Source organism: Tachyglossus aculeatus, chromosome 11 (genome assembly GCF_015852505.1).
Source record: "Tachyglossus aculeatus isolate mTacAcu1 chromosome 11, mTacAcu1.pri, whole genome shotgun sequence".
Taxonomy (NCBI): Eukaryota; Metazoa; Chordata; class Mammalia; order Monotremata; family Tachyglossidae; genus Tachyglossus; species Tachyglossus aculeatus.
This window is the reverse complement of record NC_052076.1, coordinates 3,598,679-3,725,068: the sequence shown is the minus strand read 5'-3', so window position 1 is coordinate 3,725,068 and position 126,390 is coordinate 3,598,679. Positions and strand designations below refer to the sequence as shown.

The window sequence follows — 126,390 nt, the reverse complement described above, 5'->3', positions numbered from 1 at the left end:
GTGTTGACAAAGCCAAGTTCAGATAACGTTTTCAGGAGAAGGGAGTGGTCTACTGGATCAAAGGCAGTGGAGAGATTAGGGAGGATTAGGTCAGAGTAGAAACCATTATATTGGGCAAGGAAAGAAGTTATTGGTGATCTTGGAGAGTGCAGTCTCAGTGGAGGGCAAGCTGAAGAAATTTAGTTGTAGCGGATCAAGGAGGGAATTGGAGGAGAGGAAGTGGAGGTTGAAGTGGGTGTCTATAACACATTGGGAGCAGAGAGATTGGATGATAGTTGGAAAGAGTGCTGGGATCCGGGGAAGACATTTTTTGTTCGGGGGAGATGTGAGCCCATTTGAAGGCAGAGGGAAAGGAGCCATCAGGGAATAAGGGATTGGAGATAGCAAATGTGCCAAGAAGCGCATGGCTTAGTGAACAGAGCCCAAGACTCGTTCTAATCCCAGTTCCACCACATGTCAGATGTGTGACCTTGGGCAAGTCACTTAACTTCTCTGGGACTCAGTTACCTCATCTCAAAAATGGGTATAAGAGTGTGAGCCCAATGAGGGACAGGGACTCTGTCCAACCTGATTAACTTGCATCGACCCCAGTGCTTCGAACGGTGCTTGGAGTATAGTAAATGCTTGACAAATACCACAATCATTGTTGTTGTTATTATTACAGTGACTAGTGATGATGGCAAGGTCCAGCATGTCTCCAAACTGGCGAGTGGGTGAGGTCGGAAGAAGAGCAGGAGGTTGACGGGGTTGAGGAGCAAGACGTGGGGTGGAGATTAAGGGGGACCACTCGAGGGGTAGGATTTCATTCATTCATTCAATCATATTTATTGAGCGCTTACTGTGTGCAGAGCACTATACTAAGGGCTCGGGAAGTACGAGTCGACAACATAGAGATATGGTCCCTACCCAACAACGGGCTCACAGTCTAGAAGGAGGAGACAGAGAACAAAACAAAGCATGTAGACAGGGGTCTACATGTGTTGGGATGTGTTGGATGGGAGTGAGCAGATGGGGTGCGATCCTGGGGATGGGATATTTGGGTTTAGTAGTAATAGTTGTAGCATTTATTGGCCATCGTATTTTGCAGTGTGCTCTACTGAGTACATAGGAAACACAAAACAAGGAAGTGACACATTCCCTGTCCACGAGCTTACACTAGTGGGGAAGAGAGATGCAGAAGCATTTCAACAGAGTAATCAAAATGAATAATGAATCTCACAATTGAAAAAAGAACATACCCCAAGTACTAAGAATGGGATTCTGCAGCCATCATGAAATGATAGTTGTGTCATTTGTTAAGCACGTAATTTGTGCCAAGCACTATACAAGGACCTGGGACAGATGTGAGAGAGCAGGTTGTGCACAGTGCCTGCCCCACATGGGGGATAACAGCCTAAGGGTGAGGGAGAATGGGTCTTTGATCCCCATTTACAGGTGAGGAAACAGAGGCACAGAGAAGTAAAGAGAAGGAACTTGCCCAAGGTGTCACACAGCAGGCAAGTGGTAGGGGCTGGATTCAAACTCGGGTCCTCTGACTCCCAAGCCCAGGCTCTTTCCCCTAGACCACGCTGCTTCTGTAGTGTTCACTTGGGGGAGAGGTCTCCCCAAAACTCTCCGGTCCATACCCGCTAGCCTGCTCTCAGAGCAGTGAGGCAGGGTCAGGCCCTCTTCCCACCCCTTCCACCCCCTCATATCCCCTCACCCCAAGGTGATCTGTGTCCTCCCTTAGGTCTGACCCTCCATCCCACCCAGTCCCCAACCCCGGAAGATGTGGAATCACACATCGGTCACTGAGTTCATCCTACTGGGTATCCCTCACACGGAAGGGTTGGAGACGGTTCTGTTCATCGTGTTCGTGACCTTCTACTCTCTAACGGTGCTGGGAAACGGGCTCATCCTGACCATCATCGCGGCCTCCCCCCGCCTGCGCACCCCCATGTACTTCTTCCTGGGGATCCTCTCCTTCTTCGACCTGCTGTTCCCCTCTGTGACTGCGCTCAAGCTACTGGCCTCGCTCTCGGGCCGGGGCCGGGCCATCTCCTATGGGGGCTGCGTCTGCCAGGTGTTCTTCTACCACATCCTGGGCTGCACCGAGTCCTTCCTGTACACCGTGATGGCTTACGACCGCTACGCCGCCATCTGCCACCCTCTGCGTTACAACGTCATCATGAACCCTGGGGTCTGCACCGGCCTGGCCGCGGGCACCTGGCTGGGTGGAGGCCTGCAGGCCGTTCTGCTCACCTGCCTGACCTTCCGGCTGCCCTACTGTGGCCCCAACCGCGTGGACTACTTCTTCTGCGACATCCCAGCCGTGCTGCCGCTGGCCTGCGCCGACGCCTCCATGGTCCAGGCCATCAGTTTCATTAACGTAGGGCTCATATCCCTCGCCTGCTTCCTCATCGTCCTCATCTCCTACGCCCGCATCGCCCACTCCATCCTGCACATGCGTTCGGCCGAAGGCCGGCGCCGGGCCTTTTCCACTTGCAGCTCCCACCTGACCTCCATCTTCCTGTTCTACGGACCCGTGGCCCTCATCTACCTGCTGCCGGACCCCAGCCCCAGGTTCAGTGCCGGCATCCAGATCCTGAACAACTTGGTCATCCCGATGCTAAACCCCGTCATCTACTCCCTGCGGAATAAGGAGGTGGGAACGGCCCTGAAGACGCTGCTGTCCCAGACCAAGTGACCCTCGGGGCCCCACGACTTCGGCCCCCCTCCCGTCTCTGCCGGTCTTCTATGGGAAGGGGCCGCCAGCCGGAGGAGATGCTCAAGGCTGCGGAAATTGGAAGGACAGCTCTGGGCTGCTCCCTGGACTTCATCCCTGGCTCTCCCTCCCTCACTGGTCGAGTCGATCAATCTGTTCATCAGTAGTATTGTCTGAGCGCAGAGCCCTGGGCAGAGCACTTGGGAGAGCCCAAAAGATTGACTAGACATGACCCCTGCCCTCGTGGAGCTTAGTACAGTGCCCAGCATATAGTAAGCACTTAACAAATACCATAATAACTATTAGTTATTATTACTGTCTATCAATCAACCAATGGTATTTACTGAGTGCTTTCTCTTGACAGAGAACTTCCCTAAGCACTTCGTGGAATAGACATGACCCCTGCCCTCAGGGAGCTTGTGGTTTTGGGTTTTTTTTATATAGCATTTGTTGAGCGCTTACTATGTGTCAAGCACTGTTCTAAGCACTGGGGGATATAAGGTAATCAGGCTGTCCTACGTGGGGCTCACGGTCTTCACCCCCATTTTACAGATGAGGTAACTGAGGCACAGAGAAGTTAAGTGATTTGCCCAGAGTCACACAGCTGACAAGTGGCGTGATTAGAACCCACGACCTCTGACTCCCAAGCACATGCTCTTTCCACTCACCCCCACTGCCTCTTGTTTGTTTTTATGGTATTTGTTAAGCACTTATTATGTGCCAGGCACTCTTCTAAGCCCTAGGGTAGACCAAAGTTACTCAGGTTGGACTCAGTTCCTGTCCCACATAGTCTTAATCCCCATTTTATAGAAGAGATGACTGAGGCACGGAGGAGTTAAGTGACTGGCCATGGTGACTAATGGGGTCCAGCATAGTAGGATTTGTTGAGCAACTTGCTGTGTGTAGTGTGCTCTATTAAGTGCCTGAAGGAATACTAGAGTAGAATTCTGACCTCAGAAACAGCGTGGTCTAGCAGATAGAGCACAGAACTGAGGGCCAAGAGACCCAGGTTCTAATCCCACCTCTGCCACTTGCTTGTTGGTGACTTTAGGCAAGTCTGGGTCTCAGTTTCCTCATCCGTAAAATTCAATTCAATTCAATCATATTTATTGAGCGCTTACTGTGTGCAGAGCACTGCACTAAGTGCTTGGGAAGTACAAGTTGGCAACATATAGAGACGGTCCCTACCCAACAGCGGGCTCACAGTCTAGAAGATGGGTGTTCAATACCCGTTCTCCCCCTGTCCTGTCCCATGTGGGACAGAGACTCTGTCTGACCTAATGATCTTGAATCATCCCCAGCACTTAACTTAGTACAGCGCTTGGCACACAGTGCTTAATGAATACAATTGTATTCATTATTATTAAAGACTGACACAAGGATTGCTGTTTTTACTCCCTTTCTCTGGTCTCAGAGCCTTTATTCATTCATTCATTCATTCAATAATATTTATTGAGCGCTTACTGTGTGCGGAGCACTGTACTAAGTGCTTGGAAAGTTCATATTGGCAACATATAGAGATGGTCCCTACCCAATAATGGGCTCACAGTCTAGAAGGGGGAGACAGAGAACAAAACAAAACAAGTAGACAGGTGTCAATATCATCAGAATAGATAAATAGAATTATAGCTATATACGCACCATTAATAAAACAAAGTAATAAATATGTACAAATATACACAAGTGCTGTGGGGCGGGGAAGGGGGTAGGGCAGAGGGAGGGAGTGGGGGTGATGGGGAGGGGAGGAGGAGTGTATGAAAAGGGGGGGCTAGTCTGGGAAGGCCTCCTGGAGGTGGTGAGCTCTCAGTAGGGCTTTGAAGGGAGGAAGAGAGCTAGTTTGGCGGATGTGTGGAGGGAGGGGCATTCCAGGACAGAGGTAGGATGTGTGCCAGATGTCGAAGGTGGGACAAATGAGAACGAGGCCCAGTGAGGAGGTTAGTGGCACAGGAGCGGAGGGTGCGGGCTGGGCTGGAGAAGGAGAGAAGGGAGGAGAGGTAGGAGGGGGCGAGGTGATGTGGAGAGCTTTGAAGATGATAGAGAGGAGTTTTTGCTTCATGTGAAGGTTAATAGACAACCACTGGAGATTTTTGAGGAGGGGAGTAACATGCCCAGAGCGTTTCTGTAGAAAGATAATCCGGGCAGCAGAGTGAAGTATAGACAAGCGGGGAGAGACAGGAGGATGGGAGATCAGAAAGGAGGCCGATGCCGTAATCCAGTCGGGATAGGATGGGAGATTGAACCAACAAGGTAGCAGTTTGGATGGAGAGGAAAGGGCAGATCTTGGCAATGTTGTGAAGTATGAGACTGGCAGGTTTTGGTGACTGATTGGATGTGTGGGCTGAATGAGAGAGTGGAGTCGAGGATGACACCGAGGTTGTGGGCTTGTGAGATGGGAAGGATGGTAGTGCCGTCCACATCAGGAAAGTCAGGGAGAGGACAGGGTTTGGGAGGGAAGATAAGGAGCTCAGTCTTGGACAGGTTGAGCTTTAGGTGGCGGACAGACATCCAGGTGGAGATGTCCTGAAGGCAAGAGGACAGACTAGCCTGGAGGGAGGGAGAGCGAACAGGGGAGGAGATGGAGATTTGGGTCTTTACCCACATCTCTCTCTTCCCTCAAAACCCACAAAGCGTACCCCCTTTCATTCATTCAATCGTATTTATTGAGCACTTACTGTGTGCAGAGCACTGTACTAAGTGCTTGGGAAGTACAAGTAGGCAACAACTTCAGAAAGTCTCTCTCTGCTCCCTCCAATTACTCCAGCTCTTTCCCAGTACAACTTGGCACCTTCCAGTCTCAGTGTGAGATAGAATCAGTCCTGGCACTCTGGCTCTGCGGAGCTTGGCCTCTGGCCCCAAAAATCCACCCTGTGGGACAAGGACTGTGTACGACCTGATTATCTTGTATCTACCCCAGTGTGTAGTTGGGGGTTCAATACCTGTTGGACCTCTTGCTTAGACTGTCAGGCCAATGTGGGATCTGATTATCTTGCATTTACCCCAGCATTCAGTACAGTGCTTGACACATATTAAGTATTCAAAAAATACCACAGTTATTACTACTACAAATAATAGATGTGGACAGAAGTTCAGAAGGGCTGGGGGAGGGTTATGTATCAAAATGAACGGGTGACTAAGCATTGCTTTCCTTTGCTCCTATTGCTTACACATCCATCTTCTCTAAGCGGGTGGAAGGGTATACCTAAATAATAATAATAATTGTGGTATTTGTTAAGCACTTACTTTGCTTAGGAGTAGGAAATAAGTGCATGGGAGTGCATAGATAGGGAGGGAAAATGGGATTGGGGGATGAGAGCATAGTCCAGGAAGGCTTCCCGGGGGAGATACGACTTCAGGAGGGCTTTGAAGATGGGGAGAGCGGTGGTCTGACAGAGTTCACAGCGAGAAGACAAACCTGGGCAACAGATTGAGGCTGTTGAGGTGAGAGTGAAGAGGTTGGTGTTAGAGGAGTGGAGGGTGCAGTAGGAGAAAAACCAGGATAAATCTCTGATCTCTGTCCTCTCCTGGGTCCTCTTGCCCACTTTGCCCTTCCTTCTCTTCTCCAGTTCTGAGTGTCCCTTTTTCTTTTAATGGTGTCTGTTAAGCATTTTCCTATATGCCAGGCACTGTACCTGCCACTGTAGCTGGGGTAGATACAAGCCAATCAGGGTGGATACAGCCTATGTCCCCCCTGGGGTTCACAGTCAATCTCTATTTTACAGATGAGGTAACTATGGCACAGAGATAATAATAATAATAATACAATGGCATTTGTTAAGCGCTTACTATGTGCAAAGCACCATTCTAAGCGCTAGGGGATACAAGGTGATCAGGTTGTCCCACATGGGGCTCACAGTCTTAATCCCCATTTTACAGACGAGGGAACTGAGGCCCAGAGAAGTGAAGTGACTTGCCCAAAGTCACACAGCTGACAATTAGTGGAGTCGGGATTTGAACCCGTGACCTCTGACTCCAAAGCCCGTGCTCTTCCCACTGAGCCATGCTGCTTCTCTGAGCATTTATTAAGTGCTTACTATGTGCAAAGCACTGTTCTAAGCGCTGGGGAGGTTACAAGGTGATCAGGTTGTCCCAAGAGGGGCTCACAGTCTTCATCCCCATTTTACGGATGAGGTATCTGAGGCCCAGAGAAGTTAAGTGACTTGCCTAAAGTCACACAGCTGACAACTGGTGGAGTCGGGATTTGACCCCATGACCTCTGACTCCAAAGCCCGGGCTCTTTCCACTGAGCCACGCTGCTTCTCCAAGTGATGTTAAGTGACTTGCCCAAGGTCACACAGCTGAGAAGTGGTAGAGCTGCGATTAGACTCTGAGTCCTGTGCTCTATCAACTAGGCCACGCTGCTTCTTTCCTTGGGGGAGCAGGGCTGCCCCAGGCTGGGGGCCTCCCGTCCTCCCACTCCCATCCACGGGCGCACCATGTGTAGTGACCGTCACGGCAGCAGCCTGGCTACTGGGGAAACGGGCCCCACAGAGATGGGAAGCTCGGTCCTGCCAGACGGTTGCAAGCAGACATCAGCAGCAGGAAGAGGTGACTCACCAACCATAAGGATGCTAGATTGATTGATTTTTGTGACTGATGAGCTAAACCCTCCGCCGAGGTCCTGAGCCGCCGCTGATCAAGCCGGTTGAACTTCAGTCTCCATCGTCCTGTAGAGACGCACTCGCTGTGTCTGTTTAGGTCGGGCTGACTGGATCCACTTCAACCTTCGGTGACCACACCAGGGCCCCACAGGAGTCGAAACCGGTGGAAAGAACAAGGGAGTGGGAGTTGGGAGACCGAGGTTCTAACCCTACCTCTGCCCCCGGCCTGCTGTGTGGATTCAGGCTAGCCACTTAATCTGTCTGAGCCGCCGTTTCCTCATCTGCCAAGTGGAGATAAGATCCCTGCCCGCCCTCCCTCTTAGGCCGTGGACAAAGACTGTGTCTGATGAGCTTGCGTCTCCCCCAGTGCTTGGCACATGAGAAGCACTGCCACCTCTCCAACTCCCTCCCAGCTCTCCTTGGTCAAGGAATGTGTCTGTTATATCGGCATATTTCACTCTCCCAAGCACTTAGTACAGTGCTCTGCACACGGTAAGTTCTCAGAAAATACGATTGAGTGACTGACCTGCCCCTCCCCTTTAGCTTCACCATTGACCCCCTGACCGGACCCTCATTAGCTGCTGGTCCTGAGCTCAATGTCTCCACTTCTCCCAGTGGTCTAGAAACCCCACCCACTCCATACTAGAGCCCACCCTCCTCACCCCCTCCTACCTCACCTCCCTTCTCTCCTTCTCCAGCCCAGCCCGCACCCTCCGCTCCTCAGCCACTAACCTCCTCACTGGGCCTCGTTCTCACCTATGCCACCGTTGACCCCTGGCCCACCTCTGTCCTGGAATGCCCTCCCTCCACACATCCACCAAACTAGCTCTCTTCCTCCCTTCAAAGCCCTACTGAGAGCTCACCTCCTCCAGGAAGCCTTCACAGAATGAGCCCCCCTTTTCCTCTCCTCCTCCTCCACTCCACATAGCCCCCCTCCCTCCCACTGTCCTGCCCCATTACCCTCCCCACCGCACCTGTGCATATTTGTACATATTTATTACTCTATTTCTTTTATTAATGATGTGTATATAGCTATAATTCCATTTATTCGGATGGTATTGACACCTGTCTACTTGTTGTGTTTTGTTGTCTGTCTCCCCCTTCCAGACTGTGAGCCCGTTGTTGGGTAGGGACCGTCTCCATATGTTGACGATTTGTACTTCTCAAGAGCTTAATAAATACGATTGAATGAATGAAGGAAGAAAAGGAAGGAATTGCTGGGACCCTTGTCTCTGCTTGGAATGTTCTCCCCTCATCCTCAGGCCATTAACCCCACACTCTCATCTCCCCAGCCTAGACTGTAAGTTCACTGTGGGCAGGACACAAGTCTACCAACTCTATTATAGTGTCTGCTCCCAAGCAATTAATAAGTACAGTGCTCTGAACTCAGTAAGCACTCAATAAATACAACTGATTGAATTAGATGTTATTCACACTTGTGTGTGAGATTCTCTGCAGACTGGACACTCCTGGGTGGGTCACAGTTTGAGTCTTCAGTTAGTGGGTCCGACAATTGTTTTCATTGAATGCTTACTGTGTGCAGAGCACTATAATAAGAGGTTCAGACAGTACAGTACAAAAATATAACAGACGCATTCCTTGCTGACAACGAGCTTACAGTCCCTTCATCTCTTGTCTTCTAGGTCTCCCTGGTGTCTTGTGTATTTGAGAGTGTCTAGCTCCCTGGCTAGGCAGGTCCAGAGCAGGGAGTCTCGGGTCCCTGTCCTTGCCCCTTCCAGGGCTCTGCGCCTAGAGGGTTCCCAGAGGGCTCCCAACAAAGCCTGAGGACAAAAAGAAGCAGCATAGCCTAGTGGATAGAGCCTGGGCCTGGGTTCTAATCCTAGCTTCACTACTTGTCTGCCATGTGACCTTAAGCAGGTCACTTCTCTGTGCCTCAGTTACCTCAGCTGTTAAATGGGGATTAAGACCATGAGCCCTACATGGGATAGGGATGATGTCCAACCTGATTAACTTGTATCTATCCCAGTGCTTAGTTCAGTGCCTGGCACATTGTAAACACTTAACAAATACCATTTAAAAAAAAATCTGGAGCACCTCAGGCTACAAGTCTCCAATCATTGCTCCCAGGTGACACTTCTGTTGCTGCTGCAGTTGTTTGGGTGGGGGGGCTCTGGATTAATTACTCCCTGAAGCAAGAATGAGATCATCTGAGGGGGCCTTGGGTGACAGAGGCCCCTGAGAAGGCAGAGGCTTTTATATCTCCCTTCTCTGCTGCTTGCAGAGGAGACAGAGGGGGCAAGGTGTTACCGGGCACAGTGCTGGGGGATGAGATGGGACCACCATAGAGGGGAGGTGGAGAGAGGTCACAGACAGTGGGGGGCCCCTTTCCCGGACCCTGGACCATCTTCCCACTTGGCTTTGGGTGGCAGATGTCCTACTGGGCCAGTCTGAGGGAAGAGAAAGCATCTTCACCCATGCTGTCTGTCTACTCGCCAGGGACCCACGTAAGTGCCCTGTGCTTCTACTAACTGACCCTTCCCCTCCTCTCCTTGCCCTGGAAGGGAAGGATGAGGATAGCAAGGAAGGGCCAGAAGGGAGGAGCTGATTGGGGTCCAAATGTGCTGGACAGCCCAGGACGGGGGAGGCTTCATTTCCATTCCCATTTTCTCCCATGTTTTTGTCTCCCAAAGCCTCCTCCTTTCCCAAGGTCCCCATCCTCCCAGCTGCCCTCTACCTCCGGGAGTGACTCCATTGGGCTGGCAATGCATTGGGTAGCATGGGGCAATCAACAAGACAACGACTGTGGAGTGGACAAGGAGGAAGGCAGTTGGGTGGACAGTGTGGGAGAAGCAGCTCATGTGACCTTGGACAAGATACTCAAGCCCTCCATGTCTCAGTTTCTTCATCTGCAAACTGAGGATGTGATGCCAGCTCTTCCTCCCTATTAGATTGGGACCGCTGTGTAAGTCAGGACCTTTGCCTGATCTAATTATCCTGTATCTACCCCAGTGCTTAGCGCAGGGCTTGGTATATAATAAGCACTTAAAATGGTGACTAAAAGAGATGAATCAGTAGTATCGACCAAAGTCCTACAGTGGACTCAAAAGACAGAGCCAACTACATTGCACTTAGTCCTTGAAAAAGAACAGTGGATGAAGAACGCATATTACTTATCCACAAGGAACTTCATTCATTCATTCAATCATATTTATTGAGCATTTACTGTGTGCAGAGCACTGTTCTAAGCACTTGGGAAGTACAAGTCGGCAACATATAGAGACGGTCCCTACCCAATAATGGGTTCACAGTTTAGAACTTACAATCTAATGGGAAAGACATATACGAATTCATAGCGAGGGTAAAGAAGTGTTTAAATAGTGCAGTGTGTAAATGCATACATAAGAAAGTGCAGCAGGAGTTGGTAAATTCAAAACTACTGGAGTAACACAAACATCCAGAGGTGATGAAAAGACATAGCCTGTAAAGAAATAAAACGAATAGAGGAAAGCTTCCTGGAAGGGGAGGGAATTCAGAAGGACTGGGAAAATGGGGACATCTGTGATCTAGTGGATTTGAAGGGGAGGAAGTAATAATAATAATAATGGTATTTGTTAAGCACTTACTTAGTGCCAAGCTCTGTTTTAAGTGCTTAGTACAGTGCTCTGCACACAGTAAGCTCTCAATAAATACGATTGAATGAATGAATGAAAGTGCTGGAGTAGACACAAGGTAATCAGGTTGTCCCACATGGGGCTCACAGTCTTAATCCCCATTTTACAGAGGAGGTAATCCAGAGCAGTTAAGTGGTTTGCCCGGGTCACAGAGCAGACAAGTACCGGAGCCAGGATTAGAACTCACATTCTCTGACTCCTAAACTGGTGCTCTTTTCACTAAGCCATGCTGCTTCCAGACAGTATCAGACAGGAATAAGGACATAGAGAAGGAGTCAGAGTTGGGAGGGAAAAGAAGGCAGAAAAGATAGGAGGTGAGTTTGGGAAGAAGGAAGTGTATGACCTGGGTGTTGTGGGAGAAGAGAGTGGTTAGGTAAGGAGGAGTGAGCTAATAGAGTGTCTAAGGTCAGTGGTCAGAAGTTTCTCTTTGCTGTGGAGGGGAATGATCGACCATTCCAGGTTTTTGAAGAGAGGAGAGTCAGGTATAGAACGATTTTTTAAGAAAAATAATCCAGGTAGCTGAGTGAAAAATTGACTGGAGAAGAGAGAGACTGGAGGCAGGGAGACCTGCGAGGAAGCCAATACAATAGTCAAGCTGAGAAATGATGAGCAAACACCTGGACTAGAGTGGTGGCCATTCGGGATGAGCAGAATGGGTGAATTTGGGAAGTGTTGTGGAGGACAGAACCAAGAGGATTTAGCTTCGGACCGAGGGTGTGAGTTGAAAGAGAGTGAGGAGTCTTGGATGATGCCGGGCTTGTGAGTCAGGGGATACAATGGTGTTGTCAACTGTGATGAGAAAATTAGGTGGGGAGGGTTTGGGAGGAATGATGAGATAAATTTTCTAACCATAAGAGCTTGAGTTGTGAGAAGGAAATCTGGGTAGAGATGTCCTCGGTGCAGAAGGAAATGCAAGATTCAAATAGGGAGATGAGTGGGGGCTAGTAAGATAGAGTTGGGAATAATCCATTCTAGAGGTAATAGCTGAAACTGTGGAAGCAGAACAGCTTTCCAAGGGACTGAGTGTAAAGCAAGAAGATTAAGGGACCTAGAACAGAGTCTTGTGGGATAGCCACAATTAGGGGTTGGGAGGGAGAGGAGCAGCTAGCAAAGAGGCTGAGAAGGAACTACCTGAGAGGTGGGCAGAGAACCGTGTTGACAAAGCCAAGTTCAGATAGCGTTTTCAGGAGAATCAATCAATCAATCAATCAATCGTATTTATTGAGCGCTTACTATGTGCAGAGCACTGTACTAAGCGCTTGGGAAGTACAAATTGGCATCACATAGAGACAGTCCCTACCCAACAGTGGGCTCACAGTCTAAAAGGGGGAGACAGAGAACAGAACCAAACATACCAACAAAATAAAATAAGTAGGATAGAAATGTACAAGTAAAATAAATAAATAAATAAATAAATAGAGTAATAAATATGTACAACCATATATACATATATACAGGTGCTGTGGGGAAGGGAAGGAGGTAAGACGGGGGGATGGAGAGGGGGACGAGGGGAGAGGAAAGAAGGGGCTCAGTCTGGGAAGGCCTCCTGGAGGAGGTGAGCTCTCAGCAGGGCCTTGAAGGGAGGAAGAGAGCTAGCTTGGCGGATGGGCAGAGGGAGGGCATTCCAGGCCCGGGGGATGACGTGGGCCGGGGGTCGATGGCGGGACAGGCGAGAGCGAGGTACAGTGAGGAGATTAGTGGTGGAGGAGCGGAGGGTGCGGGCTGGGCAGTAGAAGGAGAGAAGGGAGGTGAGGTAGGAGGGGGCGAGGTGATGGAGAGCCTTGAAGCCCAGGGTGAGGAGTTTCTGCTTGATGCGCAGATTGATCGGTAGCCATTGGAGGTTTTTGAGGAGGGGAGTAATATGTCCAGAGCGTTTCTGGACAAAGATAATCCGGGCAGCAGCATGAAGTATGGATTGAAGTGGAGAGAGACACGAGGATGGGAGATCAGAGAGAAGGCTAGTGCAGTAGTCCAGACGGGATAGGATGAGAGCTTGAATGAGCAGGGTAGCAGTTTGGATGGAGAGGAAAGGGCGGATCTTGGCAATGTTGCGGAGCTGAGACCGGCAGGTTTTGGTGACGGCTTGGATGTGAGGGGTGAATGAGAGAGCGGAGTCGAGGATGACACCGAGGATGCGGGCTTGTGAGACGGGAAGGATGGTAGTGCCGTCAACAGAGATGGGAAAGTTAGGGAGAGGACAAGGTTTGGGAGGGAAGACAAGGAGCTCAGTCTTCGACATGTTGAGCTTTAGGTGGCGGGCGGACATCCAGATGGAGATGTCCTGAAGGCAGGAGGAGATGCGAGCCTGGAGGGAGGGGGAGAGAACAGGGGCAGAGATGTAGATCTGGGTGTCATCAGCGTAGAGATGATAGTTGAAGCCGTGGGAGCGAATGAGGTCACCAAGGGAGTGAGTGTAGATTGAGAACAGAAGGGGACCAAGCACTGAACCTTGGGGAACCCCCACAGTAAGAGGATGGGAGGGGGAGGAGGAGCCTGCAAAAGAGACTGAGAAAGAACGACCGGAGAGATAAGAGGAGAACCAGGAGAGGACGGAGTCAGTGAAGCCAAGGTCAGATAACGTGTTGAGGAGAAGGGGGTGGTCTGTTGGATCAAAGGCAGGGGAGAGATTAGGGAGGATTAGGTCAGAGTAGAAACCGCTATATTGGTCAAGGAAAGAAGTCATTGGTGATCTTGGAGAGTGCTGTCTCAGTGGAGGGCAGGCTGAAGAAACTAGATTGTAGCGGATCAAGGAGGGAGTTGGAGGAACAGAAGAGGAGGTGGAAGTGGGTGTCTATAATGCATTGGGAGCAGAGAGATGGGATGATAGTTGGAAAGAGTGCTGGGATCCGGGGAAGACATTTTTTGTTTGGGGGAGTTGTGAGCCTGTATGAAGGCAGAGGGAAAGGAGCCATCAGGGAATGAGGGATTGAAGATAGCAAACGTGCCAAGAAGCAGCATGATTTAGTGAATAGAGCCCGAGCCTGGTTCTAATCCCAGTTCCATCACATGTCTGCTGTTTGACCTTGGGCAAGTCACTTAACTTCTCTGGGACTCAGTTACCTCATCTCAAAAAAAGGGGTGAGTGTGAGCCCCCTGGGGGACAGGGAGTCTGTCCAACCTGATTAACTTGTATTGACCCCAGGGCTTAGAACGGTGCTTGGCACATAGTAAATGCTTAATACATACCACAATCATTTTTGTTGTTATTATTACAGTGACTAGTGATGATGATAAGGTCCATCATGTCTCCAAACTGGTGAGTGGGTGAGGTTGGTGGGGAGTAGTAGGTTGGGGGGTTGAGGAGTGAGAGGTGGGGTGGTGATTAAGAGGGACCGCTCCAGGGGTGGGATGTGTTGGATGGGAGTGAGCAGATGGGGTGCAATCCTGGGGATGGGATATTTGGGATTAGTAGTAATAGTAGTAGTAGCATTTATTGGCCATCATGCTTTGCAGTGTGCTCTACTGAGCACTTAGGAAACACAAAACAAGGAAGTGACACATTCCCTGCCCACGAGCTTACACTACTGGGCAAGAGAGATGCAAAAGCATTTCAACAGAGCAATCAAAATGAATAATGAAATGTGCAATTGAAAAAAAATAATACACCCTAAGTACCGAGAATGGGGTTCTGCAGCAGTCATGAAATAATAATTGTGCCATTTGTTGAGCACGTTAATTTGTGCCAGGCGCTGTACTAGGATCTGGGGCAGACGCAAGATCATCAAGTTGGGCACAGTGCCTGCCTCACATTGGGGATCACAGCCTAACGGGGAGGGAGAACCGGTCTTTGATTCCCATTTACAGGTGAGGAAACAGAGGCACAGAGAAGTAAAGTGAAGGAACTTGCCCAAGGTGTCACAGAGCAGGCAAGTGGCAGGGCCTGGATTCAAACTCGGGTCCTCTGACTCCCAAACTCAGGGTCTTTCCACTAGACCACGCTGCTTCTGTAGTGTCCACATGGTGGGGAGGTCTCCCCAAAACCCTCCGGTCCATACCCGTTGGCCCTTTCTCAGAGCAGTAAGACCGAGTCAGGCCCCCTTCCCCCCCACAACCCCCTCATGTCCCCTCACCCCAAGGTGATCTATGTCCTCCCTTAGGTCTGACCCTCCACCCCACCCAGTCCCCACCCCTGGAAGATGTGGAATCACACATCAGTCACTGAGTTCATCCTACTGGGCATCCCTCACACGGAAGGGCTGGAGACGGTTCTGTTTGTCGTGTTTGTGACCTTCTACTCTCTCACGGTGCTGGGGAACGGGCTCATCCTGACCATCATCGTGGCCTCGCCCCGCCTGCGCACCCCCATGTACTTCTTCCTGGGGATCCTCTCCATCTTTGACCTGCTTTTCCCCTCCGTGACCTCGCTCAAACTGCTGGCCTCGCTCTCGGGCCGGAGTCGGGCCATCTCCTACGGTGGCTGCGTCTGCCAGGTGTTCTTCTACCACTTCCTGGGCTGCATCGAGTGCTTCCTGTACACCGTGATGGCTTACGACCGCTACGCCGCCATCTGCCACCCTCTGCGTTACAACGTCATCATGAACCCCGGGGTCTGCGCCGGCCTGGCCGCGGGCACCTGGCTGGGCGGAGGCCTGCAGGCCATCCTTCTCACCTGCCTGACCTTCCAGCTGCCCTACTGCGGCCCCAACCGTGTGGACTACTTCTTCTGTGACATCCCGGCCGTGCTGCCGCTGGCCTGTGCCGATGCATCCTTGGCCCAGGTCATCAGCTTCACTAACGTCGGGCTCATGCCCTTCACCTGCTTCCTGCTTGTCCTCGTCTCCTACGCCCGCATCGCCCACTCCATCCTGAGCATGCATTCGGCCGAAGGCCGGCGCAGGGCCTTCTCCACCTGCAGCGCCCACCTGACCTCAATCATCCTCTTCTACGGACCCGTGGCCCTCATCTACCTGCAGCCGGACCCCAGCCCCGGGTTCAGTGCCGGCGTCCAGATCCTCAACAATCTGGTCACCCCGACGCTAAATCCCGTCATCTACTCCCTGCGGAATAAGGAGGTGGGGATGGCCCTGAAGACTCTGCTGTTCCAGACCAAGTGACTCTCTGGGCCCCACTATTCTGCTCCCCCTCTTGCCTCCGCCAGTCTTCCTTGGGCACCAGAAGGTGCTGCAGGCCAGAGGAGACCCCCAAGGCTGAGGATGGAGAAGACGCTCGAAGCTGCGGCTCTTGGAGCGACCGCTCTGGGCCTGCTCCTTGGACTTCATCCCCGGCTCTCCCTCCCTCACTGGTCGAGTTGATCAATCTGTTCAACGGTAGTATTGTCTGAGCGCAGAGCCCTGGGCTGAGCGCTTGGGAGAGCACAAGAGATTGAGTAGACACGACCCCTGCCCTCGCAGAGCTTAGTACAGTTGCCGGGTACATAGAAAACACTTAAATACCATAATTATTATCAATTATTATTATGGTCTACCAATCAACCAATGGTATTGATTGAGTGCTTTCTCTTGACAGAGCACTTCCCTAAGCACTTGGGAGAACAGATATGACCCCTGCACTCAGGGAGCTTAGGGTTTTTGTTTGTTTTTATATTTGTTAAGCGCTATGTGCCAGGCACTCTTCTAAGCGCTAGGGTAGATATGAGTAAATCAGGTTGGACTCAGTTCCTGTCCCACATAGTCTTAATCCTCATTTTATAGAAGAGATGACTGAGGCACGGAGGAGTTAAGTGACTGGCCATGGTGACTACTAAATCTGCAGTAGGATTCATTGAGCAATTTGCTGTGTGTAGTGTGATGTATTAAGTGCCTAAAGGGATACTAGAGTGAGTAGAATTCTGACCTCAGAAACAGTGTGGTCTAGCGGATAGAGCACAGAACTGAGGGACAGGAGACCCGGGTTCTAATCCCACCTCCGCCACTTGCTTGTTGGTGACTTTAGGCAAGTCACTTAACTACTCTGGGTCTCAATTTCCTCATCTGTAAAATGGGAGTTTAATCCCAGTTCTCCCCCTGTCCTGTCCCATGTGGGACAGAGACTGTGTCTGACCTAATTATCTTGAATCTCCCCCAGCACTTAGTACAGTGCTTGGAACCTAGTGCTTAATGAATATAACTACATTCGTTATTATTAAAGACTGACACAAGGATTGCTGTTTTTACACCCTTTCTCTGGCCTCAGAGCCTTTACACACATCCCTCTCATCTCTCAAAATCCACAAAAGCCCACCTCTTCCAGAAAGTCTCCCCTGATTTACCCTCTCTGCTCCCTCCAATCACTCTCCCCCAGTACAACTTAGCACCTTACAGTCTCAGTGTGAGATGGAATCAGTCCCTGCCTTCTGACTCCACAAATCCCCCTGGACCTTTATGAATTATTTTCAGACCTGTCTCTCCCACCAGCCTGCCAGCCCCTCCCAAGCAGGGCCCGGGGCCTGTCTGTCCTCGGTTGTTCTCCACAGTGCTGAGAGGGGCTGGGCTCTCCCCAGGCTAGGATCAGTCTGGATCTCAGACTGAATCTTGCTTGCCCTCTGAAGAGACGGGATGGGCTGGGATGGGGCAACCCGGTAGTTCCCTTTGACACCTCCTCACTTGCCCCTCAAAGGATTTGGAGGTCAGGGGAGTTATGGTGGCCGACCCCCGCCACCTGGTTCCCTGGTGATAACCTCACGGCCCACTGATGCTACAATGTGTGCAGTCCACAGGGGACAGCCGATCATAGCCCAATATGCCTATTTTGTCAAAGTTCTCTTCGGGCAGGAAGTCTGAACCCATTCAAGCCCAACCCCTGCCCACTGTGCCTGGGGGAAAAGTTAGTTCAGGTTGATTCCCAGGGAGGCTATGGCACCAGGGAAAGTTGGGGAGGTGGAAATGGGGGGAAGAGCCCCCACAGTTCTGGGCTTTATCTTGGATCTCAGCAGTGGAATGACTGGATAAACCTTAGTCCCCAGGATCTCCTCAGGGGCCAGAGTCAGGGATGGCACATGAAGGGGCTGAGATGGGGGAGAGGACTGAAGGGGCAGAGAGTGAGGAGCTGGCATGGGGCTCTGAGAGGGACTGCAAGTCGGTCAAACACAATCTCCCCTCCACTCACCAATGGGACCCAGACACCCTCAGCGGCGACTGAGCACGACGATGACGGTGGATGCTGGGAGATTCCCCCCCTCCCCATCCTACAGCAAAGCAGGGAGAGGGAGGAGGAAGAGTGAGGAAGGGGCCACTCTAACTGCAGGCCACTTAGCTACATCTCCCAGAAGCTGCTGCCCAGGGCGAGGAGGGCCCACTGACCGAGGGGCAGCAGAGGTGTGGAGATGAGGGGGCTCAGGGAGGGGCAGCAGGGAGGAGAGGGGAAGGGGCCAGCAGACTGGCTGGATGGAGCAGGAGGAGAGCCAGGCAGAAGAATGACTGGAACAAGACACCAGAAACCAAGCCCAGGGGCATCTCAGTCATTTTAATCCCAAGATTTGCAGATAACAGTGAGCTTTTTGGCAAGCCAAGGGGCCTCGTTGAGGTGAGCGGATACCTAGGGGGGTGGCACCCCATCCTCAGCCTCCACCTCCCTCACGGGGCAGGAGGGCGGGGCAAAGACCCATGCCACAGGACTGGGGTGAGGAGCCAGGAGGTGGGGAACTCCAGGGCCCGGGAAAACAAGGTAAAGTGCTCCACCCCATAGCTACATGCATTTCTTAGGGCTCAGTTTGGGCTCCTTTTCTTGTCTTGATCTGTACCCTCACCTATTCTCATGGCTTCAGCTACCCCCCTTTGTGTTTGACCTCCAATCTACTTCTCCAGCCCAACCTCTCTCCTCTGCAGTCTCGCATTTCATCCTGCCACCAGTATGTCTCTGCTCGGCTATCCTGCCGGCACCTCAATCTCCACAAGTCCAAATCTGAACTCATTTTCCCTCCCAAATCCTCTCCTCCTCCCACCTCCCCCTTCACTGTTGAAGAAACCACCACCCTCCCCTTCTCTCAGGCCTATAACCGTGGCATTATCCTTGACTCTTCTTTCTCTCTTTCGGCCCCTGTATTCAGGCTCTCGTTAAATCCTGTTGGACTTCCTCCACAAGATTTCTGCAATCCATTCTTCCTTCTCCATCCAAACTGTCACCCTGTTGGTCCAGGCACTTGTCAAACCTTGACTTGAGTACTGCATCAGCCTCCTCTTTGACGTCCCACCTCCAGCCTCTCTTCTCTCAAGTCCGTACTTCACCCTGCTGCCTGGACCGGTTTTCTGAAACACATTCTTTAAATGTCTCTCCCCCGAATCAAAATATTCTAAGTGTTGTCTATTGTTCTCCGCATCAAGCAAAGACACTTGGCCATTGGCTTTAAGGCACCCAGCAGCTGTCTCCCCCGAGGCACCAGCAGGCTAGATGCCCCAGAGATGCCCAGCCCCTTGCCGGGGTGGGTCGGGGGAGGCCTGGGCCAGGAGGTTGGCAGCACAACCCGGGCAGCCCCTGATTCTGGGACTCAGTTTGTGGTCTGTACTGGGCCGGCCTGATGGCCTAAAGAGGGCTAGGAACTTCTGCTGGGGCGAGGGCATAGGAAGCCCCCCATATCAGGCTCAAACATTCCCCCACTGAAGGTCCAAATGGGAGCAGACCGGTCAGCATCACGGGAACCAATGCTGATACCAGCTCAGGAGAAAATCTCCTCAGCCACCCACAGTGAGCAGGAGCTCAGAATGGGGCAGACTTGGGAATGGGGCAGAATTGGGAGCTGGGCAGAGAGCGGAGAATGGGATGGAGCAAGGCAGGGCGGGGGGAAAGGGGTACAGGGAAGTCGGTGGGCCCAGAGCTCCCCTTCCCCCAGGAGAGGCCAGGCAGGGGAAGGAGCGGCAGTTGGAGGAGATCTGAGGGTGTCCTGGTGTCTGTGTCCCCTCACAGACCGAAGACGGCAGGAGCCACAGATGCCTTCAACAGGGTGTTGGCAGCCCGGAGACACTCGACCAGGTGGGCACCTGTGAGCAGGGGAGGAGCAGCCAGGGGGTGAGGGGGTTGATGGCAGGGCCAGCAGACAGGCCTGGCCCGTTAGTACAGGTTTGGGGGCAGCCCAGGGCTCAGAGGGCCGAGGACACTGTGACAGAGAATACTGGGGCCGGAGCGGGAACGGGAGAGACACCTGCAATGGGGAGTGAGGGACTCGGGGGTGGCAGCTCTCCCAGAGGAAGGGATGGTAAGACAGCCCCAACCCTGGACAGGGGCCACAGGGGCCATGGGTAGGGGAGGAACTTCCTGGGCTGGGGTCTCACCTGCTTTGGCACGGAGCCAGGCCACGGCCTTGCCTTCCAGTAATTCCCACTCATCCCTCCGGTCCCCTTCGGTGCTGTGCAGCCAGACCACAGCCAGGACGGTGGCCCAGACCGCAGTGTCCACGCCCTGGACAGCCACATTACAGAGCTGAGACCCCATCCTGGGTTCCTCCCCATGCCCCAGATCCCCCGTCTAGACCTATGCCCACCTGTGGGGCCCCCCGGGGGTCTGTCCCTGAGCATAGGGCAGAGCAGACCTTTGGGGGTCCCTGAGTTCCCCACATCTGCCGCAGACAGGGAGTGCTCTCTGCAGCCCTAGTCCCGCGGGCCTCACCTGTCCAGGGAGCGAAGAGGACACCTCCTTTTCCTTCACCCCCAGGACAGAGGCCAGAGCTCCATCCAGTGCCCAGGAGCCATCTGCCTTCTGCAGAGAAATCAGCTGGAGAAGGGGGGCTTCCTCAGGAGTTGTGGGGAGGAGAGGCAAGTCATTAGGGATGTGGTACCCTCCCAGTTCTCTCCCTACTTCCCTTCCTGCTCCTTCTCAGTCTCATTCACTAGCTCCTCTTCCATCTGCACCCCCTAACTGTGGGGGTCCCATCAGAGTTCAGTCTGGGTCCCCACTCTCTCATTCTTGGAGCTAATCTGCTCTCACGGTTCCAGCTTCCACTTCTATAAGATGGTCTCCAAGTCGCCTGACCTTCAATCCCGTGTTTCCTCTTGTCTCCATGGCCTCCAATGGGCACCTCAAACCCAATCGATTGAAACCTGAACTTTTCATCTTCCCTTCTAAACCCTCTCCTCTGCCACCTCTTCCTCCTCCTAAATGTCCCATCTCGGTCGCTAGGACCACTGGCCTTCCTGTCCCAGAAGCTGACAGCCTCGACGTCAAGCTCCACTCCTCGCTGTCTTTCAGCTATCACATCCAGTCGACTGCTAAATCCTGACCGTCCTTTCTCCAGGACATTTCCCAGGGCCACCCCTTTCTCTCCACCCAAACCGCTACCACCCTGGTCCAAGCTCTGGTCACATCATGGCTAGACTATTGTCTCAGCCTCCTCACTGGCCTCCCTGCCCCCCAGCCTCCCTGCACTTAGGTCTATACTTGTGGCTCAGTTTATTGTCTTGAAATGTTGCTTGGTACCCGCAACCCCTCAAAAATCTCCATTTGCGACCCATCTCCCTCTGTATCAAGCAAAAAATTCCTCACGATTGGCTAGTTCTCCACATCTTCCCGAAGGGCTCTTTACAGTCTTGGCTCCCCCGAGTTTACCTTCTCAACTCTCTGTTCTTCTGTCTTGGTACCTCCCTCCATTTCTGCCAGACCACATCTCTCCCGCTTTTAAAGTCCTCCTAAAATCCCACCTCTTCCAGCAGGTCATCTCCGATTAATTCAATATTCCCTAATAGCATCGACCAGTTACCCAGAGTACCTACGAATGATATTCTTATTCTCAGTCCTTAACGAATATATGTATTTTGGGGGGATAGTCATTCGGCTACTTCATCCTGAAGTAGTTGCCCTATTTCCTGCCACATTCTTACTCTTTCTCCCACGACTCTCTGCAAATAATTACCGTCCATCTCCCCGATTAGTGCGCAAGCCCCCTGAGGGCAGGGAATGGAGGGTCTGGCTTCCATTATACTATCTTAAGAGCTTGGTACAGTTGCATTTTGTTGATGCTCAGGAAATACCTTGGATTGGCTGGTACCAGGAACCTTTAAGACAAGTGTGCTTACTTTCAAAGTTCCTGCTGTATCCGCCACCTTGGAGCCTCTTGAGAGAACTCTGGGCACTACATATACCTGGGAGGGGAATACAGTGGCTCTAGAGCAGTGGGGGCACCGGCCCCCAGAGAGACTCTCTCATTTGGACTTATTCCAGCCATATCAGACATACAAGTGCTTAGTACCATGCTCGGCACCCAGTAAGCGCTCAATAAATACCACTGATTGAATGACTCTCACAGAATAGTGGCTGTTTGGCATCATCCATTTTTTTTCTGGTATTTGTTTAGGACTTACTATGTGCCAGTCACTTTACTAAGCACTGGGGGAGATACAAGCCAATAGGGTTGGATGCAGTTCCCGTCCCACATGGGGCTCGGAGTCTTAATCCCATTTTACAGGTAACTGAGGCATGGAGAAGTGAAGTGACTTGTCCAAGGTAGCACATCAGACAAGTGGTGGAGCCAGGATTAGAACCCAGGTCCTCCCAGGCTCTATCAACTAAGCCATGCTGCTTCTCACCCAATCAGGCTTTGTGCCCACGTAGCTTACGTGCTGCCACCGCTCCATCCCCAGGACTACAGGGGGCAAGGGGCTGCCAGGCCCAGGGAGGAAGAAGGGCGAAGAATTCTCCATCCCTCAACTGCCTGGGGTCGGGGTCGGTGATGGGTGGAGGAATCTGGACTCGACCTCCCCTTTGGGAGAGCCAATACACGGGACACAGGCCTTCTTAGAAACACGGAGACCCTTCAACTGATAGTGGGTGGATAAGGCACAAGTGCACCTGTCACTCGAATGCATAACTACAGGGGAGAGAGGCACAGAGGTGGGAATGGGGCCAGGATCCGGCTATCACCTGGGCTCGGAGACTGGCAGGATTCCATGAGAGAAGAGTCCGTTTCATCATTTAAATCAATGAGTTTACAGCAAGAGAATAAGGCGTCCATTGTGGCCCTTCTTGTCCATCTTGGGGCAGCGAAATAACTGTGGCCAACTATGAAGTTATCCACGACCGTGGCAGGGGAGGGGGCAGCTGAAAAACAGAAGGCTGGGCAGCAGGAGGGTTGAGGCCCGAAGGTTGGAATGGGCAGGGGAAGGGTGGGGAAGATGGCAGGGAACAGGATGGGTAGATGTCAATGGGGAGAGTAGGTGGTGATGACAGGGGGACAAAATGGGACAGATGGTCAGTGAAGTCAGCAGGGCCCAGGTTCTCTAGGTGAAAGGAGGTAAGGGACCACAGCCCCTCTCTGGCCAGGACTCCAAGGGGCCAACCGTTCCATCCAACCCGGCAGGACCAGGAATTCACACGCCATCCAAAGAGCCTGGGAGGTGGGGGTGGGGGGACTGTGCTCATCCTGGGAATCTGAATGAGCAGCCATCTCCCCCAGGAGCCCTGAGGGAACCCCCGGAGTCCCCCTGGCCAGCCACCCTGGACAGAGGAATCGGGCCCCAAATCAGCTACAGCTGGGTGAGGGGCCCGTGGGGGATACCTGTGAGTGGCACATCCCTCCGCACCAGGGGCCCCTGGAGGGGCTGGCCGAGCTCCTTGTGGATGGCCACGTAGGCCGTGAGTGAGGAGACCACGCCGGACTGGATGCTGACCGCCACCACCTTCGCCTTCTCTTCGTCCGAGGCTCGGCGGCCGGAAGCATCCAGGGTCTGGAGCTGGGCCTTGGCGGCCAGGCGGTGAACAGTCAGTCTGGAACAGCAGAGCCCACAGGGCTTGCCCCTACTCTTTCCCCGCTGCCCTCCCACCCAGTGCCCCCATCTAGGGAAGTGTGGCAAATTGGGGTGAGAATGCTGGGAGAATGGGGGGCAGGGGTGGGGCAGCCAGGAGAAGGCGGGAGGGGAAGAGTCCACTGGGAAGCACTAACTTGGCATCCGAGTCGGGCTGCAGGACGAATGGTAGCGTGTTCTCAAGGGCCTGACCCCTGAGCGTGAACCGGAGACACACGGAGCCCGTGCTCCCTGACGGCTGCACCGGTACAGAGGAATCAGAAGTCGTTAGAGAGGCTGTCCGGCCTAGGCAGAGCCCCAGGGCGGCACAAGTGGTCATCCCTCCATGGGCAGAAACCCCACTCACTCCCTAGAGGCCCTGGATCCTCCAACCCCCCAGCCAACTCCCCCGACCCATCCCCATGTCCAGCATGGCCTCAAGTGGGGTGAGGGAGAGGAATGAGTACTGACCGGCTGCTTCCCCATTAGCTGGGCGTAGACGATAGACCTCCGACCCCCGAAGATGACGCTGGGGGTTGGGGACAGCAGGACGGGCTCCAGCCCGGGGGGCAGGGTCCAGTTCAAAGAGACGTTCTGCACCGCGGGCTGCAGGGAACGCTTCAGGGACTGGAGAGCCTGAGGGACATGGGACAGCTTGTATCTGGGCCCAGGGGTGCTTGGGACAGGGCAGAGGGATAATAATAATAATAATAATAGCATTTGTTAAGCGCTTACTATATGCAAAACACTGTTCTAAGCGCTGGGGAGGTTACAAGGTGATCAGGTTGTCCCACGGGGGGCTCACAGTCTTCATCCCCATTGTACAGATAAGGTAACTGAGGCCCAGAAAAGTGAAGTGACTTGCCCAAAGTCACACAGCTGACAATTGGCAGAGCCGGGATTTGAACCCATGACCTCTGACTCCAAAACCCGGGCTATTTCCACTGAGCCGCTGTGGGACAGGGAGCGGGGGAAAAGGATACTGGGATGGAGGATGCTGGGACAGAGGATGTGGAGGAAGAAGGAGCTGGGAAGGAGGGAACTGGGGAAGGGAATGTGCCACAGATGACAGGAAGCTCAGGGCTCCAGAGCGAGAAGTGGGGAATTTTGGGATGCTGTGAGCTCTGTGGGCAAATGCCCCTGTGCCAGGCTCTTCCCTGGGCAGGTGGGACTGGCTGATGGATAGGCAGAGCCTTCCTGATCGGCCCTGGCCGGGGGCACCCGGTGGGAGGGTGGGGGTCTTTCACCTTGGGCTGCATCCGGTCGCTCCCCGTGATGAATTCTGCGCTGCCTCCCGTGGCCCGCGCGATGCCCTTTATGAGGGCGGTGGAGGCTCCTTCCCCCATGCCGAAGGAGAAGCACCTGCGGCAGATGGGGGGACACAGAGACCCCGGTGGTCTTCCCCTCTTGGCCCCGGCCCAGACTGCATGCTCCCTACCCACGGGGGGTCACCCCTGCCCATAGCAGGATGTTGGGCTGACTAGAGCCAAGGGCTGTGGGGCAGGAGGCACCTAACTCAAGACCCAGAGTCCGAGGTGGGCGCTGAGCCCTCCCAAACCACAGACTCATCCAGGTCCCCCCCACAGCCTCCTCCAGACCACCCTGGCGAGCTGGAGGCACCTGACTCTGGCCTCTCTCGCTGCTCAGCCTTCGCTCACGCCCCGTTCCTGCTTGGGATTGCCTCACATCTTCCATCCAAAAGCCACTACTCTCCCCATCTTCCAAGCCCACTAAAATCACCTGTCTGCTAGGAAGCCTTCCCTGATTGACCTCTCATCTCCCCACCCTATTTCCTGTTTCCTTGCCTGTTTACTTGCTTTGTGTTGTTTGGTTGTCTGTCTCCCCGCCTTCTAGATGTCCCCGCTTCTAGACTGTGAGCCTGTTGTTGGGTAGGGATTGTCTCTATTTGTTGCTGAATTGACTTTCCAAGAGCTTAGTGCAGTGCTCTTCGATTCGATTGAACGAATCGATTCGATTGATTCGATAAATTCGATTGAACAAATGACTGAATTTCCCTCTACAGCCACCTCAGCATTCCTGGGTTCCCTGAGCCACGCTCCTCGCCCCCATCACCCTGAGGGACAGAGACTTCTTCTCTGCTGTGTCCTCCTCCCCATCATCAATTTCTGCCCTGCTAGCCCCAGTAGACTGGGGAGCAGCATTGCCTAGTGGATAGAGCACGGGCCTGAGAGTTAGAAGGCCCTGGACTCTAATCCAGGCCCTGCTACTTGTCAGCTGTGTGACCTTGGGCAAGTCACTTCATTTCTCTGTGCCTCAATTATCTCATCTGTAGAATGGGCATTAAGACTGTGAGTGATCTCCAGGTGGGACAGGGACTGTGTCCAACCTGATTAGCTTGTACCTACCCCAGTGCTGGACACATAGTAAGTGCTTAATAAATACCATCATAAATAAATAAGCTCCCGGAGGGGAAGGATCCCTTATAGCAACTCTATTGAATTGTACTCTCCCTAGGGCTTAGTACAGTGTCTGCCCAGAGCCAGTGCTCAGTAAGGAGGGCGAGTCGAAGGCTGAGTGAGCTCTAGTCTCGCAGGACCTGTGGGTCAGGCTGTGGCGCCGGACTTCGGCTATCACCTCCTCCGTGTTCTCCACTTCTCCGTCCGTGAAGATGAAGAGCTGTTGGGGAAAGGATGCCCCATCAGACCCAGGGCTCTGGCTGCTCCAGTCCATCGGACCCCACCATGTGCGCCCGGGGGGTGGCAGGGGCATCTCTGCCCTCTCCCAGTATGGGCCCCGGTCACCGTGCCCACATCGCGCGGCCCTGCGCCCGGAGACCGAGGAGAGGATCGGGTCCCCACGGTTCCCTCCTCCCATCCTCTGGCTCCCTACCTGCCGGGGATGTTCCGGCCTGCAGGCATTGCTGAGGATGCTCTTCAGGGGTGCTAAGATTTCCGTCCCCCCCAAGTTGGCGCGCAGACACTTTACCCTCTGCACGGCCTCCTCCATGGACTGCTGCGTGTACTCCACGCTGTCCCTGCACGGACACCAACAACCCCTCAGCATGGACTGGCCGGCCTCTCAGTGTGGACAACTCCAGCCCCTCAGGGCGACATTACCTACCCTTCAGCACAGACACTACCAGCTCCTTAGCGTGTACACAGCCTGACGCTCAGAACGGACACTGCCCCAGCCCCTCAGCACGGACCCACAACCCCACGCCCACAGTCTCAGCTGCCCCCACCTTCCTTCTGCCCCCGTGCCCCGCCAGAGCCCCCCTGCCATCCACCCCCTTCACCCTTTCTCCCCAGACTCAGGGCTGGGATGGGCAGGCGGAGTACTCACGGGAAGAAGGAGTCAAAAATGGTGCCGAACCCGTAGACATTGAAGAAGCAGCCAAGGGGTAAACTCTTCAGCAGCACAAGCAGCGTCTCCTACGGGAAAGACGGGCACGGCCCGGTGACCCTTGGGCGCAGAGAGCCCGCGTGAGCGGGACGGCCTCCAGACAGAACTCACTCCGGTGGTTCCGCACGGTCTGGGGCCCGGGACTCCCCGCAGCAAGGAAATTCCTCACTGGGTCTCTGCCCTCTCCTCAACCCCTGGGGTGTCCACCTGGCCTTGCAGAGGCAAATTCTGTGGGGCATCCGGCCTCCCACTGTGAAGGGCTGAGACTTCCTCCACCTTTGTAACGGAAACACTGCCCTGCAGCTGTGGCTGTGACCATTGTGGCGGCTGCTCTCTTAACTGGAAGAGCCTGAAACTCTGATTTTTCAACCTCAGTGCACTGACTTTCACTTTATCTTTGCTCTTCCCTTCTGCGTTGTATTCTTAGACGGTAAACCAGGGTCTATGCCTAATTCTTATGCAAACACTACTTCCCAGTGCTTAGTACAGCGTTTGGCAAGCGGTGGGTCTTCGGGAAGTACTACCAAATGAGGGACTGACTGACTGACTGCCAGGGAGGGGCCGGTACCTTGGCACTGTCTATGCGCAGCTGGGAATGGAGCTCGCCGGACATTGGACACGACATGCTCCCCGAGCGGTCCAGGACGAAGATGAACTCCCCGGTCGTGGCCTGCTCCTTGGGGTCGGGGATGCTGGGGTAGAAGCTCACCATCACCGCGGCCTCCCCCATCAGCGAGCCTGCCGGGAAGGAGCACGCAGGCACAAACCTCACCACCGGTCGTCGGCTGGGCCTGCAGAGCTGAGCGTTCCCCTCCCCTGGACAGAGACTTCCGCGGGCCAAAGCTGGGGGAGCGACCCACCTGCCCGGAGGCAGGGGGATACTCCTGATGACCCTTGGAGGGACCTGCTAGCAGGAGGCCTCTCCCAGAACTCATAGGAGGAGGAATTCCCAGAGGAGAGACTCGGGAGAGGCAGATGGACAGATGTTCGGTGGCCGAAGGCCCTTCCCCACTCCCACCAGCGCCAGGGCAGAGGAGACTCGGTGTGGTAGGGCAGGATTTCTCTGGGGACCCCAGCACCGGACCCCATGGACTATGGAGAAACAGGGGGCACAGATGGCACAAGGCATGGAAGAGCCCCTTCTTCCTGGCCTGAGGCGACTGCCCAGTTACCAAGGGTCTCAGCATGGAGGAAGGACCCCACCTCAGCGGGAGGAGGGGAGGGCAGGGCCCGAAGGGAGAGAAGTGAAACTCTGGGAGAATTCTCCGTGAGACTCAGCCTCCCACGTAGGGGGTTTCCAGGGCCAGAGGCCTCACCCAGGGAGCACAGGGGGTCTGCCTGGGGAGGGGCTGCTCACCTGGTTGGGCCCCGGGCTGAGAGGCCTCCACGCACACGCTGGGCGTGTTCACCTGCTTGTAGTACACCAGGAGCTCCACGTCCCGCTCGAACTGCTGCCCTTCCGCCAGGGAGACCTGGGCCCCAGCGGGGCGGGGAATGGTGAGTGACCGTCGAGTCTGGGCCCAAAATGGGCATGGGGAGGGGGGGGAGGGGGGAGGGTGGGAGGGAGGACCTGAAAGTGAAGCGGGGCCACCCAGCCTGAAGCAGAAAGCCCCGGGCTGGTCTGGAAAAGTCCCTGAGTTGGGGGCCACCACCGCTCCCTCAAAGTGAAGCTAGAAGTGGGAAGGGGCTGCGCCCCACCCCTCCACTGCACAAATGGGCACGCACAAACCAACTCTCTCTCCCTCTCTCCCCCTCTGTCTCTCACCTGGGCCTCTGCCTGGTCCGCCCCAAGGTACCGCAGGGGCCCCAGAGTGAAGTTGGACTGGACCTTCTCGATGCCATACGGGGAGTGGATGTTGGCGCTGAGGCTCAGCGTATAGGGCAGCTCGCCGCGGGCAGCCCGGGGGACCTGAGACGTGATGCCACTGGCCTCGGTCGCTCCTGCGGAGAATGCCGGCCCCCTCTGGGCTCCACGATGGCCCTGGGAACCCGTCCCCAGCACCCTCCTCCCTCCCCTGGGCCTAAAAATACTAAAAATAGTAATGATTGTGGCATTTTTTAAGTGTTCACTGTGGGTCAAGCACTGTACTAAGCACCGGGGTAGATACAAGATGATCAGATCCCACAAGGGGCTCACGCTTTGCATTGGAGGGAGAAGCAGCATGGCCTATTTGATGGAGCGTGGATCTGAGAGTCGGAAGGACCTGGGTTCTAATCCCACCTCCTCCATATGTCTGTTGTGTAACCTTGGGCAAATCACTTTACTTCTCTATAATTATAATAATAATGGTGGCATTTATTAAGCACTTACTATGTGCAAAGCACTGTTCTAAACGTTGGGAAGAGATACGAGGAAATCAGGTTGTCCCAGGTGGGGCTCACAGTCTTCATCCCCGTTTTTCCAGAAGAGGGAACTGAGGCACGGAGAAGTGAAGTGACTTGCCCAAAGTCACACAGCTGACAATTGGCAGAGCCGGGATTCGAGCCCTCTATGCCTCAGTCACCTGATCTGTAAAATGGGGATTAAGACTGCAGTCTCCTTGTGGGGCAGGGACTGCGTCTGACCTGATTACCTTGTATCTACCCCAGTGCTTACAACACATAGTAAGCACTTAACAAATATCACAATTATTACCATTATTATTATTAATAACAGGTTTTGAATCCCCATTTTGCAGATGAGGGAACTGAGGCCCAGAGAAGTGAAGCGACTTGCCCAAAGTCACACAGCTGACAATCGGCAGAGCTGGGATTCGAACCCTCTATGCCTCGGTCACCATATCTCTAAAATGGGGATTAAGACTGTGATCTCCATGCGGGACAGGGACCGTGTCTGACCTGATTACCTTGTATCTACCCCAGCGCTTAGAACACATGGTAAGCACTTAACAAATAGCACAATTACTATCATTATTATTATTCATAACAGGTTTTGAATCCCCATTTGGCAGATGAGGGAACTGAGGTATAGAGAAGTGACTTGACCAAGGCCACCCAGCAGGCACGTATCGGGGCTGGGATGAGAAGCCAGGTCCTCTGATTCCCAGGCCCAGGATCTTTCTGTAGGGAGTAGGGAGGCCTAGACACTCCTACCTCCGTCCAGGGCCAGCTTCCATTCCCTCCCGCTTCCTCCCCCTGGGGCCTGGCTCCCACGGGCCTCTCCTCCCCTGTGCCCCAGGAGTCAGGGGTTATCAGAGGATGGAGATCGGGGGTCCACACCGGTGGGGACGTAGCGCGGGTTGAGCACGGCGGGGAGCACAAAGCGCGTGGCCCCGTCGGGCTCCAGCGGCAGCTCCTGCACGTAGCTCACGCTGAGCTTCGCCTCCTGGCCGGGCGGCAGGTTGCCCACGCTGCAGCTGAACACGTCCCCGGAGCTGGGGTCCCGCTCCAACAGGAAAGCTTCCTGGCCCTGGGCCACCGCGTCCTCATAGCTCATCTGGGCCTGGACACGGGGGACGGGGAAGGGGGGCAGTCAGGGAGGAAGAGGAGGTGGGGAGGTGGGACCGCCCGGGAGGGAAATTGGGAAGGGGGCCGTAGGCTGGGGGGCACTGGACTGACCGCACCGTCTCTCTCCGGGTGTTTTGGCGGGGACGGGGTGGGGAGGACTGCATTCACAGCTGGGAGTGTAGCCGTGCCAAGGCCAGGTTTAAGACTTGGGCAGGGCGAGGGACCCCTCTAGACTGTAAGCTCATTGTGCGCAGGGACTGTGTCTGTTATATCATTACACCGTCCTCTTCTAGACTGTGAACCCACTGTCGGGTAGGGACCGTCTCTATATGTTTCCAACTTGTACTTCCCAAGGGCTTAGTACAGTGCTCTGCACGCAGTAAGTGCTCAATAAATACAATTGAATGAATTGTCCTCTCCCAGGCGCTTAGTACCGTGTTCTGCACACGGCAAATGCTCAATAGAAACGACTGACTGACTGACGGACTGATGACCGGCAAGGAAGGGAAGGAAGGGGGAGACGAGGGACGGGAAGGGCGAGGGTGGAGGGAAGGAATGAGGAGGGTCCCAGGGGTAACACCCCCCTACCTGCTGCTTCTCCTGCATCTCAGCCACGATGGTCTTCCCGTCCACCTCGGCCTGGAAGCCGTACACGGCCGAGTCCTCGTCCACGGGGAACACGAAGACCGACTCCACGGGGCTCTGCTCCTCGTTCTTGTAGCGCAACGTCGCCGTCACGTCCGCCACGAACCCCTGGATGGCCACGGCCACGGAGATGCTCTTGAGGGGCACTGGAAGGGGGAGGCGAGGGAAGAGGGCATTACGTTGGGGAAGCAGCAAGGCTTAGCGGAAAGAGCCCGGGCTTGGGAATCGGAGGACATGGGTTCTAATCCCGGCTCCGCCACGTGCCTGCTGTTTGACCTTCGGCAAGCCACTTAACTTCTCTGGGCCTCAGTTAGCTCATCTGTAAAATGGGGATTAAAATGTGAGCCCACCCCCCCGTGGGAAAACCTGATTCCCTGTATCTACCCCAGCGCTTAGAACATTACTCGGCACATAGTAAGCGCTTACCAAATACCATGATTATTATTATCGTCCACACCATTCCTCTGTTCTGCCCACCTCCACCAGCAGCTCTCTGCCACCCAGGATGCCCCCCCAGACCCACGCCGCGAAGATGCCCTCTGCCCCATCCTAGGGCCCGAGACGGTGGGCACTTACCGGGCTCTTTGGAGCTGGTGAGGAGGCCAGAGGGACGGGCCATGGTGGAATGGGGCTCTGCCGGGAGATGCTGTCAGTGGATGATGGCCAGCAGGGATGTTCTCAGTCCTCCTGCGTGAGAACCAGGAATCTCTGGACCAGGGCAGGGACTCCTCAGCCCAGCGAGGGCTCCAAGTCCCCTGGAATTTCCAGGGAAGCCTTCCTGCCTCTTCCCTGCAGCCGGTGGCCGTGAGCCCCGGGTGGGGACAGCGGCTGGGTCCTTTCTGATTACCCTCTATCCACTCCAGAGCCTGGCACAGCGCTTGGCACTCGGCCAGCACTAAGGAGATGATTAATGGTGCCGATCAGGTCGGGTCTGGCATATGTGAGAGGGACAGAGACGGAGAGAGAGAGAGAGAGAGAGAGAGAGGCAGTGCTGGGGGAATGCGGAAATTGAAGCGCGTGGTCTGTTTTTGTGATAAAGTGGGAGGCCGAAGGAAGAGCTGGGTGGAGCAGGGTGGGGAGAAGAGGGCAGGGGGATGGTGGACCAGCTTCCTTGCCCAGGCCGGGGAGTGGACAGAGTCAGAGAGGGGTGGGGCTGATTTTTTTTAAGGCATTTATTAAGTGCTTACTGCATTTGGGAAGCGGGAATTCACTGGGCAACTATGTTGCCAACTTGTACTTCCCAAGCGCTTGGTACAGTGCTCTGCACACAGTAAGTGCTCAATAAATATGATTGATTGATTGATTGATTGATTGGGCAGTTACAGGCCCCTGGTGATATGATCTCACCACTGCTTTAATGGCTCCCCATTGACAGGGGCAGGTCCTGTATGTGGTAAATGCAGCAGTAGAGAGAGAGGGCTCCATGTTGTCTCCCATCTGTCAGACTCGAGCAATCAGTCATCAGTAATATTTATGGGGCACTTACTCTATGAAGGGCACTGTACTAAGCATTTAGAGTTAGTAGACTCCTGCTGATAGATTCCTGTGTTTACATCCCAAGACCATGTTGGTTTTGTTTTTTAATAACAGACTTCCAAGGAGGAATCTAATAATAATGACAATAATAATAGTGGTATTTGCTGAGCACTTACTACTACTACTACTACTAATAATAATAATCATAATAATAATGGCATTTGTTAAGCGCTTACTATGTGCAAAGCACTGTTCTAAGCGCTGGGGGGATACAAGGTGATCAGGTTGTCCCACGTGGGGCTCACAATCTTAATCAGCGAGGCTCAGTGGAAAAGAGCACGGGCTTTGGAGTCAGAGGTCATGGGTTCAAATCCCAGCTCTGCCAATCGTCAGCTGTGTGACTTTGGGCAAGTCACTCAACCTCTCTGGGCCTCAGTTCCCTCATCTGTAAAATGGGGATTAAAACTGTGAGCCCCCCGTGGGACAACCTGATCACCTTGTAACCTCTCTAGCGCTTAGAACAGTGCTTTGCACATAGTAAGCGCTTAATAAATGCCATCATTATTATTATTAATCCCCATTTTACAGATGAGGTAACTGAGGCACAGAGAAGTTAAGTGACTTGCCCAAAGTCACACAGCCGACCAGTGGAAGAGCCTGGATTAGAACCTATGTGCCAAGAACTGTAATCAGGCAGGACACAGTCTCTGTTCCACATGGGACTCACAGTCTAATGGCGAGGGAGAACAGGTTTTTAATCCCCATTTTACAGGTGAGGAAACTGAAGCCCAGAGAAGATAAGTGACTGGCTTGAAGTCACACAGTGGGCAAGCGGCGGAGCACGGATCAGAACCCAGATCCTCTGACTTTCAAGCCTGTTCTCGATCCACTGGGCCACACTGGTGACTCTGGTTCAGCTTGTGGTCCACCTTGACCCCAGGTTCTTTCCCGCCATATCACTACATGGACAAATTTTTCCCATTCTGTACATTCGGTTTTCCCATAGCTTGTGTTTTCCCTGTGCATTTTAGACAGAACACTACAAGGGAATTAGGAAGTGTTCTTCCAGCAACACATATCTGTCTGGACAACGAGGTGCAGGGTTGAAAGATTCAGTTGATGCCTGCATTACAGCAGGCGTTTTCTTGAATGTAGAATTTGTCGAGAACATCATCTCCATTCTAGGAGAACGGAGTGTATTGGTGTTTTGTTTTTCTTCCCTAAGTGCCCTTCTGGCACTTGGCCCTGCTGAATTTCATTCTGTTTCTGCAGCATCACTTTTCCAATTTGCTTAAGTAATTGAGAATCCATCCCTGTTCCGTCTGGTATCGGCCGCCCAGTCACGGGTAAGTTCTCGACTCCTCTTCCCAAATTGCGAATAGCTATCCAATCGGACCAGTCTCGTGATCCCACAGTCTATGTCCCCCAGGTTCAATCATTCATTCAACCGTATTTATTGAGCGCTTTCTGTGCGCAGAGCACCGTATGAAGCGTTTGGAAAGTACAATTGGGCAACAAATAGAGACAATCCCCACCCAAAACAGGCTCAAAGGCATGGAACCGGTGCGGTAGTTGGGGGGCCTGGGATTAATAATAATAATGGCATTTATTAAGCGCTTACTATGTGCAAAGCACTGTTCTAAGCGCTGGATTGCAGTGGGTTCCATCAGACTGGCAGGGTTTAGGTGGGAAAGCCATAACAAATTCATTCAATTGTCTTGACGGTGTGGGGGCCTATTGGACCCTCACAAACCCAGAGACAGTGGTGTCTCTGGGACAGAGATGCTAAAGCCAAGACTTAATAGATAACAGTGGTATTTCTTAAGCACTTACTGACAAGCTTGGGGTAGATAAAAGATAATCAGGTCCAATAGAGCCCCACGTTGGGCTCACACACTAAGTAGGAGGGAGAACGGACATTGAATCCTCATTTTACAGAGGAGGAAACCGAGGCGTAGAGAAGTTAAGTGATTTTCCCAAGTCACCCAATAGGCAAGCGGCAGGGCCAGGATTAGAACCCAGGTCCTCTGACTTAGAGGCCTGGGCCCTTTCGATGGGACAGTGCTGTTTCTCAAAGATCTTCTTCCTACTGACCCATCTGAGCGGGGACAGGTTAATAGGGAGAGGAGGGTGAAAAATGTGGTGGTGATGGGGAATGGGGGAGGTAAGAGGGAGGAAGCAGGGTGGGAGGCGAGAGGTACAGAGCAGGTTCAGGGGCTCCAGCGCTTAGAACAGTGCTTTGCACATAGTACGTGCTTAATAAATGCCATTATTATTATTATTATTACAGGGATCGGAAAATCTGCTGCTACTTAGCAAGAAGGTGCTTGTGTCTTGCGGGGATCGTGGGAGTCACACAGCCCCTGATTGCAGTCCTGTGGCTTATCACTGTAGCACTGAAGATAGTTGAATGTGTTTAAGTGTTTAGTACAGTACTCTGCCCACCGAACACATTGAATAAATACCATTCATTCATTCAATCGTATTTATTGAGCGCTTAGTGTGTGCAGAGCACTGGACTAAGCGCTTGGGAAGTCCAAGTCGGCAACATTTAGAGACGGTCCCTACCCAACAACGGGCTCACAGTCTAGAAGGGGGAGGCAGACAACAAAACAAAACATGGAGACAGGTGTCAAGTCGTCTGAACAAATAGAATTAAAGCTAGATGCACATCATTAACAAAATAAATAGAATAGTAAATGTGTACAAGTAAAATAGAGTAATAAATCTGTACGAACATATATACAGGTGCTGTGGGGAGAGGAAGGGGGGAGGGATGGGGAGGAGGAGAGGAAAAGGGGGGCTGAGTGTGGGAAGACCTCTTGGAGGAGGTGAGCTCTCAGTAGGGCTTTGAAGGGAGTAAGAGAGCGAGCTTGGAGGATGTGATTGATTGGTTAAGTGACTTGCCCAAGGTCACACAGCAGGTAAGTGGCAGAGCCAGGATTAGAAGCCAGGTCCTTCAACTCCCAGGCCCTGGCTCTTTCCTCTAGGCTTCGCTGGATGGAATGCTGACTAGGAGATCAATCGGAGACGGAGATGACAGGAAAGGAAGGGAAAGCTCTAAACAAAGGAAGCCCCCTCCCCATTCCCCCCGCCTTACCTCCTTCCCCTCCCCACAGCACCTGTATATATGTTTGTACAGATTTATTACTCTATTTATTTTACTTATTAGTACATGTTTACTATTCTATTTATTTTATTTTGGTAATATGTTTTGTTTTGTTGTCTGTCTCCCCCTTCCAGACTGTGAGCCCGCTGTTGGATAGGGACCGTTTCTATATGTTGCCAACTTGGACTTCCCAAGCGCTTAGTACAGTGTTCTTCACACAGTAAGCGCTCAATAAATATGAGTGAATGAATGAATGAATGAGTGAATAAATGTCATTGAGTAATAATAATAATAATAATAATAATAATAATAATAATGGCATTGGTTCACTAGAAGCAGTCACTTTTTGGCCCAAAAATTCTGAGTCTGTGAAGGGGGAAGCTTGGCTCTTAATAATAATAATAATGGCATTTGTTAAGTGCTTACTATGTGTAAAGCACTGCACTAAGCTCTGGGGAGGATATAAGGTGATCAGGTTGTCCCACGTGAGGCTCACAGCTAAATTCCCATTTTACAGATGAGGGAACTGAGGCCCAGAGACGTAAAGTGACTTGCCCAAAGTCACACAGCTGACAATTGGCAGAGCCAGGATCCGAACCCATGACCTCTGACTCCAAAGCCCAAGCTCTTTCCACTGAGCTACGCTGCTTCTCTATTGCTTGGCAATTTGGGAGCCATCTGATGGATTAAACGGCCCAGCTCGCTGCTCCAAAATCTCTTGGCCACACTTGGGGCAGGGGCAGTGGGTAGAAGAAGGGTTAGTAATAGCGTGGCTTATGGAAAGAGCTCGGGCTTGGGAGTCAGAGGTCGTGGGTTCTAATCCTGACCCTGCCACTTGTCAGCTGCGTGACCTTGGGCAAGTCACTTCTCTGTGCCTGTGAGACTCTGTGCCTGTGCCTTTAGACTGTGAGCCCACTGTTGGGTAGGGACTGTCTCTATGTGTTGCCAATTTGTACTTCCCAAGCGCTTAGTACAGTGCTCTGCACATAGTAAGTGCTCAATAAATACGATTGATTGATTGATTGATTGTGCCTCATCTGTAAAATGGGGATGGAGACTGTGAGCCCTTCGTGGGACAAGCAGATTACCTTGTATGTATCCCAGTGCTTGGCATCAACATTATTATGAATAAATGGAAGAATAAATGTAATAATAAGGATTTCTCCACTGCCAGGAGCCTGTTCTGCCTCACCCCTTCCCCGTGTGCCTGCCCCACGTTGCATAAGTCTGCCCTCTGCTTTAATGAAGTCCCGAGCAATTTCTCTCCTGGCAGCTCACCGGGAAGCAGCGGGCATCCCCAGGGTCGGGGGGCAGGGAGGGAGGGGTGGAGTGATGTCATGGCTGGGAACCGGCAGGGATGGGGTGCATCAGAGATAAAGAGCTTTGAGGAGCCGGGGGTGGGGGGAAACGGCGGCCCCCTTCCAGGTGGGCGAGAGACAGGGACCAGTAGGCCCACGCCGGGGGGATGGTGGAGGGGGAGAGGTGGGCATCCGTGCAGCATGGAGGAGCAAGCAAGGAGGCAACTGGGCCGAAGACTGGGCCGCCAGAGAGACCCCGGGTCGTCGAAGATGACTGGTCACTGACCGTCCCCGCAGGTAGTGTGCGTCCTCCCTCCGGTGTCGATGGGGCTTGGAAAGGAAACCCAATTAGGCGATGTCTTCTTTTAAGGTATTTAGGAACAACCCACTTTGGGCCAAGCGCCGTGCTAAGTCATCATCATCAATCGTATTTATTGAGCGCTTACTGTGTGCAGAGCACTGTACTAAGCGCTTGGGAAGTCCAAGTGGGCAACATATAGAGACAAGCCCTACCCAACAGTGGGCTCACAGTCTAAAAGGGGGAGACAGAGAACAAAACCAAACATACTAACAAAATAAAATAAATAGATAAAATAGATAAAATAAATAAGTCGTAGAGTCGACGCAGATAGTTTGGACCGGCTCAGGGCTCGCAGTTTAAAATGGAAAGAGCCCACTGTTGGGTAGGGACCGTCTCTATATGTTGCCAGCTTGTACTTCCCAAGCGCTTAGTACAGTGCTCTGCACACAGTAAGCACTCAATAAATACGATTGATTGATTGATTGATTGATTGATTGAAAGAGGGCAGATAGCCTGTCTCACGGATGAGGAAAACGAAAGACCAGAGAAGGGCAGGTGACTTGTCCAAGGTCACACAGCTTGCATTAGAAACCGGCTCTTCTGACTCCCGTTCCCTTTCCGTTAGGCCACGCTGTCTTCCAACACGGGGAATGGAGAGGGATCAAGGCACGGTTCATTCATGCATTCAGTCGTATTTATTGAGCGCTTACTGTGTGCAGAGCACCGTACTAAGCGCTTGGGAAGTACAAGTTGGCAATATATAGAGACGGTCCCTACCCAACAACGGGCTCTGTAACACTGGCCAATCAACCCTCTGTCCCAGGCACCCTGGAGCGGATTTTAAAGAGGAGCGATTGAACTGAGTCTGCCCTCCAGTAACTTCCAGTTGAAAGCAGGAGGCAGAGCAGCCCAATATGCAATTCCCCACCTCCACGTAGACTCTTAAGTCCAAGACAAGACAAACAACATGAAACAGGTGATGGACGGCCCATTTGATCACGCCGGGGGCAACCCTACCTGTGCGTTGGCTAATCCGAAAATTCGCCAATGGGAAACCGACTCAATTTAGCTTAGCTACTCACTCTGACAAATTTGTTCCAGAAGGTTGTTTCAATTAAAAATGTGCAACTGGAGGTTTTTTTAAATGAAAGATGGTTCGATACACCTCACGAACAGCGGACCGGGTGGAGCTACCGTGATCAGAGTGCTTGACTCGGGAAGAGTTAGTCTGGGAAGCCTTCTGGGAGGAGGTGAGATTTTGGTAATGTTTCTAAAGGAAAGGAGGAATGGGTTTGATCAGGAGTCAGGGAGAGCGTTCTGGAAACAGCCTGTTCCATGACTCAGAGTGGAAGTGGTGTGGAAGGATTGGGATGAGATTTGGCTGGCTGGAATTTGGAATTTAATTCTCCCAAAAATGAATGTTTTTAAGGCTCTTGCCAACACCCTCCCGATGTTATTCTTTAGACTGTGAACACTTGGAGGCCAAGAATGGGCTCCAATTCTCCCCCATGTATTTTTTTTTCTCAGCATATAGTACAGTGCTTTGCATAAAGCAAGCACTTGAGAAGCAGCACGGCCTAATGGAAAGTGTGCGGGCCTGGGAATCTGAAGCCCTGGGTTCTAATCCCAACCCCGCCATTTTCCTGCTGTGTGACCTTGGGCAAGTCGCTTAACTTCTCTGCGCCTCAGTTCCCTTGTCTGCCAAATGGAGATTCAATATCTGCGCTCCCTCCTGTGTGGAGTGTGAATCCCTGTGGGATCTGATTATCTTGTATTTACTCCAGCACTTGGTGCAGTGCTTGATACAGAGTAGGCGCTTAATAAATAATCTTATTGTTATGATTATTAATAATGATAACAGAACGATAATGATAATAACCCTTACCGTTAACTAGTTGGCTAGTGCTGGTGAGAATTATAGTGCCCATTATGGTAAATAAAGGTGGGAATTCGGGCTGGAATAGAGTTCAAAGTGACCCCGAAAATAGGATGCAATTAAGAGACCGGTGCATGGAATTTCATTTGGAGAAATCAAGTCAACAAGGAGGAAACCAATCAGTTATCCCGTGGGACAACCTGACTGTCATGGTCGGAGACAGAATACTGGGATGAATACTGGCAGTGATAGTACGATCTAGCAGAAAGGGTGAGGGGATGAATCAATCAATCAATCAATCAATCGTATTTATTGAGCGCTTACTGTGTGCGGAGCACTGTACTAAGTGCTTGGGAAGTTCAAGGCGGCAACATCTAGAGACGGTCCCTACCCAACAATGGGCTCACAGTCTGGAAGGGGGAGACAGACAACAAAACAAAACATGTAGACAGGTGTCAAAATCGTCAGAAACAAACAGAATTAAGCTAAATCAATCAATCGTATTTATTGAGCACCGTGTGCAGAGCACTGTACTAAATGCTTAGGAAGTCCAAGTCATCAACATCTAGAGATGGTCCCTACCCAACAATGGGCTCACAGTCTAGAAGGGGGAGACAGACAGCAAAACAAAACATGTAGACAGGTGTCAAAATCGTCAGAACAAATAGAATTAAAGCTATATGCACATCATTAACAAAATAAATAGAATAGTAAATACGTACAACTGAGCCACACTGCTTCCTTAGAGAAGCAGCTTGTCTCAGTGGAAAGAGCCCGGGCCTTGGAGTCAGGGTTATGGGTTCGAATCCCGGCTCTGGCACTTGTCAGCTGGGGGACTCTGGGCAAGTCACAACTTCTCTGGGCCTCAGTTACCTCATCTGCAAAATGGGGGTGAAGACTGTGAAGAGTCAGGAGACCAGGGTTCTAGTTCCAGCTCTGCCATTTCTCTGCTGTGTGACCTTGGGCCAGTCACTAAACCTCTCTGGGCTTCAGTTTCCTCCTCTATGAAATGGGGATTTGAATCCCTGCTCTCCATACCTCTTAGACAGTCCTTTTAGACTGTGAGCCCACTGTTGGGTAGGGACTGTCTCTATATGTTGCCAACTTGTACATCCCAAGCGCTTAGTACAGTGCTCTGCACACAGTAAGTGCTCAATAAATACGATTGATTGATTGATTGATTAGCCTAGGGAACGCTGGGCCAGACAGGGAGACTGATTATTTTGTTTCTGTCTCAGTTCTCAGGGCCAAGGTTGGTATGCACAATAATACCAAGAATAATAAATGCTCTTATGTAGAGAAAGGATGAGGAAAAAACTAGCTGGGCACACGTGTGGAACAGCAGAAAAAGTTCTTAGGGTCACCACTGGCCAGAATCAGTGGACTATCCGCTGGACTTCGAGAAGCAGCGTGGCTTAGTGGGAAGAGCCCTGGCTTGGGAGTCAGAAGTCATGGGTTCTAATCCGGGCTCCGCCACTTGTCAGCTGTGTGACTTTCGGCAAGTCACTTAACTTCTCTGTGCCTCGGTTACCTCATCTATAAAATGGGGATCAAGACTGTGAGCCCCACGTGGGACAACCTGCTAATCTTGTATCTATCCCAGTGCTTAGAACAATGCCTGGCACATAATAAGCGCTTCACAAATACCAACATTATTATTATCCATCAATCAGGAGTACTTATTGAGAACTTATTGAGTACTTATAGAGAAGCAGCGTGGCTCAGTGGAAAGAGCCCGGGCTTTGGAGTCAGAGGTCATGAGTTCAAATCCCAGCTCCGCCAATTGTCAGCTGTGTGACTTTGGGCAAGTCACTTAACTTCTCTGGACCTCAGTTACCTCATCTGTAAAATGGGGATTAAGACTGTGAGCCCCCAGTGGGGCAACCTGATCACCTTGTAACCTTCCCAGAGCTTAGAACAGTGCTTTGCACATAGTAAGAGCTTAATAAATGCCATCATTATTATCATTATTATTATTATTATTATTGAGAAGCAGCGTGGCTCAGTGGAAAAGAGCCCGGGCTTTGGAGTCAGAGGTCATGGGTTCAAATCCCGGCTCCGCCAATTGTTAGCTGTGTGACTTTGGGCAAGTCACTTAACTTCTCTGGGCCTCAGTTCCCTCATCTGTAAAATGGGGATGAAGACTGCGAGCCACCCATGGGCCAACCTGATCACCTTGTAACCTCCCCAGCACTTAGAACAGTGCTTTGCACATAGTAAGTGCTTAATAAACGCCATCATTATTATTATTATTATTATTATTATTATTATTATTATTATTATTGAATGCCCGCTCCATGCATGAACTAAGCACTCAGGAGAGTACAATAAAGTTAGAAGACATAATTCCTGCCATCAGGGAGATTACAGGGAAACAGCAGTGTTATAATATTAATGATGGAGTCTCTTGTCAGGATCAAGTTTAGGACCTCAGACTTCAGGATCAGGAACCAGGGCAACCAGTGAGCGGGCGGGCGGGATGTTGTGGGGTTCAGGGGCCCTTTCGCTCCTGGCTTGGTTTGTGAAGAACCCGAAGCGGCTGCTGAGGAAGTTGTTATTCCCGACCTTCGCTCCCCACACCTCCAATCCACTTTCGCTTTAGCTCTGAGGAGGCTGGGCTGCTACGAAAACGACTGGGTTCCGGGGGCCTGTGGGCCGAACCCCTTGTGAACTGATTTTGGGGAGTCTTGAGCACCACAGTCCTCTTGAATCCACCCCAGCACTTAGCACAGTGGTTGGCACTTAATAAATACCAGGATGAATCCTCTAAGGAGGGAAGGAACGAACGAAGGAACAAACTCGAGGGACATCACCAGAATTTCCCTCTCCTTGTCCCTTCCCCTGTGGGAGTGGGGGCGAGAAGGGGCAGGGCAACGTGGCGGGCCCTTCCTGAGGGAGATTCTCCTTCCCCTGGTTTTCCTAAGGGGGTCCCCGAGTGGGCGGGTGACAGGAACCTGGGGATGGGGCCAAGATGTCGCTGACATCAGCCTTGGCTCCGGAAAAGTCCCACAGCTTGTTTTTGGGAACAAAGGGAAGCACCTCAGCCACTATCAGTCTCCTCCCACCCAGCTTGTCGGGGAGCTGGGCTGCTGGCCACAGGCTCCTTTCAGACCCGGGACTCCTGGGGGGTTTAACAGCCCACGACTCGGTCCTCACTCTCACAGGGCCCTGATCTCTCTGCCCTCACAGGCTGACCCCGGGAGCCGAGGGAGTGGGAATTTTCAGGGGGCAGGACCGGGGATGGTGGCTGGAAGAATGGGAGCGGGGAGGGCGAGGGGCAGGTCTCCCTCTGGAGCACACAGGGGTGAACCGGGCAGCCCCTTGCCAGGGGGACTGCCCCGCTCTGACCGTAGAGGCCGGCTTCTCTGTCAGGAGGGCAACCCGGCGCCATGGCCGGCGAGAACCGGACGACCGTGACGGACTTCATCCTGGTGGGGCTCCCTCACCCCCCGGAGCTGGGGGTTCCGCTCTTCCTGGGCTTCCTCGTCACCTACCTGCTGACCCTCTCTGGCAACGGCGTCATCATCGCGGCCATCCTTCTGGACGCCAAGCTGCACCGCCCCATGTACTGGTTCCTGTGCCATCTGTCACTCCTGGACATGACCATCTCCTCCGCCATCGTCCCCAGGATGCTGGCCGGCTTCCTGCCGGGGAGCGGGGTCATCTCGTTCGGGGGCTGCGCAGCCCAGCTCTTCGCCTTCCACTTCCTGGGCAGCGCCGAGTGCTTCCTGTACACCGTGATGGCCTTTGACCGCTTCCTAGCCATCTGCCGGCCTCTGCGTTATGCCACCCTCATGACCCAGAGGGTCTGCGGGTCACTGGCGCTGGGCGCCTGGCTGGGCGGCGGGCTCCACTCGCTCCTGCAGACGGGCCTCGTGTTCCGCCTTCCCTTCTGCGGGCCCAACCGCGTGGACTCCTTCTTCTGCGACATCCCGGCCGTGCTGCGCCTGGCCTGCGCAGACACGGCCCTGAACGAGCTGGTCACCATAGTGGATGTCGGCTGCCTGGCCCTCACCTGCCTGGGCCTCATCCTGGCCTCCTACGGCTGCATCACCGCGGCCATCCTGCGTATTCGTTCTGTTGACGGCCGCCGCCAGGCCGCGTCCACCTGTGCCTCCCACCTGGCCGTCGTGGCCACCTATTACGGGCCCTGCGCCTTCACCTACCTGCGGCCGGGCGCGCGGGACCCGCTGGACGGGGTGGTGACCGTCTTCTACACCGTCATCACGCCCCTGCTCAACCCCCTCATCTATACGCTGCGCAACAGGGACATGAAGGCGGCGTTGGGGAGGCTGGGCGGCCGCAAGGACGTCCTGCCCCGCTGACCGGCGGAGGGCTGTCCAATTCGAACCGAGGTTGGGTGGGGAGAAGGGCCACGCCAGACCATCCCTCTTCCCATCTTCAAAGCCTTCCTAAAATCCCATCTCCTCCAAGAGGCCTTCCCTAAGCCCTCATTTCTCCGATTCTCTCTCCCCCTTCTGCGTCGCCCTTGCACTTGAACCTGTAACCTTCAACACTCGATACTCCCTCCACCCTCAGTCTCCCAGCACTTACATACATAGCCATAATTTATTTTGATGTCTGTCTCCTTCTCTAGACTGTAAGTTCCTGGTGGGCAGTGGACGTATCTGCCGACTCTGTTGCATTGTACTCTCCCAAGTGCTTAGACCAGTGTTCCGCACTCAGTAAGCGCTCAATAAATGCCACTGATTGATCGCTTGATTGTCCCGCTGATCTCGGGTTGCACGATCCAGGCTCCCGGGGAGAAAGTGTTTCATCCACTAAAGGTGCATTCCTCCTAGGCTGAAAGACCCCCCCCCCCCTTACCTCCTTCCCCTCCCCACAGCACCTGTATATATGTATATGTTTGTACGTATATATTACTCTATTTATTTATTTATTTTATTTGTACATATTTATTCTATTTATTTTATTTTATTTTATTAATATGTTTTGTTTTGTTCGCTGTCTCCCCCTTCTAGACTGTGAGCCCACTGTTGGGTAGGGACCGTCTCTAGATGTTGCCAACTTGGACTTCCCAAGCGTTTAGTACGGTGCTCTGCACACAGTAAGCGCTCAATAAATACGATTGAATGAATGAATGAACGAAAAGAGATGGAGGCTCCTTCTGGGGTCCTGGGTCAGCGCCGGGTCATTCCCCGGAGACCCCGCCAAGCCCACAGCGGTCATTCCATCTGCCTGCTGGCCACAACTTTTCCAGGCTCCTCCTCCCATCCTTTTCTCCCATTTCCTCCAAAATCTGGGGCCGGAGGTCTATCAGCACATTATTAATATTATTGTTAATAGTACTTGGTCCATTACTTGGAACATTGTAAGTGCTTAACAAAACTCAGAGCTATTATTATTAATTGGAGAAATCAGCACATTATTATTATTATTGTTAATAGTACTTGGTCCATTACTTGGAACATTGTAAGTGCTTAACAAAACTCAGAGCTATTATTATTAATTGGAGAAGCAGTGTGGTATAGTGGAGAGAGCTCGGGCCTTAGAGTCAGAAGGTCATGGGTTCTTATCTCGGCTTCGCCACATGTCTGCTGCGTGGCCTTGGGCAAGTCACTTCACTTCTCTGTGCCTCAGTTATCTCATCTGTAAAATGGGGTTTAAGAGTGTGAGCCCCATGTGGGACAACCTGATCACCTTGTATCCCCCCCACGCTTAGGACAGTGCTTTGCACATAGTAAGCGCTTAACAAATGCCATCATCATTATTATTATTATTATGTGGGACAGGGACTGTGTCCAACCTGATTACCTTGTATCTACGCCAGTGCTTACAACAGTGCTTGGCACGTAGTAAGCGCTGAACAAGTACCACAATTATTATTGTTTATTATTAATAATAATGATAGTTGTGATGACAGCTCCTGCCGCGTGCGACCCTGAATCGGAGGGGAGAACCGGGCTCGAATTCCCCAGCTCCTTCGGATGTGATCGCAACCCCTCAGTGACTGTCCTGGGAGGGGAAAGGGAGAACAGTCACGTGAGGAGAAGCTCACTGAGCCCCATTTTCCCTCCATTGGAGAGGGAATGGGGGGAATCAAGCCATCAATCAATCTTATTTATTGAGCATTTACCGTGTGCGGAACACTGTACTAAGCATGTGTGAGAGTACAACACAACAATATAGCAGGCACGTTCCCTGCCCACAATAAGCTCACAGTCTAGAGGGGAAGACTGATATTAATATGAATAAATAAATGACAGATACGGACATAAGAGCTGTGGGGGTGGGGGAGACCTGGATCCATTCATTGCCAGGCTTGTGGGGGCGGGCAACGGACAGAGAGGAAGACGATGACTTCCCCTGCCACCATGTTGCGTAGGGACCGTCTCTATGTGTTGCCAGCTTGGGCTTCCCAGGCACTTGGTATGGTGCTCTGCTCACAGTAAGCGCTCAATAAATACGATTGAATGAATGAATGAATGAATTTATTTTATTGGCACATATTTATCCTATTTATTTTATTTTGTTGATATGTTTTGTTTTGTTGTCTGTCTCCCCCTTCTAGACTGTGAGCCCGCTGTTGGGTAGGGACCGTCTCTCTATGTTGCCAACTTGGACTTCCCAAGCGCTTAGTCCAGTGCTCTGCACGCAGTAAGCACTCAATAAATACGATTGAATGAATGAATGAACCAGCCTTGGTGCTGCTGGCAGGGGGTAATTTCCAAGGGAACAGCTTCCAAGGTGCCAGAGCCCAGCTCAGGGATGGCCAGTGGGCATCAGTCTGGGGCAGAGGGCCAGTGGAAAAGAGAGGCAGGAGACTTCTCCTCTTTGGAGAAAGTAGATCTCCAAAGGGAAGAATGGAACTGGGAGTCCAGTAAAGTCCTGGACAGTTGTTGGACAGAGGGTGGTCGGGGACTGGGGGAGAGAGGGGTGCAGGGTGTGTGTGTAGTGGATTCTGATGACTTGACACCTGTCCACGTGTTTTGTTTTGTTGTCTGTCTCCCCCTTCTAGACTGTGAGCCCATTGTTGGGTAGGGACCATCTCTATATGTTGCCGACTTGTACTTCCCAAGCGCTTAGTCCAGTATTCTGCACACAGTAAGCGCTCAATAAATACGATTGAACGAATAAATGTGTGTGCACAATGTATATGCATTTGTGTGTCCCTCTAGACTGTAACCTCATCTGGGGGCAGGGATCACGTATACCAACTCTGTTATATTGGTGCATTGTACCCTCCCAAGTGCTTAGTACAATGCTCCGCACACAGTAAGCGCTCAATAAATATGACCGATTGATTGGCTGTGTATGGGAAAGTGTACGGGAAGCAGCGTATGGAAGCCGCGTATGGAAGCAGCGTAAGAAGTGTATGGCTGTGTATGGGAAGCAGCGTGGCTCAGTGGAAAGTGTACGAGCTTTGGAGTCAGAGGTCATGGGTTCAAATCCCGGCTCTGCCACTTGTCAGCTATGTGAGTTTGGGCAAGTCACTTCACTTCTCTGGGCCCCAGGTACCTCATCTGGAAAATGGGGATTAAGATTGTGAGCCCCCCATGGGACAACCTGATCACCTTGTAGCCTCCCAGTGCTTAGAACAGTGCTTTGCACATAGTAAGCCCTTAATAAATGCCATTATTACGATGATGATGATGATGATGATGATGATGATGATGATGCTGTCTTGGAAGCAGAGTGGAAGGAGATGAGGGGGCCCAGAATTGCCACGGTGCTGCCTCGGTGTCCACCCCATCCCACAGCAGGGCTGCCTCCTGGGGGACTACTGAGAGCTCACCTCCTTCAGGAGGCCTTCCCAGACTGAGCCCCTTCCTTCCTCTCCCCCTCGTACCCCTCATCTTACCTCCTTCCCTTCCCCCCAGCACCTGTATATATGTATATATGGTTGTACATATTTATTACTCTATTTATTTATTTATTTTACTTGTACATATCTATTCTATTTTATTTTGTTAGTATGTTTGGTTTTGTTCTCTGTCTCCCCCTTTTAGACTGTGAGCCCACTGTTGGGTAGGGACTGTCTCTATATGTTGCCAATTTGTACTTCCCAAGCGCTTAGTACAGTGCTCTGCACATAGTAAGCGCTCAATAAATACGATTGATGATGATGATGGTGATGATGACTAGAGGAGGCCCCAGAGTGAGTTGCCTCAGTCTCCTCAATTAATGATGCCAGGCCCCCTGGCCCAGTCAATTAATCAATCGTATTTATTGAGCGCTTACTGTGTGCAGAGCACTGTACTAAGTGCAGTCGTCTCTCTCCTCCTTCTTCTGGGTCCCGGGACCCATATGAAAAATGAGAAACAGAAAGCTAAACGGGAAGAAGGGCCAAGGAGTCCGTAACCTACCCCGGGCAAAGCCAGCACTGTTGTGAGGGACTAGTTGACTACTTGAATGAGAAGCGATGTGGCCTAGTGGATAGAAAAACAATAATAATAATAATAATTTTGGTATTTGTTAAGCGCTTACTATGTGCAAAGCACCGTTCTAAGCGCTGGGGAGGATACAAGGTGATCAGGTTGTCCCACATGGGGCTCACAGTCTTCATCCCCATTTTACAGATGAGGTAACTGAGGCCCAGAGAATAGTAATAATAATGGCATTTATTAAGCACTTACTATGTGCGCTCCCTCCTTCCTCTCCCCCTCGTCCCCCTCCCCATCCCCCCAACCTTACCTCCTTCCCCTCCCCACAGCACCTGTATATATGGATATATGTCTGTACAGATTTATTACTCTATTTATTTTATTTGTACATATTTATTCTATTTATTTTATTTTGTTAATATGTTTTATTTTGTTGTCTGTCTCCCCCTTCTAGACTGTGAGCCTGCTGTTGGGTAGGGACCATCTCTATATATTGCCAACCTGGACTTCCCAAGCACTTAGTACAGTGCTCTGCACACAGTAAGGGCTCAATAAATATGATTGAATGAATGAATGTGCAAAGCACTGTTCTAAGCATTGCGGGGGGGGGAATACAAGGTGATCAGGTTGTCCCAAGTGGGGCTCACAGTCTTCATCCCCATTTTCCAGTTGAGGTAACTGAGGCGCAGAGAAGTGAAGTGACTTGCCCAAAGTCACCCAGCTGACAAGCGGCGGAGCTGGGATTTGAACCCATGACCTCTGACTCCCAAGCCCTGGCTCTTTCCACTGAGCCACCCTGCTTCCCCCATCCTAGGAGTCAGAAGGATCTGGTTCTAATCCTGGCTCCTCCACGGGCCCACTGTGTGACCTTGGGCAAGTCACTTGGCTGCTCTGTGCATCAGTTACCTCAACTGTAAAATGGGGATTAATATTGTGAACCCCATGAGGGAAAAGGACCGTGTCCAACCTGATTTGCTCATATCCAGCCTGGCGCTTTGAACAGTGCCTGACACATAGTAAGGCTTAACAAATATGGCAATTATTATTACTATTATTAATAATTATTATTATTGTTATCACTATTACCCCCGAACTCTGCCTCGGGCTCATTCTGCCTTTTGACCTCCACGTTGGCGTGTTGCCGGCCTCAGTTCCCCTCTCTACCTGGGCAGTGAATAGTTCAAGAGGGGATTTGGGAATGGAGTTTGGGAGGGGATCCCCTCTCTACCTGGGCAGTGAATAGTTCAAGAGGGGATTTGGGAATGGAGTTTGGGAGAGGATAGAGCCAGGAAAGGGAAGAGGGGAGAGGGAGAGAGAAAGAGGAGGCAGAGGAGATAAAGAGATAGGAATCCGTTCATGTAGAACCTAAGGTAGGAAAGGCGGACAAAAAAGCCTCAATCACCTCTGTCTCCCTTCTCCATCCCATGAGCAGGCAGACACGCCATTGGGGAATGCCGATCAGTTGGAAATGTTCCCTGGGAACTCCCACTCCCCGGTGGAACTCATTAGCTCTTCATTCTCAACTTGTAATTGTTCCAACCCAAGTTCCTAATTGCCGTCTTTGCAATGTCCTTGAAATCGGCACTAAATCCCCAGCTAAAGAAGGGGATTTAAGAATTCCCTCTGCTCCTGACTCCTCCAAATAGAAGCAGCGGTGAACTCCTTGGAGTGTTTGAGGAGATGTGTAAGGGACCGGGGGACCATCCCGAGCATTTCTGCGCAATTTCCACACTTGTGCCTTCAAAGTCACCCTTGGCACTACTGTATTTGTTGACTTAAATACTATTTCGACGGACGGGCCTCAGCGTCCCCAAATCTCAAACTCTGTGCGGAGGATCTATTCTAGTGCTAGTGGCTTGGACGGTTCCATTTGTGTTCTTTCATCCCTGCCCATACTAAGCACTTATAATAATAATAATAATAATAATAATAATAATAATAATAATAATGGCGTTTGTTAAGTGCTTACTACGTGCAAAGCACTGTTCTAAGCGCTTAGTACAGTGCTCTGCACACAGCAAGTGCTCCATAAATGCCTTTGAGTGACTGATTGATTGATAAATAGTCTGTCATGTTCCTCCTGGGAAACGGAGAGTAACAGACCGAATACACGGGCAGGGATGCAGCATATTGCAAAGTGTGTGTGAGGTCTGTAGAGAAGCAGGACTAGAACCCAGGTCTCCTGAATCCCAGGCAGTGCTCTTTCCCCTGGATCTCTCCTATTTAAACGTGGACTCAACCACGCATCCTTCTTCCCTCTTTTTCCTATGTGTAAATTATTTTGCATCTGTCTTCTTCACTAGATTAAAAACTCCTGGAGGGCAGGGATCCTGTCTTCCAATTCTATTGTACTTTTCCAAGTGCTTACTATAATGTTCTGCACAAAGTATGTGCTTAACAAGTAGTGACCGCTTTACAGATGAGGCAGCTGAGGCCCAGAGAAGTGAAGTGACTTGCCTAAGGTCACATTTATTCATTCAATCGTATTTTTTAGACTGTGAGCCCATTTTTTAGACTGTGAGCCCACTTTTTAGACTGTGAGCCCACTTTTTAGACTGTGAGCCCACTGCTGGGTAGGGACTGTCTCTATATGTTGCCAACTTGTACTTCCCAAGTGCTTACTACAGTGCTCAGCACTCAGTAAGTGCTCAATAAATACGATTGATTGATTTACTGAGTGCTTACTGTGTGCAAAGCCACAGAGCAGACAAGTGGCAGAGCTGGGATTAGAGCCCAGGTTCTTCAGTCTCCCAGATCCCCGCTCTGTCCACTAATAACAATAATACTACTAATAATAATGGCATTTATTAAGTGCTTACTATGTGCAAAGCACTGTTCTAAGCACTGGGGAAGTTACAAGGTGATCAAGTTGTCCCGTTTTAATCCCCAATTTACAGATGAGGAAACTGAGTCCCAGAGAAGTGAAGTGACTTGCCTAAGGTCACATGTATCCATTCAATTGTATTTATTGAGCGCTAACTGTGTGCAAAGTCACAGAGCAGGCAAGTGGCAGAGCTGGGATTAGAACACAGGTCCTTCAGTCTCCCAAATCCCTGCTCTGTCCACTAATAATAATAATAGTAATAATAATAATCAATCAATCAATCAATCGTATTTATTGAGTGCTTACTGTGTGCAGAGCACTGTACTAAGCACTTGGGAAGCACGTTGGCAACATATAGAGACAGTCCCTACCCAACAGTGGGCTCACAGTCTAGAAGGGGGAGACAGAGAACAAAACCAAACATACTAACAAAACAAAATAAATAGAATAGATATGTACAAGTAAAATAAATAAATAAAGAAATAGAGTAATAAATATGTACAAACATATATACATATATACAGGTGCTATGGGGAAGGGAAGGAGGTGCTTACTATGTGCAAAGCACTGTTCTAAGCACTGGGGACGTTACAAGGTGATCAAGTTGTCCCATTTTAATCCCCATTTTACAGATGAGGTAACTGAGGCCCAGAGAAGTTAAGTGACTTGCCCAAAGTCACACAGCTGACAGTTGGCAGAGCCGGAATTTGAACCCATGACGTCTGACTCCAAAACCCGGGCTCTTTCCACTGAGCCACGCTGCTTCTCTAGGGCCATGCTACTTCTAGTTTGTCCGGTGTCCATCAAGGGATCCACATTTTTCCACATCCCTGAACTCTGGTGTGTCTGTCAATCAATCAATCAATCAATCAATCAATCGTATTTATTGAGCACTTACTGTGTGCAGAGCACTGTACTGAGCTCTTGGGAAGTACAAGTTGGCAACATATAGAGACAGTCCCTACCCAACAGTGGGCTCACAGTCTAAAAGGGGGAGACGGAGAACAAAACCAAACATACTAACAAAATAAAATAAATAGAATAGATATGTACAAGTAAAATAAATAGAGTAATAAATATGTACAAACATATATACAGGTGCTGTGGGGAAGGGAAGGAGGTCCACTCATGGGAGGGAGAAGGGAGACTCGTGTCTTTTTTCATCTACCTTTTCTGCTTTAGGTTCTACATTCATTCATTCAATCGTATTTATTGAGCGCTTACTGTGTGCAGAGCACTGGACTAAGCGCTTGGGAAGTCCAAGTTGGCAACATATAGAGACAGTCCCTACCCAACAGCGGACTCACAGTCTAGAAGAGGAACCAATTCCTCTCTCCTTCTTTATCTTCTCCGCCTCCTCTTTCTCTTTCCCCTCTTCCCGAAACTCCATTCCCAAATTCTCCCTTGAACTATTTACTGCCCAGGCAGAGAGGGAAACTGAGGCCGGCAACACCGCCACCTGGTGGTCCAAAAGCCAATTGCTCCAGATCTGATCAATCGTATTTATTATTATTAATAATAATAATTGTGGCGTTTGTTAAGCATTCATTCATTCGTTCAATCGTATTTATTGAGCGCTTACTGTGTGCAGAGCACTGTACTAGGCGCTTGGGAAGTCCAAGTTGGCAACATCTAGAGCCGGTCCCTACCCAACAGCGGGCTCACAGTCTAGAAGGGGGAGACAGAGAACAAAACCAAACATACTAACAAAATAAAATAAATAGAATAGATATGTACAAATAAAATAAATTAAAAAATAGAGTAATAAATACGTACAAACATATATCCATATATACAGGTGCTGTGGGGAGGGGAAGGAGGTAAGGCAGGGGGGGGGATGGGAGAGGAAGGGGGGGCTCAGTCTGGGAAGGCCTCCTGGAGGAGGTGAGCTCTCAGTAGGGTTTTGAAGTAAGTAAGCACTTACTACGTACCAGGCACTGTACTACACGCTAGGGTTGTTACGAGCAAATCGGGTTGGACACAGTCTCTGTCCCAGAAGCAGCATGGCTCAGTGGAAAGAGCCCGGGCTTGGAAGTCAGAGGTCATGGGTTCTAATAATAATAATAATAATAATAATGGCATTTATTAAGTGCTTACTATGTGCAGAGCACTGTTCTAAGCGCTGGGAAGTTACAAGGTGATCAGGTTGTCTCACATGGGGCTCACAGTCTTAATCCCCATTTTACAGATGAGGTAACTGAGGCACAGAGAAGTGAAGTGACTTGCCCAAAGTCACACAGCTGACAATTGGCGGAGCGGGGATTTGAACCCATGACCTCTGACTCCAAAGCCCGGGCTCTTTCTACTGAGCCATGCTGGCTCCGCCACTCATCAGCTATGTGACTTTGGGCCAGTCACTTCACTTCTCTGGGCCTCAGCTACCTCATCTGGAAAATGGGGATGAAGACTGTGAACCCCATGTGGGACAACCTGATTACCTTGTATCTCCCCCAGAGCTGTGAGCCCACTGTTGGGTAGGGACCGTCTCTATATGTTGCCGACTTGTACTTCCCAAGCGCTTAGTCCAGTGCTCTGCACACAGTAAGCGCTCAATAAATGCAATTGAATGAATGAATGAATGAGCAGTGCTTGGCACATAGTAAGCGCTTAACAAATACCAAAATTATTATTAGTACAGTGCTGGGCACACTCAATTAATGCTCAATTAATGCCTTTGAGGATGACGATGATAATGATAATCACCAGTCAGTCGATAGTATTTGCTGAACTCTTACTGAGTGCAGAGCACTAATAGTAAGCGCTTGGGGGAGTATAATAGAACAGGCACATTCCCAGCCCACAACAAGCTTACATGATGATTCATTCAATTGCATATAATAATAATAATAATAATGGCATTTGTTAAGCGCTTACTATGTGCAAAGCACTGTTCTAAGTGCTGGGGAGGTTACAAGGTGATCAGGTTGTCCCACGGGGGGCTCAGTCTTCATCCCCATTTGACAGATGAGGGAACTGAGGCCCAGAGAAGTGAAGTGACCTGCCCAAAGTCACCCAGCTGACAATTGGTGCAGTGGGGATTTGAACCCGTGACCTCTGACTCCAAAGCCCGGGCTCCTTCCACTGAGCCACGCTGCTTCTCTCATGACGGTCTAGGAAATCATTTCAATCAATCAATCAATCAATCAATCGTATTTATTGAGTGCTTACAAGTTGGCACCATATAGAGACAGTCCCTACCCAACAGTGGACTCACAGTCTAAAAGGGGGAGACGGAGAACAAAACCAAACATAGTAACAAAATAAAATAAATAGAATAGATATGTACAAGTAAAATAAATAAATAGAGTAATAAATATGTACAAACATATATACATATATACAGGTGCTGTGGGGAAGGGAAGGAGGTAAGATGGGGGGAATGGAGAGGGGGACAAGGGGGAGAGGAAGGAAGGGGTTCAGCTCTGGCCTGTGGTAGTGTGATATCTCTTAGACTGTGAGCCCACTGTTGGGTAGGGACCGTCTCTATATGTTGCCAAATTGTACTTCCCAAGCGCTTAGTACAGTGTTCTGCGCACAGTAAGCGCTCAATAAATACGATTGAATGACTGAATGAATCCCTATGGGTTGTCGGAAATGGGTGGAGGGGCCTGGAGTAGATTCCCTTGGCCACCAGAGATATCAGCTCCAGAGAGATGGGAGCTGTGTCCCAGAGACGCCTCTCTGTCTGCCCAGACTGTGTGGATTGGGATTTTGCTTCCTGGGGATGGAGGGAATTCTGGTCTATTGCTCCCTCTGGCAGGACAAAGCCACACCCTGGGGATACTAAACAATAATCCACATTGTGGTGATGCCTGCTTACTTGAGAATGATAATAAGAATGATAAGAATGGCAAGAAAACAAGGAGGCAGGCATCAATACCATCAGAATAAATAGAATTATAGCTATAGACACATCAGTAAAAGAATACATATTGTAATAAATGTGTCCATATATACACAAGTACTGTGGGGAGGGGAAGGGCGAGAGCAGAGGGAGGGAGTTGGGGTGATGGGGCGGAGAAGAGAAGGAGAGGAAAAGCGGGGGCTCAGTCTGGGAAGGCCTCTTGGAGGAGGTGAGCTCTCAGTAGGGCTTTGAAGGGAGGAATGAATGAATGAATGAATGAATGAATGAATGAATGAATGAACAGATGGATGGGTGGATGAATGGATGGATGGCTCAGAGAAGCAGCGGTGGCTCAGTGGAAAGAGCCCGGGCTTTGGAGTCAGAGGTCATAGGTTCAAATCCCGGCTCCGCCAATGGTCAGCTGGGTGACTTTGGGCAAGTCACTTCACTTCTCTGGGCCTCAGTTCCCTCATCTGGAAAATGGGGATGAAGACTGTGAGCCCGACGTGGGACAACCTGATCACCTTGTAACCTCCGCAGTGCTTAGAACAGTGCTTTGCACAGAGTAAGCGCTTAATAAAAATGCCATTATTATTATTAATTATTATTAATAATAGAGTGGTCCTGCTGCTCCCGACTGTGAGCCCGCTGTTGGGCAGGGCCCGTCTCTGGATGTTGCCTACATGGACTTCCCAAGCGTTCAGTACAGTGCTCTGCACACAGTAAGCGCTCAATAAATACTTTCGAATGAATTATTAATAATAATAGAGTGGCCCTGCCTCTCCCGACTGTGAGCCCGCTGTTGGGTAGGGACCGTCTCTAGATGTTGCCAACTTGGACTTCCCAAGCGCTCACTACAGTGCTCTGCACACGGTAAGTGCTCAATAAATACTTTTGAATGAATTATTAATAATAATATATATACCTGTATATATGTATATATGTTTGTACATATTTATTACTCTATTTATTCATTTATTTTACTTGTACATATCGATTCTATTTATTTTATTTTGTTAGTATGTTTGGTTTTATTCTCCGTCTCCCCCTTTTAGACTGTGAGCCCACTGTTGGGTAGGGACTGTCTCTATATGTTGCCAACTTGGACTTCCCAAGCGCTCAGTACAGTGCTCTGCACACAGTAAGCGCTCAATAAATACGATTGATTGATTGAATAATAGAGTGGCCCTGCTTCTCCCGACTGTGAGCCCACTGTTGGGTAGGGACCATCTCTAGATGTTGCCAACTTGGGCTTCGCAAGCGCTCAGTACAGTGCTCTGCACACAGTAAGCGCTCAATAAAGCCGATTGAATGAATGAATAATGGATGTACAGGGTGAGGCTGGGAGGGTGGAGGCCACCGAGACGGGGGAGCCTCCCAAGTCCTAGAAGGGCCCCAGTCCGCCCGAGGGGGCGGGGCCTGAGGACACTTCCGGTTCCGGTCTCCGCCGCGGCGCGCCCCCCCACGTGTCCGGGCCTCCTGCTGGCCGCCCGACGCATGCGCAGTCGCCTCGGCCTCGAATCGGGGGTCAGAGGTCAGGGGTTAGGGGTCAAGGGAGGGCCCAGGGGACCTGCCGCCTGGAGTCGTGAGTGCGGGACCTGGGGGGAGGGGGCTATGCGGATGTTAGGCGCTTACTACAGTGCTTTGCACATAGTAAGCGCTTAATAAATGCCATTATTATTATTATTATTATTATTATTAATATGATCATTACTTGGTGCCAGGCACCGCGCTAAGCGCTGGGCGACATACAGGGTAATCAGCTTCATTCATTCCATCAATCAGTCCATTCATTCATTCAATCGTATTTATTGAGCGCCTACTGTGTGCAGTAAGCACTGTACTAAGCGCTTGGGAAGTCCAAGTTGGCAACATATAGAGAGGGTCCCTACCCAACAGCGGGCTCACAGTCTAGGAGGGGGAAACAGACGACAAAACAAAACCTATTAGCAAAATAAAATCGATAGAATAAATGTGTACAAGTAAAATAAATAGAGTAATAAATACGTACAAACATATTTATTGAGCGCTTACTGTGTGCAGAGCACTATACTAAGCGCCTCGGAAGTCCAAGTTGGCAACATATAGAGACAGTCAATCAATCAATCGTATTTATTGAGCGCTTACTGTGTGCAGAGCACTGGACTAAGCGCCTGGGAAGCCCAAGTTGGCAGCATCTAGGGCCGGTCCCTACCCAACAGCGGGCTCACAGTCTAGGAGGGGGAGACAGACGACAAAACAAAACCTATTAGCAAAATAAAATCGGCAGAATAAATGTGTACAAGTAAAATAAATAAATAAATAGAGTAATAAATACGTACAAACATATATTTATTGAGAGCTTACTGTGTGCAGAGCGCTGTACTAAGCGCTTGGGAAGTACAAGTTGGCAACATCTAGAGACGGTCCCTACCCAACAGCAGGCTCACAGTCTAGAAGGGGGAGACAGAGAACAAAACAAAACCTATTAACAAAATAAAATCAATAGAATAAATATGTACAAGTAAAATAAATGGAGTAATTAATACGTACAAATATATATTTATTGAGCGCTTACTGTGTGCAGAGCACTGTACTAAGCGCTTGGGAAGTCCAAGTTGGCAACATCTAGAGACGGTCCCTACCCAACAGCGGGCTCACAGGCTAGGAGGGGGAGACAGACGACAAAACAAAACCTATTAGCAAAATAAAATCTATAGAATAAATATGTACAAATAAAATAAGTAAATAATGTTGCCAATTTGTACTTCCCAAGCGCTTAGTACAGTGCTCTTCACACAGCAAGTGCTCAGTAAATACGATTGAATTGAATGAATGAATGAATAAATATGTACAAGTAAAATAAATAAATATAGTAATAAATACGTACAAACATATATTTATTGAGCGCTTACTCTGTGCAGAGTACTGTACTAAGCGCCTGGGAAGTCCAAGTTGGCAACATCTAGAGACGGTCCCTACCCAACAGCGGGCTCACAGTCTAGGAGGGGGAGACAGACGACAAAACAAAACCTATTAGCAAAATAAAATCAATAGAATTAATATGTACAAATAAAATAAATAAATAATGTTGCCAATTTGTACTTCCCAAGCGCTTAGTACAGTGCTCTGCACACAGTAAGTGCTCAATAAGTACGATTGAATTGAATGAATGAATGAATGAAATAGAGTAGTAAATACATACAAACATATATATATATATATATACAGGGCCGTGGGGAGGGGAAGGAGGTAAGGCGGTACGATTCATTCAGTCGTATTTATTGAGTAATAAATACGTGGAGGTAAGGCGGGACGATTCATTCAATCGTATTTATTGAGCGCTTACTGTGTGCAGTAAGCACTGTACTAAGTGCTTGGGAAGTCCAAGTTGGCAACATCTAGAGACGGTCCCTACCCAACAGTGGGCTCACAGTCTAGAAGGGGGAGACAGAGAACAAAACAAAACATATTAACGAAATAAAATAAACAGAATAAGTATATACAAATAAAATAAATAAATAAATAGAGTAATAAATATGTAAAAACGTATATTTATTGAGCGCTTACTGTGTGCGGAGTACTGTACTAAGCGCTTGGGAAGTCCAAGTTGGCAACATCTAGAGACGGTCCCTACCCAACAGCGGGCTCACAGTCTAGAAGGGGGAGACACACATCATTGAGTAGCAGTGTGGCTCAGTGGAAAGAGCCCGGGCTTTGGAGTCAGAGGTCGTGGGTTCAAATCTCAGCCCCACCACTTGTCAGCCGGGTGACTTGGGGCAAGTCACTTCTCTGGGCCTCAGTGACCTCATCTGTCAAATGGGGATGAAGACTGGGAGCCCCATGTGGGACAACCTGATCACCTTAATAATAATAATAATAATAATGATGGTATTTGTTAAGCGCTTATTATGTTCAAAGCACTGTTCTAAGCACTGGGGAGGTTACAGGGTGATCAGGTTGTCCCACGGAGGGCTCACAGTTTTTAATCCCCAGTTTACAGATGAGGGAACTGAGACCCAGAGAAGTGAAGTGACTTGCCCAAAGTCACACAGCTGACGGTGGAGCCGGGATTTGAACCCCTGACCTCTGACTCCAAAGCCCGGGCTCCTTCCACTGAGCCACGCTACCTTGTAACCTCCCCAGTGCTTAGAACAGTGCTTTGCACATAGTAAGCCCTTAATAAATGCCATTGTTACTATTATTCTCTGGGCCTCAGTGACCTCATCTGGAAAATGGGGATGAAGACTGAGCCCTGCGTGGGACAACCTGATGACCTTGTAACTGCCTCCAGCGCTTAGAACAGTGCTTTGCACATAGTAAGCGCGTAATAAATGCCATTATTATTATTGTTACAGGTCTCCGCCACTAGTCAGCTGTGTGGCCTTGGGCAAGTCACTTCACTTCTCTGGGCCTCAGTGACCTCATCTGGAAAATGGGGATGAAGACTGTGAGCCCCCCATGGGACAACCTGATCACCTTGTAACCGCCCCAGCACTGAGAATAGTGCTTTGCACAGAGTAAGCGCTTAATAAGTGCCATCATTATTATTATTATTATTATTAATAAATGAACTGTTGAATAAATAACAGAGACTAAAGGGCTCAGGACAGATGTAAATAAGCGCTGGAGGTGACCGTTGGGCTTGTATGGCTTGCAGAGCTGAGAACTAATGGAAAAAGACCACCTCCCCCCCACCAACTCAAGCATCCTCATCTCGGGCTTTGGATTCAGAGGTCGTGGGTTCAAATCCCGGCTCCGCCACTTGTCAGCTGTGTGACTTTGGGCAAGTCACTTCACTTCCCCGGACCTCAGTTCCCTCATCTGTAAAATGGGGATGAAGACTGTGAGCCCCATGTGGGGCAACCTGATGACCTTGTATCTACCCCAGCGCTTAGAACAGTGCTTTGCACATAGTAAGCGCTTAATAAATGCCATTATTATTATTATTATTATCCCCGGGCTCCTGGAAGGACTTTGGAATTCCGGATCCGCCACGTGTCTGCTCTGTGACCTTGGGCAAGTCACTTCTCTGAGCCTCAGTTCCCTCATCCGTAAAATGAGGATTAAGACTGTGAGCCCCACGTGGGACGACCCAATCACCTTGTATTCCCCCAGCGCTTAGAACAGTGCTTCGCACATAGTAAGTGCTTAACAAATGCTATCATTATTATTATTATTAACTCGCTCATGCCCGGCGATGTCATCGAGCAGCCACCGAGGCCCCAGTGGGGGAACTGTAATCCGTGGGAGCCAGAGTGGCATCTGCGTGTGCCCAAATTGAAAGAATAAACCCCAGGGCTCCCACTGGATTCGCCCTTCAGTCAGTCAACATTATTCACCGAGCACTTGCTGGGTGCAGAGCACTGTACTAAGCAGTTGGGAGAGGACAATACAACAGAGCTGCTAGACACATTCCCTGCCCTCCGTGGGCCCGGGTCCCCACTGCTTTCCCGATGGAAGGGGGGAGGCAGGATAATAATAATCAATCAATCAATCAATCGTATTTATTGAGTGCTTACTGTGTGCAGAGCACTGTACTGAGCCCTTGGGAAGTACAAGTTGGCAACATCTAGAGACAGTCCCTACCCAACAGTGGGCTCACAGTCTAAAAGGGGGAGACAGAGAACAAAACAAAGCATAATAACAAAATAAAATAAATAGAATAGATATGTACATATAGAGACTGTCCCTACTCAACAGTGGGCTCACAGTCTAAAAGGGGGAGACAGAGAACAAAACCAAACATACTAACAAAATAAAATAAATAGAATAGATATGTACAAGTAAAATAAATAGAGTAATAAATATGTACAAACATATATACATATATACAGGTGCTGTGGGGAAGGGAAGGAGGTAAGATGAGGGGGATGGAGGGGGGAGAGGAAGGAAGGGGCTCAGTCTGGGAAGGCCTCCTGGAGGAGGTGAGCTCTCAGTAGGGCCTTGAAGGGAGGAAGAGAGCTAGATTTATTAAGCGCTTACTATGTGCTACTAAGTGCTGGGGGGATACAAGGTGATCAGTTTGTCACACGTGGGGCTCACAATCTTAATCCCCATTTTTCAGATACGGGAACTGAGGCCCAGAGAAGTGATTTGCCCAAAGTCACACAGCTGACAATTGGCGGAGCCGGGATTTGAACCCATGACCTCTGACTCCAAAGCCCGGGGTGGGGAGAGGGACCAGAGAGGGTCACTGGGCCCCCGCTGATGTTGCTTTGTCTCTCTCTGCCCTAGCGCCCTCAGGACAGGGGCTTGCCAGCATCCGGCTGATGGAGGCTTGAGTCCCGGCCGGAGGGAGGCCGCTTCCCGAGCCCCGAGATGGCCACCGCCGCCCTGGGACCACCACCGGCCCCCTCTCCGTGGGAGCCGGAGGGGATCCCGCCGTTGAAGCCGGAGGAGGACCCGGGGCCGGGGGCCTCTTCCCAGCCCTTCCGGCGTTTCCGCTACCAGGAGGCGGCGGGGCCCCGGGAGGCCCTGAGCCGGCTGCGGGAGCTGTGCCGCCAGTGGCTGCGGCCCGAGCGGAGGACCAAGGAGCAGATCCTGGAGCTGCTCGTGCTGGACCAGTTCCTCAGCGTCCTGCCCGGGGACACCCAGCGCTGGGTGCGGGAGCGGCGGCCGCGCAGCGGCGAGGAGGCCGTCGCGCTGCTCGAGGGTTTGCAGAAGGAGCCCAGGAGACCAAGGCGGTGGGTGAGGAGGGGGAATCCTGGCCTGTGCGATGAGGAGGGGGAAGGCCGGGTGGCGGAGACCGGGGTTGGGGGGGGGGCCTCCCGCGGCGGCCCGGGACCGGGCGGCGGGGATGCGCCCTCGGCCCCCCGCACCTTACCGGAGAGACTCCGTCCCCCTGCCCGGCGAGGTGACCGGGCCCCCGGCTCGTCTCCCAGGTGACGATCCAAGTGGAAGACCGAGAAGTGCTGTCTGAAGAGACGGGGATGGCGGGGGCCGGGTCGGAGTCCTCGAGTCGCCAGCCGGAGGAGGAGGAAGAGGAGGAGGGCCCGCAGAGCCCGGATCCGGACGTCCTGGGTTCCACGAGTCCCCGCTGCGTTAAGGAGCCTGAGCGGGGCCGGTCCGTGAGCCCCTTCTCTCCGGCCCCCGAACCTCCAGAGCTTCCCGCCCCCCAGGACGCGGCTCTTCCCGAGGAGGGCGGCGGCAGCGGAGACCAGGAGATGGTGGCCCTCCTGACTGCCATTACCCAGGTGAGCTCGGCCCTCTCCCGGGCCGGGAGACACGGGCCCGGGAGACGCGGGGCACAGTCCTTTTTTCCCTCCGCACCCCCGGGCCACCCTCCCAAGCCCAACCGGGCACCGGCCCCCCTCCCGGCATTCCTGGGCCACCCGTACCGTTGACCGTCGATACCGTCGTTAATGCATTCATGCTTGTCCCCCCCGTTTTAGAGTGTCAGCTCCGTGTGGGCAGGGAACGTGTCACTTCTTGAGTTGCTACTTCCCTCTGGAACTTACTTACCCCTCCTTCGCCCTCGTGAGTGTGGGGTCTGCCCGGTTAATTTGACAGAGTTATGAATATTTTGTATGTTTGTCTCCCCAGGTAGAGTGTAAGCTCCATGTGGGCAGGGAATGTGTCACTTTGTTACTCTGTACTTCCCCAACGCCTAGTACAGTGCACTGCACCAAGTGGGCGCTCAATAAATACTGCTACTACTACTATGACTTTGACCACCGGATGTTCATCAAGTTGTGCCTGCTTGTTATTAATAATGATAGTATTTGGTAAGCTCTTGCTACGTGCCAAACACTGTACTAAGCGCTGGGGGAGGTACAAGATGGTCAGGTCAGCCACAGTCCCTGCCCCACACGAGGCTCCCGTTCTAAGCGCTTAGTACAGTGCCCTGCGCACGGTAAGCGCTCAATAAATGCGATTGAATGAATAAGAGGGTGGGAGATGGGTATCGAGTCCCCATTTAACCGATGAGGGTGCCGGGGCCCAGAGAAGAGAAGTGACTGGACCAAGGTCACGCAGCAGACAAGTGGCAGAGCCGGGATGAGAACCCAGGTCCTCGACTCCAAGCGTACGCTCTTTCCACTTAAGCTCACCTTAAGTGTCAGTGGCAGATGCACCAGATCAATCATATTTATTGGGCGCTTACTGTGTGCAGAGCACTGTACTAAGCGCTTGGGAAGTACAAGTTGGCAACGTATAGAGACAGTCCCTACCCAACAGTGGGCTCAGATCGATCCGCGAGGGGTCCAGGTGGCCCCACTGCTCCCAGAAGAAGCACAGATCGGATAGAGGGGTTTGCAGCGGCCCTGTGAGGAGCCCCGGCCGGACAGAGAACCCACAGAAGCGATCCCTCAGCCTCCGACCCTTCGGTCGCCTCCATCACTCAGTGATATTTATTGAGCGCCCCCGGAGAGGAAGGCGCTATACCGAAGCCACACGTCCCCCCGCCCTCCCTCGGGGAGTTTATGAGCTGATCTCCCCAGAGAGAAGACCAGCTCTGGGTGTAGCTGCCATAATCTCTCAACAGACCCGGCCGATTAAATCAAACCCCCCAGACCCAGCTGGGGGCCAGGTTCCATCATCAATCGTATTTATTGAGCGCTTCCAGACTGGCCCTTGGCTGTCTCCCACCCTCCCGCCCCTGGATTGCACCCTGGTTCGGCCTCCCACTCGGCCGAACCTTAGAGGGAAGGGGGAGAAGCCGGAGAGCCCGTCAGGGACCCTCGAGTCTGCAGTCCCAGTTGTCGGTGGTGGTCCGGGGTTTTGTTGAGGGTCCGCTGGCTGCTCCCAGCCATAACGGTGATAATCACGGTGGTGTTTAAGGGAGCCGAGCACCACACCAAGCGCTGCCGTAGAGGCATCATCATCATCATCATCAGTCGTATTTATTGAGCGCTTACTATGTGCAGAGCACTGTACTAAGCGCTTGGGAAGTACAAATTGGCAACATATAGAGACAGTCCCTACCCAACAGTGGGCTCACAGGCTAAAAGGGGACTTTTAGAGGCGTAAGCGGATGAGGAGCCACTGGAGTCCTAGGAACGTGGGCCAACTCTTAGGGAGCAAGGCCACGGGCCTGAGACTCGCCGAGACCACCCCACCATTCGTGGAGGATGAGGAAGTAGTAAGATCCGTCTGCCCAGACGCAACATCACGACAGATGACGTCACGGTGGGGCTATTGGGGCGACCTCCCCTCCCGGCTGACGCTGGGCGAGCCAGTGTCCCCGGGTGCCCGCCCTTCGCCGGCCGCCGTTCAATCAATCGTATTTATTGAGCGCTTACTGTGTGCAGAGCACTGTACTAAGCACTTGGGAAGTACAAATTGGCAACACATAGAGACAGTCCGTTCGGCTGCCCCCTCACCGGGCCGTCTCCCCCGGAGGGCCCCGAGGGACGCTTGCGCTCTCCTGTCATTTCAGGGGCTGGCGACGTTCAAGGACGTGGCCCTGTGCTTCTCCCGGGAGCAGTGGGGCCACCTGGACCCCTCGCAGAAGGATTTCTACGGCGAATACGTCCCGCGGGAGGGCTGCGGGATCGTGGTGTCGCTGTGTAAGGGGGTCTCCTGGGGAGCGGCTGCTCAGGCTGAGCGGGAGGCGTTCGGGCGCGTGGCGGGGAACCCGGGGAGGGAAGGGGCTGGGGTTGGGCCAGGGGAGGGGATGGTAGAGCTCAGACGGGGGTCTAGCCTCAGGGCACGGGGGTGGAAGGATCGGTGTCTCCGCCCTGGTTCTGCCCTCTTCCATCATCCCTCCGCTTAGCAGCCAGTGGAGACGACGGGCTGGTCTTGGGGACCCAGTGTGGAGTAGGGGTGGGGAATGCCCTCAGCGCACTGGGGGCCAGTCCGGTGTCGGGGCTGGGGACAAGGGGTGGGCTCAAGGGAGGGACGAGGATTTAGTCACGAGCGCTGGCCTCGGTTCATTCAGTTGTTCCTGCAGTCAGTCGTATTTCTTGAGCGCTTGGGAGAGTACAGTGCAACAATAAACAGACACATTCCCTGTCCACAACAAGCTTATAGTCCAGAGGCGGGGGCACGGAGTGGGCCCGGGCCTCGTCAGAACAGGTCAAGCAGACCCCGACACCCCGGTTTCCTTCCCCCTCCGGGTAGCGTTTCCGATCCCCAGGCTGGATGAGATCCCCCCGATGGAAGGAGAGGAGGAGGAGGAGGAGGTGGAGGAGATCCAGGCCCCGGGACTCCAGGACTCGGAGGAGTCGGAGATCCTGACTTTCGCCTACCCAGGTGAGGGACCGGTCGGGGGGACACGGCCCTCCCCAGGCCCGGGTTCGGCCGCGATGTCGGCCCAGGGCGCGGGGGACAGGGAAGGGCCGCGAGTCCCGGGGGGCGTCCCAGCCGCGGCGCGGGCCGGCCTCACACCCTTCCCCTCGGCAGGAGACGGAAGCGAGGACGAGGAGCCGGCCGGCCCGGCGGCGCTGCCCGGGACGGTGCTGGGGGGTTGGGACCGGGCCCGGCAGAGCCCCGACGGAGAGGTGTTCCCCGAGGAGGCGGAGGAGGCCGGCGGCTGGCCCCCGTCGCTGTCCGAGGCCCTGGGGCTGCACACGCTGCCGCTGCTGGGGCGGCCGCACGACTGCCCGCGCTGCGGGAAGGCCTTCGGCTGCAGCTCGCACCTGGAGCGCCATTTGCGGACCCACGCCCGGGAGAGGCCCTACGGCTGTCCAGACTGCGGCAAGAGCTACACCCGCGGCGCCCACCTGGCCCGGCACCGCAAGACGCACGCGGCCGAGCCCCCGGCCGGCTCCCCGCCGGCCCCCAGGCCCTACTTCTGCGGGCAGTGCGGCAAGAGGTTCCGCTGGACCTCCGACCTGGTGCGGCATCAGCGGACGCACACGGGCGAGAAGCCGTTCCGCTGCGAGGTCTGCGGGAAGCGCTTCGGCCAGAAGTCCGTGCTCACCACCCACCGGCGCATCCACCTGGACCGGGGGCCGGGCCGCCCCCGGGGGGGCCGTCACCTCTGCGCGGAGGGCTTCGACCCCAGCCGGGCTCTCGCCGCCCACCTGCGCGTCCTCGCCGGGGACGGCCAGTCCTGCCGCTGTGCCCAGTGCGGGAGGAGCTTCGGCCGCCGGGATCACCTGGTGCGGCATCAGCGAACCCACACCGGGGAGAAGCCCTACAAGTGCCCCACGTGCGGCAAGGGCTTCGCCCGCGGTTACCACCTCCTCCGGCACCAGAGGACCCACTCCGAGAAGCGACTCTAGCGAGGGCCGGGTGAACCTGCCGTGCCCAGACGGTTGCCCTCCCCGCCCTCCGCCACCCCCGGCCGGGTCGAGGAGGAGACCGGGGGCTTGGCGGTCGTCAAGCCGTCGCCCTGCCTGCGCCCCCAGGATTAGGAGTCTGCCACGGGGGGTACCCCCGCCCCCGTGGGTGGGAGGGGCGGGAGGTGAAGGGAGCCGCACTACCCGGTTTGGTGACTCCGGGACCGCGGATGAGCCCTGCGGCCCCGGGAAAGCGAGAAGTCACGAGGCTGGGGAGGGGAACGATGAAGCCCGGGGTGAGCCGCCTCTCCCCACACCGTTGTTCCCCTCTCAGGGAGGGCTGGGCTCCAGGGGCAGGCCAGAGCCTCCGATTCCCATCCCCAGTCCCTCGGGCACCGTGGCATCAGTTCACGGGGGGCTGTGGCCACTTGGGAAGGATCCCGGACCCCCGCGCCAGCCCGACGCCTTCATCGGGCACCTGGGGGGTGTTGGAGGGCAGCTGCTTCTGGCTGTGGCCGGCTGGGGTGTCCGAAATAGAAATCTTGGGACCGCGATGCCCCGCGGCGGCCTCCCATTCTGGCCCCACCGCACTGTTTCCAACGCCCGAGGGTGGGGGAGGGCGTTTTCCAGAGCCCCGTCTCTGGCCGGAATCTGGGGGGTGGAAGGGACAGCGGGGTGGGGCAGGATTGGCACGATAGGGGGGATTGGTGCATTTTCTTGTCTTCTCTCTGGTCCCTTTGTCCCGGTATGTGGAAGACTGGCCCGGGTTGCCGTAGAGACAAGGCCGACAGTTACCAGGGCAACCATATTGCCTCCCCCGGTTGGACCGGCGAATGTCTAGGAGATGGGGACCGGCGAATGTCTAGGAGATGGTCTCTCCCCCACCCACCCCATGATGGGCTGCGGGATTTGGGGACAGGGCGGTCATGGCTACTTTGTTCCACCTACAAAGCACTCTTCCCCACCGCAGGCCGGGGCTCCCCTGCCCCTTCCACCAAGGATAGCTGTTTGGGGGGCCTCAGGGGCCAGTTTGATTTCTGGGTTTGCCCCCATCCAATCTCTCCCCTCCCTCCCCACCGCCTTCTGCCCCAGAAACCAGACGCGTTTGTAATAAAGCGGGATAGCGGCAACTCATCAACTCATCAGCTCCAGGCTCCATGTCCCGCTCTGTCTCGGGCCCCGCATGGTGGGAGGGAAAGAGGAGAAAGCCATCTGGGCTGGCAGGAAGATGGGGGGGGTCCTCTGAGGGAGTATCGGCAGGATGCAGGGGAATGGGCGTCAGCTGGACAGGATCCGGGAAAAGGGACAAGACTGGAAACCCCGGTGTCCTTCCTTTCCCGGGTTGGCTCCTTGGGTGCTGTGCCCTGATCATAATAACTGCAGTATTTGTTAAGTGTTTACTATGTGCCAAGCACTGTTCTGAGCACCAGGGTAGATACAAGCAAATCGGATTGGATGTGGTCCCTGTGCCACATGGGGCTCATAGTTTTAATCCCCATTATAGAGATGAGGGAAATGAGGCACAGGGAAGTGAAGCGACTTGCCCAAAGTTACACAGCAGAAACGCGGCAGTCAGGATTAGAACTCCTGTCCTGTGCTGGGTCATTGAGGGAGAGTCATGGATAGAAGGGAGAGAATCAGAGTGGCGGGGTGGTCCGTGCCAGATCCCCAGAGGGAGTGTCAGGGACGGAGGGAGGAAAATTAGGGGGTGTTGGTCGGTCCATGGTGGTCTACCCACCTCCCTGGGCTGCCTGTCTGCTGGCTTCCCGTGATTATCTCAGGTTGTGCCTAGGGCCTATTTTTAAGCTTGGAGATCCAGAAAACTCAAGGTGGGCATCCACGAGGGAAAAGGAGTATGATGTTAAGAAAGCCAGTGGCTGAACAGCGGTCAGGTTTTTGAGAAATCTGCCCGACCGTTAGCCACGGGGATCCTCTTGGCCCCCCAGGCCGCCCCAAAAGTCATCTTCTCGCCTCAGACCATCTCCTCGCCTCAGACCATCTCCTCTCTGCCCCCACCTCTTCCCCCTCTCTCCAGCAAGGAATGCAGGCAGCTGCCGACAGCAAAGCCCAGCGTCCCCTGCCTATTAACCCCCGTGAAGGCCCAAACCGGGGTTGAACAGGGCAGCGGCATCGCTGGGTCCCGGCCTCCTGTGGTGGCCGCGTCTGAAATCACGCCAGCCCATCCAGGGGCTGCCGAGACCCAGCCGGAGGAGCGTGGGCACAGCCGGGTGGCTTTGCCCGGGACCCGAGGGCCGACGGGAGTTGGACAGCTGGAACCCCAGAGGGATCGGTGATGATGATGATGATGGCATTTGTTAAGCACTTACTATGTGCAGAGCACTGTTCTAAGCGCTGGGGGGGCGGGGATACAAGGTGATCAAGTTGTCCCACATGGGGCTCACAGTCTTAGTCCCCGTTTTACAGATGAGGTCCCTGAGGCTCAGAGAAGTGAAGCGACTTGCCCGAGGTCACGCAGCAGACATGTGGCGGAGTCGGGATTCGAACCCATGACCTCTGGCTCCAAAGCCCGGGCTCTTTCCACTGAGCCACGCTGGTGAGGAGACTGGGGTCTCCTCTCCCGCAGGTCCCTCCTGGCCCCTGGGAGGAAGGGGGCCTGCCAAGTCTTGGCCAACGGGAGGGGTGAGATCAGAGGTCCCGCGTGCCCGGCCCGTCCGAGCGGCCAGCCCTCCGCCCCTCCCTGGGGATGGCCGGAGAAAGGCCCCCAGTCAATAATAATGATGGTATTTGTTAAGCGCTTACTACGGGCAAAGCACTGTTCTAAGCGCTGGGGAGGTACAAGGTGATGAGGTTGCCCCACGTGGGGCTCACAGTCTTAATCCCCATTTGACAGGTGGGGGAACTGAGGCCCAGAGAAGTCAAGCGACTTGCCCGGAGTCACCCGCTGGCAATCGGCAGAGCCGGCATTTGAACCCCCGACCTCTGACTCCAAAGCCCGGGCTCTTCCCCTTGAGCCACACTGCTTCTCTAATAATAATAATGGCATTTGTTAAGCGCTTACTATGTGCAGAGCACTGTTCTAAGCACTGGGGGGGATACAAGGGGATCAAGTTGTCCCGCTTAATAGTTTATTGGGTCGTTCAGAAGGGCAGAGCGGTAAGCCCGGAGGAAGACTTGAGCACCATGAAGGTGGCCTTCTGGGGCCTGGGGACGAGAAGTGAGCCAGAGGCAACTGAGGCTTGGGTTGAGCCTGTGGAGGACGGGCCCTGGCTTAGCTGGGAGTTGCTTCCCTCTGTGACGGCGCTGCCTTGTCTGCTTAGCTGGACCTGGACCTCTCCTGGCACCGCGGAGGCCCTCTTGGCGCGATACTTGCAGTTCTGGTAGTTGAGAAAACACAAGATCCCTGCGGGAGCGGAGGCGGAGGTGAGGCTCGGACATGGGCACCGACAGGAGCCAAACCATCCTTGGGGGGCAACGTCTGGGGTGGAGCCGTGGGGACGGGGGTGAGAGGCCCACTGTGGGATGGACTGATGATGCGGCGCCTTCCCCTGGGCCTTAGTACAGTGCTTGGCACAGAATAAGCACGTAACAAATAGGCGCGATTATAATAGTCATAATCGCGGTGTCTGTTAAGCGCTCACTATGCGTCGGGTACCGTACTAAGCGCTGGGGTGGGTACAAGCAAATTGGGTGGCCGCGGGGGGCTCACGGTCTCAAGCCTTATTTTACAAAACTGAGGCACGGGGAAGCGAAGCGACCCGCCCAGGGGTCGAATTGTGGACTCTCGGGGCTTTGCCACTGTTCTTCTGGAGCCCCTCAAGCGGACAAGGGGTGGAGTCGGAATTAGAACCCACGACCTGAGTCCCGGGCCCGGGCTGGCTGTCGTTATTATACGGCCAAGATTGGGATCCTGAGCCCTGTGGGAGGAGGGGAAGGGGTGGGGGGGGGGATAGGCTGAATGTGAGTCGGGGGGGTGGAGGGGAGAAGCCCCCCACCCTGGGGAAGGAGCAAACATGGAAGAAAACAAAGAAGGGGAACAGTGCTTGGTGGATTCAGTTTCCTAGGTGTCATTTTGGGGAGGGGTGGGCCAAGACATTTAGGATAATCCGGGTTGGCGGCTGGCTCTGGGGAGGGGAGCGGGAGAAGCAGCGTGGCTCAGTGGAAAGAGCCCGGGCTTTGGAGTCAGAGGTCATGGGTTCAAACCCCGGCTCCACCGCTTCTCAGCTGTGTGACTTCGGGCAAGTCGCCTCACTTCCCTGGGCCCCGGTTCCCTCATCCGTAAAATGGGGCTGAAGACCGTGAGCCCCCCGTGGGACCACCTGATCACCTGGTTAACCTCCCCAGGGCTTAGAACAGCGCTTTGCACGTAGTAAGCGCTTAATAGATGCCATCGTCATTATGATTATTATGGATTCTTGGAGGAAGAGGCCCAGTTTGAGGAGGAGAGGGGCCTGTTTGGCGAAGGCCAGGGTCCTGTCTCAGCCGCCAACTCTACCACCCTGCCGGTCTGAGGACCCGGACGGTGGTTCAGACGGCAGGGTTGGGGGGAATTGCGAGCAGGTTGATGTGGCTGGGCTGGGGGGACAAGTCAGCCCCTCCCCAGTCTCAATAATAATAATAATAATGGCATTTATTAAGAGCTTACTATATGCAAAGCACTGTTCTAAGCGCTGGGGAGGTTACAGGGTGATCAGGTTGTCCCACGGGGGGTTCACAGTCTTAATCCCCGTTTTACAGATGAGGGAGCTGAGGCACAGAGAAGTGAAGTGACTTGCCCAGAGTCACCCAGCTGACAATTGGTAGAGCCGGGATTTGAACCCCTGACCTCTGACTCCAAAGCCCGGGGTCTTTCCATGGAGCCACGGTGCTGGGCCTGGGCCCCCCTTCCCTCACTTATGAGACCGTGAGCCCACTGTTGGGTAGGGACCGTCTATCTATGTTGCCAACTTGGACTTCCCAAGCGCTTCGTCCAGTGCTCTGCACACAGTAAGCGCTCAATAAATACGATTGATTGATTGATTGATTGATTGGTTGATTACCTGAGCTGACGAACAGGAAGAAGCAGACCCAGATGGTGTAACAAGGCCAGAAGATGGTAATCTTGTAGAAGTTTTTGTATACGTGCATCAGACGTCTGTTGAGTATCAGCATTGCGAGGAGCAGGAAGAAAACTGTCATCCAGACCCCGGGGACAAAACGCCGTCTGAAGACAACTGGCTGTGGACCACTCCCCAAGCCCCCTGACCGCGTCACCCAGGTCAGTCACCTCCCTGGGACTGGGCCCACCGAGCCCCCTCCCCAGAGCCCGCCCGAGTAGAGAAGCAGCGTGGCTCAGTGGAAAGAGCCCGGGCTCTGGAGTCCGAGGTCATGGGTTCAAATTCCGCCTCCGCCGCTTGTCAGCCGGGTGACTTGGGGCAAGCCACTTCACTTCTCTGGGCCTCAGTTCCCTCATCTGGAAAATGGGGATGAAGGCTGCGGGCCCCCCACGGGCCAACCTGATCGCCTTGTAACCTCCCCAGCGCGTAGAACAGGGCTTTGCGCTTTGTTAGTATGTTTGGTTTTGTTCCCTTTTAGACTGTGAGCCCACTGTTGGGTAGGGACTGTCTCTAGATGTTGCCAACTTGGACTTCCCAAGCGCTTAGTACAGTGCTCTGCACACAGTAAGCGCTCAATAAATACGATTGATGATGATAGTAAGCGCTTAATAGTATGTTTGGTTTTGTTCTCTTCTCCCCCTTTTAGACTGTGAGCCCACTGTTGGGTAGGGACTGTCTCTAGAGGTTGCCAACTTGGACTTCCCAAGCGCTTAGTACAGTGCTCTGCACACAGTAAGCGCTCAATAAATACGATTGATGATAATGATAGTAAGCGCTTAATAGTATGTTTGGTTTTGTTCTCTTCTCCCCCTTTTAGACTGTGAGCCCACTGTTGGGTAGGGACTGTCTCTAGAGGTTGCCAACTTGGACTTCCCAAGCGCTTAGTACAGTGCTCTGCACACAGTAAGCGCTCAATAAATACGATTGATGATAATGATAGTAAGCACTTAATAGTATGTTTGGTTTTGTTCTCTTCTCCCCCTTTTAGACTGTGAGCCCACTGTTGGGTAGGGACTGTCTCTAGATGTTGCCAACTTGGACTTCCCAAGCGCTTAGTACAGTGCTCTGCACACAGTAAGCGCTCAATAAATACGATTGATGATGATGATAGTAAGCGCTTAATAGTATGTTTGGTTTTGTTCTCTTCTCCCCCTTTTAGACTGTGAGCCCACTGTTGGGTGGGGACTGTCTCTAGAGGTTGCCAACTTGGACTTCCCAAGCGCTTAGTACAGTGCTCTGCACACAGTAAGCGCTCAATAAATACGATTGATGATGATGATAGCGCTTAATAAATGCCGGCATTGCTTACCTGTGAGGAAGCTGAGGATGGCCAACGTGAGGTGGTGGTTGGCCAACCACGAAACGATCCGGAGGTAGTCCAACACCAGGCTGAGGGCCAGGAGGAGGGAGAGGCTCAGGGCCGTGACCATGAGCATTTGGGTCACTCTTATATCCACTGCAGGGAAGAGGGAGGGAAACTGGGCTATTTTTTCTATTATTTATTTATATATCTATTTATTTATTTATATTTATATATTTATTCTATTAATTTTATTTCGTTATCTTTTGTTTTGTTGCCTGTCTCCCCCTTCTAGACCGTGAGCCCGCTGTTGGGTAGGGACCGTGTCTAGATGTTGCCAACTGGGACTTCCCAAGCGCTTAGTCCAGTGCTGTGCACACAGTAAGTGCTCAATAAATCATCATCAATCATCATCATCAGTCGTATTTATTGAGCGCTTACTGTGTGCAGAGTAATAAATAAATTCAATAAATATGGTTGAATGAATGAATGGATGGGCTGGGGTCGAATTGTGGACTCTCAGGGCTTTGCCACTTTTCTTCTGGAGTCCCTCAAGAGGTGCCTGGCCCTCCTCCTACCCCTCCAGGGTAGGGGGATATGTAATGGACCCCACCACGGAAAACTGAAACCCTACTTAGATAATGCCAACGTTAACGGCGAGCAATCCCTTTCCACTCCTAAGCCACCTTCCTTCCTTTTCCCCCACCCCACCGTGGCCCAGAGCAGTGAGCCCAGGCCGAGGACCCCAGAGACCCAGGTTCCAGCCCCAGTTCTGTCACTGGCGTGCTGTGTGACCTTGGACAAGTCACTTCCCTGTGCCTCAGTTACCTCATCTGCTAAATAATAATATTTATTAAGCGCTTACTACTTGCAAAGCACTGTTGTAAGCGCTGGGGAGGTTACAAGGTGATCAGGTTGTCCCACGGGGGGCTCACAGTCTTCATCCCCATTTTACAGATCTCTCTACAGAGAGAAGTGACTTGCCCAAAGTCACACAGCTGACAATTGGCCGAGACTGGATTTGAACCCATGACCTCCGACTCCAAAGCCCGGGCTCTTTCCACTGAGCCGCGCTGCTAAATGGGGATTAAGACTGTGAGCCCTATGTGGGACAGGGACTGCGTCCAACCTGATTAACTTGTTTCTACCCTAGCGCTTAGTACAGTGCCTGCCACATAATAAGTGCTTAACAATTTCCCAAAAAAAATATAACACCCACCCGCCTGATGTCTGAGACTGTGAGCCCTGTGTAGGAAAGGGCCTAGGTGGAATCAAAATCTCTTTTAGGGAAGCAGCGTGGCTCAGTGGAAAAGCGCACGGGTTTTGGAGTCAGAGGTCATGGGTTCAAATCCCGGCTCGGCCAATTGTCAGCTGTGTGACTTTGGGCAAGTCACTTCACTTCTCTGGGCCTCAGTTCCCTCATCTGGAAAATGGGGATGAAGACTGTGAACCCCGCGTGGGCCAACCTGATCACCTTGTAACCTCCCCAGCGCTTAGAACAGTGCTTTGCACATAGTAAGCGCTTAATAAATGCTATCATTATTATTATTTCCATCTCAGGGCTTTGGCATGGAACACTTAATAATTCCATCATTATTAAAGTGAATAAGGGAGCCTCACCCTCCCTTCTGATAGTCGTCCGATGGGGAGAACGGACCAAAGAGTACGTCACATGGAGAATCACTTTCACCCTGCGTCCCATTTCGTTACGGCTGGGCGTCCTTTCTGCCCTTCCGAGGAGCATTGCTCAGACGCTACTGGTGAAGTGGGTGGGGAGAGCAGCGTGGCTCAGTGGGAAAGAGCCCGGGCTTTGGAGTCAGAGGTCATGGGTTCGAATTCCGGCTCCGCCAACTGTCAGCTGGGTGGCTGTGGGCAAGTCACTTAACTTCTCTGTGCCTCAGTTGCCTCATCTGGAAAATGGGGATTAAGATTGTGAGCCCCGCGAGGGACAACCTGATCACCTTGTAACCTCCCCAGCGCTTAGAACAGTGCTTTGAGCCCACTGTTGGGTAGGGACTGTCTCTATATGTTGCCAATTTGTACTTCCCAAGCGCTTAGTACAGTGCTCTGCACATAGTAAGCGCTCAATAAATACGATTGATGATGATGATGATGCTTTGCACAGAGTAAGTGCTTAATGAATGCCATCATTATATTATTATTATAGCCGAGAATAGGACCTAGGTTTTGGGGGGTTTCTTTTTATGATATTTGTTGAACGCTTACTACATGCCGGGCACTGAACCAGCTGCAGGGGTAGATACAAGATAATCAGGGTGGGCTCAATCAATCAATCAATCAATCGTATTTATTGAGCGCTTACTGTGTGCAGAGCACTGTAGTAAGCGCTTGGGAAGTACAAGTTGGCAACATCTAGAGACGGTCCCTACCCAACAGTGGGCTCACAGTCTAGAAGGGGGAGACAGACAACAAAACCAAACGTATTAACAAAATAAAATAAATGGAATAGATATGTACAAGTAAAATAAATAAATAGAGTAATAAATATGTACAAACAGAAGCAGCATGGCTGAGAAGCAGCATGGCTCAGTGGAAAGAGCCCGGGCTTTAGGAATCAGAGGTCAGGGGTTCAAATCCCAGTTCCGCCAATTGTCAGCTGTGTGACTCTGGGCAAGTCACTTAACTTCTCTGTGCCTCAGTTGTCTCATCTGTAAAATGGGGATTAAGATTGCGAGCCCCATGAGGGACAACCTGATCACCTTGTAACCTCCCCAGCGCTTAGAACAGTGCTTTGCACATAGTAAGTGCTTAATAAATGCCATCATTATATTATTATTATAGCCGAGAATAGGACCTAGGTTTTGAGGTGTTTCTTTTTATGATATTTGTTGAACGCTTACTACATGCCGGGCACTGAACCAGCTGCAGGGGTAGATACAAGATAATCGGGGTGGGCTCAATCAGTCAATCAATCAATCAATCAATCAATCGTATTTATTGAGCGCTTACTGTGTGCAGAGCACTGTACTAAGCGCTTGGGAAGTAGAAGTTGGCAACATATAGAGACGGTCCCTACCCAACAGTGGGCTCACAGTCTAGAAGAGGGAGACAGAGAACACAACCAAACATATTAACAAAATAAAATAAATAGAATAGATATGTACAAGTAAAATAAATAGAGTAATAAATATGTACAAACAGAAGCAGCATGGCTCAGTGGAAAGAGCCCGGGCTTTGGAGTCAGAGGTCAGGGGTTCAAATCCCAGCTCCGCCAATTGTCATCTGTGTGACTCTGGGCAAGTCACTTAACTTCTCTGGGCCTCAGTTCCCTCATCTGTAAAATGGGGATTCAGACTGTGAGCCCCCCGTGGGACAACCCAATCACCTTGTAACCTCCCCAGCGCTTAGAACAGTGCTTTGCACATAGTAAGCGCTTAATAAATGCCACCACTGTTACTGTTACATACATATATACAGGTGCTGTGGGGAATCAATCAATCATTTATTGAGCGCTTACTGTGTGCAGAGCACTGTACTAAGCTCTTGGGAAGTCCAAGTTGGCAACATATAGAGACAGTCCCTACCCAACAGTGGGCTCACAGTCTAAAAGGGGGAGACAGAGAACAAAACCAAGCATACTAACAAAATAAAATAAATAGAATAGATATGGACAGAGAACAAAACCAAACATATTAACAAAATAAAATAAATAGAATACATATGTACAAGTAAAATAAATAGAGTAATAAATATGTACAAACATCTATACAGGTGCTGTGGGGAAGGGAAGGAGGTAAGACGGGCTCCGTCCCTGTCCCACCCTGGGCTCACCATCTTAATCCCCGGGTAACCGAGGCACGGAGAAACGATCCCCGATTCCCCCGCTGGCTCCCCGATCCCCCTCCGGCCGGTCCGGTGGGTTTGCCCTGACCTGTGGTGGTCTCTCTGCTGCAGTTCTGCTTGACGCAGACCAGCCAGGGGCTGATGAGGATGGGCTCCTTCCCGTTGGACCTCTCCAGGATCATCCACTTGGTGTCAATGGAGCCCGCCACCATCATGATGAAGCCCATGGAGGCCAGGACCAGGCTCGCCCCCATACTCAGCCTGTAGCCCTGGGCCTCCTCATCAGAGCATGGAGCCTTCATCATCTGGGGTGAGACACAAGGGCATCCATACTGAGCCCCTAGAGAACACGGTGACTATGCCATCCCTTCTCCCCGCCACCTCCCTCCAATCAATCAATCAATCAATCGTATTGAGCGCTTACTGTGTGCAGAGCACTGTACTAACCGCTTGGGAAGTCCAAGTTGGCAACATACAGAGACAGTCCCTACCCAACAGTGGGCTCACAGTCTAAAAGTTCGGGGCAGAGCAACTTTCAGTGGCGGGGCACTGGTAGACTGTGAGCCTTCTAGACTGTGAGCCCACTGTTGGGCTATATGTTGCCAACTTGGACTTCCCAAGCGCTTAGTCCGGTGCTCTGCACACAGTAAGCGCTCAATAAATATGATTGATTGATTGATTAAGCCCACTGTTGGGTAGGGACCGTCTCTATATGTCACCAACTTGGACTTCCCAAGCGCTTAGTACAGTGCTCTGCCCACAGTAAGCTCTCAATAAATACGATTGAGTGATTGATTGATTGAGCCCACTGTTGGGTAGGGACCGTCTCTATATGTCGCCAACTTGGACTTCCCAAGCGCTTAGTCCAGTGCTCTGCACACAGTCAGCGCTCAATAAATATGATTGATTGATTGATTGAGCCCACTGTTGGGTAGGGACCGTCTCTATATGTTGCCAGCTTGGACTTCCCAAGCGCTTAGTCCAGTGCTCTGCACACAATAAGCACTCAATAAATATGATTAGCTTTGCTTCTAGAGGGCTCCATGTGTAATGGGGGCTCCTCCCTCGCCCCTTCCCCTCTTTCCTCTCCCTCCTCATCCTGCTGTAGCCGTGGCAACCCAGCCAGGGGACCAGGGGCTGTGGGAGAAGGGTGGGCCACACTTGGGAAGAGAGCAGGATTCCCCATCGGCTTCCCTCCTCCAGGAGGGACCCAGGCGGGATTTGAACTCAGGGGCAGAAGGGAGGGGACTAACCTGGGCCCTCACGCTCCTCAGTCCCCAGAGAATCACCTTGCTCAGTCGTTCAGAAGCTTGGGGGGCTGATGATGTCACAAGGAGAGCTGGGGACCATGTGACTAACAAAAAAAAATCCCCCGCCACCCCTCCGCCCCAGGGGAGGAAATATCATATGGGCTTCCACCCCACCCACCCAAAATCCAAGAGTGGCCTAGTAGAAATAATAATAATAATAATAATAATAATAATAATAATAATAATGGCATTTGTTAAGCACTTACTATGTGCTAAGCGCTGGGGGGGATACAAGGTGATCAGGTTGCCCCACATGGGGCTCACAGTCTTAATCCCCATTTTACAGACGGGCTAACTGAGGCTCAGAGAAGTCAAGTGACTTGCCCAAGGTCACACAGCAGCCGTGTGGCAGAGCTGGGATTCGAACCCATGAGCTCTGACTCCCAAGCCCGGGCTCTTTCCACTGAGCCACGCTGCTTCTGTAAGAGCCCAGACCGGTAGTTGGAGGGCCCAGGTTCTAATCCCGCCTCTGCCACCCGCCCGCTAGGTAACGCCGGGCGAGTTGCCCAACTTCCCTGGGCCTCAGTTCCCTCATCTGCAAAATGGGGATTCGATACCTTTTCCTCCTCCTACCTCGATTCCGAGCCCCACCTTGAATCCGATTAGCCTGCTATCTACTCTAGCGCTCAATATTCATTCAATCATATATATGTTGCCAACTTGTACTTCCCAAGTGCTTAGTACAGTGCTCTGCACACAGTAAGCACTCAATAAATACGATTGATGATGATGAATAAATACGATTGATTGAGCGCTTACTGTGTGCAGAGCACTGTACTAAGCGGTTGATATGATACTTGACGCATAGTAAACACCTATTACCACGATTATTATTGCCATTTCCTTATTCCTTGACCCTCAGGGAACTTTCTCCCTCCCCTTCAACCAAAGCCCTCTGCCCTTTCAAACCTCTGTTCACCCATTCATTCTTCCTCCTCCTCTGCCACCTGCCCTCTAGGTAACGTCGGGCGAGTCGCCTAACTTCCCTGGGCCTCAGTTCCCTCATCTGCAAAATGGGGATTTGATACCTTTTCCTCCTCCTACCTCGATTCCGAGCCCCACGTTGAGTCCGATTAGTCTGCTATCTACTCCAGTGCTCAATATTCATTCAATTGTATATATGCCGCCAACTGGTACTTCCCAAGCGCTTAGTACAGTGCTCTGCACACAGTAAGCGCTCAATAAATACGATTGATTGAGCGCTTACTGTGTGCAGAGCACTGTACTAAGTGCTTGATATGATACTTGACACATAGTAAACACCTATTACCACGATTATTATTGCCATTTCCTTATTCCTTGACCCTCAGGGAACTTTCTCCCTCCCCTTCAACCAAAGCCCTCTGCCCTTTCAAACCTCTGTTCACCCATTCATTCCTCCTCCTCTGCCACCTGCCCGCTAGGTAACGCCGGGCGAGTCGCCCAACTTCCCTGGGCCTCAGTTCCCTCATCTGCAAAATGGGGATTTGATACCTTTTCCTCCTCCTACCTCGATTCCGAGCCCCACGTTGAGTCCGATTAGCCTGTTATCTACTCCAGTGCTCAATATTCATTCAATCCTATATATGTCGCCAACTTGTACTTCCCAAGCGCTTAGTACAGTGCTCTGCACACAGTAAGCGGTCAATAAATACAATTGATTGAGTGCTTACTGTGTGCAGAGCACTGTACTAAGCGCTTGATATGATACTTGACACATAGTAAACACCTATTACCACGATTATTATTGCCATTTCCTTATTCCTTGACCCTCAGGGAACTTTCTCCCTCCCCTTCAACCAAAGCCCTCTGCCCTTTCAAACCTCTGTTCACCCATTCATTCCTCCTCCTCCTCTGCCACCTGCCCGCTAGGTAATGTCGGGTGAGTCACCTAACTTCCCTGGGCCTCAGTTCCCTCATCTGCAAAATGGGGATTCGATACCTTTTCCTCCTCCTACCTCGATTCCGAGCCCCACGTTGAGTCCGATTAGTCTGCTATCTACTCCAGTGCTCAATATTCATTCAATTGTATGTATGCCGCCAACTGGTACTTCCCAAGCGCTTAGTACAGTGCTCTGCACACAGTAAGTGCTCAATAAATACGATTGATTGAGCGCTTACTGTGTGCAGAGCACTGTACTAAGTGCTTGATATGATACTTGACACATAGTAAACACCTATTACCACGATTATTATTGCCATTTCCTTATTCCTTGACCCTCAGGGAACTTTCTCCCTCCCCTTCAACCAAAGCCCTCTGCCCTTTCAAACCTCTGTTCACCCATTCATTCCTCCTCCTCTGCCACCTGCCCGCTAGGTAACGCCGGGCGAGTCGCCCAACTTCCCTGGGCCTCAGTTCCCTCATCTGCCAAATGGGGATGCGATACCTTTTCCTTCTTCTACCTCGATTCCGAGCCCCACGTTGAGTCCGATTAGCCTGCTATCTACTCCAGTGCTCAATATTCATTCAATCGCATATATGTCGCCAACTTGTACTTCCCAAGCGCTTAGTACAGTGCTGTGCACACAGTAAACGCTCAATAAATATGATTGCTTGATTGATTGAGCGCTTACTGTGTGCAGAGCACTGTACTCAGCACTTGATATGATACTTGACACATAGTAAACACCTATTACCACGATTATTATTGCCATTTTCTTATTCCTTGACCCTCAGGGAACTTTCTCCCTCCCCTTCTACCAAAGCCCCCTGCCCTTTCCAACCTCTGTTCACCCATTCATTCCTCCTTCCCTGCTCCCCAAACTCTTAATCAATCGATCCTACATTGAGCATTTCTCGCGTACGGAGGAAGTTACTAAGCTCCCGAAAGTACAGATTAGTAGACAAGTTTACAGAGTAATGGGGGAGAACGACAATAAGCTTCAGGTAACAGAGTCTATAGGACTTACACTTAAGTTCCATGGAAATTTATTTAAGTGTCTGTCTCCCCGTCTAGACTATAAGCTACTTAAGAGCGAGGATCTGGTCTTCTGTCTCAAGCGCTTAGCGTAGTGCTCTGCACACAGTAAGTGCTCAATAAATGCAGTTGACTGATTGATATCCCTAATTTATTTATTTATGGGGCCACGTCTACCAACTGTTATATTTTCTTCTCCCAAGCACCTCAGTGCCCTGCACCAAGTCAACACTCAATAAATACAATTGATTGATTGATCAGTTAGTACAGTGCTCTGCACACAGTAAGCGCTCAATAAATACGATTGAATGAATGCCTGTCTCCCTCTCTAGACTGTGAGCTCCTTGTAGGCAGGGGACGTGCCTTACCAACTCTGTTGACCTGTATTCTCCCATATGTTGCCAACTTGTACTTCCCAAGCGCTTAGTACAGTGCTCTGCACACAGTAAGCACTCAATAAATACGATTGAATGAATGCCTGTCTCCCTCTCTAGACTGTGAGCTCCTTGTAGGCAGGGAACGTGCCTTACCAACTCTGTTGACCTGTATTCTCCCATATGTTGCCAACTTGTACTTCCCAAGTGCTTAGTACAGTGCTCTGCACACAGTAAGCGCTCAATAAATATGATTGATTGATTGATTGATCAGTTAGTACAGTGCTCTGCACACAGTAAGCGCTCAATAAATACGATTGAATGAATGCCTCTCTCCCTCTCTAGACTGTGAGCTCCTTGTAGGCAGGGAACATGCCTACCAACTCTGTTGACCTGTATTCTCCCAAGCGCTTAGTACAGGGCTCTGCACACAGTAGATGCTCAATAAATACAATTGATTGATATTAATGTCTGTCTCCCTCTCTAGACTGTGAGCTCCTGATAGGCAGGGAACGTGTCTACCAACTCTGTTGATTTGTATTCTCCCAAGCGCTTAGTACAGGGCCCTGCACACAGTAGGCGCTCAATAAATACCACTGATTGATTGATTTGGTTGATATGATAAGTTGAGCGGCCTAGTGGGATTCATGAACTCCTTCCTCTTCCCTTCCTTTCCCTTCCCATCCCCCCCGCCTTACCTCCTTCCCCTCCCCCACAGCACCTGTATATATGCATATATGTTTGTATGTATTTATTATTTTATTTATTTATTTTATTTGTACATGTTTATTCTAATTATTTTATTTTCTTAATATGTTTTGTTTTGTTGTCTGTCTCCCCCTTCTAGACTGTGAGCCCACTGTTGGGTAGGGACCGTCTCTCTATGTTGCCAACTTAGAAGCGCTTAGTACAGTGCTCTGCACACAGTAAGTGCTCAATAAATATGATTGATGAATGAATGAATGAATGAATGAGAATCAGCGTGGCTCAATGGAAAAAGCCCGGGCTTTGGAGTCAGAGGTCATGGGTTCAAATCCCAGCTCCGCCAATTGTCAGCTGTGTGACTTTGGGCAAGTCACTTAACTTCCCTGGGCCTCAGTTACCTCATCTGTAAAATGGGGATTAAGGCTGCAAGCCCCCCGTGGGACAACCTGGTCACCTCATAACCTCCCCAGCGCTTAGAACAGTGCTTTGCACGTAGTAAGCGCTTAATAAATGCCATCATTATTATTATGATGATGCCCTCGGAGCTGACCCCCAAGGAGCAAAGGAGTGGGAAGACTAGATTGAAGCCCACGAGGAAGCCACGCTGGAAGGCGGGAGCCGGGCTTTGTCAGGGCCGGCGGGGTGGCCAGCGAGCACAGGGTGAGAGGGCAGATCCAGGAGCTCAGCTAGTAGACATGCAGGGGATAATCAATCAATCAATCAATTGTATTTATTGAGCGCTTACTGTAATAATAATAATAATAATAATGATGGCATTTATTAAGCGCTTACTGTGTGCAAAGCACTGTTCTAAGCACTGGGATGGGGCCAGGAGTGGAGAAACATGGGAAAGGGGTGTGGCGTATGCGGGCCGGGTTGTGATGGGAGGCCTGGAGAGAACTCACTAATAATGTGTTTGTTAAGCACTTACAATATTCATTCATTCATTCATTCAGTCGTATTTATTGGGCGCTTACTGTGTGCAGAGCGCTTAGTACTGGGAAGTACAAGTTGGCAACATATAGAGACAGTCCCTACCCAACAGTGGGCTCACAGTCTACAATACGCTAGGTGCCGTACTCAGAGCCGGGGTGGATACAAGCAAATCAGGTTGGACACAGTCCCTGACCCACGTGGGACTCACAGCCTTAATCTACATTTTACAGAGGAGGTAACTGAGGCACAACGAAGGTCACACCTCCCCCCCCCCCCCGCCCCCCGCCTTACCTCCTTCCCTTCCCCACAGCACCTGTATATATGTATATATGTTTGTACGGATTTATTACTCTATTTATTTATTTTACTTGTACATATCCTATTTCTTTTATTTTGTTAATATGTTTTGTTTTGTTGTCTGTCCCCCCCTTCTAGACTGTGAGCCCACTGTTGGGTAGGGACCGTCTCTAGATGTTGCCAACTTGGACTTCCCAAGTGCTTAGTCCAGTGCTCTGCACACAGGAAGCGCTCAATAAATACAATTGATTGATTGATTGATTGACAAGTGGCAGAGGCCGGATTAGAACCCGGGTCCTTCTGACTTCCAAGCCCTTGCTCAATCCACAAGACCACGCTGCTTCCTGCTTCCTTAAAACCAAAGGTAAGGAATCTCTTGATGCAGAGATGGGTGGGGAACCGTCGGAGGCTTTTTGAGTGGGGAAAGCATGGGCTGAATGGGTTTTTAGAAAAATGACCTGGGCAATAGAGAGAAATATGCACTGTAGAGTGTAGAGATAATAATAGCAATGATGGTATTTGTAAGCACTTACTATGTGCAAAGCACTGTTCAAAGCACTGGGGGGATACAAGGTGAACAGGTTGTCCCACGGGGGGCTCACAGTCTTCATCCCTACTTTACAGATGAGGGAACTGAGGCCCAGAGAATAATAATAATAATAATAATGATGGCATTTATTAAGCGCTTACTATGTGCCAAGCACAGTTCTAAGCGCTGGGGAGGTTACAAGGTAACAGGTTGTCCCACGGGGGGCTCACAGTCTTCATCCCTACTTTAGAGATGAGGGAACTGAGGCCCAGAGAATAATAATAATAATAATAATAATGGCATTTATTAAGTGCTTACTATGTGCAAAGCACTGTTCTAGGTGCTGGGGAGGCTACAAGGTAACAAGTTGTCCCACGGGGGGCTCACAGTCTTCATCCCTACTTTACAGATGAGGGAACTGAGGCCCAGGGAATAATAATAATAATAATAATAATAATAATAATAATAATAATAATAATAATAATAATAATAATAATAATAGCATTTATTAAGCACTTACTATGTGCAAAGCACTGTTCTAAGCGCTGAGGAGGTTACAAGGTAACAAGCTGTCCCACGGGGGGCTCTCATTCTTCATCCCTGATTTACAGATAAGGGAACTGAGGCCCAGAGAATAATAATAATAATAATGACGGCATTTATTAAGTGCAAAGCACTGTTCTGAGCGCTGGGGAGGTTACAAGGTAACAAGTTGTCCCACAGGGGGCTCACAGTCTTCATCCCTACTTTACTGATGAGGGAACTGAGGCCCAGAGGATAATAATAATAATAATAATGGCATTTATTAAGCACTTACTTTGTGCAAAGCACTGTTCTAAGCACTGGGGAAGTTACAAGGTAACAAGTTGTCCCACGGAGGGCTCACAGTCTTCATCCCTCCTTTCCAGACGAGGGAACTGAGGCCCAGAGAAGTGAAGTGACTTGCCCAAAGCCACACAGCTGACAATCGGCGGAGCCAGGACTTGAACCCACGACCTCGGACTCCAAAGCCCGGGCTCTTTCCACTGAGCCACACTGCAGAGGGGTCAGAGAGGAGACTGATGGCAGTAGTCAAAGGGGGAAAGGGCAAGAGTTTGGATGGAGAGGAAGGGGTGGAGAGCCCGTGCTCTTTCCACTGAGCCACGCTGGACGGCCAGGGGGTGAGCCAGGAGGATCGTCTAGGAGTCCGCATATCGGGAAAGACATTGTGTGTAAGTACTTTATCTGCCAACTCTGCTATATTGTCCCCTCCCAAGCGCTTAGAACAGAGCTCCGCTCACAAAGTGCTCAATAAATCCCATTGATTGGGATTTGATTGATTCCATAATCATGAATCCTTTCTCACCTGTCTCAAAACACTGCAACTTCATTCCTCTCACCCCAACAGGTGAGATGGCTCTTCCCTGGGTTGGGGGGTTCAGACTGCAGATGGGGGTGGGCTCCCCAAGCCATCCCCTTCCCCCAAGCCAAGGGCTTCTCCTGAACCACGACAAGGAGGAGGCAGAGGACCGGACCCAGTGAGCTTCAGGGGATCCTTCAGGGCTGGGATTTGGTAGCCACCTTCCCGTCCCCATTGCTTTGTCCTTCCTCTCGGAGTCCTGAAGCCTGGGCCCTGTACCCAAATGATCACACTCAGACCGGGCCTATGTCGTGCAGAGCGCTGTACTTAGTGCTTGGGCTGTGAATGTAATAATAATAATAATAATAATGGCATTTATTAAGCGCTTACTGTGTGCAAAGCACTGATCTAAGCGCTGGGGAGGTACAAGGTGATCAGGTTGTCCCACAGAGGGGGGCTCACAGTCTTCATCCCCATTTTACAGATGAGGGAACTGAGGCCCAGAGAAGTGAAGTGACTTGTCCGAAGTCACCCAGCTGACAATTGGCGGAGCCGGGATTTGAACCCATGACCACTGACTCCAAAGCCCGGGCTCTTTCCACTGAGCCACGCTGCTTCTCTAAGGAGCTATGATCCCTGTCTTCAAGGGATGAGGAAAGGAAAGAGACGTCCACTGGTGACTACATAACTATCTCAAAGTGTGGCAGTCGATACCCACGGTGGATAAATACATCGATAACAAATGCAGGAAGAAATGCTGACGAGGGAGCGCCCCGTTTCCTCCTCTGTCATCACCTCCCCTTCTCCCCCATTTCCCTTTTTCCCCCCCGACGCTTTCCCCTTTGCAAGTTGGGTGGCCACCACTTGCTCCTCCCCCCTCTTCCCATCCCTGCTGCCTCCGCACCAGTGAGAGACAGGGCTCGAGCATCATCTTCCAGGAAAATTCCCCTTTATTTACAACGTGGGGAGGTGTCCGGGAAGGGAATGAGGATCAATAGGATAGGGGAGCGGCTGTATGGGGAAAGAGGGTTTGTGTTGGAGGAGGAAACGGGTTGGGGAAAAGGTTGGATTCTCTCCTGGCGGTGGTGGGAGCGTGACTTTGGCAGGAACCACTGTAATGCCGGATCCTTTCAGGAGTGTTGAGGGGGAAAATGCTATTCCCTCCACCAGTCTGCCTGAAGGCCCGGAGGGTTTCCCCGATCCCGCTCCAACCGTAGCAGGGCAGGAAAATACGATAGATGATAATGAGGGACGGCCCACCATACGGAGAATGACCAGGGCCGGCCTGGGGAGCGGAAAGGGGACCCTCCTAATGGCGCCCAAGGGGAGGAAGGGAGATTTGGCTCAGGGCGGGGTAGGGATCGCCTGGATTCGCAAGCCAGGAGATGCCAAGAGATGCAGCCCCTGGTCTCCGGCTCCCTGGGCATCAGGAGGTGCCATCTCTGCCCTGGTCCCCAGGCTCTGCGATGGGCTGGTCAGGAATCTGGTAGAGTCGGGGGGGAAAGGCGGGGTGAGGGCAGAGCTGACAACCCCCAACAGCCATCGCTCCATTGCTGCCCCTTTTCCCAGTGGTGCCCTCCTCCTTGGCAGCCTTTGGCACAAACCCGCTGCTCCCCTCCTCTCCTCTCCTTTCCCACTGTGGTCAGGAACGCCGACTCCTCATTCTCGTCCTCCCCGCGGACACTCACCGTTGGGCTTGGGCCCAGGCTGGCCGGCCTGCGGGCCTGGGGCCCCCGCCCTAGCCACAGCCTGTATCTGGCCTCCATCTCCTCCATCCAGTCCCACCCTGCCAGCGGCACTGGGCTGGGCAGACTCAAGACCGCGGGGAAGGGGCCGTGCAGGGGAGAAGCTGGAGGGGAGAAGTCTGCAGAGGAGAGAGGGAGAGCTCCATTGAAAGGCGCCCACCTCCCCATCAGTCATATTTGAGTACTTACGGTGTGCAGAGCGTGTACCTTGTGTCCCCCCCAGCGCTTAGAACAGTGCTTCGCACATAGTAAGCGCTTAACAAATGCCATCATTATTATTATGGGTTCTAATCCCAGCTCCGCCACTTGTCAGCTGGGTGACTTTATTTATTTATTTATTTATTTATTTATTTATTTATTTATTTATTTATTTTATTTGTACATATCTATTCTACTCATTTTATTTTGTTAATGTGTTTGGTTTTGTTGTCTGTCTACCCCTTTTAAACTGTGAGCCCACAGTTGGGTAGGGACTGTCTCTAGATGTTGCCAACTTGGACTTCCCAAGCGCTTAGTCCAGCGCTCTGCACACAGTAAGTGCTCAATAAATACGATTGATTGATTGGTTGATTGACTGTTTCTGTATGTTGCCAACTTGGACTTCCCAAGCGCTTAGTCCAGCGCTCTGCACACAGTAAGTGCTCAATAAATATGATTGATTGATTGTTGATTGATTGATTGACTGTCTCTGTACGTTGCCAACTTGGACTTCCCAAGCGCTTAGTCCAGTGCTCTGCACACAGTAAGCGCTCAATAAATACAATTGATTGATTGATTCACTTTGGGCAAGTCACTTCACTTCTCTGGGCCTCAGTTCCCTCATCTGGAAAATGGGGATTGAGACCATGAGCCCCCGCATGGGACAACCTGATTACCTTGTAAACTCCCCAGCACTTAGAACAGTGCTTTGCACATAGTAAGCGCTTAATAAATGCCATCAGTACTTCCCGTGTGCAGAGCATGTACCTTGTGTCCCCTCAGCGCTTAGAACAGTGCTTCGCACATAGTAAGCGCTTAACAAATACCATCATTATTATTATGGGTTCTAATCCCAACTCGGCCACTTGTCAGCTGGGTGACTTTATTTATATTTATTTATTTATTTATTTTACTTGTACATATCTATTCTACTTCTTTTATTTTGTTAGTATGTTTGGTTTTGTTCTCTGTCTCCCCCTTCTAGACTGTGAGCCCACTGTTGGGTAGGGACTGTCTCTAGATGTTGCCAACTTGGACTTCCCAAGCACTTAGTCCAGCGCTCTGCACACAGTAAGCGCTCAATAAATACGATTGATTGATTGTTGATTGATTGTCTCTGTACGTTGCCAACTTGGACTTCCCAAGTGCTTAGTCCAGTGCTCTGCACCCAGTAAGCGCTCAATAAATACGATTGATTGATTGATTGACTTTGGGCAAGTCACTTCACTTCTCTGGGCCTCAGTTCCCTCATCTGGAAAATGGGGATTGAGACCATGAGCCCCCCCATGGGACAACCTGATTACCTTGTAAACTCCCCAGCGCTTAGAACAGTGCTTTGCACATAGTAAGCACTTAACAAATGCCATCAGTACTTCCCGTGTGCAGAGCATGTACCTTGTGTCCCCCCAGCGCTTAAAACAGTGCTTCGCACATAGTAAGCGCTTAACAAATACCATTATTATTATTATGGGTTCTAATCCCGGCTCCGCCACTTGTCAGCTGGGTGACTTTATTTATGTATTTAATCATTTAATTATTTAATTATTTATTTATTTTGCTTGTACATATCTATTCTATTTATTTTATTTTGTTAGTATGTTTGGTTTTGTTCTGTCTCCCCCTTTAAGACTGTGAGCCCACAGTTGGGTAGGGACCATCCCTAGTTGTTGCCAACTTGGACTTCCCAAGCGCTTAGAACAGTGCTTACTGCACACAGTAAGCGCTCAATAAATATGATTGATTGATTGTTGATTGATTGACTGTCTCTGTATGTTGCCAACTTGTACTTCCCAAGCGCTTAGTCCAATGCTTTGCACACAGTAAGCGCTCAATAAATACGATTGATTGATTGATTGATTGATTGACTTTGGGCAAGTTCACTTCACTTCCCTGGGCATCAGTTCCCTCATCTGGAAAATGGGGATTGAGACCGTGAGCCCCCCGTGGGACAACCTGATTACCTTGTAAACTCCCCAGGGCTTAGAACAGTGCTTTGCACATAGTAAGCGCTAAATAAATGCCATCATCATCATTATTATTATTATTACTAAGTGCTTGGGAGAGCATAACGCAACAGTTCCCTGCCCACAGCGAGCTTACAGTCTAGAGGAACCTCCCGGGCATGGAGAAGCAGCGTGGCTCAGTGGAAAGAGCCCGGCTTTGGGAGTCAGAGGTCACGGGTTCAAATCCCGGCTCTGCCGCCTGTCAGCTGTGTGACTTTGGGCAAGCCACTTAGCTTCTCTGCACCTCAGTTACCTCATCTGCAAAATGGGGATGGAAACTGTGAGCCCCCCCCCAGGACAACCTGATCACCTTGTATCCTCCCCAGCGCTTAAAACAGTGCTTTGCACATAGTAAGCGCTTTAACAAATTCCAAAATTATTATTGTTTTATTTTTTTATGGGATTTGTTAAGCACTTACTATGTGGCAGACACTGTAGATACAAGATGATCGGGTTGGACACAGTCCCTGTCCCAAACAGAGCTCACAATCTTAATCCACATTGTGTAGAAGAGGTAACTGAGATACAGAGAAATTGTGACCCGCATAAGGTCACACAACAGACAAGTGGCAGAGGCAGGATTAGAACCCAGGTCCTTCTGATTCCCACACCCGTGCTCTACCCATTAGGCCGCACGTATTCCCACTGGCTCAATGGAAAGAGCACGGGCTTGGGAGTCAGAGGTCATGGGTTCATGGGTCATGGGTTCAAATCCCGACTCCCCCACTTTTCAGCTGTGTGACTTCAGGCTAGTCACTTAACGTCTCTCTGTCTCAGTTACCTCATCTGTAAAATGGGGATGAAGACTGTGAGCCCCCCGTGGGACAACCTGATCACCTCGTATCCTCCCCAGCGCTTAGAACAGTGCTTGGCACATAGCGCTTAACACATGCCATCATTATTATTATTATTCTTTCAACTCTCCCGGCAACCTCTGATTTTCCATAAAAAAGAGGTGGGATTGAAGGTGGATTGAAAGGAGAACTTCCCAAGTCTGTAAAATGGGGAGCCCTATGTGGGACAGGGAATGGGTCCAACCTGATTAACTTGTATCTACCCCAGCGTTTAGTACAGTGCCACCACATAGTAAGCGCATAACAGATACCATTAAAAAAAAAAAGTCCGGGATTCTGGTGTGAAGATGCCGATTTAGGAATCTTTAAGATCAAGAGCATCCCCATCTATCCGATCTGAGACAGGGCTGTCCTGTGGGAAGTTTGGCCCTTGGGAGATTAGGGATTTTCTGACTCATTTGCCTTTTATTTTTTTAATGGCGTTCATTCATTCTTTCAATCGCATTTATTGAGCGCTTACTGTGTGCAGAGCACTGTACTAAGTGCTTGGGAAGTACAAGTTGGCATTTATTACGCGCTTACTATGTGAAAAGCACTGTTCTAAGCGCTGGGGAGGTTACAAGGTGATCAGGTTGTCCCACGGGGGGCTCTCAGTCTTAATCCCCATTTTACAGATGAAGGAACCGAGGCCCAGAGACTCAATCAATCAATCGTATTTATTGAGTGCTTACTGTGTGCAGAGCACTGTACTAAGCGCTTGGGAAGTACAAGTTGGCAACACATAGAGACAGTCCCTACCCAACAGTGGGCTCACAGGCTAGAGAAGTGAAGTGACTCGCCCAAAGTCACCCAGCTGACCAGTGGCGGAGTCGGGATTTGAACCCCTGACCTCTGACTCCAAAGCCCGGGCTCTTTCCACTGAGCCACGCTGCTTCTTGTCTTCTGGATGCTGGAGGCCTGGGGCTATGCTTTTCTTGTCACACTTTTCTGTTCTGGCCCAATCAATCAATCAATCAATCATATTTATTGAGCACTTACTGTGTGCAGAGCACTGTACTAAGCACTGTACTAAACCCAGTCAGTGCCAACCCCCAATCTTCCCTGGGCTGTGCCCACCCTGAGTCATACCGACGGACATTTATTCTCCCCCTCTTCAAAGTCTTTTTGAAAGCCCATCTCCTCCAAGAGGCCTTCCCTGACTAGAGAAGCAGTGTGGCTCAGTGGAAAGAGCCCGGGCTTTGGAGTCAGAGGTCATGGGTTCAAATCCCGGCTCTGCCAATTGTCGGCTGTGTGAGTTTGGGCAAGTCACTTCACTTCTCTGTGCCTCAGTTACCTTATCTGTAAAATGGGGATGAAGACTGTGAGCCCCCCGTGGGACAACCTGATCATCTTGTAACCTTCCCTGCACTTAGAACAGTGCTTTGCACATAGTAAGTGCTTAATAAATGCCATCATTATTATTATACTTCCTTGTACTTGTACTTCCCAAGCGCTTAGTACAGTGCTCTGCACACAGTAAGCGCTCAATAAATAAATACGATTGATTATTATTATTATTATTTAGCCCTCCTTTTCTCTTCTCCTGCTCCCTTCTATGTCACCTTGACTTGTTCCCTTTATCCATCCCCCCTCCCAGCCCTACAGCACTTATGACCACATCCGTAATTTATCCATAGTCACGACTGTCTCTATATGTTGCCAACTTGTACTTCCCAAGCGCTTAGTACAGTGCTCTGCACACAGTAAGCGCTCAATAAATACGACTGATGATGATCTGTCTCCCCTTCTAGACTGTAAGTTCATCGTGGGTAGGAAATGTGTCTGTTTATCGTTATATCGCACTCTCCCACGTGCTCAGTACAGTGCTCTGCGCTCTTCTAGTCTGTGAGCCCGCTGTTGGGTAGGGACCGTCTCTATATGTTGCCAACTTGTACTTCCCAAGCGCTTAGTACAGTGCTCTGCACACAGTAAGTGCTCAATAAATATGACTGAATGAATAGTAAGAGCTCCAGAAACACGATTGAATGAATAAACGAATAAATAGAGAAGGAGCGTGGCTCAGTGGGAAAGAGCCCGGGCTTTGGAGTCAGAGGTCACTGGTTCAAATCCCGGCTCCGCCAATTGTCAGCTGTGTGACTTTGGGCAAGTCACTTCACTTCTCTGGGCCTCAGTGACCTCATCTGTCAAATGGGGATGAAGACTGTGAGCCCCCCTGTGGGACAACCTGATCACCTGGTAACCTCCCCAGCGCTTAGAACAGTGCTTTGCATTCATTCATTCATTCATTCAATAGTATTTATTGAACGCTTACTGTGTGCAGAGCACTGTACTAAGTGCTTGGGAAGTCCAAGTTGGCAACATCTAGAGACGGTCCCTACCCAACAGTGGGCTCACAGTCTAGAAGGGGGAGACAGACAACAAGACAAAACATATTCACAAAATAAAATAAATAGAATAAATATGCACAAGTAAAATAAATAAATCGGGGAATAAATACGTACAAACATATATACAGGTGGTGTGGGGAGGGGGAGGCGGTCCTTTTCATTCATTCATTCATTCAATCGTATTTATTGAGCGCTTACTGTGTGCAGAGCACTGTACTAAGCGCTTGGGAAGTCCAAGTTGACCATCTAGAGACGGTCCCTACCCAACAGCACATAGCAAGCGCTTAATAAACACCGTTTTTATTATTATTATTATTAAATACCTGCAAAGACTGGATCACTCTCCCCCGTTTCCAGGCTGAGGCAGAAGCTGTCCACCGCCACAGCCAGGGCACGGGCGAAGTTGGCATCGGCCAGGAAGGAGCCGTCGGAGGAGCTGACCAGGCTGGTGCGGGCGCTGACGCCATTGTCCTCGGAGGCCGAGCCCCAGCCGTTGGCCAGGGAAGCCTCGCTGGGCGAAGGGGTGCGGCCGGGCCGGGCCGGGCACAGGGAGGCCTGGGCTGTAGGCCCCTCTCCGGCCCCCGCCACCAGTCCGGGGGCAGCTGGGATGTAGCCAAAACTGGTGGGAGGGGATGGGGCTCGTGGAAGGGGAGAGCCAACCCTGGGACAGACAGACCGCTCTTTCAGTCCCTTGATAGACGCCCCCCAGAACCACCATGCCCCCGCCTCTCCCCTCTCCACGTCCAGGCTGGACCCCTGCCACCTGCTGCGGCCCACCTCACCTGGGACCCTCTACCCCGTCACCGAGCTCTAGGCACAGGGCCACGTCCTCGGGGGTCAGCACGTTGTCCCGATCGTCCCCCAGGGAGGACAGCGTAGAGGAGGACAGCCGGCTGGAGACGGAGGGGTTGAGGGAGCTGGGTGGAGGAGCGGGGGCAGCCGGGGGCAGCGGTGAAGATGTCCATGGGTCCGAGGTGCCCCTGTCAGAGCTGGGCGGGAGGGAGAACGGCCCGTCAGCCGAACCCGTCGCCCCCGTCTCCCCCAGGCCCTGGGCCCTCGTCCCCACCTCCTTACGGGTGCTGCTGGCTCTGAGGGGGCGGGGGTGCCGGGGGGAGAGGGCCGAGGAGCTGAGTCCCCGGGGGTCTCCAAGAAGCCCTCGTCCGGGGTACGGCTCCTGGGGAGAGAAGGACACGAGGTACCCGGTGAGCGGCCCGGCCTGGGCCTCACCACCAGCCTGCCAGGGCCCGGCCAGATTAATCAATCAATCAATCAATCATATTTATTGAGCACTTACTGTGTGCAGAGCACTGGACTAAGCACTTGGGAAGTACAACGTAGAGAGACGGTCCCTACCCGGCAACGGGCTCACAGTCTAGAAGGGGGAGACGGACAGCAAAGCATGTGGACGGGCATCGAGTCGTCAGGACAAATAGAACTAAAGCTAAATGCACGTCATCATCATCAATCGTATTTATTGAGCGCTTACTGTGTGCGGAGCACTGGACTAAGCGCTTGGGAAGTACGACATAGAGAGACGGTCCCTACCCGGCAACGGGCTCACAGTCTAGAAGGGGGAGATGGACCACAAAACATGTGGACGGGTGTCGAGTCGTCAGGACAAATAGAACTAAAGCTAAATGCACATCATCATCATCAATCGTATTTATTGAGCGCTTACTGTGTGCGGAGCACTGGACTAAGCGCTTGGGAAGTACAATGTAGAGAGACGGTCCCTACCCGGCAACGGGCTCACAGTCTAGAAGGGGGAGACGGACAACAAAGCATGTGGACGGGTGTCGAGTCGTCAGGACAAATAGAACTAAAGCTAAATGCACATCATCATCATCAGTCGTATTTATTGAGCGCTTACTGTGTGCGGAGCACTGGACTAAGCGCTTGGGAAGTACAACGTAGAGAGACGGTCCCTACCCGGCAACGGGCTCACAGTCTAGAAGGGGGAGACGGACAGCAAAGCATGTGGACGGGTGTCGAGTCGTCAGGACAAACAGAACTAAAGCTAAATGCACATCATCAGTGGGGCTCAGTGGAAAGAGCCTGGGCTATTGGAGTCGGAGGTCAGGGGTTCAAATCCCATCTCCGCCAATTGTCAGCTGTGTGACGTTGGGCAAGTCACCTAACATCTCTGGGCCTCAGTTCCCTCATCTGTAGAATGGGGATTGAGACTGGGAGCCCCCCCCGGGGGACAACCTGATGACCTTGTAACCTCCCCAGCACTTAGAACAGTGCTTTGCACATAGTAAGCGCTTAATAAATGCCATTATTGATTAATTAATTAATCATTAACAAAATAAATAGAATAGTAAATATGTACAGGTAAAATAAATAGATTAATAAATCTGTACAGACATATATACAGGTGCTTTGGGGAAGGGACTGGGTGCAGAGACCTGTGCTAAGTAGTAGTAATAGTAGAAATAGTATTTATTAAGCTCATACTGTGTGCAGAAAACTGTGTTAAATGCTGGGAAAGAACAGAACACTTCCCCTCCCAAGCCCTACTGAAAGCTCACCTCCTCCAGGAGGCCTTCCCAGACTGAGCCCCCCTTTTCCTCGGCTCCTCCCCTCCTCATCGCCCCAACTCCCCACCTCTGCTCTACCCTCCTCCCCACCCCATAGCCCTTGTGTATATATGTACATGTTTATTATTCTATTTATTTTATTAATGATGTATATATATATATATATATAATTTTATTTATCTATATTGATATCTATAGTTCTACTTATTTATATATTTACCAGCTTTGTGACTTTGGGAGAGTCACTTAACTTCTCTGTGCCTCAGTTACCTCATCTGTAAAGTGGGGATTAGGACTGTGAGCCCCCTGATCACCTTGTAACTGCCCCAGCGCTTAGAACAGTGCTTTGCACATAGTAAGCGCTTAATAAAAGCCATTATTATTATTATTATTATTATATTGATGCCTGCCTACTTGTTCTGATGTCTGTCTCCCTCCTTGTAGCCTGTGAGCCTGTTGTTGGGTAGGGATTGTCTCTGTTGCCGAATTGTACTTTCCAAGGGCTTACTACAGTGCTCTGCACACAGTAAGCGCTCAATAAATACGATTGAATGAATGAAGGGAAGGAGGTAGGGCGGGGAAGATGGGGAGGAGGAGAGGAAAAAGGGCCTCCAGAGTCACCTCTCAGATGGCCAGGCCCCCCTCCCAAATCCCCACAGAATTCCCTTCTCACGTGGGCGCCGGGGAAGGACCCCATTGTCAATGCCCCCCAGTTCCCAGCTCCACAGTTGTCCGGGACGGTTGAAGGGCGGCAGGGGAGAGCTGTTTGCCTGATGGAGCTCTGGGGAGAGAAAATCAATCAATCAATCAATCAATCGTATTTATTGAGTGCTTACTGTGTGCAGAGCACTGTACTAAGCGCTTGGGAAGTCCAAGTTGGCAACATATAGAGACAGTCCCTACCCAACAGTGGGCTCACAGTCTAAAAGGGGGAGACAGAGAACAAAACCAAGCATACTAACAAAATAAAATAAATAGAATAGATATGTACAAGTAAAATAAATAGAGTAATAAATATGTACAAACATATATACATATATACAGGTGCTGTGGGGAAGGGAAGGAGGTAAGATGTGGGGATGGAGAGAGGGACAAGGGGGAGAGGAAGGAAGGGGCTCAGTGTGGGAAGGCCTCCTGGAGGAGGTGAGCTCTCAGTAGGGCTTTGAAGGGAAGAAGAGAGCTACCTTGGCGGATGGGCAGAAAAATGGGAAAAGAGTCAGAAGGGGCTGGAAAGCTGGAACCTCCCTCCTTCCCTCTATCAAGTGGGACCCCAGCCCCTTCACCCCTTTTCCTCCTCAGGCCCCCAGGAAGGGGACCTCAGGAGGTCCAGCCCCCCACCCACGCCAGATCTGGTGAAGGGTGGGCTTTTCTAGACTGTTGGGTAGGGACCGTCTCTCTATGTTGCCAACTTGGACTTCCCAAGCGCTTAGTCCAGTGCCCTGCACACAGTCAGTGCTCAATAAATACGATTGATTGATTGATTATCCAGTGCTCCAGGCCTCTTCCCACCCTCACCGAGCTTCCCCCCTCTCCTCCAGGCCGTCGGGTGGGCGATGGAGGGGGGCAGGGGAGGAGTCGCCCGGCGGAGGCTGCAGAGGCTATCAGAGCTGGGCCAGGGGCTGGACAGACGGGCCAGCTGAGGGGCCAGGCGCCGGGCGGGCCGGGGCCCGGGGGGGCCAGTGGGCAGCTCGGCAATCAGGGAGCCGTAGAAAGTCCTGGTGTCGGGCAGGAGGGGGACGCCCGGGCTGCGGCCCTCACTGGAAATCACTGCAGGATAAAAAAAATAATAATAGTAATAATAATGATGGTATTTGGTAAGCGCTTACTATGTGCCATTCATTCATTCAGTCATTCAATCATATTTATTGAGCACTTACTGTGTGCAGAGCGCTTGGGAAGTACAAGTTGGCAACCTATAGAGACAACAGTGGGCTCACGGTCTAGCCAGCCACCATACTAAGTGCCGGGGTGGATTTGAGCAAATAGGGTGGGACACAGTCCCTGTCCCGTGTGGGACTCACAGTCTCAATCCCCATTTTACGGATGAGAGAACGGAAGCCCAGAGAATGATAATAATAATGATGGCATTTGTTAAGCGCTTACTGTGTGCAGAGCGCTGTACTAAGCGCTTGGGACGTACAAGTTGGCAACCTATAGAGACAACAGTGGGCTCACGGTCTAGCCAGGCACCATACCAAGTGCCGGCGTGGATTCGAGCAAATAGGGTGGGACACAGTCCCTGTCCCGTGTGGGACTCACAGTCTCAATCCCCATTTTACGGATGAGAGAACTGAAGCCCAGAAAATAATAATAATAATAATGATGGCATTTGTTAAGCACTTACTGTGTGCAGAGCACTGGACTAAGCGCTTGGGAAGTACAAGTTGGCAACATATAGAGACAACAGTGGGCTCACAGTCTAGCCAGGCACCATACTAAGTACTGGGGTGGATTCAAGCAAATAGGGTGGGACACAGTCCCTGTCCCGTGAGGGACTCACAGTCTCAATCCCCATTTTACGGATGAGAGAACTGAAGCCCAGAGAATGATAATAATAATGATGGCATTTGTTAAGTGCTTACTGTGTGCAGAGCACTGGACTAAGTGCTTGGGAAGTACAAGTTGGCAACATAGAGAGACAACAGTGGGCTCACGGTCTAACCAGGCACCATACTAAGTGCCAGGGTGGATTTGAGCAAATAGGGTGGGACACAGTCCCTGTCCCGTGAGGGACTCACAGTCTCAATCCCCATTTTAATAATAATAATTTTAATAACAATAATAATGATGGCATTTGTTAAGCGCTTACTGTGTGCAGAGCACTGTACTAAGCGCTTGGGAAGTACAAGTTGGCAACATATAGAGACAACAGTGGGCTCACAGTCTAGCCAGGCAAGTCTAGTCTAGTCTAGTTCAGGAGAGAACTGAAGCCCAGAGAATAATAATAATAATGATGGCATTTGTTAAGTGCTTACTGTGTGCAAAGCACTGTCCTAAGCGCTGGAAGTAAAGTGACTCGCCCAAGGTCACACAGCAGAGAAGTCCCCATTTTACGGATGAGAGAACCGAAGCCCAGAGAAGTAAAGTGACTCGCCCAAGATCACACAGCAGAGAAGTGGAAGAGCCGGGGTTGGAACCTGTGACCTTTTGACTCCCAGGCTGGGGTCTAGCCGCTAGGCCTTCTGTCGTATTTATTGAGCGCTTACCGGGTGCAGAGCGCTGTACTAAGCGCTTGGGAAGGACAAATAGGCAACCTATAGGGACGGTCCCAACCCAACGATGGGTTCATGTTGCATGCAGGAGTCGGGGAAGCGGGCGGGAGCGAGGCGTCCCCCACCCCCAACACACCCCAACCTCGGGGACCCCATGGGACTCACGGGAGCGGCGGCCATCCAGGGTGTCTCGCGTGTCTCCGCCCAGGCGACTGCTCAGGCTGCTTTGGCTACTCAGGTCCCGGCCGCCGGCCGTGGAGCGCCAGCTGTCCGCCAACCACGGGGACTCGCTGAGGTCCAGCCTAGGAGTGTGGGCACTGACCATCAGAAGGGCGCGGAGAGGGCATGGGGGAGGCCAAGAAGGGTCAGCATACTTCGGAGGCACTGCGTGGGCACCGGGACATCATAAAAATGGTATCTGTTCAGCCCTTACTGTGTCCCAATCAATCAGTCAATCAATCAATCGTAGTTATTGAGCGCTTACTGTGTGCAGAGCGCTGTACTAAGCTCTTGGGAAGTCCAAGTTGGCAACAGTGTCCCAGGAACTGTACTAAGCGCCAAGGTGGAGGCAAGCCAGTTGAGTCGGTCACAGTCCCTGTCCCACGTGGGGCTCACGGTCTCAGTCCCCAGTCTGCAGATGAGGTGACTGAGGCACAGAGAATAATAATAATAATAATAGTGGTATTTGTTAAGCGCTTACTATGTGCAAAGCACTGTTCTAAGCACTGGGGGGGATACAAGGTGATAGGGTTGTCCCACGTGGGGTTCACAGTCTTAATCCCCGTTTTACAGATGAGGTGACTGAGGCACAGAGAATAATAATAATAATAATAATAATAATAATGGTATTTGTTAAGCGCTTACCATGTGCAAAGCACCGTTCTAAGCACTGGGGGGATACAAGGTGATCAGGTTGTCCCACGTGGGGCTCACAGTCTTAATCCCCATTTTGCAGATGAGGTGACTGAGGCACAGAGAATAATAATAATAATAATGATAGTATGTGTTAAGCGCTTACTATGTGCAAAGCACTGTTCTAAGCACTGGGGGGATACAAGGTGATCAGGTTGTCCCACGGGGGGCTCACAGTCTTAATCCCCGTTTTACAGATGAGGTGACTGAGGCACAGAGAATAATAATAATAATAATGATGGTATGTGTTAAGCGCTTACTATGTGCAAAGCACTGATCTAAGTGCTGGGGGATACAAGGTGATCAGGTTGTCCCACGTGGGGCTCACAGTCTTAATCCCCATTTTGCAGATGAGGTGACTGAGGCACAGAGAATAAAAATAATAATAATAATGATGGTATTTGTTAAGCGCTTACTATGTGCAAAGCACCGTTCTAAGCACTGGGGGGATACAAGATGATCAGGATGTCCCACGTGGGGCTCACAGTCTTAATCCCCATTTTACAGATGAGGTGACTGAGGCACAGAGAATAATAATAATAATAATGATGGTATGTGTTAAGTGCTTACTATGTGCAAAGCACTGATCTAAGTGCTGGGGGATACAAGGTGATCAGGTTGTCCCACGTGGGGCTCACAGTCTTAATCCCCATTTTACAGATGAGGTGACTGAGGCACGGAGAAGTGAAGCGACTTGCCTAAGGTCACCCAGCAGACCAGTGGCGGAGCGGGGATTAGAACCCACGTCCTCTGTCTCCAAGGCCCGTGCTCTAGCCGCCACGCCACGCCGCTTCTCTACGTGTAGAGAAGCGCTTAGTACAGTGCTCTGCACACAGTGAGAGCTCAATAAATATGATTGATGGTGTGGGCCCACCTCCGAGGGCCAATCGGTCTGGAAGGGGCAGGGATGAGGGGGGGAAAACGCGGGGGCAGAGGGGGTGATGGCCCCAGTCCCTTCCCCACTTCTCACCGGTGTTTTAGGATGGTGTCAGCGCTGGAGTATCTGTACAGTCCTGCAGCCCGGGCGGCGGAGGGGAGAAACAGGATGAAGCGTAAGACCCCAGTTCCCAATTTCCCAGAGCTCTGCTGCACCCCCTCCTCCCCCTCTCGGACTTTATTAACAATAATGGTATTTGTTAAGCGCTTACTAGGTGCCAGGCACTGTACTAAGCGCTGAGGTGGGTACGGGTTAATCAGGTTGGACAGTCCCGGGCCCACATGGGGCTCACAGTCTGCATTCCCATTTTCCGGACGAGGGAACGCAGGCCCAGAGAAGTGAAATGACTCGTTCAAGGTCACACAGCGGAGCAGCGGCAGAGCCGGGATAATAATAATAATAATAATAATGGTATTTGTAAAGCTCTTACTAGGTGCCAGGCACCGTACTAAGCACTGAGGTGGGTACGGGATAATCAGGTTGGACAGTCCCTGACCCACATGGGGCTCACAGTCTTCATTCCCATTTTACGGATGAGGGAACAGAGGCCCAGAGAAGTGAAATGACTCATTCAAGGTCACACAGCGGAGCAGCGGCAGAGCTGGGATAATAATAATAATAATAATAATAATAATAATGATAATAATACTACTAATAATAATAATAGTATTTGTTCAGCGCTTACTAGGTGCCAGGCACTGTACTAAGCACTGAGGTGGGTATGGGATAATCAGGTTGGACAGTCCCTGACCCACATGGGGCTCACAGTCTTCATTCCCATTTTACAGATGAGGGAACTGAGGCCCAGAGAAGTGAAATGACTCGTTCAAGGTCACACAGCGGAGCAGCGGCAGAGCCGGGATAATAATAATAGTAATAATAATAATAGTAATAGTAATAATAATAGCATTTGTTAAGCGCTTACTAGAGAAGCAGCGTGGCTCAGTGGAAAGAGCCTGGGCTTTGGAGTCAGGGGTCATGGGTTCAAATCCTGGCTCTGCCACTGGTCAGCTGTGTGACTTTGGGCAAGTCACTTCACTTCTCTGGGCCTCAGTTCCCTCATCTGGAAAATGGGGATTAAGACTGTGAGCCCCCCGTGGGACAACCTGATCTCCTTGTAACCTCCCCAGCGCTTGGAACAGCGCTTTGCACCTAGCAAGCGCTTAATAAATGCCATCATTATTATCATTATTGTAACCTCCCCAGCGCTTAGAACAGTGCTTTGCACCTAGCAAGCGCTTAATAAATGCCATTATTATTATTATTATTGTAACCTCCCCCGTGCTTAGAACAGCGCTTTGCACCTAGTAAGCTCTTAATAAATGCCGTTATTATTATTACTATGTGCAATGCACTGTTCTAAGCGCTGGGGAGGATCCAAGGTGATCCGGTTGTCCCACGCGGTCCATTTTACAGATGAGGGAGCTGATGGGAAGCCGGGCCCATGCTCTATCCGCTAGGCCTCAATTTAGCACCGCACCCCTTCCCGGGTCTCCCGGTGCCGCTGGCCGGGCCCCGTCCCGTCTCCGGACCCCTCACCCGAGGCCAGGCCGGTTCGCACTCGGCGCCGGCGACGCAAACACACGGCGGCCCCCAGCAGCAGCAGCCACAGCCCGGCCCCGGCTCCAGCGATGACCTCCGGCCTGCTCAGCGTCTCCTGAAGCTGCTCCAACGCCAACAGCTCGGCCTTCCCGGGATCCCGGGCCTCCCACTCCCGCGGCAACTCTGTAGGAGACAAGACCGGGAGTCGTTCAGGAGGCCCAGGCCTTGGACATATTTGCCATTCTATTTATTTGGTTAAGGACGTGCATCTGGCTTTATTTCGATTTCACTCATTCGTTCATTCGGTCGTATTTGTTGAGCGCTTACTGCGGGCAGAGCGCCGGACTAAGCCCTTGGGAAGTCCAAGTCGGCAACATCGAGAGACGGTCCCTACCCAACGGCGGGCTCACAGTCTAGAAGGGGGAGACAGACAACAAAACATATTAACAAAATAAAATGAATAGAATAAATATGGACAAGTAAAATAGAGTAATAAATACGCACAAACGTGTATACATATACGTATATTTGTTCTGACTTTCATTCACTCATTCATTCAATTGTATTTATTGAGCGCTCACTGTGTGCAGAGCACTGGACTAAGCGCTTGGGAAGTCCAAGGTGGCAACATAGAGAGACGGTCCCTACCCAACAGCGGGCTCACAGTCTAGAAGGGGGAGGCAGACGACAAAACCAAACATAGTAACAAAATAAAATATATAGAATAAATATGTACAAGTAAAATAGAGTAATAAATACGTACAAACGTATATACATATACGTATATTTGTTCTGACGACTTTCATTCACTCATTCATTCAATTGTATTTATTGAGCGCTTACTGTGTGCAGAGCACTGGACTAAGCGCTTGGGAAGTCCAAGTTGGCAACATCTAGAGCCGGTCCCTACCCAACAGCGGGCTCACAGTCTAGAAGGGGGAGACAGACAACAAAACAACACATATTAACAAAATAAAAGAAATAGAATAAATCTGTACAAGTAAAATAGAGTAATAAATACGTACAAACATATATACATATATTTGTTCTGATGACTTTCATTCATTCATTCAATCATATTTATCGAGCGCTTACTGTGTGCAGAGCACTGTACTAAGTGCTTGGGAAGTCCAAGTTGGCAACATATAGAGACGGTCCCTACCCAACAGCGGGCTCACAATCTAGAAGGGGGAGACAGACAACAAAACAAAACATATGAACAAAATAAAATAAATAGAATAAATATGTACAAGTAAAATAGAGTAATAAATACGTACAAACATATATATATATATATTTGTTCTGACTACTTGACACCCGTCCACATAATAATAATAATAATGGCATTTATTAAGTGCTATGTGGGGGATTAATAACTATTAATAATAATAATAGTGATATTTGTTAAGCACTTACTAATAATAATAATGGCATTTATTAAGCGCTTACTATGTGCTAAGCACTGTTCTAAGCGCTGGGGAGGTTACAAGGTGATCAGGTTGTCCCACGGGGGGCTCACAGTCTTAATGACAGAGAAGCAACATGGCTCAGTGGAAAGAACACTGGCTTTGGAATCAGAGGTCATGGGTTCAAATCCCGCCTCTGCCACTTGTCAGCTGTGTGACTTTGGGCAAGTCACTTAACTTCTCTGTGCCTCAGTTACCTCATCTGTAAAATGGGGATGAAGACTGTGAGCCCTATGTGGGACAACCTGATGACCTTGTGTCCTCCCAGTGCTTAGAACAGTGCTTTGCACATAGTAAGCACTTAACAAATACCATCATTATTATTATTATTATTAATGTGAGCCCATTAAAACAAAACACATTTTGTTTTCTTGTCTGTCTCCCCCTTCTAGACTGTGAGCCCGTTGTTGGGTAGGGACCGTCTCTCTATGTCGCCGACTTGGACTTCCCAAGCGCTTAGTCCAGTGTTCTGCACACAGGAAGTGCTCAATAAATACGATTGAATGAACGAATGAATCCCCCAGGCGGGGCAGAGGGAGGAAATTCCAACTTCCAACTTCCGAGTTGGAAGTTCCAACTTGTACTTCCCAAGCACTTAGTCCAGTGCTCTGCACACAGTAAGCGCTCAATAAATATGATTCGAATCCCCGCTCTGCCACATGTCTGCTGTGTGACCTTGGGCAAGTCCCTTCACTTCTCTGGGCCTCAGTTACCTCATCTGTAAAATGAGGATTAAGACTGTGAGCCCCAAGTGGGACAACCTGATCACCTCGCATCACCCCCGGCGCTTAGAACAGTGCTGTGCACATAGTAAGCGCTTAACAATCAATCAATCATATTTATTGAGTGCTTACTGTGTGCAGAGCACTGGACTAAGCGCTTGGGAGCCCACTGTCTCTATATGTTGCCAACTTGTACTTCCCAAGCGCTTAGTCCAGTGCTCTGCACACAGTAAGCGCTCAATAAATACGATTGATTGATTGATTGGGAAGTACAAGATGGCAACATATAGAGACAGTCCCTACCCAACAGTGGGCTCACAGTCTAAAAGCCAAATTAACAAATGCCATCATTATTATTATTGTTATTCATTCGGATTTATCGAGCGCTTACTGTGTGCAGAGCACTGGACTGAGCGCTTGGGCAGTACTGGATGAAGGAGAGAGGGAGCAGTTGACCCCCGCTTGCCCTTGGCAGCCCTCGCCACCCTCTAGGCAGCCTGCCAGGAGGAGGAGGCAGGGATGGGGCGAGGGGGCCAGTGGAGAATGGGTGGACTGACCGATGAGGATGCAGACGGGGCGGCTGAGGGCTCCGGCCCCGGCCCCGGTGACGGCGGCCACCTGAACGCAGTAGGAGCCGGGCGCCCAGGCGCCAATCTCCGCGTGGGTTGGACTGGCAGCCACACTCCAGTTGGCAGGAGGCATCGAGGCGTTCACCAGGCACTGGAGCTGGGGCACAATGGACGGAGATCAGTGCCACGCGGGACCGGAGGACGAAGCCACCCCTACTAAGACTGTGAACCCCAGGAGGGACAGGGACGGTGCCCAACCCCATTTGCTTGTGTCCACCTCAACATCTAATATGGTTCCTGGCACACAGTAAGCGCTACAATGATTCATTCGCTCAATCGTATTTCTTGAGCGCTTACTGTGTGCAGAGCACTGTACTAAGTGCTTAACATTATTACCATCATTAACATTATTATTACTCCGGCTGGGGTCACCTGGCACCAAGCTGATGCCAAAGGGCCCGGGCAGCGAGGGCACTGCGCTGTGAGCCCACCTTTTAGACTGTGAGCCCACTGTTGGGTAGGGACTGTCTCTATGTGTTGCCAATTTGTACTTCCCAAGTGCTTAGTACAGTGCTCTGCACATAGTAAGCGCTCAATAAATACGATTGATTGATTGATTGATTGACCGAGGCGGGTACCTGGTAGCTGAGGATGAGGCCGTTGCGGGTCTCCCGTGGAGGTGGAGCCCAGCTGGCCACGATGGTGTCGTTGCCACGGTACAGAGTGACGGCCTCGGGAGGGGCGCTGGGCACTGCGGGGGGGAAGCCAGGAAGGGCTGAGAAGGCGTGGGCACCGTGCAGAATGGGCAGCAGGGTTGCGAGTGTGAAGGCGGGGCTCTCGGGGAGATGGAGGACGGTGGGCAACCGTGGGAAGCCTCCCAGCTCCGCCACTGCCCACGGCCCCTCGGCCCCTGGCCTAGGAGTTATGGAAGGCCAGAGAGACAAAGGCTCGTGAAAGTTTCGGGGAGGGTCCCAGAATTCAACTTCCATTCATGCATTCAGTCGTATTTATTGAGTGCTTACTGTGTGCGGAGCACTGGACTAAGCGCTTGGGAAGTCCAAGTTGGCAACATATAGAGACGGTCCCTACCCAACAGTGGGCTCACAGTTTAGAAGGGGGAGACGGACAACTAAACATAGTAACAAAATAAAATAAGTAGAATAACTATGTACAAGTAAAATACAAACATATGTACATATATACAGGTGCTGTGGGGAAGGGAAGGAGGTAAGGCAGGGGGGTGGAGAGGGGGAGGAGGGGGCTGAGTGTGGGAAGGCCTCCTGGAGGAGGTGAGCTCTCAGTAGGGCCTTGGAGGGAGGAAGAGAGCGAGCTTGGCGGATGGACAGAGGGAACGTTCTTCTGGGAGCGCCCCAGAATTCAACTTGGAAGTTGGAAGTTGGAACTTCCTCCCTCTGCCCCGCCTGGGAGATTCATTCGTTCATTCAATCGTATTGATTGAGCGCTTACTGTGTGCAGAGCACTGTACTAAGCGCTTGGGAAGTCCAAGTTGGCAACATATAGAGACGGTCCCTACCCAACAGCGGGCTCACAGTCGAGAAGGGTCCCAGATTCTGGCTAGCGGGCAGGGGTCTGCCATAAATCCCCACGGGCAGGGGTCTCCGGGAGGGAGGGCCTGGCAGAGGTCCGCGGGCCTGACCTTTCTCGGGCAGCTGCAGAATGAGCACGTTGCTGTCCGGGCCCCGGGCCCGGCCCGAGGACGGCCTCACCTTGATCTCGTAGCCTCGGCCCCAGTCCAGGCCCCGCAGCTCGGCCCTCCTTCTGCCTTTCAGGGGCCGCTCCACCCAGGGGCCGCCCGGGCCTCTCGACCCCTCCGTCCCCGAGGGGTCCCGGGCCCGGAACAGGGCTGTGTAAGTCTGGGCGGGGGCGGCGGGGCCCATCTCCTGGATGCGGGGGACGAGGGGGTCAAGGGAGGCCTGGGGAGCCCCGTTCAGCCCCCGTGGGCCCTCACCTCCCCGCTCCCTCTGCCCAGCGCCCGCCTCACGTTCCAGGTGAGCTGCACGGCTGGACCCGAAGCGGAGCCCAGGCCGGGGGTCAGCACCGTCGCGTTCTCCAGCTGGACGCGCAGAACCAGCAGCTCCAGAGGCTCATCGCGGGCGGAGGCCGGGGTCTCTACTGGGGGCCAGGAGGGTCTGGGGGTGAGGCTCAGCCCCACACCTCCCAGCCCCCCCACAATCCCCACTCCCTCCTCCGGGCCTCACCCCGTATGGACACCCTGGCCGTCCGGCTCTCTCGCTGACCAGCCGCGTTGGTCGCCACGCACACGTAGTTGCCCGAGTCGCTTCTCTCCGCCCGGGTCACCAGCAGGGATCCCCTGGACACCTGGAAGGGAGGGGGATCCGTTCGTTCATTCAATCGTATTTATTGAGCGCTTGCTGTGCGCCCAGCACTGTACTAAGCGCTTGGAAAGTCCAAGTCGGCAATATGTAGAGACGGTCCCTACCCAACAACGGGCTCACAGTCTAGAAGGGGGAGACAGACAACAAAACATATAGAAAGGTGTCAAAATCGTCAGAACAAATAGAACTAAATGATCTGCGTCCAACCTGGTGAGCTTGTATCTACCCCAGTACATAGTACGGGATTGGGGCGAAGGGCCTCAGGAGCGGGGCGGGAAGGGGAACGGGGAAGGGGGTTCCTGAGGATCATCATCATCAATCGTATTTATTGAGCGCTTACTATGTGCAGAGCACTGTACTAAGCGCTTGGGAAGTACAAATTGGCAACATATAGAGACAGTCCCTACCCAGCAGTGGGCTCACAGTCTAAAAAGGGGGAGACAGAGAACAAAACCAAACATACTAACAAAATAAGATAAATAGGATAGATATGTACAGGTAAAATAAATAGAGTAATAAATATGTACAAACATATAGACATATATACAGGTGCTGTGGGGAAGGGAAGGAGGTAAGATGGGGGGATGGAGAGGGGGACGAGGGGGAGAGGAAGGAAGGGGCTCAGTCTGGGAAGGCCTCCTGGAGGAGGTGAGCTCTCAGCAGGGTCTTGAAGGGAGGAAGAGAGCTAGCTTGGCGGATCGGCAGAATCCCGGCCTTCGGTACAACCGTCCCGTTTAGGGGCCGTTGTTGAGAGGTGCGACGACGCTCACCACGTGCCGGCCGGTCACCGGGACCAGGGGCTCCCCGTCCTTCCTCCAGGAGACAGTGGGCTCGGGGTGGCCGCGCGGCGGCTCGCACTCCAACACCAGCCGGTCCCCCTCCCCGGCCGCCACGTCTCGGGGCTGCAGACGGAAATCCTCACGCAGAGCTGTGTCCGGGGAGAAAGGCGGCAGGACGGTCGGAGCCCCCGCCCCTGGTCAGTCCCACCTCCACCGGGACCCTTCTCCCGGACTACGCCTCTGCCAGGACTCCCACCGCGTCCCACTCCTCCTATCCCAAGTCAATCAATCAATCAATCGTATTTATTGAGCGCTTACTGTGTGCAGAGCACTGGACTAAGCGCTTGGGAAGTCCAAGTTGGCAACATATAGAGACAGTCCCTACCCAACAGCGGGCTCACAGTCTAGGAGGGGGAGACAGAGAACAAAACCAAGCATATTAACAAAATAAAATAAATAGAATAGATATGTACAAGTAAAATAAATAGAGTAATAAATATGTACAAACATATATACAGGTATAAAGGTATAGTCAGTCCCCCACTATCCCGCCCATCCCACCCCACAACAGTTCTTCACCTCTGCCCATTCCTCCCACCCCATCCCGCTCCTCCCATCCCACCCCAGAAGCAGCGTGGCCCGGCGGAAAGAACACAGGGTTGGGAGTCAGAGGATGTGGGTTCTAATCCTGGCTCTGCCACATGTCTGCTGTGTGACCTATATGTTGCCAACTTGTACTTCCCAAGCGCTTAGTACAGTGCTCTGCACACAGTAAGCGCTCAATAAATACGACTGATTGATTGATTGATTGATCCCTCCCGCTTTACCTCCTTCCCCTCCCCACAGCACCTGTATATATGTATATATGTTTGTACATATTTATTACTCTATTTATTTTATTTGTACATATTTATTCTATTTATTTTATTTTGTTCATATGTTTTGTTTTGTTGTCTGTCTCCCCCTTCTAGACTGTGAGCCCGCTGTTGGGTAGGGACCGTCTCTATGTGTTGCCAACTTGCACTTCCCTAGCGCTTAGTACAGTACTCTGCACACAGTAAGCGCTCAATAAATACGATTGAATGAATGAATGAATGAATGAATGACCTTCGCTTTTCTTTGCCTCAGTTACAGAATGTGGCTCAATGGAAAGAGCACGGGCTTGGGAGTCAGAAGGCATGGGTTCAAATCCCATCTCCGCCAATTGTCAGCTGTGTGACCTTGGGCAAGTCACTTAACTTCTCCAGCTCTTAGAACAGTGCTTTGCACATAGTAAGCGCTTAATAAATGCCATCATTATTATTATTATTATTCTCTGTGCCTCAGTTCCCTCATCCTTAAAATGGGGATTAAGACTGTGAGCCCCATGTGGGACAACCTGATCACCTTGTAACCTCCCCAGCACTTAGAACAGTGCTTTGCACATAGTAAGCTCTTAACAAGTGCCATCATTATTATTATTAACTGTAAAATGGGGATTGAAACTGTGAGCCCCATCTGGGACGGGGATTGTGTCTAATCCGATTTGCTTGTATCCACCCCAGCACTTAGTACAGCGCCTGGCACAAAGTAAGCGCTTAACAAATGCCACAATTATTATTAATTATGTGGGACAGGGACTGTGTCCAACCTGATCACCTTGAATTCATTCACTCATTCATTCATTCAATCGTATTTATTGAGCGCTTACTGTGTGCAGAGCACCGTACTAAGCACTTGGGAAGTACAAGTTGGCAACATATAGAGACGCTCACAGTCTAGAAGGGGGAGACAGAGAACAAAACAAAACATAGTAACAAAGTAAAATCCACCCTAGCACTCGGAGCAGCTCTTGGCACATAGTAAGCGCTTAACAAATGCTATTATTATTATTGTTATTGTTATTATTATTCCCTCTGCCCAGAACCCCCGTCTCTTCCTGCTCCTCCCACCCCACAGCAGTTCCCCATCTCTTCCTGGACCCCTACCTCTCTCCTCCCATTCCCGTCCCATCCCAGTTTCCCTTCCCTTCCCTTCCATCTTGCCCCTTCTCCCAGGAATGTGCCACCCCCGCCCCGCAAAGTCTTCCCAGGCCCTCACCGGCCACTGGGAGCCTGACCCCCTTTCCGGCCCCTGGGTCGAGCTCATCGATGGCCTCGCAGGTATAAACGCCCTGGTCGGTATAGATCCCCTGGTCGGTGAAGACGTCCTCGGAGCGGGCCCGGCCTCTCGCGGGGGGCCGCAGGAGGAGGAGGGATCCATCAGGGAGGAGGCGGTGAGGGCCGGAGGGGCTGGAGCTCAGGGGTGCCCCATCCCAGAGCCAGCGGGCAGCGGACGGGGGGTCTCCTGGAGCACCACAGCTCAGGGTGGCGGTTCCAGGCCCGCGGCTCAGCAGACCCTCCTGTGGGGTGAGGCTGCGGGGCTGCGATTCTTGGGCCCGGGAGCCTGGTGGAATCAATCAATCAATCAATCAATCGTATTTATTGAGCGCTTACTATCTGCAGAGCACTGTACTAAGCGCTTGGGAAGTACAAATCGGCATCACATAGAGACAGTCCCTACCCAACAGTGGGCTCACAGTCTAAAAGGGGGAGACAGAGAACAGAACCAAACATACCAACAAAATAAAATAAGTAGGATAGAAATGTACAAGTAAAATAAATAAATAAATAAATAAATAGAGTAATAAATATGTACAACCATATATACATATACACAGGTGCTGTGGGGAAGGGAAGGAGGTAAGACGGGGGGATGGAGAGGGGGACGAGGGGGAGAGGAAAGAAGGGGCTCAGTCTGGGAAGGCCTCCTGGAGGAGGTGAGCTCTCAGCAGGGCCTTGAAGGGAGGAAGAGAGCGAGCTTGGCGGATGGGCAGAGGGATTGGGGGCATTCCAGGCCCGGGGGATGACGTGGGCCGGGGGTTGATGGCGGGACAGGCGAGAGCGAGGTACAGTGAGGGTGGTGGAAGGGGCCGATCAGGGCTCGGCGCCTCAAGCCCACCTCCCCCTTCGCTCCCCCACCCTCACTCGATGTCCGGACCACCACAGGGGCATTCGCTGGAGAACTCCAAACTCCAAATTGCTATTCCAGCACCCCAACCCCTCTCCCCTGCTTAGTTCCACCTCCCCGTGCCCCTCTTCTTCCAGCGTCCCCACCCCTCTGCCCTTTCCTCCAGTGTCCCCAGCCCCTACTCACTCAAGAAGAGTAGGAGCAGGCCCAGAAAGGGCAGTGCCGTGTCCCAGACCCTCATCTCTACCCGTGGAAAACCCCGCTCTCAGCAGGGTCCCCCGGGCCCCTCGGAAGCTCCCGTCTGGTCTCTCCGCAGGTCCCTCTGCTGCTCTGGGGCCCTCGGGGTGGGACGGGCGTGGGGCAGCAGAAGACGGAATGGGACTGGGAGGCTGTGCCTTGTTTGTAACCAGGAGTCCCGCCCAGGAGGAGGGGGAGGAAACGGCCATTTCCTCCCCGGCTGGCCAGCCACTGGGCCCGTCCGGTCCCTTTCACCCCCAGAGCCACCTGAGACCAACCGGTGAGGTAACAGCAGACCCAGGACAATGGGACATCAGCCTTTGGGCCGCTATGAGGGGATAAGAGACCCCAAACTCAAAGCTAGAATCCCTGTTCTCTGCTCAGGGCCACCACTCCAACCCTAACCCCGCCACATCCTGTGTCCTCCCCTTCCCCATCCCCTTAACCCCAAAAAGGTTTTGCCTCTGGGGTCAGTCCTTCCTTGGGTACCTGCCCCAGCCTAATCTCCATCCCCGACCCCAGTATAACTTTTCCCTTTTTCTCTCTCCTTAAAACCAACCTGTCCGTACACCCCAACGTTGACTCGACCCCTTCCAGACCCTTGACCTCCAGTCCTATTACTAATAATAGTAATGATAATAATGATGACATTTATTAAGCGCTAACTATGTGCAAAGCACTGTTCTAAGCACTGGGGAGGTTACAAGGTGATCAGCTTGTCCCACGGGGGGCTCAAAGTCTTCATCCCCGTTTTACAGATGAGGTCACTGAAGCCCAGAGAAGTGAAGTGACTTGCCCAAAGTCACACAGCAGACATGCGGTGGAGCTGGGATTTGAACCCATCCCCTTTTAGACTATGAGCCCACTGTTGGGTAGGGACTGTCTCTATATGTTGCCAACTTGTACTTCCCAAGCGCTTAGTACAGTGCTCTGCACACAGTAAGCACTCAATAAATACGATTGATTGATTGATTGACCTCTGACTCCAAAGCCCAGGCTCTTTCCAGTGAGCCACACTGCTTCTCTATGCCCTCATGACCAACATAACCCTTCTCCAAACCATGTCATTTTGAAATTTCCGCTGCCCCGCTCCCTCACAACCCAGGTGGAAGCTTGTAGGGCAGGGGGAAGGCCCAGCTAGATTCTTGAGGTGGGGGACAAGTGGCCAGGAGGAGTCCTTGAGGTTGGCCAAAGCCGGCCTGATCATCATCATCAATCGTATTTATTGAGCGCTTACTATGTGCAGAGATGACCCAAAGAAGATCCCAGCACCCTCTGAGAGGAATGGAGGGGCCGATGTGCTGTCTCTATGTGTTGCAAATTTGTACTTCCCAAGCGCTTAGTACAGTGCTCTGCACATAGTAAGCACTTAATAAATACGATTGATGATGATGATGATGAGGAGCTTATCAAGGTCAATATGGAGTCTCCATCTGCCCGCTTCTTGGGGAGTGTCTGGGAGACAGAGACTCAGAGACTGAGAGCGACGAGGGGCAGAGACTCGGCAGTGGAGAGAGAGAATGGTGGTCACTTCTCCTTCCATAAGCCACACCCTCTCCCGGGGGAAGTGGACTCCTGTTTACAGACCCCTTCCTTGTAGAACATTTCCCCCCACCCCTTCCCGCAGGATGTCCGGCCAGCTGCTTCAGACACAAGGAGTGGGCGAGCAGAGCCACTCCAGAGGAGCTGGGGGCTCGATGGTGCTGGGGAAACTTTGGTCAGTCCAGCAGGAGGGAAATAATTCTCTGTGGGAGAAGTGTGGGGGGTCCCAGGATGCTTCCTCCCCCCATCTTCTCAGGGGAACCTCCCTCACAGATCCGGCTGGCCTCTCTTCCCTCCCTTCCCAGGGTGGAGGGGAACGGTGAAGGCCCGTCCTGCTCCTCTGTCCTCTCCCTTCCCTGAAACTCCGAGCTCTGAGCTGAGCCAGGGTTTGCCCCAGGGGCAGTGGTAGTATTTATGTACTGCACTAAGCACTTGTCCACCACCCAGGACACCTGAACCAGAAGGCCTGACCTGATGCCCACTGTCTGCTTTCCAGCCCATTCCTTCAGAGACGGGGGCACAGCATGGGGGGAACGCCTGAGCTCCACCCATCCATTCCTGTGCCCTCCTAAATTCACCTTGCCGTCCCTCCACCTCCTTGGAGGAGGGGTCAGCCTAGAGGTCAAGGGCAACCACAGCTCTCCCGTAGACACTGGGAAGTGGAGGAAGGTGGTTTTCTGTGGGGATGGAGGCTGGGATTGAGGGAAGGGGAGTCCAGGTCAGAGGGGCTGCAGGTGGGGGAAGGGGAAGGGGCAGCTTAGGCCTGGAATCTCAGTCATTTCCTGGTGGAAGCGGTCTCCAGGAAGCTGGGAAGGCGGGCGGGGGGCAGGGAGGAGGCAGTGTTTTACTCCGAGCTCCTCTATGTTCTTGGTGGTGCCTTCATCGGGTCTTTTTTTGTTATTTTAAATGACGTTTCTTGAGCCCTTACTATGTGCCAGGCACTGTACTAAGCTCTGGGGGTAATAATAATAATAATGATGGCATTTATTAAGCGCTTACTATGCACAAAGCACTGTTCTAAGCACTGGGGAGGTTACAAGGTAATCAGGTTGTCCCACGGGGGGCTCACAGTCTTCATCCCCATTTTACAGATGAGGTAACTGAGGCGCAGAGAAGTTAAGTGACTTTCCTAAAGTCACACAGCTGACAACTGGTGGAGCCGGGATTTGAACCCATGATCTCTGACTCCAAAGCCCGGGCTCTTTCGACTGAGCCACGCTGCTTCTCACAAGCTAAGCAGGTTGGATCCAGTCCCTGCCTCACACCCTGCTTATCTTTTCCACCTACCCCAACCCTGGTTCCCCAGTTCTCTGGACCAAAGCCGGTGAACGGGTTGAGGTTCTGGAGCGGGAGGTGATTCCATTCCCCCCTCCTTCTGCCCTCTCTGTGCCTCGGTTCTTCCATTCACAGGGAGGCAGCTGAGGAGAGGTTGGCCCTCTGAGAGACAGGGCTGGGAGTCTGAGTGGAACAGGCAGCTTCTGACTCTGCTAAGGACAGTCTTGGGGGGTAATGGGGGGGTGCCACAGGGTCTGAGGAGCTGGAGGGGACACAGGACTGGAACAAGAAGACGGGGCAGAGCTGGGATTAAGTACAGAGGAGGCAGGGGCTGGCTGGATTGGGGTTAGGAGAGAGGGCAGGGTTAGGGATATTGCCTCAGTGGGGAGAGAGAAGGGAGGAAAGTGGGGAGAGAGGGAGAATAAAATGACCAGATTTCCCTTGGATGGGACAGTGGCCTGACCCCCACCTTCACCCCTCAGGGGGGAAGAAAAGAAAATAGGGGGCCCACAGAGGTGAAAGAGAGAACTCCCCACAAGCAGGACAAAATATAAGGGGGTGCCCAGAGAGGAGAAAGAAAGAACCCTCCGCAAATAGGACTGTCCCACCTATTTTGGGACACCTGGTCAACCTAAGGGAGTGGAAAGATGACGACCCCCCCCCGCCCCAACCCCCGGTAGCACAAAACACCTTCCAAGGATGATGGCATCCCACAAGACAGCACCGATATCCAGAAACCCCACCCTCATTTGGGAAGCCCATCTTTGGGGGAGACCTTTTGACTCTTCTTGCCCAACCGTGTCCCCGCATCTTAACTTGCAGTTATAGCAGAGGCCCTCTCACCTCTCTCTCTCAAGGCCCTACTGAGAGCTCACCTCCTCCAGAAGGCCTTCCCAAACTGAGCTCCTTCCTTCCTCTCCCCCTCATTCCCCTCTCTATCCCCCCATCTTACCTCCTTCCCTCCCCCCCAGCACCTGTATATATGTATATATGTTTGTACATATTTATTACTCTATTTATTTATTTTACTTGTACATATCTATTCTATTTATTTTGTTAGTATGTTTGGTTTTGTTCTCTGTCTCCCCCTTTTAGACTGTGAGCCCACTGTTGGGTAGGGACTGTCTCCATATGTTGCCAACTTGTACTTCCCAAGCGCTTAGTACAGTGCTCTGCACACAGTAAGCGCTCAATAAATACAATTGATTGATTGATTGATTGATTGATTGACCTCCCCTCTCCCCATTTTTATCCCAATCTAGTAATGGCAAACAGTGGGAGGCAAGCAAATACAGCGAGGGGCCGTGGGATTTCCGGTGGTCAAGGATGTACAACCTTCTGATTCCCAGCCACAGATACACTCATTTCCCGGAATTTCCAAGGGGTTCAGAGTCTCATTTCAAAAAGGGAGAAGAGCTGCCTTCTGACTCTCAGAGGGTCTCGGGGTTAGAATGTCCCCCGGGTGTCGCGGGGCTCCAGTGTGGCGACCACACAGGAGGGTTGACCAGCCAGGGTCAGGAAGTGTGATGGCCAGTGTATAACTGGACCCTGGCTGCAGCCAGCGTGCTGCCTTCCACCTCCCAGCTTTTCTCTGAATAAATCTATACTCCAGTTCCCGGCTAATTGTGGCACCCTTGTCCATTGTGGGAAAAGTCAGGGGTTCCCAGGATGCTTCCTTTCTGCTCCCAACAGGACCTTTCTCACAGACCTGGCTCACCTCTCCTCCCTCCCTTCCCGGGGTGGAGGGGAATGGGGAAAGTCTTTCCAACATCCCTAAGGCCAGAGTGAGGCCCTACCCCCTGCCATCCTCCTCCTTCTCTTCTTTTGGGACAAGAAGGGTGATGGCTGGCTAGGCTAGAGAAGAAGGAGGCTGTCAGGGGGTATGGCCTCACTCTAGCCTAAAGACCCCCCAGATCAGGGACGTTGGAATGATTTTCACCATTCCCCTCGCATCTAGTAGGGGCACGAGATGTGAGGAGCAAGGGGAAAGGGGCTAGCTGTGGGGAGGATGAAGAGGGGGAGAGTCTGTGGGGCTCTGGACTTTGGAGTCGAGGGGGTGACACAGCGCACAGAGCCAGGCTCCGGCCGGGGACTCTCACACGGTCAGAGGTTTAATCACTCCCCGCGCTCTCCACGCACAGAGATTCTATGGATCGGGAGGCCGTGGGGCTGCTAAGGAGGGGTGCGGCCAAGTCCCTCGCTACTCAGACGTTAGTGTGATTAGGGGAGAAGGTCCCCCCGCCCCCGGAGCTCCAGTGCCGGGAGCGGACAGGGCAGGTGGCTCAGGCCGGGAGTGATGAGGCCCTTTGTCCTGCTGGGAGCCCAGTGCCTCGGGTCACTTCTGCTCAAGAAAGGGGGACAGGGCAGTCAGCGTGATCCTGGCACCTTGTGGGGGCACGGCGGGTGTCTGTGGCAGGGTAGAAGATGCAATCTCTGGTGCCACAAAGGTCAGTGGGTTGTCTGGGCCAGCAGGTGCAGTCTCTGGTGCCCACAAAGGCCAGTGTAGTGTCCGGACCAGCTGGTACAGTCTGTTATGGGGCCCACGAAGATCACAGTAGTGTCCACGTCCAGGGCAGTGGGTGCAATCTCCGGTGCCCACCGAGATCAGCAGGACCTGGTGGTCTGGGGTAGCTGGAGCTGTCTGATGGGATGCCCAGGAAGGTCTGATTCATCGACTGTCATCGTGGTCTGGGGTGCCTGGGTTTGGCGCAGCCCAGACCCCCCCACCCCATCCCCCCAGCGGCGGGGTTGTGTGGAAAATCCATGGATTTGCCAGAGGTGAGGGATGAGGGGACTGGGAGGAATGGGGATTGGGCTGGATTCTTACCTCAGGGCCAGGAGGAGGAAACAGGGGCTGGGAACAGGGGCTGCCAGGAAGCTGCCCAAGTGGCTGTCAAGGACTGTGTCTGCAGGGAGAGGGGATTCGGTTTCCCCCTCCCCAAATTCTTCCATAGCAGCTCCATCCCTGCTCCATGCTCGCGGACACGAGGTCCACGGCCCTCACAAGGCATTGCTCCTCCACCCCAAGACGGCCTCCCCCTTGCCTGGCTCCAGGCCCTGACCCCTCCAAGTTCAGTGCCTCCCCCCCCTTGGCATTAGACATGAAGTGAAGGATGGCTAAGGGAATAACAGCTGTTAGTATGTGTGTTTGTGTGGTGGAGGGAGGGAGGCCTCACCCCAAATCTACTCTGCGCTCCAAGGAGGTCTGAGGAGGCCTGAGGCCTGGGGGAATCCTATGGAATGGGATGTTCACCCAGCTAACAGCTCCGCTGTCATTCGATCTCCGCCCTCCCGGGTTGGGGCAGACGTACGCTTTCCTCCGCTGCGGCATGTGCTGTTGCCCGCGTTTTCCCGCTCCCCGAAGCCCATCCCTCCAGCAGCCCCCGGGGCCTCGACCGGAAACCTTAGGCGCTGATCTCCACCCTGCCCCCACTGCCGGCCTCCTCCTGCTCCCGGATCACCCGCACGCCCGCCGCCGTCCGCAGGGTGCGCGAAGCGCTGCGCGAGCGGGCCGGCGAGCCCGGGGAGCGGCTGGGCGACGTGTGGGTCCGGCCGGGGGTCGGGGAGCGGACCGGGGAACGGGGGTAGCGGCGGGCGGAGAGGATGGGGAGACCCGGGGAGCGGCCGGGAGCCGCCGGGGAGACCGAGTAGCCGGGCGGCCCCGGCTCGCCGCTGCGCCGGAGGTCGGGGGTGGACGTGTCTTCGGTTTCGGGAGATTCCTGCAACGAGACATGGGCTCCTGTGGTCTCGGTCCGTGTGCCTCGCCCACATGCCCCGCTCTCACCTCCACCCACATGTCTCTCCACTTCAATCCACAAATCTCTCTGCTGCCAGATTATCTTTCTACAGAAACGTTTAGTGCGTGTCACCCCCTAATTAAAATTCTCCAGCGGTCACCTATCCACTTCCTTATCAAACAAGAACTCCTCATTTTTGGCTTCGAGGCTCTCCATTACTTTTCCCCCTCCTACCTCACCTCCCTTCTCTCCTTCTCCATCCCAGCTCGCACACTCCGCTCCTCTGAGGCCACTAACCTTCTCACTGGGCCTCATGGTCACCAGGCCCGCCATCGACCCCCGGCCCACGTCCTTCTCCCGGCCTGGAACGCCCTCCTACCTCAAATCCGCCAAACAATCGCTCTTCCCCCCTCCAAAGCCCTACTGAAGGCTCACCTCCTTCAAGAAGCCTTCCCAGACTAAGCCCCCCTTTTCCTCAGCACCCCCTCCTTTCTGCATTACCTCAACTCGCTCCATTTTATTTTCCTTCCTCTGCCCCACAGCACTTATGTATATCTGTATTTATTTATAAATCTATTTATAGTGATGCCTGTTTACTTGTTTTGATGTGTATATATCTATAATTCTATTTATAATGATGCCTATTTACTTATTTTGATGTGTGTCTCCCCCCCTTCTAGACCGTAAGCCCAGTGTGGGCAGGGACTGTTTCTCTTTATTGCTGAACTGTACCCTCCAAGCGCTTAGTACAGTGCTCTGCACACAATAAGCACTCAGTAAATATGATTGAATGAACGAATGCCTCTCCCAAATGCCTGGCTCTAGGCCCCACCCCCCAGAGCCACCCAACTCACCTTGTCCTTGAGGATGTACAGGGCCAGCGGGTTCTTGCGCTCTTCACCCCCACTGCGCGGGAGGGTCTCAACTGCTCAGGGGCAAGGTCAGGGCAGCCGTCACGGGGCATGGCGGCCCCCAGGGTCCCCACGGTCTCCCTTTCCCAGCTCCCAGAGGCTTACGTTTCTCTGGTACCACTGCACCCCATCCCCCTTACAGGTGTGAGGATTTAGAGGGGCCGCCTGCCCCCACCCGATTCCAGTACATCATTTTGACGGGTCTCAGCCATATGGGGGTGGGGGCAACTGGATGGGGAGGGGTCTAGCCAGGGGGGCGTGACAGGCTCTGGGTTGGGAGGGGAGGCCCCAGAGGCCGGACCCCTCTTACCTTCCGGTTTTAACTGGTCCTCGCTCTGCTCCATGTAATCCAGGGAGCCCTGGGCCTCGAGCTTCCGCTTGGTCCTGCAAGGCAGCCCAGATGCTTGCCGGGAGGAGGAGGAGGGATGAGGGACAGGGGTGCAGGGGGGCTCAGATAGGGTGGACAGGGGTGGGGTGGAGTTATGGACTAGTTCTGGGCTGCTGCCCATGACCCGGGCCCCTCCTCAACCCCCGCCTGGTGTGCAGAGACAACAGGGAAGCCAGTGGCCTGGCCTCCATCCCTCTTCATCTTCCTGCGACCTCAAGCTCCCCAAATCCCCCAACCCACTTTCCTGTTCCAGCTCCAACCATGGCCCCCAGGATGTCCATGGGAGCCCATGGCTCCCGGGACGGGATGGGAGCACCAGAGGTCATTTAGTCCAACCCTCCGCCACCCTGCTGACCAAACCCTATCCCAGACTTGGGAGAAGGCAGAGGAGGCTTTGGCCTGATCTGTCCCCAGGGATGGAGACCTCAAATTTTCCTAGCCTGTTCCGGGGTTTAACCAAATGCTGCTACTGAGAAGTTCTTCCTTACACCTAAGTCCTGCTGCATTTTGGCACATCTCACTATGAAGCAGGCCAGTCATGCCTCCTGCCACCCTGGGCACAATGGGTAGACTAGAGGAGAGAGAGAAGTGGGGGGTGGTGAAGAGCAGAGACTGCAAAAATACTGATTGTAAACTCCCTGAATGCAAGGAACATGTACTTAGTACAGTTCATTGCAGCCAGTAGGAGGTCCATAAATATCACTGAATGACTGATTGAGAGCTGAGGGGAGGCTTGGGCAGAGGAATTGGGGGGAAAGTTACCCAGACTTCTGAGATGGCTTCCAGCAGGCACAGACGGTCACCAGAGTGACGAGGAGGAAGATGCCTCCCGTGGACAGGATGATGTAGAGTGAGCTTCGTCCTGGGGAGAAACGGGGGGATCGGAGGGGATCGGATCTGTTGCAGGCTGAAGCAGGGGGGTCAGGGAGGGCCATCCCTCCACCCAGTCAGATTGCCCGAGGAATGAAAACTGCCTCTGCTTGTTCTGCTGGAAAACGTCCAGTATAACAACATCCTGGGACAGGAGATGGCTTGGACATCAGGGTAGGGAAGCTTGTGTTTGTCAGGGGAGGAGCTAATCCTGATGTTCCACCCTGAGACCTCAGGGGATTCCCCTCTTCGCACCCCCCTCTCCAATAAATCCTCTCCCAAACTCTGAGCCCAGTGCTTCACTCGCCGTCAACCAATCACCTCATCAATAGCATTTATTGAGCACTCGCTGCGGGCAGAGAACCATCCTGAGTGCTTGGGAGAGGACAACAGAATCAAGAGACCCCGTCCCCAGCCCCCTGGGAACTGATGATCGAGCCGGGGAGACGGACACTGAACTAAGTTACGGTTAGGTGGAAATTTAACCGTAGATAAGGTACATAAGTGCTTCTGTGGGTTGTGTTAGCTCCTTGTGAGCAGGGAACGTGTCTACTGACTCTGTTGTGTTATTCTTTCCCAAGCGCTTAATACAGTGCTCTTACAATACACGCGCAATAATAATAATAATGATGGCATTTGTTAAGCGCATACTATGTGCCCAGCACTGTTCTGAGCACTGGGGTAGATACAAGGTAATCAGGTTGTCCCACGTGGGGCTCACAGTCTTCATCCCCATTTTCCAGATGCGGTAACTGAGGCCCAGAGAAGTGAAGTGACTTGCCCAAAGTCACCCAGCCTACAAGTGGCGGGGGCAGGATTAGAACCCATGGCTTCTGACTCCCAAGTCCGTGCTCTTTCCACCGAGCCACGCTGCTTCTCAATAATAAATACTACTGATTGATTAAAGTGTCTAGGTGGCATGAAGGCAGTAAGCGCTCAATAAATACGATTGAATGAATGAATGAATGAATGAAGGTTCCAATAAGGGAGTTGGTGGTTACAAAGTGGGGAGTTTGTTATTCTAGACAGTAAACTCTTAGGGCAGTGAACGTGTCTACCAATTCTGCTGCATTGTACTCTACCGAGAGCTCAGAACAGTGCTCTGCACATTGGAAGCGCTCGCTAAATACCACCAATTGATCAAAAAGGGGGAGAACCTCCTGGAGGAGAGGAGGTTTTGGGATACAGCACTGTTGGATTTCGGGGAGACGCACGGTAGACAGTGAGTTTGATGGGGATGCTGTGACCCTTGCTAATGGGGTTCTCCACCAGGCAGCTGTAGACGTCGTCGTCGGCCAGCAGCACCCGGGTGATGGTCAGCACTTTCTGGTCGGTGGAGAGCTGCAGGCGCGAGTCGTTGCTGAGCGGCTGGCTGGCCCGCAGCCACGTGTAGCTGGGCTTCGTGCCGTTCTCGTGGGCGCAGGTCAGCGTCACCGATTCGCTCAGCTCCAACACCGTGGACGAGGCCAGGACAACGTGCGGCTTCGAGATGGGGACTGGGCCGGGGGGCAGGGAGAGGGCCGGGTCAGGGCCTCCGCTCCCCTCCCTGGCCCTCGCCGTTTTCCTGAAGGCCCACCTCCGCATTTCCCCGAAAAGCTCCCCTAAATCCCGCCTGCTGCGTAGCTCCTGCCCCTCGACCCCTGACTCTGGTCCTCGGCGGAGAAGGGAGACCGTGGATTGGATTGTTAGTATGTTTGGTTTTGTTCTCTGTCTCCCCCCTTTTAGACTGTGAGCCCACTGTTGGGTAGGGACTGTCTCTATATGTTGCCAATTTGTACTTCCCAAGCGCTTAGTACAGTGCTCTGCACATAGTAAGCGCTCAATAAATACGATTGATGATGATGATGATGATGATTGGTCCCAGTGTTGGACTGGCTGCTGCTGCTCCTGTTTGCGGGGGTTGGGACAATCAATCAATCAATCAATCAATCACATTTATTGAGCACTTACTGTGTGCAGAGCACTGTACTAAGTGCTTGGGAAGTACAAGTTGGCAACACCTAGAGACAGTCCCTACCCAACAGTGGGCTCACAGTCTAAAAGGGGGAGACAGAGAACAAAACCAAACATACTAACAAAATAAAATAAATAGAATAGATATGTACAAGTAAAATAAATAGGGTCCTAGGCCTGAGGGCCGGACCTGGCTAAGGCAGTCCCGGCCCCACTTGGGGAAGTTTGGGGTCATTTAGGGTCGTGGTCCAGCTGTCTTGGGCTCCACCACATGAACCTGAAACCATCCTGTGACAGACATTTACTCTCCCCCGCTTCAAAGCCTTACTGAAGTCACATCTCCTCCGAGAGGCCTTCCCTGACTAAGCCCCTCTTTTTCTCATCTCCCACTCCATTCTGCGTCGTCTGACTTGCTCCCTTTGCTCTTCCCAGCCTGGAACGCCCTCCCTCCTCAAATCCAACAGACAGTTAGTCTCCTTCCATTCAAAGAACTATTGAAGACCCATCTCCCTGTCCCACATGGGGCTCAGCACAGCGCCTGTATATATGTTTGTACAGATTTATTACTCCATCATCAATCATCATCAATCATATTTATTGAGCGCTTACTATGTGCAGAGCACTGTACTAAGCACTTGGGAAGTACAAATTGGCCACATATAGAGAGAGTCCCTACTCAACAGTGGGCTCACAGTCTCCATTTATTTTACTTGTACATATTTACTATTCTATTAATTTTGTTAATGATGTGCATCTAGCTTTATTTCTATTTGTTCTGACGACTTGATACCTGTCCACATGTTTTGTTTTGTTGTCTGTCTCCCCCTTCTAGACTGTGAACCCGTTGTCAGGTAGGGACCGTCTCTATATGTTGCCGACTTGGACTTCCCAAGCGCTTATGTTCCCGGTCAGGGAACATAAATCTTCCCTTTTAGACTGTGAGCCCACTGTTGGGTAGGGACTGTCTCTATATGTTGCCAACTTGTACTTCCCAAGCACTTAGTACAGTGCTCTGCACACAGTAAGCACTCAATAAATACGATTGATTGATTGATTGATTAGTCCAGTGCTCTGCACACAGTAAGCGCTCAATAAATATGATTGAATGAATGAATGAATATGTTGCCGACTTGGACTTCCCAAGCGCTTAGTCCAGTGCTCTGCACACAGTAAGCGCTCAATAAATACACTTGAATGAATGAAATGAATCATCACTGTACACTGTATTACGTCCTGGGGTAAATACAAGATCATCAGGTTGGATACACTCCCTGTCCCACATGGGGCTCAGCATCTGAGTAGGAGGGAGTATAAATTCATTCCCACTTCACAGATGAGCTAACCGAGGCACAGCAGAGTGGGATTCACTCATTCAATCGTATATTACATATTTACTATTGTATTTATTTTATTTTGTTCATTCGTTTTGTTGTCTGTCCTCCCCTTCTAGACTGTGAGCCTACAGTTGGGTAGGGACCATCTCTATCTGTTGCCAACTTGTACTTCCCAAGCGCTTAGTACAGTGCTCTGCACACAGTAAGCGCTCGATAAATACGATTGAATGAATGAATGAAGAGACTCACCCAAGGTCCCACAGCGGACAAACGGAGGAGCTGGGTTGAGAACCCAGGGCTTCCGACTCCCGGGCCCGGGCTCTTTCCACTCGGCCACCAGATTGGGGTGCGATCCCGGATGCCAGCCCACCCCGGCGGGTCCCCCACCCCATTCCCGCCACCCCAGGATGCCACCCGCTTTGTCCGGGCCCTGCCACCCGGCCTCACCGTCCACGGTAAGGTTGATGGTCTTCTCGCCGGTGAAGGTGTCGTCGGTGATGGAGATCTCCACCTCGTAGGCTCCCTCGTCGGCCGGGCGCAGGCCGCCGAGCAGCAGGGAGCCGTTGGGGAAGAGCCGCACGCGGCCGCGGTACTCGGGCCGCAGGGTGCCGATGACATCGGTGCCCACCGACTGTACCACCGTCACCGGCTTATCCCGCTTCACCTGCCACTTGACCACAGGCCGGTCTCTGCTGGTACTGCTGTACTGGACGGAGAGCAGGGCCTCTCGGCCCTCCGTGCCGTGGACCACCTGCACCGGACTGGTGATGTTCACGCCCACCAGCCGCCCTGCAGGGGGGAGCGGGGAGGGGCAGGGCCCCAACGCTACCTTCCTCGCTAGGCTTCCCAGCGATCTGCCCCTGACTCCGGGACTCCTTTGCCCGGCTAGCCCGCCGGCACCTCAGGCTCAACAGGTCCAAATTGAAACTCGCCTTCCCACCCAGATCCTCTCCTCCAACTCGCTTTTCCATCCCCAAACTCTTAAGCCCCTAACCTTGGCATTGTCCTCGACTCTTTCACCCCTTCCTTCAAGACACCTCCAGAATCTGCCCCTTCTTCCCCACAACATTTCCAGAATTCACTGCTCCTTCTCCATCTAAGCGGCCACCACGCTGGCCTAAGCACCTGTCGTATTCCACCTCGGTGTCGGCCTCCTCCCTGACCCCCCTGCCTCCAGCCTTTCCTCTTTCCAGTCTATATTTCACTCTGCTGCCTGGATCATTTTTCTAAAACATCTTTTCACATCCCAGCTGCATCAAACAGGAACGCTTCATCATTTGTTTTAAAGTCCCTCTACTGGCTCTCTCCCCACTACTTAACCTTGCTCTTCTTCCACTATACCTCCTCTTGCACCCTTACCCCCTTGCTGACCTCCTTGGCTCCTGCCTCTCCCCTCTCTAGTCCACACTTCAGGCTATATTCCAGATTAATTTTCTGAAAAACCGTTCAGTCCACATCTTCCCACTCCTCAAGAACCTCCAGTGGCTGCCCGTCCACCTCCTCAAAAAACAGAAACCTCTTACCGTCGCCTTTAAGGCATTTAATCAGCTCTCTCCCTCCAACCTTTCCTCGCTGATCTCCTACTACAACCCAATCTACACGCTCTGCTCCTCAAACATTAATCTACGCACTGTACATCAATTTCATCTACCTTGATGTCCTCCCTCTGGCCTTTTCCATCCCTCCCTGCCTGATGCTACACTTAACATCCATATCTTTACACTCCCCGCAGCTCGCGAGTTATTTTCGTGTCTGTCTCCCCGACTAGAATGTAAATATCTTGGGGTCCTCTATTGTACTCTCCCAAGAGTTTAGTGCAGCACTCTGCAGGGGGTAAGCACTCTAAAATTTCTACTGATAGATTGACTGACTGATTGATGCTTCTGTCTCCTCCGGACCCTGTTACAGGCTGAAGGAGAAGGAATGAGCCAAGGTTTCATTCTGGCTGTTGAACCCCATCCAAGCTCCTTCTTAAACTCAGTGGCTTCCAGTTTGGCCCATTCTGTCCAGCTCTGTGATAGTCACCCTGTGAGAGTCTCAAACTGAAGGGAGGCTGGGCCTCCAAGAGCTAGAACCTTTTTTAAATGATATTTGTTAAGGGCTTACTATGTGTCAGGCACTATATTAAGTGCTGGGGTAGATACAATCTTATCAGGTCGGACACAATCCGTGTCCCACATGGGGCTCACAGTCGTAATCCCCATTTTACCGATGATATAAGTAAGGCACAGAAGAGTGAAGTGACTTGCCCCAGGTCTTCTCTCTTTCTTTATGGTATTTGTTAAGCTCTTACTTTGGGTACTGGAGTAGATACAATCTTATCAGGTTGAACACAGTCCATGTCCCACATGGGGCTCACAGTCTTAATCCCCATTTTACCAAAGATGTAAGTGAGGCATGGAGAAGTGAAGTGACTTGCCCCAGGTCTTCTTTCTTTCTTTATGGTATTTGTTAAGCGCTTACTTTGGGTACTGGAGTAGATACAAACTTATCAGGTTGGACATAGTCCATGTCCCACATGGGGCTCACAGTCTTAATCCCCATTTTACAAATGGGGGAACTAAGGGACAGAGAAGTCAAGTGCCTGGCTCAAGGTCACACAGCAGACATGTGGCAGAGCCAGGACTCGAACCCATGTCCTTCTGACTCCCGGGCCCGTCCTCTATCCATTAGGCCACGCTGCTTCCCGAGGACACACAGCAGACAAGTGGTCGAGCCTGAATTAGAACCCAGATCCTTCTAAATCAAGGCCCATATGGTCTATCCACTAGTCCATCCTGCTTCTCATGTGTTCGCGTATCTGTGTACACTGTGAGGCTCTGTAAGTGTAAGGGAGTGTATGTGATAAAGTGCATGAAACTGCAGGTGCGCATGTGGATTGGTGAGAATGGACACGATTCTGTGTGTACGAGTGTGTTATGCATCAATACATGTGCGTAAATTCATTTGTATGAATCTGTGTGCGTTCTTATGCACAGGTGAAGTATTTGGCTCTGGGAATGTCTGTGTAGTATACGGGTTCGGTTTTGTGAATTTGTTAGAACGTTTGTGTAGTATATGGGTTCGGTTTTGTGAATTCATTAGACTGTAAACAGGACAAGAGAAGGTAGGCTCTGGCTGCAGTAGGAGGGAGTGGGATTAGATTTGAAGGACAAATGGGGTTGGCTGAGAAATGAAACGGGTTCATCTAGAGCTGGGGGGTCTCTGGAGAGAGGAGCCTCTGCCCCGACCCCTAGCTCTGGCCAATCAATCAATTAATCAGTCAATCAATCACAAGTGCTTGGGCGAGTACAATATAACAGGGTTGGAAGACACATTCCCTGCCAACGGAGAGCTTCCGTTTGAGAGTTTTCAGCCGTAGCAGGGTCTTCAGGCTTCCTGCCTCCAAGTGCCAGAGTCCTGCTGGATCCTACTGGGTTTGGGCCAGGACTTCTTCTGGCCCTGAGGACCCACACCCCGGAGAAGGAAGACCCGACAGGAAGCTAAGACCCAGTGCCCCCCTAGTCCTCACTGAGGCCAGACTTGAGCTGCGTGAGGGGAGGGCGCGGCCCCAGTTGTCACTCTGCCCTTGAGACCCCGCTCCCACTAGGCCCAGTCCGGCGGGAGACACCGACGGGACGTCGTTGGGGGGAGGGAGCTTTGGTCCAGCCCCCTGGGCTTAGACACTTTCACTGCCTTGTGACATCCACACCCAAGGGCCTGGAGAACGAGCCAGTCCCCGGGATCCCCCTTGGCAGCCGAGGGCCAGGGTGAGATGGACTCCATACCTCGCGAGAGTCAACGGGCAGGTCAGGAAAGCCGGACTCTCAGCCCCACCCATCAGTTTCCCTTTTCTCTCACAGCGGAGCCCCCCTGTGCCCCATCGAGGCTCTAGAGGAGGCCTCCAACAAGGGGACTGTGGAGCCTGAAATCTTCCCACCAGGGCCTCGGCGGCCTGGGGAGCCCCGGGCGAGCCGGGGAGCGGCCTGCCAGCGGCTCGGCCGGAGGAGGGAGGTTGGGGCAAGAAGCAGCCTGGATGCCCACGGGCTGAGCTCCCTCCCCACACACAAAGGCATCTGGGCCCTCCCCTGCCAACCCAGCTCCAGGGTCCCTGCCCTGGTCATTCACCTCCCCGCCCCCCCTTCCCACACACCTCCAGCTCCTACCTGACTGGAGCAGGAGGAGGAAGATGAGGGGCACCGTCCGCCGGGCGCCTCTAGACAGGTTTCCCCTCTCTCTCCTCATTTTGGGTCGTGCTCTTGGGCTCTGGCGCAGACAATTAGCATGATTTTCCCACTCTGGGCACGTCTCTTTGCACCGCTAGGAGTTTCTCAGCCCCGGGCAACGCTGCCAACTCCTCCCAGAAGACACAGGGCCCAGTGTGTTCCCGCACTCCCTCTCTTCGCTCTCTTCTTCCGCTCCGACCTGACATTTTCTGGTTTCCCGAGCCCGACACCCTCACCCTCCCTGGCGATCCACCTCGGCTGCTGAGAGCGCCGGGGGAGCGCCAGCCGGGGCCGGGCCTCTGCGGGGAAGGCCTTCCGCGAGGTGGACGGGCCCAGCTGGTAACCTCAAAGATCCGCGAGCGGCCGAGGCCGCCGTCTGCTGGGTCAGAGTGCCTTGGCACGGCGTTGGCACTGTGCTGCGGACACTTGGGCCGTAAACGGGGTCCTCTGAGGGCAATTTGCCACAACTGCACCCCTGCCTTCCCATTAGGTCGGGGCACTCTGGGCCCCAGCAGGAACAGGACCGGCAAGATTGCGAGAGAGAGAGAGAGAGGATGACACGCAAATTCGTGAAGCGTTCCATATTTTTCCTGTCCCGCCATCGACCCCCGGCCCACGTCATCCCCCGGGCCTGGAATGCCCCCAATCCCTCTGCCCATCCGCCAAGCTCGCTCTCTTCCTCCCTTCAAGGAAGCCCTACTGAGAGCTCACCTCCTCCAGGAGGCCTTCCCACACTGAGCCCCTTCCTCTTCCCCTCGCCCCCCTCTCCATCCCCCCCATCTTACCTCCTTCCCTTCCCCACAGCACCAGTATATATGTATATATGTTTGTACATATTTATTACTCTATTTATTTGTTTATTTATTTTACTTGTACATATCTATTCTATTTATTTTATTTTGTTAGTATGTTTGGTTTTGTTCTCTGTCTCCCCCTTTTAGACTGTGAGCCCACTGTTGGGTAGGGACTGTCTCTATATGTTGCCAATTTGT

The 126,390-nt window shown here is 52.0% G+C and overlaps 8 protein-coding genes across 10 annotated transcripts; 4 read left to right on the top strand and 4 right to left on the bottom strand.

The window, feature by feature from the left end:
- The first annotated feature begins 1,737 nt into the window (after positions 1–1,737).
- Positions 1,738–2,686, top strand: LOC119934125 (putative olfactory receptor 10D3). The gene has a single exon (XM_038753529.1). The coding sequence runs from the start codon at positions 1,769–1,771 to the stop codon at positions 2,684–2,686; it is 918 nt and encodes a 305-aa protein (XP_038609457.1). The 5' UTR covers positions 1,738–1,768.
- A 12,353-nt stretch (positions 2,687–15,039) lies between these two features.
- On the top strand, positions 15,040–15,988 carry LOC119934123 (putative olfactory receptor 10D3). The gene has a single exon (XM_038753528.1). The coding sequence runs from the start codon at positions 15,071–15,073 to the stop codon at positions 15,986–15,988; it is 918 nt and encodes a 305-aa protein (XP_038609456.1). The 5' UTR covers positions 15,040–15,070.
- Positions 15,989–19,036: 3,048 nt separating this feature from the next.
- On the bottom strand, positions 19,037–31,780 carry LOC119934940 (von Willebrand factor A domain-containing protein 5A-like). Its single transcript, XM_038754519.1, has 17 exons — positions 31,610–31,780; positions 30,977–31,179; positions 30,161–30,383; positions 28,707–28,882; positions 28,299–28,413; positions 27,510–27,679; positions 26,882–26,970; positions 26,429–26,573; positions 26,136–26,215; positions 24,826–24,940; positions 24,050–24,214; positions 23,737–23,837; positions 23,353–23,561; positions 22,719–22,910; positions 20,472–20,590; positions 20,138–20,264; positions 19,037–19,846 (listed from the first exon to the last, which is right to left on the bottom strand). Exons 1-17 carry the CDS (start codon positions 31,650–31,652, stop codon positions 19,767–19,769), a joined length of 2,352 nt encoding a protein of 783 aa, XP_038610447.1. The 5' UTR covers positions 31,653–31,780; the 3' UTR covers positions 19,037–19,766.
- A 10,702-nt stretch (positions 31,781–42,482) lies between these two features.
- LOC119934122 (olfactory receptor 10G6-like) lies at positions 42,483–43,418 on the top strand. Its single transcript, XM_038753527.1, has one exon. It carries the CDS (start codon positions 42,483–42,485, stop codon positions 43,416–43,418), a length of 936 nt encoding a protein of 311 aa, XP_038609455.1.
- Positions 43,419–55,742: 12,324 nt separating this feature from the next.
- On the top strand, positions 55,743–66,381 carry ZNF202 (zinc finger protein 202). Of its 2 annotated transcripts, none has more exons than XM_038753985.1 (6): positions 55,743–55,759; positions 60,323–60,775; positions 60,970–61,281; positions 63,465–63,594; positions 64,148–64,279; positions 64,430–66,381. In XM_038753985.1, the coding sequence occupies exons 2-6, from the start codon at positions 60,407–60,409 to the stop codon at positions 65,251–65,253; spliced, it is 1,767 nt and encodes a 588-aa protein (XP_038609913.1). In that variant the 5' UTR covers positions 55,743–55,759; positions 60,323–60,406; the 3' UTR covers positions 65,254–66,381. The 2 variants fall into 2 exon arrangements, with proteins under 2 accessions (XP_038609913.1, XP_038609912.1); XM_038753984.1 differs by lacking the exon at positions 55,743–55,759 and adding an exon at positions 58,575–58,605.
- A 1,946-nt stretch (positions 66,382–68,327) lies between these two features.
- LOC119935098 (transmembrane protein 225-like) lies at positions 68,328–76,700 on the bottom strand. The gene is made up of 5 exons (XM_038754735.1): positions 76,662–76,700; positions 75,497–75,713; positions 71,614–71,760; positions 70,248–70,379; positions 68,328–68,611 (listed from the first exon to the last, which is right to left on the bottom strand). Exons 2-5 carry the CDS (start codon positions 75,711–75,713, stop codon positions 68,349–68,351), a joined length of 759 nt encoding a protein of 252 aa, XP_038610663.1. The 5' UTR covers positions 76,662–76,700; the 3' UTR covers positions 68,328–68,348.
- Positions 76,701–84,749: 8,049 nt separating this feature from the next.
- On the bottom strand, positions 84,750–109,275 carry ROBO4 (roundabout guidance receptor 4). 2 transcript variants are annotated; one of them, XM_038753938.1, is made up of 18 exons: positions 109,133–109,275; positions 108,038–108,382; positions 105,950–106,107; positions 105,042–105,162; positions 104,825–104,955; positions 104,480–104,723; positions 103,461–103,573; positions 102,811–102,979; positions 100,063–100,248; positions 98,557–98,599; positions 96,840–96,976; positions 94,978–95,229; positions 94,136–94,243; positions 91,997–92,096; positions 91,705–91,911; positions 91,246–91,583; positions 85,484–85,659; positions 84,750–85,278 (listed from the first exon to the last, which is right to left on the bottom strand). In XM_038753938.1, exons 1-18 carry the CDS (start codon positions 109,185–109,187, stop codon positions 85,222–85,224), a joined length of 2,940 nt encoding a protein of 979 aa, XP_038609866.1. In that variant the 5' UTR covers positions 109,188–109,275; the 3' UTR covers positions 84,750–85,221. The 2 variants fall into 2 exon arrangements, with proteins under 2 accessions (XP_038609866.1, XP_038609867.1); XM_038753939.1 differs by lacking the exons at positions 96,840–96,976; positions 98,557–98,599.
- Positions 109,276–114,092: 4,817 nt separating this feature from the next.
- HEPACAM (hepatic and glial cell adhesion molecule) lies at positions 114,093–125,778 on the bottom strand. Its single transcript, XM_038754683.1, has 7 exons — positions 125,339–125,778; positions 121,641–121,982; positions 119,121–119,402; positions 117,799–117,898; positions 116,959–117,032; positions 116,592–116,662; positions 114,093–115,719 (listed from the first exon to the last, which is right to left on the bottom strand). The coding sequence occupies exons 1-7, from the start codon at positions 125,415–125,417 to the stop codon at positions 115,405–115,407; spliced, it is 1,263 nt and encodes a 420-aa protein (XP_038610611.1). The 5' UTR covers positions 125,418–125,778; the 3' UTR covers positions 114,093–115,404.
- Positions 125,779–126,390: the final 612 nt, after the last annotated feature.

What these genes read in the sequence shown, in the direction of transcription:
- HEPACAM (XM_038754683.1), bottom strand. Translation starts at nt 125,417, where the DNA reads ATGAGGAGAGAGAGGGGAAACCTGTCTAGAGGCGCCCGGCGGACGGTG. An exon ending in CCTCCTCCTGCTCCAGTCAG is followed by an intron (nt 121,983 to 125,338) that starts GTAGGAGCTGGA and finishes TCCCCCCTGCAG; the next exon opens with GGCGGCTGGTGGGCGTGAAC. An exon ending in CATCAAACTCACTGTCTACC is followed by an intron (nt 117,899 to 119,120) that starts GTGCGTCTCCCC and finishes GTTTCTCCCCAG; the next exon opens with GACGAAGCTCACTCTACATC.
- LOC119934940 (XM_038754519.1), bottom strand. Translation starts at nt 31,652, where the DNA reads ATGGCCCGTCCCTCTGGCCTCCTCACCAGCTCCAAAGAGCCCG. An exon ending in AGCTAATGGGGAAGCAGCCG is followed by an intron (nt 23,838 to 24,049) that starts GTCAGTACTCAT and finishes GTACCGGTGCAG; the next exon opens with CCGTCAGGGAGCACGGGCTC. An exon ending in CCTCTTCGCTCCCTGGACAG is followed by an intron (nt 20,265 to 20,471) that starts GTGAGGCCCGCG and finishes GTGGCTGTCCAG; the next exon opens with GGCGTGGACACTGCGGTCTG.
- ROBO4 (XM_038753938.1), bottom strand. Translation starts at nt 109,187, where the DNA reads ATGAGGGTCTGGGACACGGCACTGCCCTTTCTGGGCCTGCTCCTACTC. An exon ending in GGTCAGGCTCCCAGTGGCCG is followed by an intron (nt 106,108 to 108,037) that starts GTGAGGGCCTGG and finishes CCCCGGACACAG; the next exon opens with CTCTGCGTGAGGATTTCCGT. An exon ending in GGCCAGGGTGTCCATACGGG is followed by an intron (nt 104,956 to 105,041) that starts GTGAGGCCCGGA and finishes CCTGGCCCCCAG; the next exon opens with TAGAGACCCCGGCCTCCGCC.
- LOC119935098 (XM_038754735.1), bottom strand. Translation starts at nt 75,713, where the DNA reads ATGATGAAGGCTCCATGCTCTGATGAGGAGGCCCAGGGCTACAGGCTG. An exon ending in CATCCTCAGCTTCCTCACAG is followed by an intron (nt 70,380 to 71,613) that starts GTAAGCAATGCC and finishes TCTGGATGACAG; the next exon opens with TTTTCTTCCTGCTCCTCGCA. An exon ending in CTTCCTGTTCGTCAGCTCAG is followed by an intron (nt 68,612 to 70,247) that starts GTAATCAACCAA and finishes CCGCTCCCGCAG; the next exon opens with GGATCTTGTGTTTTCTCAAC.
- LOC119934123 (XM_038753528.1), top strand. Translation starts at nt 15,071, where the DNA reads ATGTGGAATCACACATCAGTCACTGAGTTCATCCTACTGGGCATCCCT.
- ZNF202 (XM_038753985.1), top strand. Translation starts at nt 60,407, where the DNA reads ATGGCCACCGCCGCCCTGGGACCACCACCGGCCCCCTCTCCGTGGGAG. An exon ending in TCCTGACTGCCATTACCCAG is followed by an intron (nt 61,282 to 63,464) that starts GTGAGCTCGGCC and finishes CTGTCATTTCAG; the next exon opens with GGGCTGGCGACGTTCAAGGA. An exon ending in CGGGATCGTGGTGTCGCTGT is followed by an intron (nt 63,595 to 64,147) that starts GTAAGGGGGTCT and finishes CCCTCCGGGTAG; the next exon opens with CGTTTCCGATCCCCAGGCTG.
- LOC119934125 (XM_038753529.1), top strand. Translation starts at nt 1,769, where the DNA reads ATGTGGAATCACACATCGGTCACTGAGTTCATCCTACTGGGTATCCCT.
- LOC119934122 (XM_038753527.1), top strand. Translation starts at nt 42,483, where the DNA reads ATGGCCGGCGAGAACCGGACGACCGTGACGGACTTCATCCTGGTGGGG.